The 136216-nt window shown below is 40.9% G+C and overlaps 2 protein-coding genes and 1 long non-coding RNA gene across 3 annotated transcripts; 2 read left to right on the top strand and 1 right to left on the bottom strand.

Moving 5' to 3' along the window:
• Window positions 1-14818: 14818 nt before the first annotated feature.
• Window positions 14819-64140, bottom strand: LOC118581520. The gene is made up of 4 exons (XR_004944710.1): window positions 63662-64140; window positions 60595-60635; window positions 17930-18066; window positions 14819-15256 (listed from the first exon to the last, which is right to left on the bottom strand). It is a non-coding gene; the product is annotated as an uncharacterized LOC118581520 (long non-coding RNA).
• Window positions 22409-27866, top strand: Actc1 (actin alpha cardiac muscle 1). Its single transcript, XM_036183708.1, has 7 exons — window positions 22409-22589; window positions 23205-23362; window positions 24564-24888; window positions 25510-25671; window positions 25797-25988; window positions 26837-27018; window positions 27537-27866. The coding sequence occupies exons 2-7, from the start codon at window positions 23234-23236 to the stop codon at window positions 27678-27680; spliced, it is 1134 nt and encodes a 377-aa protein (XP_036039601.1). The 5' UTR covers window positions 22409-22589; window positions 23205-23233; the 3' UTR covers window positions 27681-27866.
• Gjd2 (gap junction protein delta 2) lies at window positions 63461-68070 on the top strand. Its single transcript, XM_036183709.1, has 2 exons — window positions 63461-64508; window positions 65581-68070. Exons 1-2 carry the CDS (start codon window positions 64438-64440, stop codon window positions 66473-66475), a joined length of 966 nt encoding a protein of 321 aa, XP_036039602.1. The 5' UTR covers window positions 63461-64437; the 3' UTR covers window positions 66476-68070.
• Window positions 68071-136216: the final 68146 nt, after the last annotated feature.

The following is a 136216-nucleotide window of genomic DNA, read 5'->3' as shown; positions in this document are numbered from 1 at the left end:
GTGGTATATAGACATACAGGGAGAGAAAACACCTATAAAGGTAAAATATTCGAAGAACAACATTTTAAAAAGAAAGTATAAGCATGAAGAATGTGTCACAGTCACTTGACTGAGCCTCACATGGCTCAGGCTCCTGTGTGCAAAGAAAAAATTAATTAATGTATGTGAGCTTGGAAAATGGCAGCTGGTGGCAGCAGTGACTACCAGGGATGATGGTCCAGAAAGGAGTCAAGCCAGACTAACACGAGAAAGATGTTTTGAAAGGGAAGGATACAGACACTAAAGGAAATGAGAAGTATGATCTGACAGGGGAAATTGGAGATGATATTTGCAGCAGAGGTCTGGCTGTAGGATGCAGGAGAGGAGGCAAAAAGGCAAAAAGAAGTGCTGGTAAAATCTTTGGCCATTCTACTGGGTCCATAGTAACAGCCCACTGTAATTCAAGTTTAAATTTTCCTATCTCTACTGAAACTGAATAGTGTTTCATGCGTTTCTTGGCTGTGTAGTTAAATCTCCAACAGTGGACCTTCTATTTGGGAATAAATAGATAATAGGATTGCAACCCAGGAGACAAGTGAACAGGCTGGGATGGCCTCTGGTATGTCCGGAGAATAAAGGAAATCTGGGGGATTTAATTAGGACAGAAACATCTATGCAGGTTATTTTGAAAGCAGGTTCACTGGCACTTGGGACAGCCATGGGAGATTGGCAAAGCAGTAGCAAGTGTTGGCGATTACTGTGAAAGTTAATCTTAAGTCATAGCTGGCAGTTCTATCTTTAGCTGTTAAGTAAAAATAGTTTCTCTTTTTAATTTTACCCCTTACCGTGTAGTGCTAAGGATAAAACCCTGAGCTACGATGCATTCTAGGCAAGGTCTCTACCATTGAGCTCTGCCCTCAGCTCAACTAAAAGCTCTCAAAGAGACCATTTCAGTGGGTTGATTCTGTAAGATGCCTCCTGAAGCAGGAAGCCAAGGACATCCCCATCGTCTCTCATCTCTGTTTTAGACTGAAATGGCTTCCCTTTTCACAGCTTCTGGTGTCATGCTTCTTTGAATCCTCTTGCCTATATTCTTGTGGGCTTGTCTGTTTTTCTTAAAGATAGATAGGCACTCCTTATCTATCCTGGACTTGAAAATATTGCTGTTAATTATTTCCCCCCACAATGTTATTCACCTTTTCTGTCTCCTGGTAGACTCTCAGAGCAAATGTGTTATTATGCTGTTTATAATTTTCATTTGAGCCAGGAGAGTATTCACTGTTAAAGAAATCTGTGTTTAAACAATACATTTTTCTGTGTTACATTCTAGGAACTTAAGTTTTTAACTTAGTCATTACAATTCACTTAGAGTTGATTTATATAGATACTATTAGATAGAGATAATGTAATGTTCATTTTCCCCCCAAATAATTATCCAATTGATTCAGAACCATTTATTTAAAAGACCATCATTTCCTCTGTGTTGTTTGAGGTGATGTGTGTTTTCGATCAAGTATGCTTACACACACACACACACACACACACACACACACACACACACACACACACAGAGTAACTTGATAATTTGACATCAGGACCCATGTCCTCTGGCTTCTTTTTATTTCTAGCTATAGTGAAGTGAATATCTATCCTTTACTCTGAGCTCCTACATTGTGTTTTACTGCTTTATTACAGCTAGTAAGCCAAATGATGGTAAAAATGGAAGCCTCAGAAACCATGGCCCCAAACAAACACTTCCTTTTCCTAATGTGTTTATCTCCAGTACTGTTTCACAGCGACAGAACGCTAACATTATAACATTATGATATACTCTTTTTATACTTCCCTCTCCATTTTTTTTTTGCATCTTGATATTTTAGGCACACCATGACCACACCAACCCTTATAAAGGAAAATATTTAATTGTGATGGCTTGCTTACAGTTTCAGAGGTTCAGTCCATTATCGCATGGTGGGACATGGTGGCATGCAGGTAGATGTTATGCTGGCTACATGTTGATCAAGAAATGAGCTTTGACACTGGGAATAGGTGAGCATAGGAGACCTCAAAGCCCACTCCCACAGTGACATACTTCCTTCAACAAGGCCACACCTCCTAATAGTGCCACTCCATTTGGGAGCCATTTTCTTTAAAACCTCTACATCTAGTATGACAGTCCTTCCCTTTTAATTGGAATGTCACTCCACTTATAGTAACTTAGCTTTTGAGCATCCCTAACCCCAAGCTCCCAATTCTACAAATGCCCCTAAATCTGATATGTTTTGAATACTGGATGTACAACTGACACTATGTAATCCTCAACTGATATAAAGCATGTAAGTATTTTAAATATCCCTCCCAAACCCAAAATCTAAAATGCTTCTCTCCCTAAGCAATTTTGAAAGAAATATGGATGTATTAGTTTGATATTTATCATTTTCAACTTTGTCCAGCCTTTTCTAGATTATAGATGACAGGCTTATTTATTTACTTATTTTTATTGATTGACTGATTGGCTCATGGGTTGACCTGGTTTCCTTAGGCTATCCAAACTGGCTTTTATTTGCATCCTTCTGCCTTTGCCTCTGGAGTAGCTGGGATTGCAGGTGTGGGCCACTATCCTCATTCTTGATTCAACAGATTCATTATTTCATTTCTCCCCTTCAGTTGTCTCATTACAAATTACTCATACTCTCATGGCTTCCCTATGTAACTTTTATTCTGATTTGTCATAGACTAACATGTTTTCATTCTTTTACATTTCCTGGGCAATGCAAGCACATTTGAACTCATTAACTCACCTTCCCACTCAACCGAAGCTGCCTGCTCCTTGCCACCACACCCCCTGGCTTTCACTTTTGCTCCTTTTCTGCTTGATGCTGACACGCCATTTTCAGTGGCTACTTGTAAGATTTTCTCTCACTTTCAGCTGCTTCATAAAATGTGTCTCATCTGTCTTTCTGTGGACTTACTCTGTTTATGTTGGTTAAATTTGGCTATCTTGCATCGTTTATGGGTAATTCTTGACCACTGATTTATTTAAAGTTTGTTTTTTGCCACATTGTTTTCTTTTAGTAACTGGTCTGGGATCCCAAGAAAATAGCCACACAATCAAAAGTATTTCATGAAGCTTCATTACATGAACCTGTATTGTGTCAATAAAATCCATGTTAGAGGGTGGTGGTTAGTTAACTTTTAATTAAAGGAAATACAACAAAGAGATCAGATGTATAGCTTCCTTTTTCTCTAAAATGAAAGGCTTTGCCTTACTTAATTTGTCATATTAGGTTCTTGAGGCTACCTCTATTGCGATGGATGGTATGCATTTTATGCCAGATACCCCATAATTATGTCATTTGTATGCTTACAATAATGTAAATGGTAGATTCTATTTTCTCAAATCGTAGATAATTTCAGATGGTATACTCAACATAATTTATCATAAGCTCATTAAGAGATAATATGAGGACCACTAGGTCAGCCTAAGAAATAGAAGAGCAATAACAAACTGTTTGTTATGGTAAAAGCAGGTAGAATTAAAAAGGGTGTTAAAGTTAATATGATGAGGTCAGGAACACTAGCAATGGGAAATAAATGGGCCTGCAGCTGGGTATTAGATAGCCAAGATGTTTGCACAAGAGGAAGAACATTGGGAACAACTTCTGTATTGGCAGACCAGATGGTCCTCCAGAGTCCCCCTGTAGAATATACACAAAACACTATGATCCTTTCACATATTCTTGCTCTTATGGTCAGTTAATTAAACAGATGGAAAGATTTTAAATACAAGAGTTTTATTAGTTCTTTGAGAGTTTTACAGATGCATACATTGTATTTTAATAATATCCACCCCCAATACTCCCTCTTAATTCCTCCCAGATCCAACCTCAACTGCCCATCTTCTCTTAACTCTATATCATTTCAATAACACACTGTGCTGCCCATGTACTTATGGTTGTGGATCCATCTACTGAAGCACAGTCAACCTACTAGAAGCTATCCTTCAAGGAAAGTGACTTTCTTTTCCCCAGAGTCATCTACTGTCGATAGCCACTCAGTTGAGTGTTGGAGCTGATAGTGCCCTCCCCTCTCCATCTATGTATATGACAAGCAACATCCACCTATTTCAGGAAGGAAACCACTCTTATAGCCATAAAGTTGGATATGAGGTACCAAGATAAACTACAGCTACATCTTGGTAGCTGTGAAAGGGGTTAGCACCCTGTCATAGTAAAACTATACAAGCTGGTAACATAGAGAGGATAATGAAGAAAACATAGTCCAATTAACAGCCAGCAGATCCTGCCTAGTTCTGAGACCAGTAACACCTTCAAATTCAGCAAGTAGCAATACTGTCCAGGGCTAATGACCAGCAGACAGTTAAGGGAAACAGCTAACAAAGTAGAAGTCAGAGGTGGACACAGATTTCAACCATTCTCCTAGCCTCCTTCATTAAGCAAGCAGCTCATGAATGGGTACATGATCATCTCCCTGATTGGCCCAGGGAGACAAGGGTAGATGCAGTCTCTCATTTGGCTCAGCTGGTAATAGTTCAGAGAATGAACCAATCTCAATATAAATTATCTCAGTCTTTGCCTGGGTTTGGCCAAATCTGATAAGAAACTTCAACAGCATAGCTCTGTAAGTTTCTCCTCTCCTAGGGTCCCTTCCCATATGGGAGATAATCTAACCTTTCTGGCCATCTTCTCTTGCATCTCCTCCTTGAGCCTTTTGCTTGATTCCTAGAGCTCTGCTTTCTTTCTGCAATAGACCTTCAATGTTTCTTCTTTTAGCTTTCTCTTATACTGATTCTGTTTACGTGTGTGTGTGTGTGTGTGTGTGTGTGTGTGTGTGTGTGTGTGTGTGTGTGTGTTTACATGCCACTGCACTTGTGTGGAGGTCAGAGAATAGCACGTAGTAGTCAGTTTTCTTCCTGTTGGTACTGAGAATCAAACCCAGGTCATTAGACTTGGCAACAAACACCTTTACCCACTAAGGCATCTTATTGCTTTAAAAAACTCCCTGTTGAGCACATCCTTCATGTTGTCTGAGAATTTCATTCTTTAAATCTGCAAAACAAGGCCCTGGCTGCCAACTTGGTGGAAGCTGTATGTGTCTGTGCAGGTCCAAGATTTTACTCCTGGGTTATGGAATGTCTGCTTGCAGCAGCACTGATTTCCCTCATTTTATGATCACTTTAGATGCCATGTCTCGTCTTGGATCTCTGTCCCCCAAGAAATTGTGAGTTTGTGGCTGAGGTAAAGACATCATAAAGGATTCCACTTCAGGAAACTGGAAGCACACAATGGGGAATGCTGGTTTAGAAGTTGAGTTTATACTTGAGCACAATAACTGCCAGTTTCCTAGGTCATAGATATGTCAAAAAGAAGACAATACTCTGACATTTTTGGAATCCCAGATGCTTCTAATTCCTACTATGGTTGTTGCCATAAATAGCTAGTAATTATTGTACTACTATTGTTTTGTAGTTATCTGTGTGACCTTTGGAGTCAGAATGACTGGGTCTAAATTCTAAGCCCATCCTAATGAGTTTCGATTTGAGGTAAGTCATGTCTCTGAACCCCAGCTTCTTCATCTATACGTGGGAGAACTAATCCTTCACAGGAGGGGACTCAGGGTTAAATTAATGTCATATATATAATGCATTTGTTGCTGACAAACTTTTAGTATTAGGCATTGCAGCACCTTATGAATAGATAATGCAATTTATCTTCTTTTACTTGTGGAGAAATTCAAGGTTAGTGAGAGTAAGTTAGTTAAGATCACATGGTTGCTAAGTGACAGAGGCAGCTGAGAGGTTCAGGCCTCTGTGAGTCTGTTCATTGGTTTGTACTTTGTTTCTGTCCAAATGTTTTCAGCAGCCACACTGGCTGGGGAAGAGAGGAGGTAGAAATGAAATCTCAATAAACATGTGCCTCTGAACGAGTCATAGTATTCATAATCCTCTGGGAGCTTTTGAGAAGTAAAAACTCTCATGCTTCTATTCCAGACATGCCCAGTCAGAAACTGCCAAGCTAATCTTATTCTGCTGCCCTCCAGGTCATCCAGATGTAAGTTTAATGATGGTGTGCCTTAAGGTGAGTTTCTTTGTGTTTACCAGGTTGTAGGGAAATTTCAGCCATAATGACAAGTGTTAGCTTTATTGTTAAGTCATGGTTCCCTAAGATTGTTTTATATTTTTAATGCAGTTTTTTTTTCTGTTCATATTGTATGAATCCTACTGATTTGTGCTTAATTTTACTGGTTATATTTTTTCATTTTCACTTAGTTTAATCAGTTTGTTCACTTGAGACATCTACAAGAACTCATCCTGTGGTCCAGGCTATCTTGAAATGATGGCAATCCTCCTGCTTCAGCCTCTTGTGTACTGGGATTAGAGTTGTGAGTGAACGTGCTTAGATGTTGATTTGTTTGTTTTCTTTCAATTTGGGGTGTAGATGTGCATGTTCTGTGCCAATATGTGCACATGTGTGTGGAGACAAGAGGTTAAAAACAGATGTCCCTTAGGAGATTTCCACTTTAGTTTTTGAGAGAAGATCTCTCACTGGATCCCAGGGTTCACTGATTGTACTAGGCCAACTGGCCAGCAAGCCCCAGGAATCCTCCCACTTCTACAGGTGCTGACTTTACAAGCTCCAGCCACCATGGTTGGCTTTCTTTTGCTGTGGGTGCTGGAGCTCAAGTTTGTGCTGCAAGTGTGTCACTGACTGAACTATCTCCCCACCCCCTGGTTTGTGTTGGTACATATATATAATATATACATGTGTACATTTATCTATATCTAATCTATCTATCTATCTGTCTATCTATCTATCTATCTATCTATCTATCTAACTAACTAACTAACTACTGGTTTTTGCTGCAATTTTCTATTTATTTAACTTATTTCAAGATAATTTATAATTTCTAATTGAAACATTTTTAAGAATAACTGCTTGAAAATTCTTGTTTGACAGTCCTGTACAATAAAGCCACCTCTGGAGGCATTACCATCCCTGACCTTAAGTTCTACTATAGAGCTATAGTAATAAAAATAGCTTGGTATTGGCATAAAAACCAACAAGTGGACCAATGGAATTGAACTGAAGACCCTGACATTAACCCACATACCTATGAACACCTGCTTTTTGACATAGAAGCCAAATCTGTACAATGGAAAAAAGAAAGCATCTTCAACAAATGGTGCTGGCATAACTGGATGTCAACATGTAAAAGATTGCAAATAGATCCATATCTATCACCATGCACAAAACTCAAGTCCAAGTGGATCAAAGACCTCAATATAAAAGGAGCTATATAACCTTATAGAAGAGAAAGTAGGAAATGGTCTTGAACACATTGATGCAGGAGACCACTTCCTAAATATAACACCAGTAGTACAGACACTTAGAGCAACAATTAAAAAGATGGGAATTCCTGAAACTGAGAAGCTTTTGTAGGGCAAAGGACATGGTCAAAAAGAAAATGACAGCCTACAGAATGGGAAAAGATATTCACCAATCCCACATCTGACAGAGGGAAATCAGTATGACAGTTTCGCAGAAAATTGGGAATCAATCTTCCTCAAGATCCAGCTATACCACTCTTGGGTATATACCCAAGGAATGCTCAATCATATCACAAGAACATGCTCAACTATGTTCACAGTAGTATTTTTTTTTAATAACCAGAACCTAAAAACACTCTAGATACCACTCAACTGAAGAATGGGTTAAGAAAATGTGGTACATATATACACAATGGAGTATTACTCAGCAGTGAAAAATAATGACATCATGAAGTTTGCAGGCAAATGGATGGAACTAGAAAATATCTTCCTGAATGAGGTAACCCAAACTCAGAAGGACAAACATGGTATGTACTCACTCATAAGTGGATACTAGATGTAAAGCAAAGGATAACCAGACTACAACCCACAGCTCCAGAGATGCTAGCTAACAAGGTTGACCCAAAAAGGGATGGTAATGCCTGGAAAGGGGGAATAGATGAGATCTCCATGAGTAAACTAGGGATGAGGGGTGGGCAATGGAGAGTAGGTAGTGGGGGATGATAACATAAGGGAACAGGATGATTGAGCTGGAACAGGGATGGAGTGGGAGACCAATGAAAGAGATATCATGATAGAGGGAGACATCATGGAGTAGGGAGAAACCAGGTACTAAGGAAGTTTCCAGGAGTCCCCAAAGATGACCCCAGCTTAGACTACTAGCAATAGTGGAGAGGGTGCCTGAACTGGCTTATCTTAGTAATCAGATTAATGAATACTCTAATTGTCATCATAGAGCCTTTCTCCAGTAACTGATGGAAGCTGATGCAGAGATCCACAGCCAAATACCAGGCTAAGCTACATGAGTCCAGTCGAAGAGAGAGAAGAGGGATTCTATGAGCAAAGGCATCAAGATCATGATGGGGAAACCTACAGAGAACCAAACCAAACTAGTGGGAAATCATGAAATTTAGATCAACAGCTGTGGAGCCTGAATGGAACTGGACTAGGCCCTCTACATAAGTGAGACAATTGTATAGCTTGATCTGCTTAAGGACCCCCTGGCAGTAGAATCAGAATCCATCCCTGGTGCATGAGCAGGCTTTTTGGAGCCCACTACCTATGATGGGACACCTCCTGTAGCCTTGAGGCAGGGGGAGGGGCTTGGACCTGCCTCTACTAAATGTTCTTCCTCATGGGAGGCCTTACCTTCTTATAGGAGGGATGGGGGTACATTGGTATGGGATGCTGGAAGGTTGGGAGGAGGGAAGAGGGGGATTTTTGATTGGTATGTAAAATTTATAAAAAAATTTTCTTAATAAAAAATTCTTTTTGATAATTCCACCATCAGATTTGTATTGATGGTGCTTGCCTATTGTTTGTATTTTCTCTTTATATTTTATTTTTTCTTGTAGTGCTAGGGGCTGAATTCAGGGCCTTATTCATAGTACAAACACACTCTACCACAGAGCTATATCCTCAATCCTATGCTGAATTTTTAAAATTATATCTTGACAATTGACATTGTATCATGACACCTTTCTTTTATTAGCAGAAAATCCTCCAGTTGAGTTACAGACAGATGGGTCAGTGTACATGTTTAGATTTCTGACTCTATCATGGCAAGAATAGAGTCCCTAGCCACACTATCTCATTTCAGATGATGGGTAGGAGGAAGTTCAGGTCCCCTTGACCTCACTGACACCTTCCTGAGGAAAGTTAAGCCCTGTCTCCTGCCACCCCATTTTCTTGAAAAGGGGATGAAAGTTAGTTCCTTGATGGGGTCCATTGTCCACAGAGAGACAGAAAGCAGAAGACTGACCCATACAGTTCTGCTGCTTCTGGGTGAGGACATGAGATCAGCTCCCCATGGCTGTTGAAACCAGAGAGAAGGAAAGTAGAGGGTCAGCTAGGTTCTGCATGTCAAGCTCTTGTTTTGCTTTCTAAAGCTGAGTGAGGGTGGTAGGGAGAGAAGAATGTGCCTGGCTTTGTTTCCTGTTGGGTCTCAGGAAGCTCAGCACCCCTTTGGACCCTGCTGACACAATATGTGGAGTGCTGACTGCAATTTGCCCAGCATCATCTTGTGGATGGTAAGGGATGAAGGGTCAGTTTGGAGGCTATTGACACTTATCTGTGGGAGAAGAGTAGCAATGCCATTCCCCCGGGCCTCAAGTGAAGATCAGCATCTGATTAAATACCACTGCCACAAAGTCAGGCAGAGATATCTGAGAACCAAAACCTAATGGCTCCAGATAGGGAATGAGAATAGCCCACACCCATATCAACTGAAGCAATGGGTGGGGACATAGTTTTCCCATTACTTTGCCAAATGGCTTTCCGCTATTGGGCACCCTGTTCTTTTTATCAGGAGAACAGACTTCTCTTAAAGCTGATTTTGTCTGTACCTGTTGTTAGTTCAGGATGTGTGAGGCAACCCCAGAACTCACTGGTATGTTGTTTCCTAAGCCTCAAAATTCCTACACAGTCCACCTTCTTCATTCCTCCCTATGTTTGTTCACTGGTGTCCACCACTGTGAGATAGGGGCCTGGCAGGACTAGGATGCTCCATCTGTGCTGGGACCAGACCTTTGATCTAGACTCAACCTTAAAGAGAAACATCTGGATAACAGGTACCCTGTGAATATCAACAAATAATTCATATAAATCATTGTTTCAGGTAGACTAATCTTTGCTGTGAAATAATCTTTATGTCTACTGTGAATATTTGTTGCTCTCATTGGTTCAATAAAGAGAAAAATGGCTAATAGCTAAGCAGGTGGAGGTTAGGCAGGAGTTGTGGACAAAAAGAATGAGGGGATGAAGAAGGACAGAGTGGCCAACCAGACACAGAGGAAGCAGGAGATGAATATGCAATGCTGGAAAAAAAAGGTACTGCCATATGGTAGAGCACAGATAGGAAATATGGGTTATTTAAGTTGTAAGAGCTAGTTAGTAACAAGGCTAAGCTATTGGCCAAGCATTAATAATTAGTAACTCTCTGTGTGGTTATTTAGGAGCTGCCTGGTAGGGCAGAGAAAGTCCTAGTTCAGCCCAAAATCTAAATCTGTCATCTACACTGTGGCACTTCACAAGAGTCACTTTTCCAAACCAGAACATTCTGGAACTAATTTCTGAAGTAGCACCAGAAATGCAACCACCTCTGCAGTTTTGTGTGGGAGTGTCTAGATGGGCTTGATCCTCCAACTGATGTAGTTTTCCATTGACCAGAAATACAACATTCAAGCAATTTGACTAGAAGACATTTTATTGCACATGAACTGAAGCGGAGTTAGATTACAGAGGAAACTCGAAGACAGTTTTAAAAATAACCACACTGGTGGGAAAGATCCGAATCAACACTCGGAGTTGCGATGTGCTTCTTCAAGTACATGGAGGTTACTGTGCAGGCTTTGCATTGGGTAAACAAGACAAAAATAATGTCTGACATTCGGCAAGAGGAGCCTAAGTCAGACTGCTTTCCTTTCTTAAGTTCACAAAACGAAAATACGTCGTTGCAAATATATTCAAATGATGCCTAAGTATAAAATGAAAAATACAGTAATTTCTTCCTTCTCCCTCCATACCAACCTCATGTGTGTTGGAGTTTAGAGGCAGCCACCAGCAAAGGTTTCTATGGACTAAAGGCAGTGAAGTCTCCCTGGAAAATTTCAGTCAGCTACAACAGATGACTCAGGTTAGTGGGGAAGAACTTTCTGTCAGGTTTAGTTTGGCTTTTAAATTTATGAAAAATAAGGTGCAGCTGTCTTCTAAAACACCACACACACACACACACACACACACACACACACACACACACACACACACACATTCCATTTGTGAGGGCCACTTTCTGTAGCTATCAATAGCACTTTGGTTGAACTCTACATGGAACCTCAGTGCTGTCATCTCAGAGAATGGGATGTGGTCTCACAGGTGTCTGTTGAAAAAGCAAATCACTTTAAGGACAGTAACATACATGCTTCTACTTTGTTCATGATGCTGCATTTTGACTCTGGTCCAAAACTCCACAGCATTACTTGACACCCACTTCCTTCCTTGAGCTCTCACGAGTCAATGGGGGCAGATTTAGTTAACAGGCACCAGAGCTGAGTCTTGTTGTCTTCACTTGAAGGTCTTTGTATGAGCCTAGTGGTCCGGATTTTTGTTTTAAGGGATTAAAAAAAATAACAGATTTTAGCTAGTGTCCATTAAAAAAAGTGATCACAGTACCACACTACTCGTGAAAGGTCCTACCTAAGTACATCTCCTTACTGACCTGTCACATCATCTTGTCTCTGCTAGAGATGTGGAATCAGATCTCAAATGGTGCCTTTCAATTGTGTCCTCCAATATAGATACAGGGCGGTAGGTACTATACATCTGTGTGTATAAACACAGTTGTGGGCACACTGTACAGAGCTAAGAACATTTCCTTTCCAGATGATGATTGGAAGCTATTTTTATCTTTATGTGCATTGGTGTTTTGCCTGTGTGTATGTCTGTGTGAAGGTGTCGGATCCTCTGGAACTGGAGTTACTGACAGTTGTGAACTGACATATGGTTCCTGGGAACTGAACCGGGGTCTTTTGAAAGTGCAGCCAGTGTTCCTAACCACTGAGCGATCTCTCCAGCCCTTTAAAGTGAATTTTTAAAAAATGGTGTCTGGTACCACAGCAGTACCAGAACTGTACTGTTTTCTGGGCTTTAAAAAAGCAGCAACAGCAAAAAAAAAAATAAAAATAAAAAAATAAAAATAAAAAAATAGAAAGCAATGGATGTCTCTACATTTTGTTCAGATGACCACAGACTTTGGGAAAGCTGTTGCTGCAATGATGATGCATAATACACTGATATTATTGTTTTTCACATAAATATGTGTGTATAGATATGTAATTTGAATTTTTGGAAACTTTAGCTGTGCTGTCAACTTTGGATACAACTACTCCAGTTTATCATGTTGAGTTGACATTGTAGATAAATTAACAGCTATCTTGGTCTTGAAATGTTAAACTTAATTTTTTCCATTTGTACATGAGTAATGCACTGTACTGAATATGTAAGGTCTTATCTTGGGGGTTTGATTATAGAAACTAGTGTTCTTTAAATTAAAAAAATGATTATCACAGAAAATGTTTTCATAAACATAGTATAACATGATAAAGCTTACTCAGTAATTCTTTCTCCTAGTGTTTTGTCTTTGAAGCTTCTGGTCATTCACAGTCTTGTCCTTTCCTCTAACATACATGGAAAATTATATCAAATTGATGTGGGTTAGAATTGGGAAGGACCTGTTACTCAACCAGCCCTTAGAGGCATAATTCAAATTGCACAGACTTTAAAGCCTTCCCAAGTGCTGTAGTGAGAAAGACTCTCTTCTATCTTCCAGCCTTCTACCCTTTGCTTAATTCTTCTTTTATACATGTGGCATACAATTGTGTTAAGTACTATCTGTGTGTAACATTTTCCTTGTGCTCATGCTCTGTCTCATCCATTCTAGCTGGTGCAATACTATGTCTAGACATGCCATGCGGTGAGAATCAATCAAACCAATAGACTGCATAAACTGCATCTGGATTTCAAAGGGGCATCACTTAACCACAGAATTGGATTTTTCTCTTGTTCATATATTTACATTTGCATGATAAACCAGTATTTTGAGTGTACTGAAAATGTTCTTTAAAATGATAGTGTTTATTCATCTTTTAGCCAGGCAACATGACTCTGAATGAAGACATTTGCTGCCAAGCCTCATAACCTGAGTTGGATCCCTAGAACCTATGTGGTAGAAGGAGACAATTAACTTGAGCAACTTATCCTTTGACCACCACACATGAACAGCAGCACATGAATACACACACACACACACACACACACACACAGACACACCAAATAGATGTAAAAAAATAAAGTCTATTCATTTGAAACATTTTGCTAAATTATTTGACAAAAATTAAAGATGTGGGACATTGAGTTTTATTGATCCCTGAGTCCACCAGAGAAAACACTTGAAAACATTTATTTAAATCTCGATACTGAGATTTAGACATCTTCATAGTTGATGTTGAGAATTTAAATGACATTCAGAGTGACCAGGAGGGTAAAAAATACTTTCTTAGAAACAGCACATGCTCTGACCATAGTGTACTTTACTTTCCTAGCATGCCACATGATGTTGTATTTAATTCAGGCTCAGGCTGGTGATTATAAAATATTATTCAGACTCTCCTAATAAACAGATATCTCTGGAAAGATACATCTGTGGTGGTATTGTGTCCCCGAGAATATTGTGCACCCTAATAAACTTATCTGGGGTCAGAGACAGAACAGCCACAATATTAAACATAGAGGATAGGCAGAGGTAGCACACGCCTTTAATCCTAGCATTCCAGAGGCAGAAATCCCTCTGGATCTCTGTGAGTCAAGGCCACATTGGAAACAGCCAGGCATGGTGACACATGCCTTTAATCCCAATAAGTGAGCCTTTAATCCCAGGGAGTGATGGCAGAAAGCAGAAAGATATATAAGGCGTGAAGATCAGAAACTAGCAACTTTTGGCTGGATAAGCATTCAGGCTTTTGAGCAGCACAGTTCAGCTGAGATTCATTCTGGATGAGGACTCAAAGGCTTCCAGTCTGAGGAAATAGGATCAGCTGAGGAACTGGCAAGGTGAGATAGCTGTGGCTTGTTCTGCTTCTATGATCTTCCAGCATTCACCCCTATAACTGGCCTCAGGTTTGATTTTATTAATAATAACTTTTAAGATTCCTGCTACAAACATCTGTTCATTCAAAGCCACTCTTAAGGTGTTTTGGAACTTTTCTCCATGACTGTGGCTGAATCAGGTGTTTTGAGTACTTGGGTTTCCCTTGTCACATAATGATGGAGAATATAGGAAGCAGAACCAACAACCCTTTCACCACAACTGATTCTTTCTTGTTTATATATGAATGTTCCATGAGAGAGAGAGAAAGAGAGAGAGAGAGAGAGAGAGAGAGAGAGAGAGAGAGAGAGCAGGCAGATTTAAATGTTGACATTTCACATTTAGTAAGAATAAGGGTTAATTTACAGACAGATCAGAGATCCACTTGCTTGCCCAATCAGGAATCCCATAAAAACCATAAAACTAGAAGCCATAATATATAAGTAAAAATCCTAGGTATAGTGGCACACCTTTGATCCCAGCACCTAGTTGACAGAAGCAGACAGATTCCTGGGAATTCAAAGTCAGCCTGGTTTACATAGTGAGATACAGGCTAGCAAGAACTACATAGTGAGACCTTGTCTTGAAACAAACAACAAAAAATGTAATATATATGAAAGGATCTGTAAGGTTCAAAAAAAAGAAAGAAAGAAAAATAAAAGTTATTTAAATTCTTAACCAAGAGTTTAGAAACACAGATCCCTAATACCTGAAAAATAGCAGCTTTCTGATTCCTCATAGGAAGACAAAGCCTTAGGAAGTATACACATATAGCTTAGTTTCATCTGTAATAGTTCGTTGTTTTCAGACTGCCATTTTGAGAGAGTTCAACAGCTGAACTAAAATATATAAAGGAGATGTGAATGAGATAATCCCAAAGTCAGACGCTGCTCCCACTTCAGCATTCTTGGGTTTCAGCTGTTAGCTAGAGATCATTTAGACTGTAATGGCAGAAGCAAGAAATGCTTTTCATGCAAATTCCTGGCATTGTACATCTCTCTTTGAAGAACAAGTGGGCATTCTCCAAACTACTAGGCTAGGAGGCTGCTTGTCTTTCGTCATCCCAGCAGCTGTAAGGAGATACAAAAGGCAAGGCCAAATGGCCTTTATGTCACACTTAATTTCATTCTAGGGAATTTCTCCCAGAAGCATCATTTTATTTTGTACTTTTTAATGTTTCCTAATCCACTGCAATAAGCAAATATTTCTATAATGGGAGGAAGGTTAATTTAGATCAGCAGTTTTATACTTACCATATCAAAAGTAAAACCAACCATGTATGAAAATGTCACAACAAAACCCATTATTTTGTGCAATTGAATGTTAAAAGAAGAAAAGAAAACATATCATGGTATATGGGCAGTGGGTCTTTTTATTAAGTTATATATACACTTTCATTGTGATGAAAGAAGATTGTATGCATTTGTAACTTATAATCAGATTAGTGATGACTTGTGAAATGAACAGACTATTTCTAATTTCAAGTATTCTCATCATCATATCCATAAAGCCATTCTTTTCTCTCCCATCTATTGCTTCATTTTGTTCCACAAAAAGATCTATAGTAGCTTCCAAAGATAGATGAGAATACAGTAAAGTAAAAAGTGGAAGAGAAAGAAAACAGAACACCAGGGATGATTTTGTGCAACAGACCACAGCCATCTTGGTTTATGTTAACAGCTGGACCACATATGTTGTTTCAGGAACCATAGACACAAAACAAGCTTTTTTGTTTTCTGAGTGCTATGATTCTTAGTATTAGAATTGGACAGGAAACTCTCCTAAGTAGTTTATAGAGAAGATCTTGTCCCTGAGGTGGTCATCATAACAATGTCTCTACAACAGAGAGAATGACCTATTTCTTTCTCAGTCCCTCAATATACACTAGTGATATCATATTTTTTTTTTTAAAAAAAAAGCAGGTCTATGTGCCATCAAGCTGAATTAATGGGGAGAGTGCTTGCCACCAAGCCTTACAACTTGACTTTGATCCCCAGAATCCAGATTATGCAATGAGGGAACTGACACCCACGAGTTGTCCATGACTTTTACATTTACACCATAGTTGGCACTCATGTGCAGATGCCACACACACAATGACTCAAATAGAAAATTTTAATTAAAAATTTTCCTCAAAATAGAAAGAGAAGTTCTCTATGGAAGGAAGGAAGGAAAGAAGGAAAGAAGGAAGGAAGGAAGGAAGGAAGGAAGGAAGGAAGGAAGGAAGGAAGGAAGAACTAACAGGCTTGAAGAATGAGCCCCACTGCTGGCAGTCTGTTGAACTTCATCTACAACTTAACCTAGTTGACCACACACAGAAGAAAGTCTCAAAACAGAGTTAGTCCCTAAGAAGTGCTCAGTAAACAACTATGATTTGCCTTATTGGTATACCACTCTCTTGTGTTTGATGTGTGTCTCTTCTTTGATGGGGAACAGAGGAGCTGATTCACATCATGCAGATGAATGGAAACTCACCCGCCATGCATGGCCGTGACGGCTTCTGTAAGCAGACAGTCACTGAAGCTTAAAGGCTTGGACATTGCCCTGTTTGGGCTATCCAAGAAAAGTAGGCTTGCTTCAGGTAACACTTGAAAAACCAACACTCCATAAATAGACTTACTTGCTAATATGTGGAGCAAGCCAAATCTGAGCTAAGAAGGACACCTTCCAAGAAGGAACCCACAAGGGTGAGCACTTGATGCTTGAAGGACACACTCCTTTTAAGGAATTAAAAAGGCTAAGCAGAACTCCTTTCTGATTTCCCTGCCTTCTACCATGGTGTAGGCCAATGAAACACATCCTTAGATAATTAAGCCCACATGACTCCAGAATCTAGCAATGTTTCCATCAGTACCCACCTCCCCTTCCTCCTGGTCTTATCTGCCTTTCTGGATTTTTTTAAATGGCTTGTTACAATTGGTCTTATTGTGTCAGAAAACAAGGATTCCTTCTAGAATCTTGGAATCTTCCAAGAACAGGATCGATTTGGGGGTCAAAATACCCTCCCAGATAGGTTAATCTCTTTGATAGTTGCATAAAAACAAGCAGTAAGCCTTAAAGATTAGCCATGCCTGAGCACTAGGATGTGTGGGCGACTACATCTCTCCCAGTCACATCACTTTCTTTTTTTAATGAAAATTGAAACTGAGTCCCCTGCCAGAGGGCATGAGGATGAACAAATATGTAAGGAGATAAAATAAAAAATGTTTAGGAAAGCTGGCCCCCTTACCCTGCTGTGGTCTGGAGAGAGAGCCTCTCCCAGGCTCCTCAAAGGCACATGGAATGCGGGAGGGACTGGAGGGGTAGAGCAGCTTGTGGGGAGGAATTAAGTGTGGCTTGGTCTGTTTCTGTCTTCTCTGTAAATACTACAACACCTCCAAATGGAGGAACAGCTGAGATAAGTGACTGCTAATCCCCCAGTGCAGGGGAGGAGGCTGGGCTGCTCCCTTTCAGATCCCAGCAGATGGTGGATGAAACAGGCTTCCCCCAGGCAAGGACACAGGGAACTGTCCCACCTTCTGTCCCTTTAGCTTGTTCTGCACGTCACCCTCGTGGCCTATTGTGCCGGGAAGGACCTTGCTGGCCCTCCACAGCCTGGAGACTCGCCTGGATTTGCTATTCCACTGAGATGCTCAAGGTCAGCCAAGCAGGACTCTGGCCAATAGTGACAGTTTGGGCTACACCCAGCGAAACTCTGTGGGCTGGGGAGACACAGTCAGGCAATGTGGAAAGGGGGAACTCACCTGGGCAATAGAGTAAGGTTTCACTAAATACAGCTTTGTTCCTCTTCAAGGGTGGGATCCCAGATTGGATTTCTATTAGGCAGCCCAGCCCTAGGCAATTCTAACATCCCCCTTTGAAAATCAGCAATCTGGAAGACCTGAAGGCATGAGAAAGTGGTTAGGAAGCAGGCTCACTCAGGTGCCTCACTGTGGGTCTCTACCATTTGTTCATCTTTGTGACTTCAGGTGAGTGTCCCAGATTCTGAGGACTAGGACTCTCTCAAACTTCAGGAAGTGGCCGTTCCTGGATTTGAAAATCATCTTAGTTACAATAATCATGAACATAAAATTAGAAGACTAACAGCATAATAATGTGGATGTACTTAACACTATTGAACTATACACTCACTTATCTCAGTTTCCAAATTAAATAAATCACTGAAAATTTGTGTTAAATGGAAAACTAAAAATTCTTACCAACTTAATTAACTTACATTTTAAAAGATGTAAAATAGAGTTTTGTGTTTCTAAAATGGGGAAACAAGCAGTGATACAATAGTAAATATTTAATGCTATAAATCTTTAAGGACAAGACCAAAAAAACCATGGGAAGTAAAAGAAAAAAAAAAAAACAGGCAAGTAGGATTATAAACTAAAAGGTGTCTGCATAGCAAATGAAGCAATTCTCAGGAAAAAAAGACATATAGAATGGGAGGAAATATTTGCAAACTTTGTCTGCCAAAGGATTAACATCCATATGAGAAACAAAACCAACTCAATGGCCAATTTAAATAAAGAAAATAAGTAAATAGAACAAAAGTAATTTGAAGTTGCAATAGATTCAAATAGATATTTCTCAGAAGAAAACATTCATAAATGGCTCATGGCCAGCAGGCATAAGCAAATAGGGAAATAGTGTCACTAATTAGGGAAATGCAAATGAAAACCACACTGAGCTCTCCATTCACCCCATTCAGAATGAGTTATCATCAAAAAGCCAAAAGATGTTGAGGAAAGGGGACTCTGCCCCACTGTTGGACAGAATGTATGTTAGTGTAGCCATTAAGGGAAACAGTTTTGGGTGCCTCAAAAACTTTCAATTACAACTATTATATGATATGGTGCCCCCTCCCCAGTGGAATCTATTTCCAGTGACAACAGTGTCTGTATCTTAAAGAGATGTTTGCACAGCAGTGCTTTATTACAATAATATTCACAAGAGCCGAGAAATGCAAACAATAAGTGTCCAGCAACTGATGAATAAAGAAAATATCGTGTGTGTGTGTGTGTGTGTGTGTGTGTGTGTGTGTGTGTGAAAGGAAATTCACAACAACATGGATAAAACTAGATCTAGATCATTACGTTACATGAAATACAAGTGAAAGATAAGCCCCCATGTTCTAACTCCTGTGGAATCTGCAGAAGATGATCTCATATATATTGATAGCAAATGGTAGTTACTAGAGGCTGGAGAGAGTAGATTCTGGGCAGGGATGGGAAAGGTTCATTAGTACTAAATTACAGTTAGACAGCAAGAAGTCCTTGTATGTAGACAATGTACAGCATATAGACAATGTACAGCATATTTAAGGAAGTTAGAAGAAAAGGTTTTGAATGTTTTCACTATAAACCTTCAAGAAAAAGTATTCCTTTTTTTTTACTGTAATGTATATGACATACATGAAAATATGTTTTTCCTTCAAATGTTAAAGGACTAATGGAGGCCTGGTGAGAGATCTCAGCAGATCAAGTGTATACTGTACAAGACCTGAGATCAATCCCTGGAATCCATGTGAAGGTAGAAATAGTAAACCAACCCCACAGAGTTGTAGTAGTCTAGCCTGCTTCACATACTGTGGCACCAACTTGCTCCTGCTACCTAGAGACACTCATAACAATGAATAAGTAATTTTAAAAATTAAAATGTGCTGAATGGACTGCATAACATAGTTTTAAAGTGTCTTAAAGATGAGTATTGCCTCCCCAAACTGGTCCTCAAGGCATTTACCCATACTTCACTAGGACTTACAGTCTTAGAGTGAGTGGCCCTAACAGCATTGCAAAGTATCCGATGAAATATCACTGTTCCCAGTTCTGGAGAACTTCAGGACACATGCAGTGACCATAGGAATCTCTCATCAGCCACTGTCAAGCAGCAACTCTCTCATACAAGTTCATGAAGTTCAGATCCATTCTATTCTAGAAACAAGTAAGCCAGAGGTGATTGGTGGCCCATGCCTGGTATCCCAGCACTTGGGAGGTAGAAGTTGGAATGTTAGGAGTTCAAGGTCATCCTCTGCTATCCAGTTGGTTGGGGGCCATCATGGTCTACATGAAACTGTTCTCAAAACACCAAAAACCAAAATAAAACAAAAACTTAAATGGTATTTCAAAAAGGCTATCTATGAAACTCCTTTTCAGAAGTCCCGTGCCCCCATTTCTAATGACAGAGTGAGACCACCTCTTCCTCCCAGCATGTACTGTAAGTCTCTCTGACTTCCACAATTGCCACTGAGGATGAGTCCTGCTGTGTCTTATTTATCACTGAATTTTGTCTCATAAGGATGGAACATTGTGGAATCAAGGAATGAATGGCAGTGACCCAATTTTTCAAAACAGAAAGCTACCGCTGTCTCTGAAAGCATCATTATTGAATGGTAATGGCTCAAGTTTGGTTTGTCTTGTGTCTGACTTATCATGCTTGTCTCTTACCGGGACAATCTTCGATAACCCGTTAGAACTGAGTTATTGTGCCCCTTCCTGGGTGGTGGGTGGGAATGGCGTCTCAATGAATTAGTTGGCTTGCCTAAGACCAAATGTGCAGTGTGTAGTTAAGTGATAGAAGCAGGATTTGAAGGCCATCACTCATTCTGATTCTCCTGTTCTCTGCTCTTTGCATCCTATCAATGGACATTCTCGCTATAAAGTGCCCATGGTACATGCAGCAGGGATTGATCTCAGCCCGGCAGGCCTCTCCCCTGTCTCCATGGCCCAGCTGCTTAGCAGTTTCATCCCCAGACCATCCCAAACATGGTTGGGAAGCTCTGAGGGGAGGACCCAGCATTCCCCAGCCCCAGAAGTATCTAATCAGCAGTCCTCAGCATATCAGTCCAGGCCCACTCTAGACAGAAAGGCCAGTGCCCAGTTTGCTATTTTTAACTGGTGTGAACTGAAGGAAAAGCACACGCATTAAAAGTCCAGGCACTAGTCAAGAACCAAGAATACAGGGCACCCCAGGGCAAACTAGTGACCGGTGTCCTTCTATCTTCTACTCCCCTCTCCTCATTTCAGGCTATTTCTTTTTCTTTCTGAAAAATACACAAGTCCTTCAAAGTCTGTTCTCCATGAAGGAGATGGCATTCATTTGTAGCAATTCTTCTCACACTTTACTGTAAATGCTAATCATGGGCTGTACAGTGAATCCAATTCTGGGGTGGGGACTGGGACGCTGCATTTTTTTTTTTTTTTTTTTTTCTGGAGCTGAGGACCGAACCCAGAGCCTTGCGCTTAAGCGCTCTACCACTGAGCTAAATTCCCCAACCCCGGGACGCTGCATTTTTAACTCATCCAAGTTTTGAAGATGCTGTTTTTGTCCCCAGTCAGTGCTTTGAGTAGGAGGGCTGGTAAATCCTCATACCCCAAGTGGCTATGATAGTCTCCACAAAAGCACTTGCTTTTTAAGATTGAGTCTTTACTTGGGATGAAGAGCTTTCACCCTCTCCCATCCCCTATTCCCCTCCACACACACCTCATTTAAAGATGCCTATCTATCTGCTAGCAAGTGGCTGCGTTATTTTTGGGGATCGCTGCCTCCATTTACTCTGGAAGCAGAGGACCCCTTACTTGCCTAAATGCTAAGTTTGAGTTTGAGCAAAACTGCTACAGAGTGGACAAGGCTTACTTGACCTCAGGGCTGGACTTGGACAGACCCTCAGGCAATCCTTCTCAGCCTTTCTCTGCCAGCTCAGGACCATGCCTGGGGTGGGTCCAAGACTGGCGAATGCTGGCTTTCCCATTTCAGCGAGTTTACCCCCTGCTCAGGCTAAATGAGACCAAAAGGTGCCCGACCCAGGTGCCCCCTTTGCATCCAAGTTGCTCTTTGTGACTGAAAGACTGCCCAGACTCTGCTCCTCTGTCTCCCAGTACTGGAAGATGAGAAGCTGCTGTCTCTCCCAGCAGCCCCAGCCCAGCTGTCAGGACCCTTCTCCAAGGGCAGCCTGCCAAGCCTTCTGGCTGGCCTGACTTAGGTCCCTTAGTCTGGCGGGGCTGAAGAGCAATAAACCCACACAGCAACCAGGGAGCTCCCCCACCCCAGCGCGGAGGAAGGGGCTCATTGGAGCCACTTTGTCTTCCCCTGCCCCCAACCCCTTGCCGGTCTGCCCCTCCCTAGATCCCTATTTGGCCATTGCTCTGGCTGCCCCCTCCCCTTCCTTACATGGTCTGGGAGCCCCCCGGCTGATCCTCTCCCCTGCCCTTGGCTCCAAGAATGGCCTCAGCGGTCCTAGATGGTGCTAAGGCGACCAAATAAGGCAAGGTGGCAGATCAGGGGCCCCCCAACCCTGCCCCCGGCTGCTCCAACTGACCCCGTCCATCAGCGTGCTATAAAGCCGCGCTCCAGGCGACTGACACTCAGTGCCTGCCGCCAGCTCCCGCCCAGCAGAAACCAGCTGCCCCTAGCACGGTGAGTCCCAGCCTTGCTCCGCCCTTGCTCGCTTCAGGACCTAGTCCGCACTGTACCTTTGTGCTCTCGTGGATCCCATACTCTTTTTTTTTTTTTTTTAAAGCAAACTTTTTGGTGTCGTTTTGGACTTGTTTTGTCTTGGGCCCCATCAGTCCCCTCTACAACACAAAAGGAGCAAACTCCATCCTTACTACGGGAGCTTCTGTGGGTCACTGATCTCTAGAACTGTTTCCCCGTCCTGAGGTATGGATAGGGAGGAAAATAGGCTTTCTGCTGATGACTAGGTGGAGAGCTGAGAGGGCTGGAATCAGTCTATTGGCCACTAAAGAATTGGAACTCCCGGGTGGTGGTTAGGGCCATGACTCCTTGCAACTGGAGTGGGGCTTGAGCCTCTCGTCCATAGGATGTGGGTGGGTTTCTCTGCCTTCTCTCAGCCACACTGGCAGTCTCTCGGCTTCTTCCAATCCGTTTTTGTTTATGTCTTGAGCATAAGGGAGATTCCAGTTGTCTCCCCACTCTACACTCCAATAACCCCACTGTGCCCTGCCACCTTCCTCTCTAACGGAGAAGGCCAGCTCTACAGGCACTGAGTGTGGGCCCCTTTCCTGTCCTTAGCCCACAGATTCCACAGAAGCTGTGCCACGATGTGTGACGACGAGGAGACCACTGCTTTGGTGTGCGACAATGGCTCAGGGCTGGTGAAGGCTGGCTTCGCGGGTGATGATGCCCCCAGAGCTGTCTTCCCTTCCATCGTGGGTCGCCCACGCCACCAGGTAACACTCTCTGCCCCTCACAGCCTGCTCCCCATCCAGCGTAGTCCTGGCCATACTCTGGACCCTTTTTGTCATTCCCCCAGTCCAGCAATAAATCCAAGCCACTTCAAACACCCCCTGCCAACCTGCAAATACTGAGAAGCCCACTGCAGTGGCACACTTATTGATAGGTCCAGCTCTCTCCTAGGAAAGGCCTGTGGATTTTCAACTGCAGTGTCTTCTGTCTCTGAAACATGGATTTTTTTCTTTGCCATCTGCCCTTTGTTTGTTCAATTTAGTTCAGATAATGCGACTAACCACTAGTAATATAACCACTTGGAATTAACCAGCACCCAATCTACATTCTTTTCTCTTGTTCACAGCCCAGTATACAGAACTCCCCAAAGCTGTAACAGACCTCCATCCTGGGTGTTGCATTTTTAGAAATCAGCTGTGACTAAAGCAGCAAGTGCCACCTTGTTTATTAAAAGAAATGTCATGCTCTCTGGGTTTGTCGCATGCCTGGCCAGATAGGCTGCCAGGGAGCAGAGCTGGGAGTCCTCAGGCTTGGCCAGTGAATGGCACTCCAGGATCCTCTGAGTGGTTTGACTTTTCATCTGAGTGATAGTGGCCTGTCAGCCCATGTACACTGGATCTGGATGAGTGTCAAAATCTTTTCTTAAGGGCACTAGAAGCTGTAATGACATCATTAATTCAGTTGTTCTAAAAGATAGTCATCTATTTCTTAGGTGACATCAGAGATAAGCTGAGGAATTTAATGAAGTCATTATGCTATTTCAAAAACAAGATAAGACTCTGATTCTTCAGTGAAATCCCTTTATTCTCCCCTCCAGAGTTATAATCTAATTAATAGAGATACTCTTCCTCATGTGGAGATAAAGCATAACATTTAGTCTAATGATTCATTGAAATTAGGATTGTATCTTAACTCTTGGAGGTGGGGTCCCACACTAGAGCCCAGGCTTGCCTGGCACTTGCTCTATAGCCCAGACTGACCTAAAAGTTATGGCTTGTTTCAGCCTTTTGAGTACTAGCATTATAGGTATGAACCACCATGTCTAACTTTCAAATTCTACTGTTATCATTTCTAGTATTTTACAGCCATTCATTGCCTTGGGAGTTGGATATAAGTTAATAAGGCCTGGACTATATTCCTGTCTTGGTGGGAACATGATGTTCTCATTTTTTTTCTTTTTTGCAGGGTGTCATGGTGGGTATGGGGCAGAAGGACTCCTATGTAGGTGATGAAGCTCAGAGCAAGCGAGGTATCCTGACTCTGAAATACCCCATTGAACATGGCATTATCACCAACTGGGATGACATGGAGAAGATCTGGCACCATACATTCTACAATGAGCTCCGTGTGGCCCCTGAGGAGCACCCGACCCTGCTCACTGAAGCCCCACTGAATCCCAAGGCCAACCGTGAGAAGATGACCCAGATCATGTTTGAGACCTTCAATGTCCCTGCCATGTATGTGGCCATCCAAGCAGTGCTGTCTCTGTATGCTTCTGGAAGAACCACAGGTTTGTTTGGGCTAGGGAGTAGTCACCAGTTAATCATATTCCCAACTCACTGACTTTGCTGTGAACCCAGATTCTCATCTGACAAAGGAAGGGTCCCCTCCCTGACCCTCTCTAGCAAGGTATCTGTGCTGAGAGGAAAAGGTGACAATAATTCCCTGAGGTTAGTTTCAGAGACTATCTATTATAAGATCTGATAACGTGGAGTTAGATCTTTCCCTTATTTAAGATATGTGATTTGCAGCATTCATAGCCCCTGGGCAGACATATTCAAGGACACAATTCCCCTACAGAGTCTGAATCAAAATGTGGAGAGACATATTTTAAGTTAGATTGGCCCTAAGAAAAAAACTTGCCTGGATACTTACATAACATGTTAATGGCTGATAAGAGGGCTGGCCATTTGAAAGTGTCCTCAGGAAAATTTTCTACTACAGCATTTAGTCAGACAAACTGTGCTGCCTTCAGAGTTAGTATCCACCCATTATGGATCATTTTTATCCCTTGCACTAGGGAATCTGATTTTATGTGGAGTAATGCCTAGACTGGTTTCTGGTACCTAAACAGAAGCAGGTTTTACTATCGTCAATGCTTCATCCAGTTCTCATCTATCTTTTCTAACAGGCATTGTTCTGGACTCTGGTGATGGTGTAACTCACAACGTCCCCATCTATGAGGGTTATGCCTTACCCCATGCCATCATGCGTCTGGATCTAGCTGGTCGGGATCTCACCGACTACCTCATGAAGATCCTCACTGAGCGCGGGTACTCCTTTGTCACCACTGGTGAGTGTGTGTGCGTCTTACCTGTCACAGCATCTGTTGGGTTTTGCTTCCTTGATGGATCCACCTCCTTCCCCGCAATTGATTCTTTCTCCAGAGCTTGACTATGAAGTCCTTTATCTCTGCAGCTGAACGGGAAATTGTCCGTGACATTAAGGAAAAGCTGTGTTACGTTGCCCTGGACTTTGAGAACGAGATGGCTACAGCTGCCTCTTCCTCCTCTCTGGAGAAGAGCTATGAACTGCCTGATGGCCAGGTCATCACCATCGGCAACGAGCGTTTCCGCTGTCCGGAGACACTCTTCCAGCCCTCTTTCATTGGTAAGGGATGGACTCTGATGTTGAAGTTCAGCTTCTCTAGAAATTCTTGAATCTCCCAGAGTAATATCCATTTAAATTAGAAGGACAGCAGGGTTCTTGAATCAAATCTGGTGTCTCTCCCAGATCAGTCTTGCCTCCTGATATCTTAGTAAAGAGAAAGACTGAGCTAGCTGCTCTAGTGAAAATGACTGAGAATGTTACACCGAATTTACCTCACAGTAGGGGATGAGACTGATCAGTCACTGGAGAGGGCATGTGATTACTCAAGAGAGCCAATGTATTCCAAAAAGTTCCATTAGTGATGGACTAGACTTTAAGTTATGCACTATTAAACTGGTAACTGGACATTTGATGTCACCAAATAGCTTTCCTACACACTTGTTTCTAGAAGAAGCTGGAATCTGATTTTAGTCCATAAATTAAAAGTGTAAGCCAGGCATGGTAGCTCACACCTGTAATCTCAGTGCTCAGAAACTGAGGCAGGAGGATTGCCTTGAATTAAAGGTTAGCCTGGGCTACAGAGATTCATCTCAGCACAAAATAGAATAGGCTAATCTTCACTTAGACATGTGTGATTCTTTGTGTAAAGTATCTACACACTCCCAATGGCCGCAGGATGTGTTCACTCCAACAGGCACTGAACACAGTTGTCTATCTCTTGGCAGTCTATACTGAATTATCTATTAGCACATTTTAGAGACCTATGTCCCACCTGTTCTCAGCAGTGTGTTATGGGGGAGCATATGTTTTAGATGCAAATGGTGGCAGCTCACCAACACAGCAGAATTCTGTCCCCTCCCCTCCACCCTTGCCTGAATGTGCTGTGAATAAAAAGAACTTGTTCCTAGGGATGGAATCTGCTGGCATCCACGAAACTACTTACAATAGCATCATGAAGTGTGACATCGATATCCGTAAGGACCTGTATGCCAACAATGTCCTATCTGGAGGCACCACCATGTACCCTGGTATTGCTGATCGTATGCAAAAGGAAATCACTGCGCTGGCTCCCAGCACCATGAAGATTAAGGTAGAGAACGTTTGTGAGTGGGAGGGCAAAGGCAGATCTTTGTTTTCTAAGCCAAACTTCCTTCCCAGCCTCCTTCTCCTGTATCTTAGCTTCCTATCTTTTATGAAAATTTTCTGTTTAGTGCTAACACTATTCCTGATTTTTTTTCTAGTACTTCCCCCAGGATATAAACCTTTAGGACCGCTTCTAAATAGTGAATATAAGTAAATATTTGAAACACAGCAGGGGGAGGGCACCAGCTAAACTCATCTACACATTTAAAAGAGCCCAGGTTTTGAATTATCCTTCATGCATTTAGACTTTTGCCATATTATTATATGGTGCAAAGAAGTAGAGAAATTATGAAATACAGGAACGTTTGCAAAACTTGATTGGCTATATTGCCTTATGGTATAACATCTCCCACATTATTTATTGTCAGTTATTCTGTGATACTTTTCCTGTGAGTATTCCAAACCTATTGCCTGCACCATTGTTGGGAACTTCAGAACACTAATAGTTTTGTTTTCTTTCTGTAGATTATTGCTCCCCCTGAGCGTAAATATTCTGTCTGGATTGGAGGCTCCATCCTGGCCTCTCTGTCCACCTTCCAACAAATGTGGATCAGCAAGCAAGAGTATGATGAAGCAGGCCCATCCATTGTCCATCGCAAGTGCTTCTAAGTTGTCTCTCTCTTAGTCTTCCTTATATTCAGGATGATGGTATTGCGCTTCTTGGAATCCTCTGAGCCCCACTCCTCCATCTCTCATCAGTCATTGTACAGTTTGTTTACACACGTGCAGTTTGTTTGCGCTTCAAATATTTATTGCTTTATAAATAAATCAGACCAGGACTTGCAACCTACAGAAGCCTGTCTTCTTTCTTGTGGGAGTAGTCCCAGGATGGAAATGTGTCTGGTACCCTAGGCCTGGAACGGGGAAGGCGTTTGTTTGGATACCCTGAGCATTATCATATTAATGCAATGCCAGGTTTGCCCAATAAATTCATATGGTGTTGAGACAGGAGTTACAGCACTACATTTTGATTTTATTTTTTGAGATAGAATCATGAATAGATTTTGAGTCTTAGAAAGAAAGATTAGTTCCATGGCTTAGTTGTTAGGTTTAGTTCTATAGAAGTAAGAAGTGAAAATGGACAACACAACTATCTACAATCAGTTGCTATATTTGGTATTGCAAATTATTTTAGCACATCTTGCATATTTTATAACTTAATAGCAAACACACATATCGGTAATAAGAGGGTCAAAATTTAAATTAGCCTTTCTTCTTGTTTTATTGCATTCCTCAATTGTGTGGGGTTTTTTGTTTGTTTGTTTGTTTATTTGCTTGTTTTAGTTTTATTTATTTTATTTTATGTGTATGAGCATTTTGCCTGCCTGTATATCTGTGCACCATGTGCAAGCCTGTAGCCCACAGAGGTAAGACAAGGGCATAAGGTCTACTAGAACTGGAATTACCAATGGTTATGAGCCACCATGTGGGTGCTGGAATCGAAGGGTCCTCTACAGAAGACAGTAAGGCTATTAACTGCTGAGACAGCTCTCCAGCCTGCAGATGTGTTTTTGAAGGCTATGTAAGACATGAGAAGGTCTACTTGGCAGGTGTTGATTTGTCTTATTGCATAAACCCACTATCTCTCAGTCTCTTGAACCCAGATTATGTGAAAGTTGTAAAAAAAAGAAGGGGGGGGCAACAGTAAAAGGCTTATGAATGCACAATGACCAAATGAATTCCAAATAAAATATAAAACGAATCCAAGGTATTTGTGACAGCTATTGCCTATGTTGCATCATATGACTTCATTGCAACGCTGGTTCTGAGTACACAATGTGTGTATTTCATATTGTGCACGACATTGCACCATGGAACACCAACAAACACTGCCTGAAACAGCTCAGATTCAAGACTGCTGTATGCTATGAATGCAGTGTTTTCATTGAATGCACAAGGTTTCCTATTCTTATCCAAACATAATAGTTTAATTTCTGAAAATAGACTTTAATATTTTTCTACTGTCCTGAGCATGTAAACATCAAATTACTATGTCATTGGACTGTATTATGTTAAAACGTTTGACTTTTTTAAAGTTGCAGTCTGAGTTGCTGATGAGTTTTATTTTTAAAAATTATGAAAGGAAGGAATTTTGGCCTTGGATTAGAACAGAATTTCCAGCAATTTCTGACATGGCCCTCATTGTCCTTCTGCCATTTTGCATGATTTATTTATGAAAAAGGGCATTTTCAGAACTGATAGTTACAAAAACCAAAATGTAGATCAATTCAGGAAAATATTGAAGATAATCTCTGTCCTATAGTATCTAATACTTAGCCAAGATTTCATTCTTCATGTAAAAATAAATAAGTACAACCATCTTGTCAGTATGCAAAGTTACTTTCAACTTTAATAAATGGTAAATATATATACATATATGTGCCAAAGAACTATTTTAAAATAAATTCCCTTGTAAATTTATCATTATGATTTGTATACCTACTTTACATAGCTATATGCCTAGGATCACACACACACACACAAATTTCAGGTGAAAAGGAATCTCAAGCAGAAAGTTTAAGACTTTCCCTAAACAAATTTAGGACATTGAATACCAGCATGTTCAAAACAAGGAGAAAGGGCAGATGGTTTTGTCCACTTGGTGACAGATTTACAGGACAGACTTGCAGCCACATTATTTCTCTGTCATCTTAGGGTATTGGGGTGATTAAAATGAAGTATGAAAGTCAGAGGCAGCAAGAAGTTAAAGAACCACAAAGCATGCTGGGAAAAGCATCTACCAGGATCAGGTTTATTCTGTCCTTGAAAGACTCATCTACATGAAACCTCCAAACATTTATGACCTGGGGACTTCAGCTGATGGACACATGTCTAAGAATTAGAATTAGATAGAGATTGAAAATATTGCTCAGTGGTTAGGAGCACTGGCTGCTCTTCCAGAGGACCTAGTTTAATTCCCAGCATCTACACGGCAACTCACAACTATCTGTAACTCCAGCTCCAGGGAATCTGGTACCTCCACACATACATACATGCAGGCAAAATACCAATGGACATAAAATTTAAAAATGAATAAATCTTTATAAAAAAAAAAAAAGGAACCAGGAATAGGTAAGAGAAGCAGAGAGGGAGTCCCAGCAAGAGGGGGTGGGAAGGAAGCTAAGGGACCAGACAAAGCAGCCTGACAAGAGCTGAAGAATTTTAGGAAATTTAATTGTGAAAAGTAGGTTTCAACCTGATTGCAGAATCTTCAATTTTCTTCGTTTTCAAATTATCTTGTACATGAACTGTTGGAGCTCACAGAGTGTTTGATGGGCTTAATTAAACTTCATCTACTGAGAGAATCAAGATGCAGAAATTAAGCACCTGGTACAGTATTACACAATTTGTCTGTGGAATACTGAAGACAGAACTCAGATGTTCTGATATCTAATGTGACAGTACTTCTAAAAGCATATTTTCTAACTTTAGTCATAGTTTATCATGGGTATCCCCATTCTATCATTCTCTGCCCTTTAGGACACCCGAGTTCAAAATCTGGAGCACTTCAGGCTCATCAGATATCTTTAGTAAACTGCTGCTGTCATTACCATTCAAGGTCACCATTGTGTCTTTATGTCCATCAATTTTAAAAGTATCTCTTGATCCTTAACTCTGGGCCAGGTTCAGCAGTAGGGTCAGAAAACAGAAAGTTGAATCTGATCATGTTTTCTGTGTTAAGGAGCTCTCTTGGAGTTCTATATTTAGAATAAGAAGAAGGTCTCTTCTGCAATAATGCAGAAATAGTAATCTGATTCAGTGGCCTTTTCTTTAGATGAAGTATAAATGTTATTTTAGATTTTTCCCCTCAGCAGTATCTTGTAGCACAAATGCGTTGCTTTGAAAGCCAGGCATCACAAGAAGATATATTTGAACCATTCATATGGAATATTACATAGACACTCTCTTTGTCTTCTTCAGCTCTTAGGTTGGATGCATACATATTATAAATTACATTTCATATCTAAATATTGTATTAATAGTTTAATGTTACACAATTTACTGAGATATAATCTCTTGGTATTTCTATTTATGAGTGGTTATAAGATGTATATTATTTCTATTTAAAAGTAAAAGCTTTAAGAATTATTATCTGACATTTTTGTCCAAAGTGGTAAGCACATATATTTACATTGCATTTTGGAATTCTTGTCTATACTTGAAAATTTGATGTAAGATACTAGGACAGATGAACCTTTCAAAAACTCTGCTTAAGAAAGGCACTGAAGTAATCATGTTTTTCAAAAGTCACTTTTATGAGAGTAAAATAATTGATATGTTTACAGTAATGTATTTCATTAAAATGCTAAGTACAAAACCTTGTATTATTTATATTTTTCTCAGATTATAATGAAAAAACTATTGTTAGTACTTTTTCATACCTTCAAATACTTTTTTTTTACTTTTATGAACTAAGAAATATGTTTGTAAATATTCAAGACAATAGAATTAGGAAAAAGAAAAATTACTGAAGGAAAAAGAGTATGTAGAGCACTGGGGTTGATTTGCTATTTTAGGGCCTAAGTCAAAATTCCTGGGAATTGTTCATTCATTCATTTCTCATATGAGACATGTTCTCTAGGTAGTCCAGGCTGGACTTGAGCTTGTGACTATCCTGCCTATGACTTTTGAGTTCTGGTGTGACCCACCATGCCTGGCATTCTCTTTACTTCTCTTGTGGATTCTAAATCTAAATTTTGAACCCACATTCTTGCAGTGAATCCTTACATCAGTGTGACTATACTTGGGAGAGGTCTTCTATGGAGGTAATTAAGGTTAAACAAGGTCATAACCTTAAGAATCTCATGGTATGGAACTGGTGGACTCATAAGAAGAGGAAGAGACACTAGAGGCACACAGAAGGAGCACACAGCAGGCAAGTAACCATCTGCAAGACAAAGAATGCCTCAAGAGAAAGCATCCATGCACACATCTTCATATTGGGCTTCCAGCCTCCAGAACTGTAGGGAATAATTTTGTTGAAAGCACTCAGCCTGGGGCATTTGGTTGGGGTAGTCTTGATAGACTAGTGCAAGCTCCTTCCATATTTTGGGCATGGTATATTATGATCCTTCTACAAACTCATCAGTCACTGGGATAACAAAACAAAAACTTCCTTTGAAGGTGAGACTTCAAAGTTCCAGGGAGGTCTCTAGTAAGGCTTGGGGACTGAGTCATACAGTGAAGCAGTGTCTAGTATTATTCCCATGCAATGGATGGAAACTAATACCTAAAGAGGCTTCAGCTTGACTTAGGTCACACTGCTAGTTAGTAGCTGAGACTGAACACATCCTGTTAGCAACCCAGTGGATCTCTTCACCAACAAGGGCAGTTAGAAACCAAAGAACAAGCTCTCTCCATGAATATATTCTATCCATAAGGAGTTTCTGAGTCACTGTCTTATTGTAAGTGTATAGATAAATGCTTTGAAAAGAAGGAAAAAAATCTGTAAAAATAGATATAAACCTAGGCAGAAGACTCAGTTGCTTGCTTTATCAGTTGCTTGCTTTAGTCTATATATACTTATTGAATTTATTCTAGTAGGTCCTAAAGATGAATTAGATATGGCCACTGCATTCGTTTGACTTACAGTTCAATGATATGATTGTGTGTGTGTATGTTTGTGTGTGTGTGTGTGTGTGTGTGTGTGTGTGTGTGTGTGTGTGTGTGTATTGAGGGTGGATGGGTTGTGGGGGAGCAGCCAATAGCCAAGCATACAAATATACAGAGTTCTAGAGAAGGAATAATGTTCAGTGAGAGACTCTAACACACAGGAGGCATCTAGTTGGATAAGATGGTCAGAAAATGCCTCTTAGGAAAGACCAGAAGACTGGGAAAAGCTGATAGTAAAGAGAACATGCTCCAAGATATACTGTGTACAGAGAAGCAGAAGACAATCACTCACTGGGAAGCAGTGAGGACAAGAGAGGGAAACCTGGGTGATGCTAGGAAAGTGTTAGAATACAAATCACATAGGGTCTTCGGATGATAATATGAAGTTTAAATTCTAAGTATGATAAAAGGTGTTAATGGTTCATACACATAAGAATGTACTTCTATATATAATTGTTTTTATTGAGATCTGTTAATCTTATATATTAATACAATTCTGTATAGTATTTCAGATGCATACAGCACATACTAGTCAAATCCAGCCTTCCTTCACTTTCCCCTTCCAAAATTCAGTTCATCACTAATCCACATTAAGATTTTATTTAAGCTTTTACATATGATAGAACATGTGGTACTTATCTTTCTGTATCTGGTTTATTTTACTTAACATAATATCCATTAGTTCTATCAATTTCCTTGAAAATGGATATTCCATTGTGTTTACATGCCATGTTTTCTTTATCCATTCCTTTGTTGTTGAGTCTCTAGGCTGATTCTATATTGCTGCTGTTGTGAATAATTCCATAATAAACATGGACATGTAGTGACCTCTCACAGACTGGCTTCATATTGGGATAGCTGGATTACATAGTAATCTTTTAGTTTTTAAGGAGCTTACACACTGTTCTCCACCATGGTTATAATTTACATTCCCACTGTCTTATGTTTTCTGATGCTGTGAAGAGACCCCATGACAACAGCAACTCCTATAAAGAAAACATTTAATTGGGGTGACTCACTTACAATTTCAGAGGTTTAGTCCATTATCATAATGATGAGAAGCATGGTGGCATGCAGGCAGATATGATGCTGGAGTAGTAGCTGAGAGTCCTATATCTGGCAGGTAACAGGAAGTCAACTGAGACACTGAGCATAGGGAACCTCAAAGCCCACCCCCACAGTGACATACTTTCTCTAACAAGGCTGTACCCACTCCAACAAAGCCATACCTCCTAGTAGTGCAATTCCCTATGAAATTATGGGGACCAGTAACATTCAAACTACTATACCCATGCACGCCATACCTTACCATTATTATTATTTTTCATAACAGCCATTCTAACTGGGGCAGTATGATGTCATGCTGTGGTCTTAATTCTCATTTCTCTGATGGTTATGTGAAATATTTGTATTCATATTTCTTTTGGTTGTTCAAATCATTTAGCCATCTTGAAATTGTATTTGTTGTTGCTGCTAATATCATCATGTGATTTTTAGAGCTCACTGTAGACCTTGGGATGTAGCTCAATGGGACAGCACTTGTCTACCATATCCATTCAATCCCCCAGACCATCTTACATGCTGCCTCCACTGACATTTAAGCATCACTTTTAACATGGACTCAATGTTGGTGACTTGCCAGGAAGTACCACATTTCTTACACCAGATTGGAACTTTGGAGACATCTAGCTTCGTGTGCTGAGCAGCCACCAAATATTCTGTGTCTTCAATGTACAGATGGCCCATCCCTTATAGTGTAAACCAATCCTAAATCTACTGTGTGTGTGAGTGTAGGTGTGCACCTCAACAAGGAACAGCTAGAGAGTTCAGTGTCCAGAGACTAAAGACCAAGACTGTAGAGTTAGATTTTCCTTCATTTTTCAGAGGGGAAACTGAACTAAGCATAGAATAAGGAGAAATACGAGTTCATAATATGGGGCTTAACAAGGAGTTCAGCTGATAATTACTATGATCTTATACCATACAGCATTTGTTTTTAATCTCAACTGGGTTTTTTGAAACCTCAGTGTGGAAAGCACTTTTCACACCACTGTGAGTCTCCCCTCAAGTTGAAGAGAACTTATTTTAAAACTCTACATCTTACAGTAAGGGGTAGCCACATTTCCTTTTGTATCATTTACCCTGGAGTGTCAATCCCATTGTGTTATAATAACTGGTTTGATTTTAATGCCTTCAACTCCTTCACTGAAATACAGTATAAGCCTTCTAGCTTTAAAAAGAAAACTGTAGGTTGGTAGAGATGAAGGAGTCCATAGGAAGAACCTGATTGGTGTTCACTCCAAATATAAATTGCAATAAGGATGGTGGAAAAAGATAAAATTATCTCCAAACTTAAAGAGAATGGAGTGTGACCTACACAAACATTGGCTACAGTCCTCCCATGCTGAGTGGAAGCCTCCACCAGTGGGTCCCCACAGATGAAGGAGTAGACACCCCTGCAGACATACACCCTGAGAGAGAAACACTGCTCTCACTTAGCCACCAAGATTGTAGTCGTAACTACATCATTTTGCCTTGTCTCAGTTCATCTTCACATTGGGTTACTCAATCTACTGACTCCACTCTCTGCTTTGGGGTTGTGAAGTGATTTCATACCAGATTAGAAATACACTAGGAATAATTAACATTGGGCACAACTTTTATTTTAATGAAGGAAGTTTTTCAGGTTATCCAAGGCTATAAATTAACAGAAATGGAACTCTTTGAGATGGGACAGTTATATCTTCCTTTCCCATATGAGTGAAATAGTAAGTCACTCTGAAGTTACTCTAGCTGTATCTTGTTGGTTTAATATGTGAGTATGGTAAGAAGAAAATAAAAATGAGTTTCTCCCAGTTAACTTGGCTTTGGCATGTGGCCAAAGTTTCCTTACTTTTCTGGCTCATACAGGATTATATTGCCATCTAAAAAGAAACACATCATTGAGACATAATTCACATGCTACACAATTCACCCATTTGGAGTGTACAGTTCAAACTTGGAGCTGTATATCCAGATAAGTGTAACCATCACCATAATCAATCTTTGAACACATTTTTCACTTCAGAAAGAAACTCTCCATCCTAACTGCTGCTTTTCTGTACCCACATCCAGAAGGACTTTGGTGGCATGATTTGGATGTATATGTTCTGTGTTGTTTAATCTTGGTTGCCAATTTGATGGGATTTATAATCAAATAGGAGACACATCTCTGGGCATATGGAAGATTTTCCCAGAGATGTTTAACTGATATGGGAAGACCCACCCTAAGTGTAGGTGACATTGTTCTAAGGACTGGGGTCCAGAAGGAGCCTGATGCAGGAAAAAGGGGCCAGCCAAAGAAACTCACCCTAACCCGAAACCAGAGCTGGTAGAGTGAAGGAAATCTACCAGGGGCCCTGAAACCAGAGCTAGTGAAAGAAACACACCCTGGTCCTGAGACCCAAGCTAGTAAAAGAAACACTAACCCTGAACCCAGAACCTAAGAAATATGCCCTGACCCTGGAACCAGTGGCAAAGAAACACACTTTGGCCCTAGAATCAGAGCCAGTCAAAGAAATATGCCCTGTCTCTGAAATTAGAACCAAAAGGCTAAAATGGGCCAGTGGAAGAAAGACAGTCTGGCCCTGAAATCAGAGTTAACTCTGCCCCTGACCAACAAAACTAACCAATCCAGGAAATCTTCTCCCTGGAGAAAATCTGCCCCTAAGAAGCCCTATATGAGCCCTTCTACCTGTTCAGATGTTGGCTGTGCTTTCCCACCCTGGCAGAGGCAGCCTCTCTTCTGGACTCCTCCTTCCCAAATAAATCTCTTTCTCAAAAGAGTCTTGGGTGAAGATCTTCATTCGCTGAAGATTCGCTGAATCTTGCTGAGACTTCCCTTAGAGGGACCAAACAGAAAGCAAACAAACAAAAAACCTTGCTGAGATATTCCCATAGAGGGGCTGAGCAAGGCAGAGCAGAAAAACAACAACAAAAAACAAACAAACAAACAAACACCATTTTGTCTGAGCTGAAGGAGATTGCTATATTTCTGCAGGGGTTTTCCCTTTAGCACAGTGATGAAGAAGCAGCAACATCATGGGCCCTAGAGAACAAGCAGAGCTCTGCTGGGAAGCCTCCTTTCAGGGGGGTGGTAATGGGGGTGGAGCAAAGCTAAGCTGTGATAACTCTCTCTAGAAGAGCAGGATTGCTATATACTGAGGGGAGACCATCCTCCACTGCACCCCAGCTTCAGGTATCACCTGACTTCCTGACAAGTCAGGATACCTCTCCCTCCAGAGCTGAGCTGTCCTATTGCAGCTCTAGGTATAACCTGACTTCCCAACAAGTCAGGAGACCTTTCCATCTAGAGCTATAACACTGGAACCTATGTACCCCTCAGTAACCATGTTGGAATGGTGACTGACTTGCAGGTCTTATGTAGACAACCCTAGCTGCTGGGAGTTTGTAAATACAACAGTCTTGTCATATCCAGAAGACAGTTTCTTTTCAGTCCTCCCCAACCTAGGACTCCTACAATCTTCCAACCTCTTCTTCTAAAATGGTCCTTCAACCTTAGGGGGAGGGATTATAAGATAGATGTCACCTTTACGGCTGTGCATTCCACAGATACTTGTTCTTTGCCCTTAAACCAACAGTGAGTTTCTATATTAACTACCATCCACTGTGCAATGATAGTCCTGTGATGATGACTAATGCACACATCTATAGATACAAAGATACATATTTAGATGGTAGTTTGATACTATGTCCATATAATGAGTTTTATATTACTAAAAATGATAGCTTTTGACATCTGTTGAAACTAAGAAAGACACCAATGACCTTTCCCAGTGTGAACCCTGGGAACCTTGGCAGTTAAATTTAATGTTTGTCTTGGCTTGGATTATTAATTCACAAATTAGGCAGCATCACCTTTGAAAGTCGGTGGGCTTCACAGAAGTGAAGAAAACAGAAATGATGAACAGCAAGCCTGGTCACTTCACAGGAACTTTCCTTGCAGATAAGGGGAGGGGACTTTGCTATCACACATTCCCAGTCGCACTAGGGCTCTCTGACTAGTTACATCAAATCCTCAGGTTTTAGAAGTGTCCTGTTTCTGAGTTCAGTTTAATCACATGGCCACAAGCAGGAGTGACTTGATCTTCACTCCACCTGGCCCAAGGAGGCCAGTGCAGGACTTCAGACCAGAACATTAGCCATAAACTTAACAGTTCTCACAGCTAAAAGTTTTCTTGAGAACACTCATCTCAACTGTATCTACATCTCCTCTTTTACTTCCCATATTATCTCAGTTCAGAGCTCTTAAGATTTGTAACTTTATTGAGATATAATTTGTATACCACCCTTTTAATGCATTCCATGGACTGGTTGTTGTTCAAATCTTAAATAGGTCTTATAATAATAATAAAAAAAAAACTGGTACCAGATATTGGCGTAAATGCTGAAAGATCAGAGAGACAAAGGAACAAGCCAATGCCACGTCTCACCTCACCAACTCCACAAATCCTCTGAGCCCTCAACCAAAAGGCTCCAGCTGAAAAGCCTTTAGTTCCTGTCTCCTCATGCCTTATATACCTTTCTCCACCCAGCCATCACTTCCTGGGATTAAAAGTATGTATGCTTCCCAGTACTGGGATTAAAGGCATATGTCACCACTGCCTGACTCTGTTTTATTTCCTAGACTCAGTCAATCCCATGCAGTCCAGGGTGGCTTTGAACACACAGAGATCCAGACAGATCTCTGCCTCCCAAGAACTAGGATTAAAGGTGTGTGCCATCACTGCCTGGCCTCTATGTTTAATCTAGTGGCTTTTTCTGTTTTCTGGTCTTTAGGCAAATTTTTATCAGGGTACACAATCTATCACCACACTGGGCTCCTTATTTATTAGTCTCTTGTGTCTAGTAAGGGGATTGCCCTCTGTGTGTGTGTGTGTGTGTGTGTGTGTGTGTGTGTGAGAGAGAGAGAGAGAGAGAGAGAGAGAGAGAGAGAGAGAGAGAGAGAGAGAGAGATTCCTGATTGGATTTAAGTCAAACCCATAACTGGCACAGTGAATGGGATAGACATGTCATAGGCCCTAAGGAGAAATTATGACTACTATATTGCTAAATTGACCTAGTACCCAAACAACTCCTAAATGACTTATTATACCCATGTATTGATGCATCAATCAAACCTCATCTGAGGAGCTTCTGTTTGTAGTAAATAGTGATTAACACAGAGACCCACAGACAGCCAAGGTACAGAAAATAGGAGACTACAAAATACTCATCATTAAATGGAGCATTTATACCACATCTCTTCCTCCCAAGGCCAATGTTAGCTCCCGGGAGAAAGAGACAATTTCCTCTGTGAGTATAGCCCGTGGTAAATTGATCATGCTTCAGTGAAAGACCACACATCTGAGAACATTTGGGCAGCACAAATTGGTCTTGATGGATTTTAAAAATAAAAATGGCACAAAATTGGGTGTGTAGGAAAGGGGAGGTAGAACTTGAAAGAGTTGGAGGAGGGAGGAATATGTACACACTGTACAAAACTCTCAATGAAGTAATAAAATCAAAATCTTTAAAGATGTACCTATTTATGGCATATGATTTAACTGTTTCAAACAACTGTACATACCCAACAGTCACCACCGAAATAAAAATAGAGCACCTCTCAAATTGCTTCCTACTTCCAGAGCCAACCTCAGCCTTGTGTACTCCTTTATGTCACTATAGTTAGTTCTGTCTGATTTAGAGGTTCACATTGAACCGTGTTCACTAATCTACATCTTTTCCGTCTACTGCTAGATTCTGCTTTGAAAATTAGTTTCCCAGCCCAGTGTCTAGAACTAAGCCTGCCAGGAGGATGGATCCCCAAATATTGATTATCAGCCTTCAATAAAAAAAAAAAACTGAAGACATCTAAACATTTGCAGATTAATTAATAATAATAATAATAATAATAATAATAATGATAATAATAATGCCTTTATCATGAGAGGTAACCAATAGGAGTCTCTTGTCTGATTTGTGCTGTTTTTCTAGCACTCATCTTTCCTGTCAGCATACTAGAGACAGCTTGAGTGAGGAAACAAGTCATGAGAAAGGTTATCTTCCTTTGTCTTTGGGCAAAACGTGGTTTAAGCAAACAAATTGAGATAGTCTCATCTAGTTGTGATGTTTTGAAACTGAACTTTCAGCTTTGTTCATGAAGGCATTTTTAAAAGCAACTTGCACATGCATATCCTGGATACAGGCAGGAGATCGATTTGTGCCATATCCTCACTTCTAAAGTACACTGAACACATGAATGTCCTGTCAGCAATGTCATGGCAGTTTGGCTAATTTTTTAATAAGCCACTCTCCAACTATCATATACTCAGAGCTTGAATGATGTAACAGCTTTTCTGCAGGGTTGTTTAAAGCTTGTGAACTGGCTTTTTTCTCTTTCATGCATGGGGGGGGGGCAGCTCTTGTTTAACTTCTGGGCTCTGCTGAAAGAGAAGCGGAGGCACCGGGGTACATGGCACACAGCTTCTCTCATTCCCTTTGCATGCTTGTATGTCCAGTTTGGCAATGTGTGTATCTCCCCTCAGCTGAAGTTCCAAATCTCTCTCTCAACTATCTAGGACACATGAGAATTAACCTACTCATGTAGATTACAGGGCCCCAGCCTTCATTAACCTTAATATTGAAGGAAATACAGCTTTTGCAGTTGGAGGAATGGTAATGCCTTCCTTGGCAAAATAATAATATTTATGAGTGGAAGGAATCGTTCATCTAACATATGTGTGTTTTCAGTTACTAAAAATTCCACACACATATCTGATATATAGAGTATATAAAATGCATTATATGCAATGTCTCTGGGTTTGTGGACCCCTTTATAAAATATTTTAAAACTTGAAGGTTATTTTATAGTATATCAAGGTGCTGTTCTGCATTTCCTTGATATCTGTTGAATCCCTGAAGTCTTTTTCTCAACATCTTTTTCTCAACAGGAAGTTGATTGCCATTTGCTGAAGGACAGAAGATTCGATACTTCATTCTTAGATACCAAAGTTTAATTTATTCAGTACTTTCTTCTAGATGGTAGACTTTGTCTGCACTCTGCTGGCTTCATTGGACCTTTGTTACAATGGGATTTAAGTGCTGAGCAAATCTCAGCATGCTTTGTCTTTCCCTTTGGTGGATGAAACTTTTGTCAATGACACTGGTTGGTGGAGGTATCACCATAAGGGGAATGAGGAAGAGAAAGAGGGAGAGCAGGATATAAATTCACAACCTGGGCAACTTGGAGACAGGAGATGAGCTCCACATTAGCAAAGCCATAATAACCAGAGAAGATGGGTGGTTGCTTGGAAGCTGAGTTCTGTCTAGGAACAAGTGAACGGAAATATGGACAATGGCTCCTCAGTCACAGGATGAGCAGCTTATGGAAGCACTCACTTTTAGTCAATCCCTGATGACATCTGCTCCCAAGATCAGACTTGACTTCCAAAAAGGGAGGCAAGAATTTCTTGACTGCTCTTTCTCCTCTATCCCTCCCCCTAAAGCCATCTTTCTCTTGACATAGGTTAATAGACAAAGGTTTAATTGTAGACCAGAAGATTTGACTAATGATTTGATTATTTTTCAAATAATAATTTTCAAATTGTGGGACACAATCAATGAACACATTTTTGGAATCAGTCACATAGGTTCCAACACTATCTTCAATTTTAACCAAGCATGGCAGAGAGTAGGAAAGTATATAATGAAGGGAAATATTTTATGGAGCCCTTGTTGTCACACACACACACACACACACACACACACACACACACACATATGTATAAGGTAACAACATAAACTGCCTTTTTGGTAAGGAGTTTGAAAATAATTGGTATATAGTAAATTTTGAGATCTTCTTTGAAAACAATTTTATCAGAAAAAAAACATATATATATAAAGTAGCAATAGTAGTGAAATGGACTCTGCTTGTATCTTCACCCAGTTTCCAAATGGTTTGGGGATAATAAATTTTTTTAGTCTTTCCCAGTAGTTTATAATTATGACTTCTTTGTTCCATCCTACCAAAGGCAGATCAGATTTCTACCTTAATGGAAGAAATCCTTCTTGGTGGGTCTGAGTTTGACTCTCTAAGGTCAGGTGAGAGGTTTTCTGAAAGGTTTCAGGAAGTCACTGGAAAAAAATGGTTAAGGAGAGGTGAAACAAACCTCACGGATACTGTGGTCAGTTCAACCCAGGTCTCTACCTTTTGTGAAAGAGATGGTCAAGTCACCTGGTTTAGTTTGAAAGTTGCCCTATTCTCGTTCCCTACACCTCATCACGTTTAAGCAATGGATTCAAAAAAAGAGAAAGGTGGAGCTGTGTGGGGCCTGAGAAAATCTAAACTGAGTTTTCTGGTAGGTAAAGAAATTGACTTCTAGGGTTGGCAATGGATTAACCAAGAAAGTCTTCCATTTATAAAAGCTAGAAGTTTTCTACTGGTTCTGGGAATGCACTCAATACAAGAAAGCCAAAGAATCTCACTCAGAGCCCCTGACAATCTCAGTAGAGAATCAGGAATGAACAAGTCTCCTTCTTACTCAGCAGTTCACTTCTTAGAGTCAGACAGGCAATCAGGCAGAAGAGTCACCCATTTCCCTGCCATCCTGTTTCCCTGGAACTATTGAACTATTTCAACCAGCAATGGCCTCACTGCTTTACCAATTTTGTTCCTTCCATGTCTTCACAGACTATTCTAGAAAACACTGCTCAGTATATTTGAACCATGACTAACTCTAGGTGGTTCCAGAAGTTATAAACAGAACTTGGTCATCTGTGGTGGTACTGTATTCCCCAAAATATTGTGCATCCTAATAAATTTATCTGGGGTCAGAGAACAGACAGCCACTAGATACAGAGCCAAAAATGGTGGCTAGAAAATGGGTCAGAGCAAGCTATAGCAGAAGCTGGGCGGTGGTGGTGCATGCCTTTAATGCACTTGGGAGGCAGAGCTAGGCAGATCTCTGTGTGTTCAAGGATACAGACAGCATGGAGACACATACCTTTAATCCCAGAAAGCAAGCCTTTAATCCCAGGGAGTGATGACAGAAAGAGAAAGATATATAAGACGTGAAAACCAGAAACTACAAGCATTTGGCTGCTTAAGCATTTGTCTGGTTAAAGATTCAGGCTTTGGAGCAGCACAGTTCAGCTGAGATACATTCTGGGTGAGGACTCAGAAACTTGCAGTCTGAGGAAACAAAACCAGCTGAGGAACTGGCGAGGTGAGGTAGCTGTGGTTTGTTCTGTGTCTCTGATCTTCCAGCATTCACCCCAATAAATGGCCTCAGGTTTGATTTTATTAAGACCTGTTAAGATTCATGCTACAGTCATCATTTCATGAAGGTCTATTACATATGTGGTATGGAAGATTTAAAGCAGGGAGTAGACATTTACAGTATAAAAACCAAAGTGAATTAAGCACAGACTTCACAACACTGAAAAAATCACTAGTGCTTGTATAAGGGGACCAAACACATGAAACTAAAGATGAGTTGGGCCCACACCAGGTAAATATGCAAAAACTTGTGCTGTCTTAAAATTCCTCTGTTAACCTTTTGAACAATGACTTTCACTGTTCCCCTTCCTCTTCCTTGCTCTTTAAGACTTCCCTTTTCCAACTTCAAAAAAGAAATCAGGAGCCATAAAAAGAAGCTTTGTCGGTGTCATGGTTACCTTCGTTGTCAACTTCACACACCTGGGAAGAGAAAACCTCAATTGAGAAATTTCTTTTTTTGGCTTGATCAGTGGGTTTGTCTGTGGGGTGTTAATAGTTAATTGGAGATAGTTAATTGGCATGGAAGGGCCTAGAACCCCATGGACAGTATCCTCTCTAGACAATTAGGTCTGGCATGCACACCAGTAAGCAGCACTCATCTACCATTATTGTTTCAAGCTCCTACATTGAGCTTTTGCCTCAGTTTCCCTCAATGATAAACTGTAACCTGTAATCTCAACAAACCGGTTCCTCTCCACATTGTTTCTGGTCAGTGTTTTATCATAACAACAAGAGCAAACTAGGTCAGTTGGAGTCTCACACCAATATGCAGGTTCATCTTTCCATAAGAAAGTACTCTGCCTAAATCTGACATTCGATTTTAGCTGTTGGATTTCTAGAGGGTTTTTCTCACATATATTATTTTCTTTGAGTCATCCAGTCCCTGCATTTTGTCTTTAAACCTTGATGTTCTCTCTTCCACTTGATCCATTCTGTTGATGAGGACTTGCATTAGACTTTTGATTTTATTTACTGAATTTTTTCATTTCAAGTTTTATTTCATGTTAAGTTTCCTTCAGAAATCCTATCTCTTTTTAAATTCTACTTTTATATCTTGAATTGTTTATATTTTGTTCAGCTGTTTGTGTTTTCATGGTCTTTGTTCCAGCATTTATTCATATCCTTTCTGGGTACCTCATATATATTTATAATTGCTATTTTGGAATAATTGTCTTGTGTGTCAGCTAAGTTGCTTTTTGTGGGGGAGCATTGCTGTGAGAATACTGATTCCTGGAGGAGACGTGTTGACTTGATTATTTGTGTTCTTTGTGTTTTTGTAGTGGGACCTAGACATCTGTAGTTAGGTGGTTGGTAGTGATTTTGGTATGTATATTTATCCCACCTTTGTTGAGTAGATATTTGGATATTTGCTTGCTGTTGCCACAATTTGTCAGGCTTTGGATCAGCTGAATGGTGTTTGGAGTTCAGTCTTCAGGTCATTCTGTGTTGATGTATGAACAGGGTAACAGAAGAGGTCCTATATCAACTAGGGAGAGATAAGAGCCTCTGAGCACAAACCTTCCACAGAGCAGGCTGCAAAACCTCAGAAGTCTGTGGAAGGATCACAGTATTCTACTAGAGGTTGTGGTCAGGAATAGGGTCTTGTGGGGATGTTGCTACTTGAGGAAGGTGCATGGGGTTCAGTGTGATCTTTAGACAATAGAACTGAGGTCATGGAGGAAGTGGGCAGTGATTGCTACCTAGGTGAGGTTCATGGGACTCGTATGGCCAGAGGGTTTTTTCACTCATCACAGCTTGCTGTTGCCTCCTGTAGAAACACTCTCTTGGCCGGGCAGTGGTGGCGCAGGACTGTAATCCCAGCACTTGGGAGGCAGAGCCAGGAAGATACCTGTGAGTTCAAGGCCAGCCTAGGCTACAGAGTGAGTTCCAAGGAAGGCACAAAGCTACGCAGAGAAACCCTGTCTCAAAAAAACCAAAAAAAAGAAAGAAAGAAAGAAAAGGAAACACTCTCTTTATTGGATTCACTCTTCATTTTCCTCCAAATTTCAGATTTTGTGTGTCCTTGAGTGGTCAGCATTTTCCTATCAGTCATGAGGGAACTTGTCAGCACCAAGAATATACCATACTGTATTCCTTCCCTAAAATTCATTGACCAATTTTCCTGGTTTTAATTCTAGGAATTAAACTTTGTGTTTAAAACTTTCATATTCATCAGCCTTCTTGGAGCTCTCGTAAATATCTCAAGGGCATTTTTACTTCAACTTGCCCAAAATCAAATTCATAATCTTTTTTATAAACTTAGTCAAATTCAGGCCTCCTTGCCTCTCTAAATGGTAATTGTTCATTCTGTTATGCACGGGACTCATCCTTGGTGTCTTGTTCTCACAGATAGTTCTTTCAACTGTCCCTATAGCTAGCTCTTAATTCTGTCAGTGAATTTCATCTCCTCCTGTTTCCCTCCTTCACCTCCCCAGGCCTAGACTGATGTAGAAAGCTACCATAACTCCCATCTGTTATGAGGCAGAATAGAAAGATAGGAAAAATTATGGAAACATGGGAAGAGAACATGAGAATGGTCTGGCTTGCTTGTCCTGAAAATGGACTCAAAAATCTTAATTTGCCTAAGAAGACAATATATGTTCCTAAGAGCTGGTAAATACACTGTGCTTATTACTTAGCACTGGGGTGGGTGAGGTTTGGGCTCTTCCTTGTATTCCTAAATCTATCCCTCAGAAGTCCACCCAACAGTTTTGTTCACAAAAGAAAATTCTTTACCTTTTAACCTCAATGTGAACTCCACTCTTCGAGCAATGCTGAGGAGAGAAGTGTTCCTCAGCAACCTTTACGTGTAACTTCAATGTCACCAAAATTTTATCTATACCTACTTGTGACTTTCTGGAGGACCTTACATCATCTGGTCAGTCTCTGTCTCTGTCTCTGTCTGACTGTCTGTCTGTCTCTCTCTCTGTTTCTCTGTGTGTGTCTCTCTGTCTCTGTCTCGCTCTATTTGTATCTCTCTTTCTCTCTCCCTATCTAACTTTTTTTTTTGAACTGAGGATTGAACCCAGGACCTTGTGCTTGCTAGGCAAGCACTCTACCACTGAGCTAAATCCCCAACCCTCTCTCCCTGTCTAATAACTTTGTTCACAACATCTATATTAAAAATGTATTTTAATAAATCTTCAAGTCTGCTTTGGTTGAGTTCATCTTAGAAATCTTTTCTGTGGTGAAGCAGGAATAATGGTTATGGCTGAATGCAGACACCCAAGGGAAGAAGGGACACTTTAGGGTACTGTAGAGGATGGAGTGGAGCTGGAAAGAAAATAAGTTCCGTCCTACTGACAGACACCCTCAGCTTATTGTTGTGAATCTTTTGGATTACTGCATTTTTTTGTTGTTGTTGTTGTTGTTGACAGGGTCTGACTATGAAGTCAATGGTGGCATTGAACTTATTACATAGCCCAGGCTGACCTTGAACTCAAGATCCTCTTGTCTCAGATTAACAGAGGAATGCATGCACATTACAGAATACTTAGCGTTAGCATACTTTCTGTTAGATTTTTTCCCCTTTGCTGACTTTTATGGACATAATATGCTTGTCATTTTCAGCCACCCAAATTTAAATTCTGGATGGATTAGATATGAGTTATTGCCCTCAAACTCATGTGTTGAAGGCTTGGTCTTCAGTTTTCAGATGTGAGGATGTAAGGAAGTGATTGGATCCTGAGACCTTTGACCTAATCAATGGATTGATTTGTTGATGAATTCATAATTGATGGTGTCTCGAATTTGTGGAAAACAGAAGATAGGAAGAAGAAGGTCACTAGGAACATGTCCTGAAAGGTTGTGTGTTATCCCTGGTCCCTCTCAGTTCTTCTCTGCTTCCTGGATGCTGAGCTGTGGATTTCATCAGCCATGGCCTTCCCCCTGAGGTAAGGTTACCACAGGCCTAAAAGCAACAGGGGCAGTTGGCCTAGACAGAAACCCCTGGGTGTATGAGCCAAAACAAACCTTTCCTTCCTTATGTTGTGTATTTCAAGTATTTTGTCGTGAAAACAAAAACAACAATCTTAACACTTAATAAGCACAGATGCTGAACCAAAGTTTGCTGCATGGTGGCATTTGGAGCTGGGACCTGTTGGGTGTGTTTGTAATTCTATGAAATCATGAAGGTGGGTCATCATTATGGGATTCATGGTGTTTTAATTTAAAGACAGCTTCTAACTGTCTCCTCACACCCCTACCTCTCCTTCTCGTTTGATGGATCCCAATCTCTCCCTTTCCACCATAAGAGGATACAACAGAAAGAAAGCTGACTGTAAGATAAGAAAAGAGTGTTTACTAGGAACTGAACTGACACCCAGGGCACCTGCAACTACAGGAGACATGCTGCCTTTATTATTGTTGTTGTAGTAGTTTTTTGAGACAGTGTTTCTCTGTGTAACAGCCCTGGCTGTCTTGAAACTTGCTTTGTAGACCAGGCTGACCTTGAACTCACAGCAAGTCACCTGTGTCTGCCTTCTGAGTGATGGGATTAAAGGCGTGTGCCACCACCACCCAATGATGCTGACTTTAAGTGAACATTGGTTCTCTTTTTTCTCCTTTTTTTTTTTTTTTTTTGCTGTTTTCTGTACAGTCTAAAGGTTTGCACTGTGTTTCTATTCTTTTTGTTCATGTCCTAAAGCATTTAAGGTATATTTGCCAGCAATCTAAACTTCTATGCACCTTGGGCCATGTTTGTTCCCCTTTTCCTTCATCACCATTCTACCCACATTAACAAGGGCAGTAGATAATTTTGAAAATTGGGGATACATTCTTCCCCTCATAATCTGTTCAGGGTATGCTTCCTTTCTTTGTATCTCTGTGCACCCCTTTTAGTGAAAAATCTCTAATAGGAAATATTTTTGTTTTTTTCAAAACACAAACAACTCTGTATTTCTGCCTTCCTTCATGAATATGGGGGTCTGTAGAGACACAGAAAACTGTAAGATCTTTTATGTGATAATGTTACCATGGCACCATACAAGTATTCTCTTTCTTTAGCTGCTAAAATGGAGAAGTCCTACCATTCTGAGCTCAAGTTTCAGTTGTTCTGGGCTGCATTTAATAGCAACTTCCATGAAAATGTGCTTTAAATGTTGTCTTCTACTTGACATTAGAAATTCTCCTTCCCATGATGGAATGTATCGTCTGCCTTCATGTAAGACTTCAGTGAAAGTGTAAGTGTAAAGAAGTCATAGGCAGCACTCACTGACTTGTGGAGGATGGCTGAGTGCTCTTTCTGCTTTCATAACACATCTGAGTGTGGCTGCAGTGGTATTGCAAGCATCTGTGCATGGATGGAAATCCTTCATAGAGGCCAGGTTTCGTCCAGAGCCACCAGCTTTCAGAGGCCCATGGTGAAAATCAGATTTCTACAGAAATTGCAGTCAGTGACACTGAGCTGAAGTCATCATTTCAGAGTTTCTGGTAGTTGGTCCACAGAAGAAATGTGGTTTCTGTTTACACAGAACTTCAGTGAGTCAATTAATCCAGGCTGTTCTTTTATTTCTAGCACACTGTGTTTGGGTTCTTGTTTTCTCTTAGGCTTAGCTTTAAATGGTTTTCTGCTCCTATTACACCAAAACCTATAGATTGTATGTAGTCCAAATTAGCTTGTCCTGATAATTATAGCCAAGATATTTCTTTAAGAGAAGGAAAGGTATCAAGTCACCACTGATATCAGGACCAACCTGATAGTGCACCTCCAAACTGGCAAGGAGAAATTCACCATAGCACAGACACTGTGCTTTCTATGTAGCAGGTATTGATGCAGGTGCATTGTTTTCATCTGCTTCATTCTGGTTAGGCTCCCCTTACTAGAGAATACCAGTGTATGTATCAACTGGAAGAATAAAATCCTGAGACTTCAATCATAAGGGAGAGAACACGTGTATTTCCTCCCATTTCCTTCAGAAATCACAATAATTTCAATAGCAAAGCAATTTTAAGATGACATAAATTCCCAAGATCAAAGAGGAAAGGAAACTAAAAAGTAGACCGGCAGCTGATTATGACTGACAGTTAATGATAGAATAGCTGCCTACCCTCAGCTCACAGAATGTGGAATCTAAGCCTGCACTATCCAAGCAGGAGACTAGTAGATTCCTATCTGAAGACTCTCATCAGGCCAACAGAAAGATAAATAGTACTGTCTTGGAGTTCCTAATTCAGTGGTCCAATGAGCTGAGCAGGATAGTTGTTGCTATGAGGAGCCAGAGTGTTCATCGTCAGACAGTAGGGATCATGTCTTGTCTCTACTCCCTAGACACCACCAGCATCTCCCAATCTCCCAGTGTCAGGACCATCTCAGTGTCTTTCCTCTGACCAAGAGCCATGGCTCTATATTAAAGCCCAAAGCCAGCAGGTTCCATTCATGCATGTTTCCAGCCAGTTTTTTAGTGCTTCATTCACCTTTAGACATGAGTTGACAAGCAGATATCCGAGAAGTAAAGCCATTAATGTAAAATGTGGAGTTCAAAGCAAACTTAAAATAGTTTTAGAGGCAGAAAAGACTGCAGCAGAAGATAAGTAAACTTCAAAAATTATCATTCTTGCCGGGCGGTGGTGGCACGTGCCTTTAATACCAGCACTTGGGAGGCAGAGCCAGGCGGATCTCTGTGAGTTCGAGGCCAGCCTTGTCTACAAAGCAAGATTCAGGACAGGCACCGAAACTACACAAAGAAACCTTGTCTCGAAAAAACATATATATATAATTCTCAAGGTTAGCAACATGGCTCATTTGGTAGATTGCTTGCTGTAGAAGCATGAGGACCTGAGTTCAGATCCAGAGAACCCATGTAAAAAGCCAGGTGTGGTGACATGTACCTGTGATCTCAGTGCTGGTGACATGACAGTAAGATCCCCAAGGCTGACTGTCTAACACACACACACACACACACACACACACACCACATGCATTGAAAAAAATTTTAAAAATTCTCCATAGGAAAAGTCAGTACAAATGAATTCTTAGAAATTAACAGCATAATTACAGAAAAATGCAACAAAAATAAAAAAAAAAATGAGGAAATTTCCAAGAAAGTAGAGCAAAGAGATAAAGAATTAAGGAAAACACAAAAATCAGCAGGTTGGATTAGTCAAGAGCCATGTGACAATTCCTAGGAGGAAGCAAAAGAACAAGAGAAAATGGAAATGTGAAAGAAACCATCAAAAATAAGCCGCAGGCCCTTTCCCAGAATGGAGGCATGCAAGATTTTCTTTTAATTGAAATGGGCCTATGAGTTTCTAGCTTCATTGATAAAGCAGATGATTCACACTGAAGCATGTCATTGTAAATTTTTAGAACAGAAGAAACAAAGGGCAGATTAAAAGGCATTTTAGGAAAATTTGTAACTGGGCTGAAACACAAGTTCTATAAACCTAGCTCTCAGGAGGCTGAACCAGTAGACTTCAAGCTCCAAGCTTGCAAACCTAGCCTGGGCAACTTTGGGAGATTCTGTCTCAAAATAAAATGTAAAAGGAGGGTAGAGGATGTAAGCAGTGGCAGAGTGTTTGCCTGATATACCCAAGGACCTTGGTCTGAGATATGTATATATTAATCCCATGGCTTCATGCAACTGAACAAAATAAACACTGCTTTATGCACTACTTTGGGGTTGTGGTTTGGGGCTTAGCCATTTCCCAGCTGTAAGATTTAAGCAGGTCACTTAATCTCCCTAAATCCCAGGTTGATAATCAGTAAAATCAAGAATTTTATTTACTAAACTAACATAAGCATGTCCCTATGCCCTGGTGGATTGTAAAGGCACAATCCTTCACTTCAAATCCAAGGACAGAAGTCACCAGGAAGTTAGGGTGTGTGCAGAGTGTGGGAGAGGGATGCGTGCTTACTTTCTGTATTGCTGAGACAAACTACTTACCAAAAGGGACTCAAGCAAGAGTTTATTTGGGTCACAATTCTCCAGTACATTGCAGGGAGGTCAGGAAGGCAGGAGTGGCTGGCCACATTGTGTCTGCAGTCAGAGGAATGATGGCAGTTTCCCAGCTAGCAATCTCCTTTTAAGTAAATTTGGGACTCCAGCCCATGGAATGGCCCTGCCCACATTTAGGATGGGTCTTCTCACCTCAGTTAAACTCATCTATAAAATTTGTCACAGAAATGCTCATAGTGGTTCGAAATCCTATCAAATTGACAAGAGGCAAAAAGTATTAGAGACCTGCGTTAATGGAGCACTTCCTATGTAACTAAGCTGTTTGTCGTGTACTCAACCCAGTTATATTATTGGCCTTCTAACTGGAGAAAATTAGCTCTCAAAAAAGCAAAGTCATTTAGCTCTAGAAATAACCGCATAGCAGGATTTAGGCTCAAATCTATCACATTCACATGTCATTCTCTCTTCAAAAACAGACATCCCCAAAGGGTACTAGACCCACATAAGTAAGAGGATAAGGTCAGCAAAGAGTCCCAGAAAAAGCGGTGTCAGAGGGAAGGATATGTGGATTTTACTGGACATGGAGAAATCTGGAGACAAAAATTGCTTCCTCTCCCATCAGGGTCTTAGTGCTGTCCTGTTTCTGAAGCTTCACTCAGTAAGTGTTGAGCATCTATCCCATGCCAGGGATAGCACTAGACATGGAAGCATATAAAAGTAAGATGAAAGCAGAACAGGAGAAATAACAATGCTGTGCATCAGAGAAGCTTGTAGTGTAGTTGTGGGAGGTGTTGCTTTGCTGTAGATCATGGGAAGTGATAGGCTAGGAGAAGCACCTGGCATAGCCAGACAGTGGCTGAAAAAAGTTGGGAGCAGGGGAGTCTTCTCAGACATGCACTAGGACTGAACCTAGAAGAGCAGGCAGGGTGAGGAAGCAGCTGCGGGAAAGAGTTCCCAGACGGTGACATGATGTCCTGGGACACAAGCACCATGGTGAATTAGGGGGACAGCAGCTATCTCAGTCCAGTCAGAGCATAGAGGAGGATCTGTCAGAGATGAAACTGAACAGGTCTACAAAAGCTAGTTTATATAAGGATTCAAATCCTAGAAAGTTTGGGTTCTTAAATTGTATATTACTGTGGAAGGAAAGGGTGGGGCTTGCAATGTGTGCTCGCTCACTGCAGTGTGATGGGTACATTAGAGGGAGGAAGGCTGGAAGCAGGGAGGTCAGCAAGGAGGCTACTGAATTATTCATAGAAAAATGGTAAGTGACCTGAACCAGGTAGTGATAGAGATGAAGAAAGACAGATGGATTTAAGAATATACAAAAGCACTTAGCTCCCAACCACGCCTACTCTATTTCTGCTAAGATTTCTGCCTCAATCTTCATCACAGGACCTGCTCTGGAACTTGAGAGACTAGAGAAGACCCATCTGCAGAATCAGTGTGTTCATTGTGTGGCCTTGTTAATACCCCTTTAAAGTTATAGCATAGAAAGAGGTTTAGGGACACTGCACCAGAGACTGTCAGAGAAAAAGGATAGGGATGGGCATTCTTGGCAGAGGTGGCACATGGTAAGGTGGGAAGGAATAGTGCATCAGGTTTTGAAGTTATATGAAGCTCTGTGTGGTAAGAGTGAGGGCAGTGTGGAAACAGGACAGGTGAGTAGACAAGAGAGATAGGCATGGGCCAAATTCTAAGGAACTCCCTGTATATGGTCCAAACTACTCACAGGACTGTAAGGACTACTGGAGAATGGCAGATAGTTTGGCCAGAGCTCATCATAGAAATGACATTCCATTAGTAGCATAAAAAAGAGTTCAGGAGATAAAGAAGCACTTTCAGAGGGTCTGTATCAAATAAGCTATGAAGGAAGAAGGGAAATGGAGAAGGAGAGTGCTTTTAGAGATCCATAGGGGATATATGGGTCATCCTGGGTTGAGGAATAGTTGGAAAAATATGAATGAATATCTAGACTTTAGTTTGAGTAGCTAGGTTATATTTTTAAGTCAGTCTTTCATTAAAAAAAAAATGAACTAAGTAAGGATGGTAGTAGATCAATCAGGGCCCCACAGGAATCAGATAACTCAGTTGTGATTTCTGAAGAAAGTTTTCAATGAACAAAAGATGTACAGAAGTCAACAAGAGCTAGATGCTTAGATACCCAAGGTGTAACAACAGTGGTAAGATATCACTACCTGATTATTTGAGGGCACAGGGGGAAAAATAAAATTATCAGAATGTTGAAAGATTTGAAGGGCATGGCAGAAACTGTAGCCACAGAGGTTCACTGGAAACATCACCAATCAGGAAGGAGTCACTGCCTGACCTCATGACCCTTCAATCCTTTCATCTTTGGCTAGGACACCATACTGGTCAAATCTGAATGCAGTCTCAAAGAAGTCATCAGCAGAGATCAGCATCCCAAGGTGCAGAGCCAAGTACATAATGGGAAAGAGAGGATCTGGAGGATAAGCAAATAGGAGAGGACTTTAAAAGACAATAATTAAATTTGTCAGTATTTTGACATCTAGATGTCTATGGGGTGAATATATGAAGCTCAGCAGTGTTCTCAGCTGTAGATAAATGTCTCAGTATTGTTGCCAAGTTTAGTGATGTCCTATCCTTCCTTCTCAAGGATTCTTAGGAGAATTAGATATGATATTGATCCTTTAAAAAGTGCTTGGGGATTTAAGTATGCATCTTGTATTCCAGTGAGAAGTTACAACAATGCCTATAGTATATACATTTCAGTATGGGAGCTCCTTTATTTCTTCAATAGTTGGCACGATACATGAAGTACTGTGAAAGAGGAAGTAGAGAAAGCAACAAGCCATCTCTGTGGTTTCTTTTTGTGATGGGAGTCTTGCTTTTTAGACCAGGCTAGCCTTGAAGCCCAAATTCTCCTGAATGTTTAATTATACAAACATCACTACAACAATCCATTCAATCCTCTCCTAACACAGACTAAGCTCTCCAAATCTTTGTCATATCCAACCCCCCCCCCCCCACACACACACATACACTCACATAAACTTCTGCTTTGAGTAATTAATATTCTCTGTTTTTTTTCAAGTTTTTAAGATTCTACCTAATGACATATGTAAATAAATATATTATCACTTTGAACATAGTCCTGAGAATGAGGTGTAATTAAGTGGCTGAATGTTGACCTAGAAACATTGTGTGTATATGCCTATGTATATGTGTGCTTTTATAGACATGTGCAGTGTTATAGATGAAATTAAGGGCCTGGGCACTCTACCACAGAGCCCGGTATCTAACCAGAGTATACTCTGAATGAAACTGAGACCTATTCAGCATAATTTACTCATTCACCCGAAAATGTTCCCTAGTGCATCACCAGCTATGCATTTGACAGTGTGAAGTGCCCCAGACTCCATTGTGGCTCTTCATGCACCTGGAAGACCATGTGACAGTACTGCCTGCTGCTACTGTAGTTTAGGCACTTGCTGACTCATGATTGTGATTTTTCTCTGGAGCTGGTGAAAGTATTTATAAGTATCCTCAGTAATGGCAAACTCATCCTCTGAAGAGAAGATTGATTTTGCAAATAGCTAGAAGCCATTGGATACTAATGGCCAGCATGAAGGACCTTCCCAACTTGTAATTCATAGAAATAGAAGGAAATTAGACCTGATCTCATAGTTACCAGCTCTGCAATGCAGGGGCTAGCCATTTTTTTAAAAAATACCTTTAAAATTTAGTCTTATTAAGACATGCACTTTCAGAATCTACTCATTGAAATACACTTGGGAAACCAAGGTGGCTCATATTACCTGTAGTAAAGAAACAAGGTGACTATTTTAAGTAATGAGAGTTTTCTTATCTGCTGACAAGGGCCTCTGAAATCAGCGCCCAAAGAGGAAGTTCAGAAACACTCTTGAGGTATGGCACCATGATTGGAGCAAGTGTGTGTTTTCTTAAAGACACAACTTTCATTTTATTCTCTTTAGGATTGTTTGTTAATATCCATGTTAGTCCTACTTGGTAGCTGAACTCTCTAGTTCTATATGACAGTTGCTCCATCTTAACATAAGTCTCAAGACATTGCCAAATATTAATGACTTAGCACATTTCTTCCTGTAAAGATCCCCACCCTCCACCTAGACTTCCCTCTAGACTTTGCAGAATGGAGGTAAACTTTAATTGGAGAGGTAGAAGAAGAGAGAGAAAGAACAGAGAAGCCTGAATTCTTTAATATGGGTGGCCATTCTTACTGTGTCTTTGAATTTATAGATGCCACAGAGCTGTCTTCAACAATTTGCTTACTGTGGGCAAAGATGAACAAGTTTGAATGAGGTATCACAATGGGTGATTTATCCACTAAGACTTATCCACTTGTGGTTTATGTCAGCCATTATAATGAGGGCCTATTTGTTTCCTATGTAATTAACATTACAAGTCTGGGGTGTTTTCTGAGAAGTCATGTGACTCATTTACCTGGTGGTAGATGTAATCGTTTGCTAGATCTAGAGATGCATTTCTTTGGTGTACACATAATCTTTGAAGGAAGACAGGTATGTTCATGAGGATACACATGGAGTCTAACCAGCTGAATCGCAGTAGCAGTATCCCACTCTTTCCTTAACTCTATTCTTGCTCATTCTCTGTAGTGGTCGGAAAGTGGAATGCCCTGTATATAACCACACAAGCTGAACACTGGGCCAACTGATGACACTGTTTGGGAGAGTTGTGGGGCCTTTGGAAGGTATAGCCTTGCTGTGGAAACTTTGGGAGGAATAGTAGTCACTGATTTAGGATGGGGTGGCATTTTACAGATCAGTACCACTTTCCATTCACTCTCAGTTTCCTGACTGAGGATGTAAAGTGACCATCCAGCCTAAGGATCTTGCCATCATGTCTCTCTCAGCATGATAACAGTATTGCCTCAAACTAAACAAAAAACAAACATGCCTTCCTTAACTTGCTTCTTGTCAGCTGTTTGATCATAGAAACTGGAAAGAACTATATCTCTCTACCAAAATCTTACAGCAATGCAAATAGAGGACCCGTCAAGTTTTAATCAACAAACCTGACGGGTATGGAGAGATGGCTCAGAGGTTAAGAGCACCGGCTACTCTTGTAGGAGATCCAAGTAATTCCCAGCACCCACTTGGGGTACCTCACAGTCACCTGTGACTTCAGCTTCAAGTCATCTGACACCATCTTCTGGCCTCTGAGGGTGGTACACTCACATGCACATACCCACACGGACACTACAACATAATTATTTTTTTAATCTTAGAGAATAAACTTAATCATACCCCTCCTTTTTTACATGCCTTCCAATGGTGCCTGTGACAATTAAGAAAGATACTTAAGCTTCTTTAGCCTAGCATGTTAAATTCTGCTTGAGCTAATGCCTACCCGCTTCCCCAGCCTTGTCTCAAGCCTCTCTCTGGGCAAACCATGGGCATCACTTAGTTCTTTGAATGTGTTATGTATTGTACCTGAGGCCTGGTCCATGCTGTTTCTCTAGCTTAGAATGCCACTTTCCCACTCTTTCAATTGAGTTTCACTTACTGCTCCTTCAGATCTCAGCTACAGAGTATCTTTCATCACCCAACCCTTCACAGAGTTGGTCAGCCTCTCCCTGCTCCATTATGGACTGTATATCTCAGAGCTATCACTTCATGTTTTTTTTAAACCAATTTTAAACTTAAACTTTGGCATTTGAGATTATTTGATTTGTTACTATTTGGTTAAAATGCAAATGTCTCCTACTGGATTTTAAATTCAATGAAGTCAAGAGACCATGTTGCTCTGCTCACTATGACCATTTCTTGGCACACAGGTATAGCTGGAAGTTTTCCTGTGTCCCGGCCTGCTGGCAGTCAGGACAAATCTCTCCCACTCCCATCTCCCAAGTAAACACACAGGCTTATATTAATTATAACTCCATGGCCAGCAATAAATAAGTCTCATTGAATGAATGAATGAATGAATGAATGAATGAATGAGAAGGTCAGAAATCTGCATGTGCAGAGATCAAGTATTAGTGATTTGGGAGAATGTGGTTGAATCAATGAGTATAGACACATAATAGATATTTGTGAACATCTATTGATTTTTAAAATGCTCCTGACAAATGGGTAGTAGGAAGGAAGGTTATTTAGTTAATAGAGTGAATACTATGCTAATTATCCACTCAGTCACCTTCCATTCATTTTTGTTCATTCTGATGCCTACTCAACCAAACAACTGCACAATAATATACTCCAGGTGTGTGGCCTTCTGGTTATCCTGTTCTTGAGACCTGAGAGAAATCGGAGAGCAAAGTGACTAGCTCAGTGGCTTGGTGGTCCCTCTTTCACAACAGTTGGAGCAAGTTGATCAGTAATATAAACTATATTTTGGACATTTCAAAATACAGTTACACTTTTGATTGAGGTTTATATCCTATGGTTACTAAGCAACAAAATTATAATTTTATTATCAACAGTAACATATTTTATCTATTTTCTTGCCTTAATGAACAACAATCCCACCTCTGCCCGAAACAGAATAACTTAATTGTTGAATTCATGATAGAAACAGTAATATTGGAGAACAAAATTCATGGACCGTTCTTGTGCTCTGAATAAAAGATGTAATCGGATGCAATCATTTCATTAATACACACATGGCCCTGTAATGGAAATACTGGGGACCAGATGGTCAGGAGTAGACTGAGATGAAATGAGATGGGTGTTTTCAGTTTAGCAACTAACTACTTAGCCTGTGTGGATTATATTAAGTACTTAGAGAACCACATGAACACATTTCAGAATGAAATTCTGGCTTTGTGTCCAGCAACAGCCATTCCTATCGTGAGGAAAAAGCCCACTTCATCAAGCTTGTTAAAAGCTATTGCTGCTCTGCAGTTAATAGAGTACATTATTGCAGTAAATAATTTGACTGCATATTGGAGTCAGAATAAACTAAATATTTTTTTTGAAAATACAAATGCATAGATTTCACTTCCAGGAATGCCGATTTAATTGGTCTGGAGGACAGCTTAAGCACTGCTGGCTTTTAAAGCTCCCTGGTGATTTTAAGATGCAGTAAATACAAGAATCATTGCATTTGTGTGATTCCCATATTTTCACAAGTTGGACCCTTTATAGGTCAATAAATGAAGCAAGTACTTTTGTGGTATATCATTTGGAAAGGCTTAAATGTCCTTTGCTCCCAAATAGCCATTCACTTTTTAAAGCACAACATTTGAAAAACTACCTAAAAATGTTCATTTCTTTGGATGAAGGCTTTGCAACTTAAATAAGGATAATTCCTCTGAGAGGGATAATACATTAAGTGGTTATCAGTTATTAACACCCAGTGTGTGTTCCTTTATCGGATTACTTTCCTTTGTGGTAGTGAAGTAAGGGGTGGGAGTGAGTGATGCATGGTGATGGAGGAGTCAATGATCAACAGGATGTGGATTCAAGGGGAGTCCCAAATATGCGGTATTTGTCCACTCTATAATCAGGGTAAAAACATAAGTATATACCGAGAGTCTCAACCTCTTAAAGCTGCAACCCTCAAATACAACTCCTCATGTGTGGTGACCCCAACCATAGAATTATTTCATTACTACTTCATAACTGTAATTTTGCTGTTATGAGTTTTAATGTAAATATCTGATAGGCCACCCACAACGGGGTGACAACCAACAGATTGAGGACCACTGAATTAGACTGACCATGGAATGGGCCACAAGTGAGAGTGGCACCTCTCTAGTCGCACTCAGCTGTGGAAACCAGAGGCCCTCCATAATGGTCCTTGCTTTGGGTGTCAGAGAGAGAGCAGAAGCCAGCTTCGGTTGTCAAAAATGACCTCTGAACTAAACCATTCCAGGTCTCTGGCATCCTGACAAAACAGATGTTGACTGAACTTCCAGAAGTCAAGGAGCAGGAAACCAGTAGAGTCCACATGGGGCTTGAACATAAGTTCCAGCTCTTAGAGAAGTTTCCCCTGGGGACTCATTCCAACCCCACCTTATAATATTGGAAGCTTATAGAAGGCAACAAGAAGAACCCAGCTCTTAAGTCTGACTTTCAACATCACACTGGTGTAAAAGAAGCAGAGACAGGGTGCATATGACAACCAAAAGATAGTCTCCCGCTTTGACAATTTCTCAAGGGCAGGCCCTGCCCACATGTATTTCCCCTGTAATTTCCTCATCTCTTTTATACAGACTGGAAACTCAGCAGGAGACATAGCTATATTCTGCATGGCTGGGGCTCTGGGTGGACAATGACAAAGAGATCGTGGAGAGGCCGGTACCCAGACACCAGGATGGCTCTTTGGCACTGTAGCTGAATAACTTCTGAATAGCTTTGACTTAAAAGAAATCTCTTCCTGCGGGTCTAATGAGCCTCCCTGGGAAGCTCCCAATGTGAATGGGAATCACGACTTGACATAAACGGGAAAGATTATGTGTCAGCAGGGCTGATTTGATTCTTAATGGAGTGTTAATTTATTTGCTGTGATTTCACACATCTGCTTTGGCCACAATGCCATATTACGTTGATCCCTGAGACATTACTGCGTAAGGTATATTTTCTATATACAAGGTGAATGAGGAGTGGGGAAATTGTACATGTGATTTTTTTTAAAGGAGTACATGCTCAAAGGGCTAGCAGGAGGAAGATGGTAGATTTGACTATCGGTTAGAAACATGGTTTCTTGAGGCTAAATCACAGTTTGGAATTTGGGCTCATGAGATGGCAACAATTCTGGCCATATTTAGGACTGTTTATGATTAGTAGGTTGAGCAGCTTTATTCCCCTTTGAGACAGTAAATTTTGTGCATCTTTCCAGGCAAGCATTTCCCTAAAAATCTGGGCTGAAATTTAAACATATGGAAGAAACACAAAAGATAAAAAGGGAGACATCATTTTGCACCTAGGAATAAATTTCATTTGCCATTTATATTCTTTTAAGTCTCCTAAGGCAGGTTAGTTTTATCCTGTCAGAAGACAATTTGATGTTTTCATTGGTGAACAGATGCATGTAGGCCACTGGGGGTGGGGAGTGAATCTCAGTTAACTCTTGTTTGTGAATGAAATGTGGAAGACTTTAACCTGGAGACCAGTCCCAAACAGAAGGAAGTCTCTCTCCCCATCACACAAACCCTGGGAGACTGCAGATGTTGGTACTTCCCAGGAGAAATGCATCCTGGGCTCTGATCAGCTTTCCAAGGCCACCTTGCTGATGCTGATGCTGCAGCGTAAGCTTTGCTGCTACAGCACTCTCTGGGTTAGTTCAGTAAGTGCCAGGACCACAGGGAAGAGGAAAGAATGGAGAAGGGAGCACAGGGAGCAATAGTGAGCAAGAAGGCTTTCCCTGGAGTAATCCAGGCCACCCTTAATGTGTTAAGATTCCCACATGGCAAATGGATTCCCTCTTTCTCTGTCTTAAATATAACTAACTACATTATAGAAGAGAACTGAAACCACCTCCAATCAGGGCACATATAGCTCTCCCAGGTCACAAGAACTAGACGGCCTGAGTGTCTTCACCATACTCTCCCAACAAATGCTTGATTTCCACAATGCTAAAGACACTGTGGAAATCACCATGAAGAATACATGCTCTCTGTCCTCCCAATAACGTATGTTCCAGTAAAGCAGAGGTCAAAAGATCAACCTTTGTTTTTACAAGTATGGAGTTCCAGTGAGGTTTCACTTACCAGCTATTTAGAGTCGAGTTGTTAACAGGTTCTTGTGGAACCTGTGGTTGAAGAAAATGAAGTTTTAAGCATATGTAAAGATAAGAGCACATAGACACACCCACATAGTAGAATTTATCATTGTTAGTAACTCTACATTCCATTCCTGAGTCAGGATGTTCAACCCACACCCTTTGCTAGTCTTTGGAGTTTTTCCTTCTAGATGAGACAAAGCTTTTCCATTGTTATTTGCTAAGACAGGGATTTACAAAGTGAAAAAACCAAAAGTCATTGTGGTTTAGATATTCACAGGTACCTATGTCTCTATGATCCAAACCACTTTAAAGGCCACAGTCTTTACAGTTTTACATTGTATCAGTCTTCCCAAAGACTCTGAATACCACACTTGCCACTGTATGCTAAAGAAACCATGAGGCATGAATTATGCACTGTTTCCTAAGGATTTATGGTCCAGGAAGAGATCCAAAGCCAAGAAATTCACCTTCACTCTAACATGTACAGTCTCTATGAACTTTCACTTACCAAGTAACAGGTCTGTTCTCAGGTCTGTAAAGAATGGGGTAAGATTTCCCGATATCTAGGATTCATTCCTATACTAGCAAAGGTGGAATAAAAAAATTCTCCAAATTTCAAGTCATAAGAGCTTGTTAATAACTCCAAAACTTGACTCTTCATTCCAGACTTTAATTTAGCAATCTGATATGGGGACTCAGTGTCTGTATTCTTAACCTACCCAGGTGGTTTACTGAACACTAAGGTTAATTTTATATGTTCTATATTTGATTTTCAACTGATGCCCTTGCTGTAATATTGTAGAATGAGCTTCAAATTAGAATTAATGGGAGGAACTTTGCAGTTGACTTAAATAAGTAGCTTCAATCAGAGGGGAATTGAGAAGTCAGAATCCAGCCAGATGAAATAATGCCCCGAGGAAGCTCGGAGATGTCCAGCTGTACATAGAACCTCTTTATATTTAATGCAGAACAATCAAGGCAAATTATTCATTGAAAATGGAGTAGATTGGGCTCAAAAGAGGAAGGGAAACATAGATGTGTTAAATAACTTATGCATAATTTCTGAAAATAAAAATAGTCAAAAGTTGAATCTTTTCTGGATTTTGTAGTCCCAATCTTTGGAGCAACATTTGCATTTTCTTGCTAGATATCATTTCTATACCTTTTGCACATTCCCTCAATGGGCTTTTGACCTCTGAAATTACAAAAGTTTGAAATTTAAAGTAATGAAATTTAATTGATGAACATTTTAAGATTATTTTTGTTCCATGGAAGCTTCTTACTGTCTATAATTTTAGTTTCCTAAATGTATTTTCATACAGTTTAGCACAGAAATTAAGGTTTATGCTTTTTCTGTTTATTGCAGTACAGCTGACAACTAAAATTTCAATAAATAAAATAAAAACAGTTGTTTTTAAAATATGGTGGTAAGAATAAGTTTTTGTAGCCTTAAAAACAAACTACTTAGTGTATCATAGGTTTACATAGAAGTGTTTTGGGGTGTTTATATACCAATGGTACATGTGTGTCTTTCATGTGTCATATTGAAGCATATTTAATAATAATAAGCTGATGATTAACAATTTAGTCATAGCCTAGTGATTGAAGTTTGCATTAGACTCACTGTCTATAAAGGTTTGGCAAGACCTAAGCACAGAAAACAATTTTGAGTTATACAACTTATTAGGGGACATTTAAAGGTAGTTAAACAGATTGCCTTTGGTACTTTCTCATTCATTTTCTCTATACGATTCTTTACTCCAAAAAATGTCTGCCATAGATGGAACAAATATAAGGACTCAAGGAAGCAAAGAGAAAACCTGAGAATGTGCATCACATTTGAGATGAGGGAATCACCATCCCATCTGTTAGCCAACTGGAAAAAAACTCTTTCTGTCTCTATTCTCAAACATATTTTTCTGCCAAGAGGGTGAAGCCACCCCTGCCTTAAACATAACATTTCCTTTATATCCTCCATATTTCCCCATCTTTGATGGACTCCATGAAGATCTGCTTCCTTGGGCTAGCTAGAAGCGTCAACCCCAAGAGACAATCTTGGTGCAGCCCTCAGATGCTCAAGCTTGTGTTCTGTCTGTTAGCATTATGCGTGCAGAAGGGCATGTGTGGGGGACTCTGCCTTCCTCCCAGTCTCAGGACCACCAGGTACCCAACTGACTCAGTTGTTCTAGACTCAAAGCACATGCCAGTGTAGCTATATAATACACATATGTGTGTGCTCCCTGAGGGTAATTAAGGCTGCATTATATTCCTAAGACCAGCTAGCAGCCCTTTCCCAGTCAGATTTTTGGAAGGATGACAAGTCCCTAACTCATTGTGCTTTTGGTATTTATATGAAATACTCCCAACTTTGATGTCTCCTAAAACTGACCCTCAGCTAATTAGCAGCCCGGTGTGATTGTTTCAATTTTCCTGGGACCAATTAAGTAAGGTGCTGTAGATGGAACCGGCAACAAAATGTAGATTTAAAAACCGCTTCTACAATCTGCTCATTGAGGGAGGGAGAAAAGCAAAGGCTGAATAAGGAGAGTCGGGGGTGGGGTGAGATTGTGAGCTGCTGTTTCTGCTAGGTGAATGCTAAGTCTCCTTAAAATCAGACTGGACCGTGCTAACCTGAAGAGTACCCCCTGCTCCCATGCAGATAAAAAGAGCCTCCTAATCTGTGTAGGGAGAAAAGAGAACTCATCGTGGCCAGTCCACTGGCTCACTGCTAGGCACCTGTTTGGTTGGCAGATACTTTGTGTCCAGACCTTCATGCTCAGAACACCTTCACACCTGCATTCAGGCATCAGCCAGCAGGGAGTCTCATTGGGTCTTTCTCACTCCAGCACCTGATCAGCTCACGGAATCCAGGACCCTCTGCAGCACTCTTGCAGGAGGCTGTCCTCTCCCAGTAAGGGCTAAAAAGAGCCCTTCCCCCAACCACACCACCATCTAGAAACGGAATTTCAGTGGTGTCTCAGAAGGCCCAAAGCTAAAGGTGAGGGACAGGCGGGGACAAGCTAAGCTACCGACTCGGGTCCCTCCTCACTCACCAACGACTCTGCTCCTCCTGCGGGAGGCCGACGGCCCAGGTGAGGCTACCTGGGAGCGCCAGAAGCCCCAAGGGGCGCTGCAGTCCTTGGTCTCCCCATCCCCGGCGCAGCGGGGGACTCCAGACCGTCTCCTCCCCCCCCCCCCCCCCCGCAGCGCGCGGCCACGGCCCCTCGGGCTCCGACGCTCGGCGACAGCGGCACGCCGCGCTCTGCTCCCCTCCGCCGACCTGGCGTGACGCAGGCGGAGACTACTTAAGGGCGGATTAGAGGCGGTGGCCGCGGATTCCCCAGCCCCGCAGCCAGCTCTGCGCGCCGCAGCAGCGCGGGAGCGCCAGGTGCCCGCTCCAGTGACAGGCACCGGGGACGGTGCGCGGACCCAGACCGCAAGATCGCGGGGAAGGCGGCGCAGAGACCAGTCTCCCGCGGGCAGGAGCTTGGCCACCTGCACGCTGCCACCCAGCCCCGCCCCTCGCCGGGAGACTGCGGGAGTCAACCTGACTCCCGGACGGCAGCGAGGTGCTGGCCAGCTCCTCCGCACCGCGCCAACAGCCCCATTGGTCGGGACGCGCATAGATTGCTTTCCCCCTACTCGCCTTTTTTAAGTGCAATAAAAGGGGGAGGGGCTCGTGGATTTTTTTTTTAAACATTTTTTTGTTTGCTTCTTTAATTGGGGGCAATTTGCTCCCCGGTCAGGAGGTGCGGCCCGGGGAGGGGCCAGGACCAGGAACGTGCCCGGTACTGCCCAGTCTTTGTCTGCTGCCTCCGGATGCACAGCGATGGGGGAATGGACCATCTTGGAGAGGCTGCTGGAAGCCGCGGTGCAGCAGCACTCCACTATGATCGGGAGGTAAGGGCACCAAGCCAGCCGTCAGTGGGCCCCGTCGGGCGGCCCTTGGGAATATCTTCTCCCGTCTCTAACGACCCTCAGACCCCCAGCTGGCCCTCTGCCTCCTCCCCATCCTCTGTCCAAGTGCTAGTGTTGCTGCATTAAGGGATTACCCGAAGCCCAGTGACGCCCCCCTCCTCCAGTTACTCATGACCAGCTTCCCCATACTTTCTCTATAAAGCACCACAGGGGGAAGGGGTTTAGGCTTCCCTCATCAGAAAAGGACTTGTGGACTCAGTCCTGGTACCCCCCACTCTCCAGAGTCAGGGCCAATCTCCATCTGGTTCCCTAAATAGAATCTACAAGGAAGGCAGAATTGCATTTGGGCAGAGAAGGGCAAGTGGGGAGATGGATTTGCTCATCACAGCAGATGCATCATTCTTTAACAGATATTTATTAAGCTAGAGTCTGTTCTCGGTAAAACTTAATGCCAGAGAGCCGTACACATAGGTGGCTTCTTTTTGTGGATATCTATATGTATGTATATATGCACATATGTATGTGTATGGATATATATTTATTTACTCATATTTATCTCTACCTGCAGCTATCTATTTATGTATATAGACGTGTGAGTTTTGTATTCATAACTGTTTCTATGGACAATTAAGTCCTATATGTTGAGACTAATACGTACACATGTAGGGCTCAATACTCAGCCCATGTGTAGACCCTCAAACACATTCTCTGTAAAAGATTCTGCATACATTGGCCACAGTAAAGATGTGTTTAGAGTCTCTAGACATTCTTCAGATAGAGCTGAAATACACACATTACAAAAGGACCATAAACAGTATATGAAATTGTGCAGATGTGAGATCCTTTGTAATATGAAGTATTCCAAGCTTACCAACACCAAACAGAAAAGGAAGAGATAAAGTTGTTTTCTAGGCTCTCGGTTCAGCACCACTCAAGGGTGGACAGCTCCCCTGTCCAAGGACTGGTAAACAGTGAAAACAGGAAAGATCAGGGACTTCCCATCAGTGACTTAGCCTATGAGAACCTCTCTCCCCCCTCCTTTTCCTCTGCTCAGGATCCTGTTGACTGTGGTGGTGATCTTCCGGATACTCATTGTGGCCATTGTGGGGGAGACGGTGTACGATGATGAGCAGACCATGTTTGTGTGCAACACCCTGCAGCCCGGCTGTAACCAGGCCTGCTATGACCGCGCCTTTCCCATCTCCCATATACGTTACTGGGTCTTCCAGATCATAATGGTGTGCACCCCCAGTCTCTGTTTCATCACCTATTCTGTGCACCAATCGGCCAAGCAGCGAGAACGCCGGTACTCTACGGTCTTCCTAGCCCTGGACAGAGACCCCACTGAGTCTATAGGGGGACCTGGCGGAACTGGGGTTGGGGGCAGTGGGGGAAGTAAACGAGAAGATAAGAAGTTGCAAAATGCCATTGTCAATGGGGTGCTGCAGAACACAGAGAACACCAGCAAGGAGACAGAACCAGATTGCTTAGAGGTTAAAGAGCTGACTCCACACCCATCAGGGCTGCGCACAGCAGCAAGGTCCAAGCTCCGAAGACAGGAAGGTATCTCTCGCTTCTATATCATCCAAGTGGTGTTCCGAAATGCTCTGGAGATTGGGTTTCTGGTGGGCCAATACTTTCTATATGGCTTCAGTGTCCCGGGGTTATATGAGTGTAACCGATACCCCTGCATCAAGGAGGTGGAATGTTATGTGTCTAGACCCACTGAGAAGACAGTCTTTCTGGTGTTTATGTTTGCTGTGAGCGGCATTTGTGTGGTGCTCAACCTGGCTGAACTTAACCATCTGGGATGGCGCAAGATCAAACTCGCTGTCCGTGGGGCCCAGGCCAAGAGAAAGTCGGTCTATGAGATACGTAACAAAGACCTGCCTCGAGTCAGTGTTCCCAACTTCGGCAGGACTCAGTCTAGTGACTCCGCCTACGTGTGAAAAGGCAGGTTCAGGGAAGGCCTGCTGGGTGGCAAGTAGCCCCGAGGCAGATGATGACGCAAAGGTAGACAGACCTGCCCTCATTTATGTGATGCTCAATATCAAGGTCTAGGAGATGGATACCAAGGGGTCTTCATCGACAAAGAGAAAATGTAGAACTGTCATCACACATCCCACCATTGGTTCTACAGAGACAACTGGGTAGTGTGACAAGATGACTGGGCTGGACTTCCTTGGGCCTTTCTCTTGAATGACCCTCCCTGCTTCTGACAACAGTGGCCTGGTACAGCTGCCAAGCAAGACTTAGCTCTGCCGAGCTCTGTATTCTGGTGAATGGCATGAGTCAAATACTCATTGATATAAAATCTGTGACCCATCTCAGCACATCCCTTCATCCTGGGCTGCAGAAAAAAAAAAAAAAAAACCTGAAGATCTTTCTCCCCCATCAGCATGCCCCTTTCCCTCAAACCCAGGATAGCATGCCAGCTTTTCTGTTTCCTTGATCTGGCCTTATATTAGCCCTAACACAGTTTATCTGCAAGCTAGAGGGAATTACATGGGGTGCTTTTTGGAGACTGGCCAGGGCAGAGGTTTGCAGTAAGAGCCCCATATGACTGGTTCTTAGTCATTATGAAAACCTTAGGAATGTCTCAATATTTCCAATTTTTTTAACTCAAATTGCACTGGTGCTGTTTATTAGGGGTGGGGATGGGAGGGAGGGAATATCAACAACACTTCCGTGAGATGGTCATTTCACTGTTGAGCATGTGTTTATGAGCTTTGGGATATTTCTGCCTTCTAGCTTATGGACTGTGGATAGTATTAACAATATGGTTTTTGTTGAAATGGAGGGTATCTACTCAAGCCACAGAATTTCTAACTGGTAGATATTACTCATTTTCTTACCTAATTTTGTTGTGCTACACAGCTACACATCATTTTGCCATGGTTTGAATTTACCTGTGTGCTCACACCAGAGACCTTAATCAGCCCATGTCAACCCCAACTTATTTTATCATAAGTTATTTTTTAAACACACACATGCACACAATCACTGGTTTAACAAACCTGGAAGTAAACATTATTGGCTAATATGTGTTTATGGATACTTATTTGAGACATATACCAAAGGTTCAAAAACCTGTTGTTTGGACTGAGACAATTCTCCTCTGTTGCTCTTATTTATTTAAGTGCCATATTCCACCTTTCACACCCACTGTGTATTTAGCTGAAGCATTAGGCAAGAGTAGTATTCAGATAATATGTTTTTATGGAAGCCCTCTATTTCCTTTGAATTATTATTATTATTACTATTTGTTTTCTGATTTAGATATGGATGTGGTATGTTATACAACTGAGGATTTGTTTAAAATAAAGTTCTTGCCTTTTTTTATAAACTGGGAAAAGCCTGCATCTTTCTATTTTGATTGGGGTTCTATTTGTTTAAATATATGTTCAAAATGTTACAACGGAGGGACATTTGGCCCAGGGAGTGAACAATAGATGAAACATATCTGAGGGATGAATAATAAAGTCCAATCCTCCATGAGCAGACAAAGAGAAGCTGGCAACTTTTATGAATGTTTAAATGTGAATGGTGATGTGTTTAAGTGTTATTTCCTTCTCCTTTCTGACTTTAGCCTGGCATTTCTCTACCTGTGTAAGTATATTTCTTGTATAAAGATGTCAATAATACTCGACCAAAGTTACTCTATTTAGGAATGATTTTTTTCCCTCTTTTTCCCACCATGGATTGTCACAGTTGGCAGGCACACTTCACCCATTGATCTCTTTAGAACCTGGTGTCTAAAAAGATGTCCAAAGGAGTTCTCTAGACCAGCACTGCCTGGTAAAATGTCTGTAGCGATGACATCTAACCTTGGAATGATTATCTACATGTGATTACTGAGATCTTAAAATGTGGCTAGTGCAACTAAAGAACAGAATCTCTAATCTGATTTAACTTTGATGGACTTAAATAGCTATGATGGTTAGCTACCTTAGTATCAGACAGCACAGTTCTAGACTTTTTAATCAGCTGTTTTCCCTGCATCTTTAAACATGGATGGATCTTTTGCTTATACATCATAAGACCTTTCTAGCTGTATCAGTTTATGGTTTCTTGACTTTCCTACATGTGGTCTTGTTTCTGTAGATGAATGTTCTTCCTCTGTTCTTTAACTTTATACAATGTTCTAATCTTAATGAGCACTTGGTTTGAACAGCAGGAAACAGTGTAGAATTTCCTGGGTAGTTGTTTTTCCAACACAATGGTTACACCTTTTAACTATGGGCCACGTAAATGCCAATTTTAGAATGAAAATGTGTCTATTTCAATCTATAGGTTTCCATCTGCAGTATAAATAAGCGGTTGAAGATGATTATCCTTGAGTAAAGAAACAGATTCTCCTCTGCCTTATGTTTGGTAAGCTAAAAATGTTTCAAGACACCTCCCCGAGCTGAAGGAAGAGTGTCGGTTGAGCGCTCCTAGCATATGCTTGGGTGTGAAAGAAATGGGAATCTGTGTGGAAAACAAGGTCTGTTGTATTTATGGCTTGATGTGGGATTAAAAGGGGAGTGGTTCCCAGGAGAAGTGCATCCTTCATCAGTGAGGTTCATCTATTGCTCTTGTTTGGTGTTTCTAAACACCTGCAAGAGGCAAGACTATTAACTCATGTGTTAGTAACTCATGTTAGCTCACAGAGAAAAAGCATCCTCTCAGTATATAGACACCCTGAAGAATGTCTTGCTTTTTACCAAATAAACACATATCCATGGATGGTTTGATGGTGCACATAGCTGTGTGATGAATGTGACCTTAATCTTTATTGAGTGAAAAGGTGCCACTGATATATTCTTTTAGATTCCTGAGTTTTTTGGTTAGCTTTAAGTCCTTTTGGTATATGCACAAATAAGTATGCATGTGTGCATGTGCATGAGTGCATGCATTTGTGTGTGTGTATGCATGTGTGTATGTGTGTGTGTATCTGTGTATGTATGTATGTGTATAAGTATGTCTCTGTGTGTGTGTGTGTACATTGGTGGAGCAGTGGGTAACAGTCCATGAACTGGGTTTAAAAGTTTGGCAAGTAGCTTGGAGGGACTAAGTTACTTTGTCTTAGGAAAAAAATTAACTGAAATTACAGAATTTGTCATGTGTAGGTCCCCAGATATCTAAAAGTTCACAAATATGGGTGGTAACAGTCCTATTCTATGTACTCTATGATTTCTGTCCTTTTTGACTGCTGGTTCAAAAGCAGTACTCACAGCAGTGGATTTCTTGGAAAGTAGTAACATCCTGGAAGAAAGGATGAAGTAAAAACACTTAGGACACACAATTTGAGGTTATTTTACATTTTGTTTTATTAACAACTTTAGTTTGACTATTTTAGTATGCTAGTGCTGAAATTACAGAGTGACATAGACAGCAGAAATTATTTTCTTATGGTTCTAAAGGTTAAAATCCCAAACCGAGGTGTTGGTAAGTTGGTGTCCTCTTTGTGATAGCTGCAGTCTCGCTGTGCATATCTTCTTCATTTGTATGTGCACATCTTTCAAGTTCTCTGTGTTTAATGTTCTCTTTTATGAGGACATTGTCAGATTGGGTTTGGGCTTCATTTTTAACTTGCCTTTTCTCAGAGGTGTGTGGATAAGACAGGGTCTCATTCTGTAGCCTAGATGGTCTTGAATTAGCCCAAATCCTCCTGCCTTTGCTTCACATGTAGGGAGGGTATAGGTCACCAGGCCTGACAATAGTCATCTTTTAAATTCATTACAGTTAGAGGCCTTATCTCCAAATATAGCAACATTCTGATATACTTGTGTCAGAGCTTCAGAATAGTAATTGAGAAGGACACACTAAAGATTTTTACATCTTCAGGTGCCCTTAAAGTTCCAGAAACTGTATAAGTATAAGCATAAAAGGAGCCACTTTTGAAAATAAGGGCAAAGTAGGTAATTGAACAGAACACCAGAACAATGACTGTATATTAGACTGCTCTGGGGCAACTAAGTTACAGTGTAGATGCTGCACATAAGGCACTAAGTAGAGATTGAGCTCCTGCAGCAGAGCCAGGAAGCCTGAAGATACAAGGATAGTACCACTAAGTTTAGTTCTTGAGGTCTATGAAAAATCAACCTCTTAGATGGAAAGATCGAATGTTTAGTTGATAGAAATGGGGGAGAATGTATTATTTCCTTTGCCTCACTCCATACCACCTTTCTAAGCTGATTGGTGCTACAAGCTCAGAATAGGCATTGTTTATTTTTCCCATCGTGGGCCTCAGGACTATTGAGCCTGAAACATTAACACAGCATCATAAGAATCAGTTCCATAGAGGAGGAAAAGGGAAGGCTGAAGCTCTCATGACAGACCGTCTCATGCTAAATGTATCTGGGCTTCATGACAAGAAGCTATAGATGGATGACTGACAGAAATTCTCAGGGCCTTTAGAGTAGCCATGGCTCCAAGTTGGAATTTTCATGGAGCCCAAGGGTCTGGGCAGGGTTACAGCCTGGAGTGGACAGGGGAGAGGAGGAGTGGTATTTGGAAGCCAAGATAGATGGAGTCAAGGGAAGAATGTTTGCAGTGGCACAAAATTCTAATGAGCATTTATATAAATGAGAGCGTTTTGACTAAATGAAGACTCAGAATCATTTGCTGGATTTGGTGAGTAGCAAGATAGAACTTATCACATGCTACCCTAGATACTTTCATCCCTCAGAAGGTTGGGTAGAAATAATAGCAGCAAAGAGTAAATGATCAACACCATCCCTGACAGAGCTCTGAAAGTCAGTCAAGCCTGGCACATCAGCCTTGTGCTGACTCAAAGCTTACTAAACTATCAGGTTACTCTGCTCTAGTAGAAGGTATGGTAGTTAAACAGACCTGGTTGAGACAAGCCTAAATGAGTAGTTAAGACTAAAATGATCCAGTGCCTGTGTCAGCTTTGGGCCTTTAAGGACAGCACCAGAGAAGCATTGATGTAACACTAGAGATGACCATCCTGTGGGCCAGACACACTGCTCATCCAGGCCACTGCCCCAAGTCTCTGGTCCCCATGAGGAGCAGAGTGGAAGAAGTTACCTGTTATTCTTGCTGATTCCACAAGCAACCTTACCTAGAACATGCCTAACATCATATATAGAGGCCATCATTTGAAAACAAGCTACTGAAACCCTCACTAACAACTTCTCTTGAAAGGACTAAATTACCTAAAATATTAAGCAATCGAGAGTCATTCAATTCTGCTTGGTAATATATTGAGCACCAGTGGTCTGTAATCCCTTGGATGGATTCATGAGAAATGCAGAGAAGGGCATATTATTCTCCTCTCTTCTCAGGGCCTCCAGTCAGCCTGCAGGGAGGCCAACAGTCTCAAACAGCAGAATGTTATCTGCGATTGTCAAGTTTCAAAGCCTGGGTACTAAGGAGGAAGATTCTGTATCTGTAAGTGTGTATGTGGGTGCTTGGTGTGTGTGTGTGTGTGTGTGTGTGTGTGTGTGTGTGTGTGTGTGTGTAGAGTTGGAAGATGGTAATGGTGGGGGATAGAAAAGCTTCAATCAACAAGGCACAAGAAAACCTCACCAAACATTTTTTCTTTACTTCTTGTATGGTTTTTTTGGTTTGTTTATTTTATTTTGTTGTTGTTTTGTCAAGATGATGACAAAGTCTCAGGACTTCTACCTTGAATCAGGCTTCATTCCATGAGTGGCAAGAGCTGTCTGCCATCTCTAGGGAAAGTACGTGTGTTACCCCAACACAGCTTGATGGGCAGCTGCTGGGCACCAGCCCCCTTCCCTGTGGACAGCCAGCCTGACCTGGCATTGGACAATGACTGGGACCACTGTTAGCTATCTAGGTGCACAGACTGAAGCTGGGTAAATTCCTAGAAGCTGCAACCTGGTATTGGCTTTTTGAGGATGACCAGCCTGGGTGTTAGTTAAGCGTGGGAGTAGAGATAAGGTCTGGGGCTCTGGCATAGATTCAGAGCAGGTAGAAGGGGCCTGGGAACTTTAACTCTGCCTCCATCCTCAGGGTCAGTCAAAGGAGCTGTGCAGAATGTTTGGGTGGTCACAGAGGACTGGTGTCCTGAGGAAGGATGGAGGCTGGAGAGACATAAGCATATGCTGCAGAGAGAGGAACCTGCAGCATTTGGAAAGAGCTATGATCTCAGCCAGACTGAATAGAAATATTTCACCATAAAGGGCTTATTAGGAAGGTCTACTCCAAAGAGGAGTTAGAGATCCACACAAATATAACTTCTCTCTAGGAAAGATGTGGAGAACAGAGGGGAGGGGTATTTTCCCTGGGATTCATAAAAGGAAGTGAGAAGTGAGTCTGACAAGCAAGTGGACTGCATTATGTGTAGGGTAAGAGAAGCCATGCCGATTTGAGTAGACAATGTGAGGAGACATCTTTCATCAAAGCCTGCTGCCTTGAGCTGTGCCAGGTCCCCAGGCATCAGTCGCACTGTCCTGTCTCACTACACAGAGGCCCACTGCACCCATCTCAGGATCAGCTCTGATTTGGAAAACACATTTCAATCTCAACAGTAAGGGATTGGAGCAAATATCTAGGGTGATGGTTGGGGATTTGGCAGCATGGCCCCATTAACATTAGTGGGAGTTAGTCAGCTAAATCCCAGTCATGGAACGGAATCCTGTGTTTATTCTTCATGATGACCTTTCTGATGTAAATTGATACAATATTTCAGAACCACTTAGACCGATTAAGCTTTGTAGAATCTACCTCTTCTAAAAGGAAAATCTTTCTGGAAATTGCTGCTTTGTGTACTGAAATGTTTGTATTTGTGGGCAACTGTGGCCAATAGGAACATATGGGTACCTAAATATAGAATTGGTGAGTTTTGATACCTCTGAGACATTGGATCTGGGGAGAGTTATCCGCTGTACATGCTTCCAGGTAGGGGCCAACAGTTCTGCAAATTATTGCTTTTGCCAAAGAATATCCTCCTTCTTGCACAATTTTGCATTTTCTTCTGTCTTTTTTTTTTTCCATTTTTCTCAGTGACAGTGAAAGAAATACCTGGTGGCCTTTTATATGAAATCTGAATGGTTGGAAGAGTCTATTAAGGACCCCAGTAATGACAAAACAGATGCATATTTACTATGTTCCGGGTTGCACAATCATAGGAGTGACCTCACTCAATTCTTAGCCACTACCCTGGATGGAGAGTGCTGATAATTATTTGACCCATTTTCAGATGAAGAACTTAAGATATCTAGATGTCCTACCCACCCACCAGGTCATATAGTTGATGTATGACCATGGTTAGATTCATACTCATCAGCCTAAGGCTGAAGTCAAGTTTTAACATTTCTAACACTGCCTACAGGATGGCTGGGAGGTGAGGTCACAGGAAGCCTGGCATAGTCTCTCACATTCTTCTTATCACATCTTTATTGCAGCATTTCTCCCCTCTCCTTTTCTAAAAGGCTTTTATTTCTCCCCAAGATTAAAAGAAAAAATGTGCATGTATCTCCTTGAGTTTATGTGTACTATATGGGTGTAGGTGTTGGAGGAGGCTGGATTCCCAGGAATTGGAGGTACTGGTGGTTGTGAGCCACCCAAGGTGGATGCTGGGAACTGAACCCAGGTCCCTACAAGATCAGTGAGTACTTATAACTTCAGAGCAATTTCTCCACCCCCAAAAGTTCTCTTTCATATGTTGTAATATAGCATAAGACCATGAGGCTTTCAAAGGCCTTTATCTTTCTTTTTGTAGTGTTTGGCATAAAATGAGGTCTCACAAATGCTAACTGATTATATAAATAACTAAAGGCATAGGATCACACAACCTTGAGATAGACAAAGAAGGTCATTCCATTCATTCTTTCATTTCACAAATGCAACTTGGTTCAAGAAAGCAAGTTTATAGAAAGAATTCTGGGTTAGATGGAAGTTGAGGCAGGGTAGGATTAAGAAAATGGGTATCTCAGACTAAAGAAAAGATCACCCTGGATTGGACAAGGGTCATTAGCTGTTGTTGGCAGAGTTTCCAGACTCAGAACCCAGATCTATCTCTAGGTACAGGCTATGTGAATCTTGTTTTAGGTAAGCACATAGCTTGTCAACTCTGTTCTCTTGGCCTTAGTCTAGATCAGAAAATGAACTTAAGGGAAATTTCCTATGGTCTTGGGCCCATGTTGTATGTATATTATCTTCTGTGTGAATCTATATCTGGTATCACTTTAGACAGCTCTACTCCTGGTACATCATAAGAAACCATGTTTTGGCTTTTTTTCTTTTAGAATTTCTGGGTAACATAATAGTCCTTGATGGAATCCAGGCTCTCTAAGCCATGAAATATACCTGTGGCTCTCATTTATACTCACTAAAGAGTCTCTGTAGCCTCCTCTCTTCTGGGGGCCACTGCTTGTCCTGTGACACATGTTTATTGGTTGGCATTTCAGGGTAATATTTAAAATTCTATTTCTTCCTGAGTTTATTTCATTCTATTGCTGTGCTTTACATGAAAGATTGTCAATGGATTCATTTATTCTTTTAGTATGTATTTACTAAATAGAGTATTTTCAGTTGTTCATTGCTCAGTTAACAATGAGATCCTTAATGTCTCCCATAGCCTTAAGTGTTTGAAAATCCAGTCTCTGGCACATTGAGCTATTTTCAGAGGTTGTTGGGCAAGACTGGTGGAGGTTGGTTACTGAAGGGTGGCCCTGGAAGATTATAGCCTGACCCTGCTTCTGCCCCCATACTGTCTGCTTGCTGATCAACCAACATAGGAGAGGCCTCTGCCACACTCTCCTGCTTCCATGAACTCCATCATGTGTTCCTTATTGTGACAAACTGAAACTGACTGCAACCAAGTAGAAGCCGAAGTGGGTATCCTGGAGAGGCAGGCAGGCCTCTCTGTGGTCATCCTAAGTGGCTTCTAATTCAGACATGAGAGAGGAGAATTGAAAGTACTGCTTTTCTCTTCAAATGGTGTCATTTATTTTTACATCATTACAAAAGTAATAAATATTTAGGGCAGAGAAAAGCACAACAAAAAGACTTCTTACACCCACAGAACCATTGTTGAATTGTACCTGTCTGTTGTGAACTTGTGTAGGCCAGTGCTAGGTTTGGCCACAGATAAGGCTTCTATGGGGTTAAGGCCATACTCTGTATATGGTTTTTGTTGCACTTTTCCCACTTATAGACAGGTTAATGCTTTCCATATCAGCCAACATCTCTATAACATGCTTTTGATTGATTAATGGGCATGCTGGTCCCACAGTTGCCTTGAGAAACTCCCTAGTTGTTAGATATTTGGGTTGTTATAAGTTATAGTGCTTACACCAATAGTGAACTAATGTTGTCAATACATTTTTTCAGCTCTTCAAAAAGATGACTATGGGCAGTTAATGTAAATGTCCAAGGAGCAGATAATTTTTGTAATAAAGCAAAGCAAGATTATATAATAGGAAGACATATACACTCTTTTCATATTTGTTTTGAGAGTAGAGGGGAAGGCAAAACTAATTTGGAAGTTCATTTATGCATGTGTGATATGTGCATGTTAATCTGTATGTGTGAGTATTAGTGCACATGTGCTACGACACACATGGAAGTTAGAGCACTCCTTCATGTTGGTTCTTGCCTCCCATCTTGTTTGAGAGAGAGGCTCTCAGTAGTTTGCCACTAAACACACCAAGATGGCTGGCCTGTGAGCCTCTGTGGATTCTCCTTTCTCTACCTAACTTCTCCCCATGGAAGTACTCTGTGCCTGGCTTTTAAGTGGATTCTTGGGTATTCAAACTCTGATCTTCACTTATGCTGTAAGCCCTTTAACCATTGAGTCATTTCTGCAGCCTAGAGGTTCACTTTTATATTTCACTTAAAACAATCAGTAAATGTCATGTGAATTCCTGTGCATGTAAGCATGTGCATATACATGCACATATATGTGACTAACAGGAACTAACTTTTTAATACAAGCTGTCAGTACAGAGTCTTTTGGTGCCAGCGACTCACAAGTTTGAAGTGAAAGTCTTGTCTCAGGTATTGAGGTTAGCCATAACGCACTACCGGGCCAGGGGCTGATTCGAAGGTCCCCGTGAGAAAGCACACAAGTATAATTAGGCTTTTGTTAAGTTAAATGCAGCTCACGTCTTGGACAAGAGCTGGCTTTAGCTAAGGGAGTCATCTCACTGGAACCACAGAAAGAGATCAGAGTTTAGCTGGCCAGTCCTAGGGAAGAGGTGAAACTCCAACTCCAGGTCTCAAGGGTGGCACAAGATCTGAGTCACAGGGATTTGAAATGCGTCCTGCTGGGTCTGAGCTGAAACCAATAAGCAAGTGGCTGAGACAGAAGCTTTGTAAGACAACAAATGCAAGCACTCACACGGGCACCTTTCAAGGGCCACATGGTGCAAGGCTGAGCATAGCAGGGCTATGAGGGCACTTAAGACTGCCAGTCTTTATTAGGAGGAACAAACATTTCTAAAGGAGCCCTTGTGTGGGTTTTGGTTCCTTTTGCCAAGTATCTCTGAAATTTAAGTGAAGGTACATTTGATAAAAATAGCAGTTTGCTTCTCCGAGCCTGGGTGCTAATGAACTCAGCAGGCATTTAGTCCTCACTTTGATCTGTTTGCTTTCTTTACCACACCTTTCTCTGGTGCTCCTGGGGTCCCAGGGTGTTGAGAGGAGGGTGGCTGGTACTTTTAAAAGAATTTCCTAGGTGAGAAAATGCAATGATGTAAGGAATTCTTTTTTAAGGAACTGGGTAGAAAAGCTAATACATTAAGGAAGTGGGGACTGTGGGCAGGGGTGCCACCTTTCTCAAGGCAATGCTTTGTTTAAAAAATGATCCCCTCCTTGCTGGTTTAAATAATTCCATTTAATTTAAAAAGAAGAAGAAAGTGGGAATGGAAGGTGAACTCAAGCTTCACTACCTGCCCACTTCGTGGAGATAAATGACAGGAAGCCAGAGAGTAGATGCAAATACAGGTTTAGGTATAAACTATAAAAATACCCAAGATCCATAATATGGTACCATTCCATGGCCATCTCTGCTTAAATTTTGATGTGTCCAATCTGTATTTGCAGAGCCCACCAATGGGTCAGACACTGAATTAGCATCTTGGTTCTTTCCCTATCTAGTTGTGTGATGCAGGAAGTTATTGAACCTGGCTAAGACCTGGTTTCTACATCTGTAAAGTGAGAATAATAAAATCATTGATTTCATTGGCTTGTTGGAAGTTTTAAATTTGACTGTTAGAGTTCATCATGGCGCCTGAGACACGCTAAGTGTTTGCTAAATGTTACTTCTCTATCACAATAAAGATTATCTATTAGTGAGAAACTAGGTGGTTTTATTTGGTCATTATCATACTGAGCTCATCAGAATCCTCTGTATAAGAGGATACTAAGAATATACAAGAAGGGGTTTGGAAAAGGAAGCCCATTTTTTCCGTATCCCATAGTTCATTGAAGGCCAGTAACAGAACTACTACTGCTAGCTCAATGGAGTATGTCATGTGGTGGGAGCACACAGTGGAATCCAACTTTGAGAAAAGTAGAAGGTGTAGCAGCCAGCCAGTACACCAGGCCTCTTGCTGAAGAAGAAGCGGCCAGGGAAGACCTATGGAGGAAATCTCTTCTTTTTTCCTCAGAACATGACTCTGTTACACAATCTAAATAAACCTCCTCCATTTCTATAAAGCTTGTAGGATAAATAGGATAGAAAATCGCTATCTCACATATGCCAAAATGAGCTCTGAAATCACTTGCTCTTCAGTGTCAGCAGCCAGGTGCAAAGAAAGACTTCCAATCAAAGCCTGCTCTAGCTCTAAATCTCCAGTTGCTAAAATGGTCTGTGGCCAAACCAATCCTGAATGGGTCCCAATCTTGCCTCAGTTGCTAAAAATGTGCTATCCACAAACTACAGTGAGACTGCGGATCTTGCCTTGACCAAGGCCCCAAAGACAGAGGCATGCTAATGGAAAAGCCCCGGAAGTTCTCAAGTGACTTTACAGAGTCTAGGAGATGGAAGGACAGAGATAAAGAATGAAGGCATGAGCGACAGGAAAGGCTGCCATAGAGTTTAACACTCACTACCACCACCATCGACTAATCTAGGATGTTATATATAGCTGAAGTTGAAGGATACCAGTTGGGCAATGAATGCCCATGATGTACAAGCTATGCCTAGATTGGCTAGGCAAAGCCATGAGATGATTGGTATGTTAGGGAGAACCTTCAAAAGATGTGCTCTGCAGATACTTAAAAAATTCCAAAATATCTCAGCCTGTGTCAGACCAGGTCTCAAGTAATTGTCATACGGGAAAACATGTCTCAGAAGCTGCCCCTTCCTTTCCTTAGCACTTCTCTTCCTCCTTCTCTTTCTTCCCTTCTTTCCACTCAATAACCCTATGGGATTTCCACCTATTTTTTCCTCTCAGAAGATGGAAGGACAACTTTTTGTGAATTCTTTCACCTCAAAACTAAAGTTTTTAAAATGATTATCTCTCTAAACAAACATCAGAAAAGAAAAGCTCAGTCAGAAATGTAGAGTGCTTAATCAAAAGCGTCAATGAAATAGGCACCTTTAAGCAGGGCCTTTTCAATTCGTTCAAGCAATTTCACTGAGAGAAACCAGTTTGGGGGCATGAAACAGCTTGTCTCTTTTGCAGATCCATGGGCTCCCTGAATTGGTAGGCATTTCATGATAGCCCAGCCTCTTGTATACCCCCATGTATACCTCCTTTCAGGGTGACTGTCCACATCCATGGCTGAGGACCATAGCCTTCCCTTTGTGATGCCTCTGTCATCCAACAGCTCTCCCTGCTTGAAAGCTCACCTTTATGGCAAGCTAGAAACTGCTTCCCTCAAACAGAGGCACCTTCTAGATAATAACCTACAGCAAAGGGGGTTTGTGCTTTTTTCTGGCTCTCTTCTGTTCATACTCACCTATAGGGCTCACTGTCTGAGGCTGAACTAATTAACACAGAGAAAATTGCCACTCTTGTGATGTTTGAGACAACGGGTCCAATATGGAGGAAAGAATCTTGATGTATAAGGTTTTGCATTAGAAAAGGCAGGGCACTAGCTAGCTAGGGGCATGTATACTGGCATCTGTGGTTCTCTGTCTTTGCCAAGAATAAAGATGGAAAGATTAAGGATAGAAATAACTATTAAAATACAAGTGGGAGGATTATTATTTTTTTCCCACTCACAAGCAATGATGAGTGTACTAGATTCATATTTGGAAAAAGCGGGTAACTTTGATGTTCATTCAGAACAAATTGGTATCAGATAACCACAATCCCATATGTTCCTATTTTCTGTTTTGGTTGCTAGGCGCACGGAATTCATGAGAAGTTGGCTAAGTATGTATGACACATTTTTGTATGTGAATCATAAATATTGGCTGATTCCTTTCACGATCCGCTGTCATTCAGAAATAGATGCTGAATGAAGCCTTCCTTCTCTCCTTAAGAAGACCCAGGCTCTCAGTAGACACAGGGTGTGGAAGGCATCGGGGAAGAGTAAGGAAAATGACAGTCCTTTACCCCAAGTCACATCCTGTAGTTAACCAGACACCTCCCAAGTCACAATCTCGTTTGATCTTCCCGCTTTCCTCTGAGGTAGGTATTAGGGTTGGCAGCCATCTCCATCCCAGGAATGAGGGTGCACGCATGACGGCACAGTGATGGCAGGAGAAACCCCAGAAGTGAGAATCTCCTGAGAGAGATGGCTCATTCTGGCAGTTCTGGGGCCGGTCCCTCGGTGTGGGGCAATGTGCTCCACCATCCTGCTGAGTCCAGCATTTTATTTCTTAGCTTGTTTTTTTCCCCATTGGCACTTACATAAATATCCATCTAGGGAGGGAGGGAGAGAAGGAAAGAGAGACAGAGGGGGGGAACAGCAGCTGTCATCAGGTCAGGGTGTCAGGCTGGGGACCTGCCATCTCATTGAACAAATCTCCTTTCAGCTCCAGCAGTGTCCTGAGTGTAGCTGTAATCAAGGGTGATATGACTGTCCCCAGGCTCAGGATTACTCCCTACCCATAAAGAGAAAAGAGAGAGTGAGTGCTTTAGCCTGTTACCAAGTTACCAAGGTGTTACTTATGAATCATTAACCAGAGGCAGAGAAAATGAGAATAAGTCAAAGCAAACAAATCCTGACAGTGGGGCCTCTAAAGACAGATCTCAGGTCAGCATTTGAGCATTAATCCCACCTGGTTGTCACAAACATGAAAATGTGCTTAGATAGGAAAGCAGGCCGTGCTTTAGATGTCAGATAACTCTAAAAATCCTTCCAATATTTGGCACATGTCAATAAAGCTGGAAAATCTCTCTCTCTCTCTCTCTCTCTCTCTCTCTCTCTCTCTCTCTCTCTTTCTCTCATATCTCTGATCTCTCCCTTTCTCTGTCACACACACACACACACACACACACACACACACTCACATAAGCACACACAAGTATACATATGCACCCATTCCCTCCCTTTTAATGTCACTATGTATTACTTGGTTCATGACAGCCAACATTTTTGACTTCTGTCCTGCGTGGAGATACTTTGCACACCACACTCTGTTACCCCCACTTCAATGCTGAAAAGCCTACAGTGTTCTTTTTCTCTTTCTGGAAGTCTGTTGCTTAAATAACCACCAGCAAACCAGAGGAGTGAATATGGATGCCAGCTGAAGCTGGTTGCTGCACACTTGGAGACATGTTGAGCTAGTCTGCATTGTATCTGTGAAAATATCAGCAAAAGTTATAAAAAGTCAAAGCATCAAAGTGACTGGACTTGGTTGAATCCCATAGTGGAACTTTGTATGAGCTCTGCAGCATTGACTTCATTCAAATAATAGCAAACCCAGCTAAGCTATTTCCTAATAGTAATTCTACAGAGTACAGAAACTTCCTAACATTTCTACACCTGGAAAACTAAATAAGCAGGAGCTACCTTGTTAGGTTTCTATCAGCACTATTTGAAGCAACTTTATTGTTTTTTAACAGGTAGTAAAAATAACATCTATAGAATTTTTAAGGGGAATGTAGTATAAGGATGATTGAGTATTTGAACACTCATGACTGGATGCCTAGTTGATTCTCATAAATGAACTGTAATAGGGATTCAAAGAGCATGAAGTCTATATTCAATTTCACATGTCTTTATGCATGTGCTTCTTCTCCTCTCTTCGCCACAGACCAACTCTCTGTTTGCCAGTCTGCACAATGAAAACTTGGCTTACTAACAGCTCCTCTGATTTTACATTTTCTCGATTCAATGGTGTCACCAGGTTGAGTTTGGATCTCTTATTATGGAGTCCAAGTCTTTTGAGGGAGGATTTTTTATTGTTTAGCACGAGCAAGAGTTATGTTCCTACATCCAACAATGAAGGCTGAGCATTAAATCATCATGAGTTAATGTAGAGGCTCCCACGGAAGCCACATGGATGAAACCAACAAGGAGATGGCCCAAAAGGCAATAGAGTAATTTCCAAACACTGATTTGTGTGTAGATTCATGTTGGTACTTGCCAGGCATTGTGATCGCAGTCAAAACATAAAATGCTTAGTACACAACAGTAGTTAACACATAAGTTCTGAAGGCTACTCCTTTGAGCTGACCCTCCTTTATGTCTTCAGAGTAGTGTCTAAAGTTAGTCCATTTATAATGAAGGGCGTGAGAACTAGAATTATCTATGGTAGTTTGTGCCAGTTAAAATATGCAAGGTGAAGAACCTTAGAAGAAAATCAAGCAAGAAAGTAGGATAGGAAGTGCTTGGGTTATAAGTTTAAATAGGGTGTCTAACAAGACAGTGACAATTGGACAGTTACCAACAAGAAGCAAATAAGTGAGCCCTGGTCTTTTTTTTCCCCTTGGGAAAAAAATTCTAGATAGAGAGACCAGCAAGTGACAGAGCCGTGAGTTAGAAAGAAGAGTGAGAAGTCATGCAGAGCTAGAATTAAGACAAAGTTAGTATAAGAGATATATGGATCTGCTGACTTTCACCTGATCTTCAGAGTTTTCTGCTTGGAAGAGAGAAGAGGTATAAGATGCTGATACAGATGGACAGAGCATCAACCTTGTCCATCCATCAGTGTTCCTCTGAATAAGCCAATTTTAATGAGATAAAAGTAGGCTGAGCCAATTTTTTATAGCATAAACCTAACAAGAAATAATAGAGTGAATGGATTCAGAAGCCGACACCTGTCTGTCAGGTACAAAACTCAGCTCCAGGGTGCTGTTCTTCCTTGGGGAACTGAAAGAATTGCACAGTACTGGTAGGAGACCTTGTATTTCAAGAAGAGTGAATGAATGTCCCCTTACATACGGCTAAGCTACTGAAGGAAGAAACTGTATGAGCAAGATTCATTATGAAAAAGAACAACCATTTTAAAAGACACCAAAATATAACCTTTTCAATACTTAGTACTTCATGGTAATTAGGAGATGATCAATAAAGTTAATAGAAGAGAAAATCCCTGTCATGTCATTGTACCCCATAGCTCTTTCTGTGATGAACACTGACAAGTGTTTTGAATGTGAACATTATCTAATAAAGTGACAGGAGGAGTAGCATAGGGAGATTCAAAGCTTGTGGTAAGAGAAATTGCTTCTTTTCCAAGAATCTTGCCCTTACACTATCTGTACTATCAACCCAAAGCCCATACTGATGAGGTCTTTTCCTGAAACTCTGATTTGTGTATGAATTCATGGAAAATGCAGCTTGCCCTGTGTGTTGGGTACTCAGATACTAAAAAGAACATAGGGGTTTTGTGACGGAGCCCAGAAGTTAAGCATCTCTCAAACATCTGGCAGAATGGAGAGAAGCATGTAATTTAGATACAGAAAATTAATTATAAAGGAGAAACACAGCAAATCCAACCTTCCTGTAACAGGTAGTCCAGGGACAGTGAAGGAGCAGAATAAGCCTCTTAACTAACCTCAATAGTAATAGCATTGCACCCTACTTCCTTAAAGAACTGATTCTAGCGGTCAGAAGAGGGGACCTCCTTCAGTAGTTGGGAATGATGGTGTCTCAGAGAAGAACTACTTGCAGTGTAATTTACATCTCTTTCATCTGCCCCTATATTCATGTGACAAAATGTAAAAATATCCTCCAAAAAGATGGCTATACTGAGAAACAAAATGAGAGTAGAGAAAAGACCTTCTAAAATGTCATCTTCATATTCATATATTTTGGTACATTGACTAAGTATGTGAATTTATTTCTCTAATTATGGTACTGATCATGATAAAAATTTATCTTCACCATTTTTAATACCAAGAGGAAAGGGTAAAGTATGTCAGAGTTCATTATATGATAGGGTAGACTATTGTGAGTCTACCTGCCAAAACATACCAATTTGTCATTTGTCTCCTCTTTCTCCCTCATTTATTCTTTCTTGTTTCTACCATTGCCTGTCACTTATGTTTCTATCTTTCATCTGTCTATACTACCATTGCCTGTCACTTATGTTTCTATCTTTCATCTGTCTATATACATCATCGTCTGTCCATCCTTCTGCCCTAGGGTTTTTGTTGTTATTTTTTTATTTTGTATTTTGAAAATACTCTGACAAAAGCAATGTAGAGGAAAGGGGTTGATTTTGTTCATAATTTCTGTCATTGCAGGTAAGTCTAGGAAGGAAATTGGAACATCTGGTCACATCACATCTAAGGTCAAGCTCAGAGAGCAAAATGAACGCATATGTGCTACCTTGTTCAGCTTGTTCAGTTTGCTTTATACAGTCTAGGGCCCAACCCATGACATACCTATTTGAAATGGGTTTTCCTACTTCAGTGAACCCCTGTTAAGGAAATTACTCACAGGCATACACATATGCCAACATTACCTTGACACTTCTTTATTGAGACTCTCATCCCAGGTGATTTTACACTGTATCAGGTTGACAGTGAAAATTGATCATCACACCATACAAACAAAACACACAAAAGTTAGACATGATATATTTCCCCCCAAAGTATTCCTATCCCAAGTCACTTTCTTTAGAGGTAAAAGACATCATATGCATCCTTTTGCTCAATGTTACACTGAACAAATATCTACATTGCTCTTGTATTGCTTAAAGAAATAACATGATGTGACTCTATAATTAGTCCTGTGTCTTATTTTTCCCTAAAGGCTACATAGTATCTCATTGCATATTTGTTCCATAATTTATTTCCCACTTCTCTGATGATGGATATTGTTGGTTGTTTCCACACTTTTATCATTGCAAACAAAACTCTACCTCTGGATGTTCGGCATTATGTAAAGACAGCCAATTTAGAAACTGCTCAATTTGCTGATAGATAATGCTTTACAACTGAACTGAAAATGTGGAGTGACAGCCTTGTGACTCAGCTTGATGTGATGGGGAGTAACAACATGCAATCTTTTTCTACCATCAATTATCATGAAGTAAATTAATGGTGTCAGAAGGGAAAAGTAAAATATTCTTAGCTCTTAAAAATCAATTTTCAATCTTTTATTCACCTGAACAGAACAAGAATAAAGTGGAGAAAAGCTTTCTATTCACATTCATATTTAAGAAACATATTCAATGCTATTTGGCTTAATATCTAGAAATGAGCTACAAGATGTAGAAAGACAACATTATGCTATTCATGTTAACTTTACTAGTCACTACATAGTTCACAGTCAACCGGCAAAGGAAAAAGCACGTGAGATTTGGAAGATAGCAGTGAAACAGAGCTGTGTCTCATGAAGCATTGTGTGGACATTATTATGGTGATGGACACAGAAATAACAGACACCTTCCAGCAAGTGTTGGTCTTCCTCCCCTGCTGCTAAACTGTCTTTCCTTCCTAGGGTCCTGCTGACCAGTGATGGTTTAGCACTTCACAGTGCTTAGCAGTAAGCCACACTACTGTCAGATCCACAGCTCCTCAGTCTCATGAGCCCCTCCTAATTGTCCCACTCTGTCACCAGGATATGCTCCACTCCTCACATTTCCTCATAAGGTCCAACATGTCTTCCAGCCAGTGCTTCAACTAGAAAGTAGTAACACTCTCTAGGATTATCTGACATCTGCCCCAGACCTTGCCAGGCTTCTCCCACATTTATGTAGACTTCTGTTCCTATATCAGCTCCCCTATCCTTCTATACGGTATTGGCTTGCCTTTCCTACCTACTGTTACATGTGGACAAAACTAAGCACTGTTAGGCAGACTCTTCCTGAAGTGCCATGTTCATTTCTAGACTCTGGGCTATGACAGATAGATGTGAAACTTCTAAAGATAATATTGAGATAATAGTGTCCTCCTGTTTGTAATGAGTCAAGATAAAGGAGAATAGTTTAAACTCACATCTGAGAGATCTGTTTCGGAGTCTTCAGAAAATGTCTTAAGTTCTCAGCTTGAGACACTTTGGGTCCTACTACAACACAAAGAGATGAGAAACTGACCCTTCTAGTCACAGCCAATGTTAATACCATACCACAGCCACTTGTTACTTAAGAAATGCCACATTAACTTAATTCACTGGTTTCAACTCATCATTCTTTTTGTTCTGGTGCCCCCCAAGTCTGCCTGTATGTAGAAGGTATTCTAGTTTATCACCTAAAGATATGTACCCCCCAGCAGCCTTTCCTAAGACCTACTAAGCTCCTTTTCTCCCCTAAAGATCAAAGACCAATGCAGATTTTGTAGAGTAACTTTTCCTTCTCATTGGTTATTGCTTATAAAAACAAAAGCACAGAGGATAGATTTATTTGTTTCAGTGCTAGAAGTGAACCCAGGGCTTTTGAGTGACAGGCAAGTGCTCTAGCACTGAATTATATTCCCTATTCCATGTGTGTGTGTGTGTGTGTGTGTGTGTGTGTGTGTGTGTGTGTGTGTGTGTGTTTGTGTGTGTGTGTATGTGTGTGTGATGTATCTATGTTCACATGAATGTGCATACACATGGAGACCCGAGGTTGGTGTCAGGTGGATCATACTCTCCCTTTAGTTTTTGAATCAGGGTCTCTCACTGAACCTGGAACTCATCAATTCAGCTACATTGGGGTCTACTTTTTAATAAACATAGGCCTCAGATGTGCTATCTGATGTTTCAGTCTCCCAGAGCTGGGACTGTAGGCCTATGCACCTACATTTGGCTTATACATTTTCAGCATGAATTTGCTAGGCCAATAGTTGGGTGCAACTTGGCTGCTGGCCCTATCTCAATTTTGGGTTTGTGGGTTTTTTGTTTATTTATTTATTTGTTTGTTTGTTTATTTTTATGTAAGAGCTACTGAGTTATCTATCTTTGCTCTTAATTGTAGTAAAAAATATATGAAATATATGTAACTCAAAATGTGCCATTTTAGTCAATTTTCATTATCCTATTTAGTAGCATTATTTATAGTCACAGTGTTGTACAACCATTCCTACTGTCTAGTTTCAAAACCGTATTACCTCAGATAGAAGCTCCATACTTACTAACCATTAATTCTATTTCTTCCCTACCTCTATGAATTTGCCTCCTCTAGATGGGTATGGGTGATGTCACATAATGTTTATCCTTTTGGATCTGGCTTTTCTGATTAGTAGGAGGTTATCAGGTGACTCTTTTTGGGACTCCAGACTTCTATGTTACATTGAGGATAATGTTCCTCTTTCCTGTGTTCTTGGGAATCTCCTTACGACTTCATTTTATAGTTTCCTTGTTGAAAGCGTGTCACCGTTGAAAGAGTAGAAGGCTCCAAACACAGTAGGACGTTATTTAAATGTGATGCTTTGAAAATACAAAGCAAGGAAGAGAGAAATGCAACAACACAAAGATAGTCAACATTCTCTTACATTGGTGTATGTTCATTGTGCACGATATTAGGTTTCATAAGAACATTTCATGCACAAGTATAATGTACTCTGAGTATGTTCCTTCCATCTACTCACCCCTTCCTTACCATCATTCTCTTCTCCATCTCATTATTCCCTTTTGATTTCCCTAGATTTTTCATATATATATATATATATATATATATATATATATATATATATGATATCATATATGTTATGTATAAATATATGATATATATCATACTTGATATATATACACACTTGATTTTATGCATCTATATAAAATGTAGGATCTATAAATAAGAGAAAATGTGATGGTTGTCTAAGACTGGCTTAATTAAAATATAAAAAAGCTCAATATTCTTAAAAGCAACCTCTATTCAGATGAAACATCAAAGGCATATTTCTATATTTGCATTGAGGCAATGAGGTTTGCAGAGATGCTGATATCATATTATTCAAGGCTGTTAAGCCCTCAACTAGCTCATAATGGTCTTCAAGCATTTAAACACATCTCCCTCACTATATGAGGATAACATGTCCACACATCTTCAAGCATGATTAATCCCTTTTGACATTTCTCTTCAGTCGTTGGGGGATGGTTGGCTTTGCTTGTGGCTGCATTGACAATAACTTATCTCTTTCTCTTCCATTCCTGAAGGGAAATGTCATAACGAGAACCCACTATTAAATAAAACATGTACATTACAGGGAATTTATTTTCTTCTGAGAAACAAAAGAGGCTGACCTCAGAGTCAGAATGAATTTATACTGAGCAAAGAATATGCAGGACCTAAATATAGAGCCTCATTTGTGTGGTTATTAATTAGCATTTGTTATTCTTTTCTGAAGTAAGAAAATTCTTCCAGAGTATACAGCAGCAGGAAAGTAGCCCTGCTCATCCAGGTAAGTAAATGATCTTCTCATAAACTATCAATATTTTAACTGTATAAATTATACCTTGATTAAAATAATCATTTGCTCCTCCATCCAACAAATACAAGTTACACAAGGTACTATAGTAGTTATTGTCAGTTCAGTGCCTCACTTTGTAAATTAAATAAATCAAATGAAGTTTTTAAAACTCTGTTTCTGATGTTCATTAACTGTATTTAAAGTACTCAATAGTCATACATTAAATAGTTGTTCCACATTGGTCAACAAAGCTGGCAATCTGTTTCCTTCACTGCACAAACTTCTAGGAGGTAGGATGGGTATGAAGTATAAACGAATATAAGAAGAGAATTTCCTTCGAAGAGCATGTGAGCCAGCTGAGCAGGCTGTGTTTATAAAAGGTGTGTAATTGTTTCCACAATACATGACAGCAGGAACAAAGATAGTAGCTGTTCTTTTGGAGGCATGTACTTCATGAAAGGTACTGACATGAGGAAGAACAGAAATAATACACAGCTGGCATTTATCTTGTTTCCACCTTTCTCATCTCCGAAGGTGTAGAAGGATATCAGCCTTTGTCAGAGGTGGTTGATTTGTTATGTAAGTTTGCAAAAAGGGGGAGACAAAAAAAAGTGGACAAGAAAGAAGAAAGAAGAGGATGAGAAGCCAGATTTTCAGAATCTAAGGCCAAGAAGGGAGTTATTGAGAAGACATGAAAAGAAAGGTTCGGAGCAATCATGAAGTGTAACAAAAGCACGTGGAAAAGATAGAGTACTCTAAAAAGCCAGCTCTCTGTTTCTTCCAAGTACTGAGGAACGTGGAGTAGAAAGTCGTTTTGAAGTCAGTATTTTCTCACTGGACTTTGTTCTTAGGTGTTACACTGTTCTGAAGCAGGACTGTCTGAGTTGTATAAAATGAGTTTTTCTTATCATTATTTATTTAACCTTTACTGCTTCTTTGCAAAATAAGAAACTTTGTTTGTAAAACTTTGTGTATTATCACCCCATTTCCCCCACCTATATCACTTGGCAGCCATCATTCTACCACCACTTCCCAGTTTAGCTTGAATGTTATTGCTCTCATTTACCAACATGCAACGAAAGTCGTAGCATATGACCCAGGGCTATACATCTAACAAGTATGTGACTCCAGTGCCCCTGGTTTCAGTTGCTGAGTTCAGGTCTCAAAGCAAGAAGGACCGAACAGTACATGATAAAGTGCCAAGAAAATACAACGAGTAATAATATGAGCCTTAGGGCCAGAAGAAACAGATCAGAATACTAGAGTAATTGTTTTATGCTTCATGAAGAAGTAAAAATATAAGCTGCCTAAGGAGGACTCAGGGATAGTGAGAGGTATGAACAACAGCCAAGGCTACAAACTTTTATGAGGAGCAGATGGTTTCATGACCTTCCCAAAGAGGATGGAAGTGAAAACAGAGAGAGAGAGAGAGAGAGAGAGAGAGAGAGAGAGAGAGAGAGAGAGAGAGAGAGAGCGCATTGCTATTGGAAGATATATACTGATAGTGCCTATACTAGTACTTAAATTTCAGCCTAGTTATAGATACTCACTGTTCCTTGGCATCTCCATACCTGCTCTCCATAAAACTTATAGTGGAATGGTTAACTTTATGTATTATTTTCACAGCCCTGCCTCCCCTCCAGGTGCCCAGGCACTTGGTCAAGCCTAATTATTCTAGATATGTCTTGGAGGTGCTTCTGAATGAGACTGGTAATTGAATCAGTGGACTGAGAAAAGCAGAGTGCCCTCCTAGGATGAATGTGTGTCCTGTGTTGTTTGACAAGTTCCTCACTGTAATAGGATATCTGAGGAAAACAGAATGTTTATTTTGACATGCTTCAGAGGCATCAGTCTGTGGTAGCTTGGCCAGTTTGTGCCTATGGCAGCACAGGACATTGTGATGGAAATGGAAGCAGAGGAAATCCATTCTCTGACCTGGAAGCAAAGGATAGAAGAGAGGAGAAGTGCTAATAATGTCTTCAAAGTCTTACCCCCAATAGCTTAATTGCTTTCCATTAGGCTCCGCCTGCTCAGGATCTTGCCTCCTCATAGAATACAGACAGTCTCGGCAGATGGTCTTTTGGCGGAGTCTCCAAATCCAAACACAGCACCAAGTCCAGTGGAAGGTTGGATAGAATGAAGTCTGGGCGATTTATAATACCTCTGCCTAATTCTACACTCCAACTCCGGTGTGTGTGTGTGTGTGTGTGTGTGTGTGTGTGTGTGTGTGTGTGTGTATGCACATGTGTGCTCATGTATATGTGTGTAGAGTACAGAGGACGACCTCTGGTGTCATTCCTCAGGTGCTCTTTGCTTTTTCATTTGTTTGGTTTTAGGGAGGGTAACTCACCAGGTAGGCTAAGCTGGATAGCCAGACCCAGAGATCTGCTTGTCTCCATCTCCCCAACACTGGGATTATGAGCACATACTGCCTACCACACCTAGCTTTTTCCCACATGGGTTCTGGAGATTTAATTCAGGTCCTTGTGCATGAGAGGCAAGCCATTTTCCCAAGTAAACCATCCCCTACCCTCTCTACCTCTTTTTAGCAAAAGATCTTATCTTCCACTTTCAGACACAGACTCAGACTCAGACAAAAATTTATACCATCAACTCTCCTGGTTGTCAGGACTTCAGACAGGCCTGGAACCCTAGTCTCCAGCTGTCTGAAGGTTTTTGGTCTCCAAAATGACAGAAGCCAATTTCTAATAATAAACTCTGTGTGTGTGTGTGTGTGTGTGTGTGTGTGTGTGTGTGTGTGTGTGTGTTCTGTTAGTCCTGTCTAGCTGGAGAACATTAACCCATATGACATTTGTAGACTGATTGGGATCACATGTGAATCAGGAAGTTCACCCCCCTCCAGACTATCTCTTTCTGAATCTTCCTAGGTGTGAATTCAAGAAAAGGCAATAGGTTCTCCTGCTCTGTAGATCTTTAGGTCCAGATTGGAACTACAGCAGCACCTTTACATTTATCAAGAAGGGCTGGAGTGTAGCTCAGTGGTATAGTGCTTACCTAACACATGAAAGAGATGGACTTAAGCCTCAGTACCAGGAACAATCTAAGGGAATACCTAGTGGTTTGTTTTTTTGTTTTGTTTGTTTGTTTGTTTGTTTGTTTTGATTTTTCAAGACAGGCTTTCTCTGTGTAGTTTTGTGCCTTTCCTGGAACTCACTCGGTAGCCCAGGCTAGCCTCAAACTCACAGAGATCCACTTGCCTCTGCCTCCGAGTGCTGGGATTAAAGGTGTGTGCCACCACTGCCTGGCAAGGAATATCTAGTGTTTAAGGATTGGATCACAGTGATCTTTGTACAGCCACTTCAATCTCCCTAGACTTTAATTTGTTTTATTTTTATTATGAAGCAATATTAGAGTTTATTTAGAAAACATTTTAAACTTTTATTTGTTTTTGGTTTCATACACTATTAATTGTTTATCTGTTTATTTGTTTTATTTAGTATGTATGGTGCCCACACCTGTGTGCTTTCATGCATGTGCAGCAGGGCATTGTAATGACTGGCGGACAACTTCTTGGAATGTGTGGATCTGCGAAATCGAATTCATGTCCTTAGGCTTGGCATCAAATGGCTTAACCCACTAAGCCATCTTGTTGGCCCAGAAACAGTTTTAATATAGATTTAAACATAAGCATTAAAGAAGAGAGAGGAATGATCAAAAAAAAAAAAAAAAAAAAGGACAATATACATTGAAGACAAGGGCATGCGTGTCTCAAGAAAGAGAGTTGTGTCTTCTAAGAACTTCAGGAGTTTCCTCTAAAAGCTTTATCCAAACAGCATGATTTTGGCTAACAGAAAAAGAAGAAAGAGAAAGACAGATGTAAGAGGCATGGAAGAATTGTGACCAGACTTGAGCTGAGAGTGTTCTTTTCTGAGTCTACCTGGTATCACCGCAAGTAGAATCCAATTAACCCCAAAGAGTAAGCCAGTCAAGCTTCAAATCTTCAGCTAAGCAAAGCAGTTTGGCCCATTGAACAGCTCTGGGTTAGCACTGTCCCAGCCAGAGTATGGCTCAGCTGTGAACCTTTGTCACCTAGGAATTTTTAAAGACAGACTACCACATGGAATAGTTAGGCCATCGGCCATGGGGCATTTAAATTAAACAAGCTTGGAGCCAGACCTACCTCCAAACACTAAGATTTCATGCTTTGGATGGAAACATAAATATTTCTTAACACTATAGCAGATTCAAAAATGGAGCCATCCTGCCCAGACCTCCCAAAACAGCAACTCCCAGATGATCAAGACCTACCCAGGTTTGCCCACATACTCTGAGAGTTAGACTAGTGGCTAAGACTTTAGTCAGTTTTATCAAGATGGGGCAGAATTCACATTCTCTCATTTCCTCTCCTCTTTGGAGAGATTCAGGTGTATTAGGGGGCTTTTCTTTCTTCCCTGTTGCTCTAATCCCTCTCTCCTCCTTATTTTTGGCTTCTTCTCCCCAGGATATGCTCCTTGAAGTAGCCACCAAGGCACTGCTTGTTACTTCATAAAAACGCAGGAGCTCAGGCTCCACCTGGTGATTTAGACTCTGCATTGTTATGAAGTCCCAGATGATTTCAGTAACTTTGAAAATTTGTGACTCACTATCCTGTGCCACCTCCCAAAGGATTGCCTGAGAAATGCCCAGACACCGGGATACGTGCTGTGCAGAGGGATGCTCTGTTCTGCTCTGTCTTTTATCTCCTAGGAAATTAAGTCATTAGTTCCCAGCCATAAAGCCCAAACTGTTAGTTTAAAAGCAAAATTACACATAATGTGCATTTAGTGTCAAGTATGTACTTAGTAAGACTGAGAAAGAGAGACCATCCAGTTGTCATTGCAGTTGGACAGACAACTGTTTTATGGGGAGGGCCGGGTAAGGAATGGGAAGGAGACACCTTGGAATGCTAAAGTTCAGCATTCAGTTATGCACTCAGTAAACAACAGCTGAGTGCATGCACCATTCATTCACATAGCAGCCATATTTCTCGAGTCTCTTGTTCTTTGGTACATTTGGCTTGTTTGTCTTCTACCTTCTGTTGGTTCGGCTCTCTTTCTCTTATGTCTTTAAAGGCAGGCTCTGACAGCTGGGAAAGAGTGAGTAACGCCTTGGGTATTTGAGAATTTTTATAGGAGGTATCAGGAGGCAGATTGTCGCAAACTAAATCTCCTAGGCTCAAGCTCTTTTTATCACATCGTTGTTACTAGATGCTCTTGGCCCTGACAATAGAAAGTCTGGAAGACTTAAGTTGAGATTCTTGAACTCTTATATTCTCTCACCCTGGTCACCAGCAGCAAGTGTGAGACCAAGTTCTGATTGGGGCAATATAGCATAGAAGTACATAGCACTGAGATGACACAATGAATATCATTACACACACACACACACACACACACACACACACACACTCACACTCACACAACCAGAGGGGCGTTATTTGATGAGAGGGATAAGAATGGGAGTAAATATGAGGAAAGTACATGATATATGCATAAAATAAAATTGTTATCTTTATACTAAAATAGTATACTTTATACTAATATAGTATTCTTTATACTAATATAGTATTCTTTATACTAATATAATAAATAAAAATATAGGTTTTTGAGTTTGCTCAGCTTCCCCTGAATGCTACTCTTGCTACATGTAAATGTTAACTGTTACAGAGATGGTTTGATCTGTACAGTCAGTGTCCTCTTTGGGAGAAATAGGATTGAGGGTGAAGGAGCCTGTCTCATGGAGTTGTCACTAGTAAGGCATCCAGGGCATAGAAGTGCTCTGTAAATAAAATTATCATCGTCATTATTATTACCATAGTCTACATTATGCACTTAGCAATCACTACCCTTGCAGGGTAAGTCTGGAGTTCCCCTAAGGAGTGCAAATTAAGTTCACTCACATACACATAATGCTCTACGTAAGCTGCTTCATGTTAAGCAAAACAAGCCCGATTAGAAAGACAAGTGTTATGTGTTTTCTCTCATATGTAGCATCTCAATTCAAATGTTACATATATATTTTAATCCTCTAGTAATACTAATAAATCGGTGTGTAGAAGAGAAAGACAGAGAGTAATGGGAGTGAATGATATGCATGTATAAAATGTTATAATGAAACCCACTATTTTGTATGCTAATTTAAAGATTAGTGAGTCAACAAAAAATGCAAAAATTCTTGAAGAATATACTTCTTAAAAATAGTGATTATAAGCCTGTCAAGGTGGTACATGCCTTTAATCCAGCACTTGGGAGGCAGAGGCAGGCAGATCTCTGAATTCAAGGCCAGCCTAGTCAATAGAGGGAATTTCAGGACAGCCAGAGTTACATAGAGAAGCACTATCTCAAAAACAAACAAACAGATAGACAAACAAATAAATAAATAATAGTAATTAAAGGCTCTTAATCTTTTTTTTTTTTTTTTTGAAGAAAAACATGCAGTCTAGAATAGTTATGGTAAATCTTGGAAATCTAATGGCACTGTGTGTGTGTGTGTGTGTGTGTGTGTGTGTGTGTGTGTGTGTGTTGAAAAAGTGGCTAATGAGGTTTATTCATTGTGATAATTTATGAGTCACGCTTCAGTTCCTACCAACTGCCAAATTACATTTGTTGTCCCCAGTCTGCTGAGTTTCCCATAATGGTTCCCACACAGGCCTTACTGGAATACCAGAGCTTGAAGACAAAGGATTTGAATCCTCCAGTACCAGGTTGTTCTTGGAAGTCATGCACCTTGGCCCAGATGGAATTATAAAGCTCTGGCTTCTTTATTTATGGCTGGAATTGAGAGATATCTGTTCTTAGTAAAGTAACAGAGGCATGGTAATCTCATTTGGCATATCCAAGAGATCCTCTGTGGATAGTGAAGTATGGGATCACTGTTTTTTTTCAAGTGATTTCTTTCAGATGATAGAATCCTTTCATTCAACAATGAAGTATCCCAACATGTCAAACTTAACATTCTTTTATTCTGGTTCATAAGTTTGCATTTATGCACAGGGGATTATTGGAACCTCTATTTCTCCACATGATTACTGCCATGCATACCCACTCACTAACACACACACACAGACACACACAGACACACACACACACACACACACACACACACACACACACACACACACACACCTGGTGCTGGTTCCTATTCCATGCTACCATGGGATTCCAAACTTCCTTTCAACATTGATTTAAAACTCATTGCATGTAAAAATTTCTAAGACCTGTTCAGCTCCAATTTTCTATATTTATTCATTTATGGGGTACATAAGGAAAATCTCTGAGTCTAAGAACAATAGTGAGATAGTCTAGAAGAGAAGCCAAGGCTCAGAGATGGAGCCAAGGGTTTAAGCTCTGAGAGAGCATGGAATATCAATGACATAGTTAAAGACTCTGTAAGGACAGAGAAGTCTGCAGGTATGGCTTCTCAGATGGGTCATAAACAAAAGCCCTAAGTACACCCAAAGAAGTGTTGACCACAATCGAAACAAGGTCTCATTGCTCAGGTGTCTCCAAAGTACAAATAGGCTTTCCAGTGGAAGCTTAGGAAGGAAGTCTGGAAGATGGGCGTGGGGGGGGGGGGCAGCAGAAAGAGCCAAAATTTCTATTAACAGAAGTCTAATTAGACCCACAAGCCCTTCTAAATAATTGTTCCTATCTCTGAAGTGTGTATGACAGCATTTTAAAGTTTGTTAGTACTTATTCCCTGAGATGTGTTAAGGTATGGCTGACATTTGACCAAATATACTCCTTGTCTGATGTCTAGAAATATCAAGTCTTGGAAAATGGTTATGGTTATCTGAATGGAAAATGACAGAAATGTTAAGCAAAAAGTGGGCCAGGCACATATGTTGGCTGGAGTAGGATCAGGGAGCAGTCATCCCATCCACTTTCAAGGTCAAGCCTTGAACATGCCTGAGAAGAAACAACATTTCAACCTTTTATATGTCACACCCACTCCATCTTATGTACTGAGAGTTTTATATTGGTCACACTTTCCGGTGGGGTCTGTAAGAGAACGGGTAAATGCTCTTCTAAAAGACAATGTACGTTTCTGTGTCTGGGAGGGACTGACACTCCAATATAGCAGAAACACCTGAGGTTGGGCCCTTTCCCCCTCTTTGCACACCTCTTTCTTCTTTGGGGATAGGCTCGTCTGTAATAGGTTGGTTTCTAACTCACTGAAGCTGATGTGCTTCAACTCCTCAGCATCCTATCCCCCACTTCCTACTCCCTATATGCACCTCCACAGGGATGGAATTATAAGAGAAAGATAGGCCCAAAATTTTGCTTCCTAACCCAAAGTGTCTAAGAACTCTTCCTTTCTTTTTCCTCTGCCCCTGACACAACTTGGGAGGGCAGCAGTCATTGAAGATCTCTCAGAGCCGCTCCATTGAGGTCCAAACAAAACAGGTCAAACCGACAAGGAGTGTTTAGGAACAGCTGAGCAGACAGAGCCAGTCTCTGCCAGGCCGGGGAAATACCGCCTATCTTTCCCTCTCTCCCTCTCACCCTTCTCCCCACCAACACACAGCAGGCCTTCCAGCCCCTGAAACTCTTTGAGAAGAGGCCATATTAGGAAACAGTAGCAGCCACTTGATTCCCCTTCCCAAATTTAGGGAATGAATGGCCATTTACACCTGTCCTCAGTTCCAACTGCTGAATCCCTGTGGTGGATCCACATGGTGGAAATGCAGCACAAAGACCCTGAGTGCAGTCAGGGCGATTGGGCCGAGAATAGAAGGAAAGCGGGGTTGGGATGGATTTCTCACACGAACATACTACAGGTCTAGTGTCCCTGTGCCTAAAGCCTCGTCTGGATCCTGCCCGCCTCCGGTATGTCTCCTTTTCCTCAATCTGACCCACCGTGGTGGGTAAAATGTGTGCCACTGGCTGCCCTGTGCACTGATCCTACGAGGTATGGGCACCAGGCATCTGTTCCTGCTGCCTGCCCAAAATAGACCCTCTCATTGTGATGGACTAATCCTTTGGCTGCTGTCCTGCCTGGGTCACCAGCTCAGTGCGGAAGGGGAGGGCGACAAGGGCCACTTAACTCATTCAGCACATTCCCTCTAGTCCACAGAAGTGCCCAGCTGCTCAGCCCTTCTGTGGAAACTGAGATGGGGTGGCAGGTGGCTGGGCTGTCCTCCAACAAGGAGACCAGTTGCTTCCTTGTAAGTGGCTACTGAACTCCTGGGTGCAGAGAACCTATAGTTCATTCTCCCCCCCCCTCTCTCTCCCTCCCTCTCCCTCTCCCCCTCCCCCCCTCTCCTTCATGTACAAGTTCTTCCTGTTTGTTTCACTCTCCCAATTTTGCTTACCTCATAGGACTATTGTTATGATTAAATATGTTAATATACATGCAATGCCTAAAATGTCACAAAAGGACAAATACTGTGTGATTCTACTTTTATGTGGTACCAAGAGTAGTTAAATTACAGAAGCAGAAAGCAGCTGGTGGACAGAGGAATGAGTTAGCAGAGCTTCAGGATGAGTCAATATGTTTCTGATTGGTGGTGATAATTATATTACACAACAATGTAAATGTGCTAATGCCTCTGAACTGTGTGCTTCACAATGGTAAAGAGGGTCTTCATGGTATATACTTTACTACAATAACACATAAGTAGTAAATGTATGTAAATATTGGCTGTTTTTTATTTATTGTTATTGATCACCTATGATGTACAGTACTTCCTACTTCATTTTATAAATGTGTGTGTTTCCTCTAAATAAGAAGATGTATTCATACATGGTGCTCCTATCATCTCATTTGATTCAGTATCTGCTCATAGTCAGCTCTACTCTACCTACACAAAATAATCAGACATGTTGGACAAGAAGAAAGAATACTCTGAAGTAAATCCTGTCACCTTCAGCCTCCTGGCTTACAGAGATGGTGCTTCCTACCTGTGGGTAATCCTGAAGATCATCCTGGCAAGACAGTGAGAAAGCTAGAGCAGAGTGATCTTTCTCGCTATTTTATGATTTTCTTCCTAGTGGGTTGTTCTAAGGCTTACAATGATGAAAATGAACCTGCTGGAGCTGCTCAGAGACCCACTTCAGGGTCATCCTGTGTTTGGATCAGAGAAGCTGATACTCTCAGGGTATAGACCAATCCTGAGGCAGCCTGGAAGCTTCATCCAATATTCATGGATGTCAAACTCCTAGGACTGGTCCTTAAAGAAACTAACCTTATAGGAAGATGTATGCATCCTGCTATTTACTAATGAGCATCTTTTCAGGAGGGCCTCTCATATCCTCAGCATCCTATATCACCCCACCTAGAGTGAGCAAGGAGGAAGGAACCAGTCTACAGTTCTTCTCCCTCTCTCTCTCTCTCTCTCTCTCTCTTTCTCTCTCTCTCTCTCTCTCTCTGTGTGTGTGTGTGTGTGCTTGCTTTTGGATCACAGGGTCTTCTGTGTAATCCCCATTATCCTTAGTTAACATAGTACTTTATATTTGGAGAATATACACACACATATATACATATACATACATATATATATATATATATGTATATATATATATATGTGTGTGTGTGTGTGTGTGTGTGTGTGTGTGTGTGGTGTGTGTGTGTGTGTGTGTGTGTGTGTGTGTCTTTAAATATGGAGAATACATGACCTGCTGATGTCCCATGCAACCTAAGTCAGAAGCTCATTTTTTAGTAAAAGGGGGGGACCTGTAGGTCCCTGGCCCCCCGTTTTGGGTAACTGTTGCTTTGTTTACCAACCTTGACCTTGATATCCTCCCTATGCTAATTCCTTGCAATATTCCACCCTCTTGAATGCTTAAGGGAAGCTGCTTGTCTGTGTATCCAGCATATTGGGTGTTAAGAGCTTAGATACAAGATTGAAAAAACATCAGAAGCCGGGTTGGGGATTTAGTTCAGTGGTAGAGCACTTGCCTAGCAAGCACAAGGCCCAGGGTTCGATCCTCAGCTCAAAAACAAAACAAAACAAACAAACAAACAAACAAAACATCAGAAAACTTCTGCCCTCCAGGGTTCTCCCATTATGCTGTAAGCCTATATTTAAGACCCCCTCCCTCCTTCAATAAATGGCATTCAAAAAAAAGAAAGAAGAGGGGGTCAAAATCATGATGGGGAAACCCACAGAGACAGCTGACCGATGCTAGTTGGAGCTCACTGACTCTGGACTGACAGCTCAGGAACCTGCATGGGACCAAACTAGGCCCGCTGAATGTGGGTAACAATTGTGTGGCTTGATCTATTTGTGGGGTCCCTGGCAGCAGGACCAGGACTTACCCCAGGTGCAGGAACTGGCTTTTTGGAGCCCATCCCTGTGATGGGATACCTTGCTCAGCCTTGATACAATGGGAAGGGGCTAGGTTCTCCTTCAAATTGGGGTAGAGTGGGAGGGAGGTGAGGAGGTGGGAGAAGGGGAGGGAGGGGGAACTGGGGTTGGTATGTAAAATGAAAAAAATTTTAATAAATATATTAAAAAAATAACAAAAAATATGGAGAATACATATCTTATATATCTCTATATATCTCAAGGTGGTCTTCAGTTTACACAAATCCCCTTGCTGCAACCTCCTGAGTACTGAGATGACAGATGTGCTTCACTATACCCAGCTGTAGCTTTCAGTCAATTCTCCAAACCTAATTGTTTGGAGTCTCAAGAGATATTGCAAATATGCTTGCTGTAGAAATCACCTGAAAGAATTCTTTGGAAAGGTCCAGGGGCTAGTGACTACATCTTATCAGTAAGAGAAAACAGAGGGTGGAGGCTGGGTACACCAGAACTTGAGTCTCACACAGTAAGCACCAGGCTATTTTTGTGTGGAATATTTTCACAGGCTCCTTGAGGGTGTGAGGCTTCATCAGAAAGCAGGAGTTCACCTTGTGGGAGAGTAAACTGAATTTTCAGGGACCTTAAACAACCTTTGGCCTTGGCTCATAAGGCCAAGGAAAGAGGAGCTGAATGACACTGAGCAGCAAAATGAAAAGCCACAGATGGATGACTAAAATGGTGGCTGGAAAGGGCAGTGGAGAGAAGATGAGCCAAAGGCTTGAAGGTCATGAGAGCATCCAGGGCTGTGGCTGGAAAATGCCACAAAGTTAGGGATACAAAATGCACGCTCTGGCCCTGGCTTCCACCTTCCCACTGGTTTGGATGTTTTCTGTCCTGAACTGACATCCCACTCCACAGAGTTTGCTCTACTATGGTGGGGTTTGTCTAAGTTCCCAGTTAGCCGGAGAGATCAGAGATGAATCATTGTGTATAAAGGGCTGTACCCTTTGCACCACCTTGGGAAAGCACATTCTGCTGAGTAGGCTCAAACTTAGCAGATGACAAGTCGATTTCTTGTCAGCCAGAGGCTCCCTTTTGAAGATTCCCCATGGGGTGGCTATAGGGACAAGGGCAGGGAAGCATGCAAGAGCTTAGCATGTGACCTTGATCTGAGTGACTGTGACTTTAACTCCTTTGGATAGGATTAGATGTAATGCTGCCTTCACAAGGATCCTGTACCCATTCAAGTTCTCAAAATTATCTTTATGATCACACATAATCTGTGTCACACACACACACACACACACACACACACACACACACACACACACACTTACACAGCATCTGTACCCCGCTTACAAAGCCAGGCCTGGATTCATTAGGGACTTGTTCCAGAGGAGGGTGGAATTGCTAGAAATAGTGCACTATCGCTTCCAGCAATGGGGTGGAGGTACACATTTATGAACATTTTGCATGCAGACAGAAATCTGAAGCAAAAGTTGATTTAATGAAGGTGTAGGAGAGTAAAAGTAATATGAAGAAAGAAAAGCTCAATGTCCAGAGCATTGAGAAGCATGTTTCTACCCACCTCTGATATGGGTGGCCTTTCAAAAACTATCAGACCTCCCTGGATCTCCACTTCTTTAAGCATAAATCATAAGTGATAATAATGACTAATCACCTAGGCATACAATGTATAATTGGGTGAAGGAAGGAGAAAGGGAGAATGTTAATAAAATTCTTGGTCTATGGCAAAGTGCACAGGGCTACAGACCACAATAAAGCCTTCAGAGTCACTTTGGACATGAATGTTGAGATTTCCTGTCTCTATCACTTAGGCTGAGTGTTGTAATTCAAGCCAGGCCACCCCTGGCTCTAACCCTGAGCACCATAAAGACACTGCTTAGCACATTGAAAATAGTGCAATGAAGCAGACAGAGCACACACCCCAGCCCCGGCTGAGCAGGCGAGTCCTCACTGCTGTTTTTACAGGGTGAGTCCCAGGTTGTCAATCATCTCCCTGCACCTGTGCCTCAGGCCGCTTGTTCTGCTCAGGCTGCTTAGAGATTTCTCTCTCCTCAGACTCTCACAACTATAATCTCCACATGAAAATTAACACTTCACCACTTTATTGATTCACATTTAGTTAAGGAATATACACTTTGGAATTTGGAGCTGAAGTTAATTGTTTATTCTGTTCTCACTACAGACAAGAGTGATGACTTCTCCTGGGCCTACTCAAAAACTACAAACCAGGCTTCATTCATTCCTCCTATTACTGACTTACATATTTGGGGTAAAGGATGTATCAGTGTAAAAATTTCACCTGTGTCCAACAGCCAGTTGGTGTTTACAGTGAGACCTAGCCATTTTGTTCCATCTTGAATAGAGACTAAGAATTGTAGCCCATTCTCTAAAAATTAACTTCTAGATGCTTTGAAAAGAAATGGATTAATTTATCTTTAATAAATTCTGGTTCTTTTCACTGAGTTCAGCATTCTGCATTTGTGTCTCTGTGTTATTTCTTGCAGCATTTCAATATCAGCGTCTAACAAGATGACCAGAAATAATAAGCGCTTGACATTTCCCTCCTCCTCTCCAGCAGAACCTAATTATTCCCTGAGCCAACTTTGCTTGTCAGGAAGAGTTCCACAGAGTCTAGAAGCAAGGGCATTTTAGCCTTTGCAGATTAACAGAGCTGAAGATTTCAAATGTATAACTTTAAAATAGCAGAAGTGTCAAACAAGGGTCAACTTTCCTGCAGGACATTTCTATTGGTGAAAAGTCTAGTAAGTTACTAATTGCTTAGCATATTTATTTATAGCAAGTTAACTTTTACAAAGCTTGGTACCAATTCTTTTCAGAAGCTATGGAGAGTCAACATCATTGCAGAAGGAACAGATGCCCAAACCCGAAAGTGTTTATGCACATGTGTGAGCACCTCTCCTTGTCTATTCACCAACTGGACATCATCTAAACGTTCTCTCCAAGTGTCTACCTTCTGCTTATGAGGTATTTTAAGGAACTGTTGTAATCAAGCACCCAAAAACTTGACTTGCTAACAGGCCTTTATGCTTATAGGCAGAGTGGTGATCTTTAGACAGTTCTCTGCCTTCATGCTTAGTTTATCATGGTGCTGTACTGAAGGGAGCAGGGAGGATATTCTCAAATCTTCCCAGTTGCCTTTATTTTTGTCAATTCAGATTGCTTCCTAGATCCCCCTACCCATGATCCCCTCCAAATACCAAGGGTCCATTTGGGGAACTGAGGCTGAAAAGGCTCTCTGAAAAGAGAATGACCAGTAGGGTAGGGATGTTTAATAGGAGACCCTTTTCTGTAGCTTACACCTTAAAAGAGAAATATAGAAAAGACAAAAACTTGAGGGAACTCTAACTACAAGATCAGATTTGAAGGGAGCTTGGCAGGATGGGCTAAGGGAAGATGGATATAATTGCTTTGGAGAAAGGGTATCTTCCCTGAGCTCATGAAGAAAACCATCATGTATATCATTTCTATTCTCTGCGTGGCCATCCCAATGAAAGGAAATTTTGTTGTGTCTTTTTTTGTTTGTTTGTTTTTCAAGACAGGATTTCCATGTGTAGTTTTGGTACCTGTCCTGGATCTCGCTCTGTAGACCAAGCTGGCCTTGAACTCACAGAGATCCACCTGCCTCTGCCTTCCGAGTGCTGGGATTAAAGGCATGCGCCACCACTGCCTGGCCAGTGTCTTTATTTTACATTTATTTACCGGTATGTGTAAATGTGTGCAGGCATGTAGAAGTCAGAGGATGACTTTTGAGATATTGGTTTCTACCATGTGGATCCCAGAGATGGAACTCAGTTTGTCAACCTAGGCAGCAGGTACCTTTACCCACTGAGCCACCACACCAACCACAGTCCTGATTTTTTTTCTGTTTATTTTTAGACATGATCTTACTCTATAACCTCAGCTGACCTGGAATTCATGATGTAGCACAGGCTGGCCTTGAATTCATGGTAACCCTGCCTCAGCCTCCATAGTGAAATGCTGGAATTACAGGTGTAAAACTTCATGCCTGACCCATTTTAGTGTTTGGGCTAGAGAGACCATTGAGTGGATAAAGTGCTTGTTGTGCAGATAAGAGGGACTGAATTCATATTAGTAGCACCCACATAAAAACTAGGTGGAGCAGCAACTGTCTGTAACTACAGGGTTGGGGAAGCAGAGATGGGCATGTCCCAGGTGCTTCCTGCCCAGTCAGTCTAGCTGAAATGACAGCTTCAGGTAAAACAGGAGCCATGCCTCAAAAAAATAAGGTGTGTAGTAATATAGGAAGACATCAACTTCTGGTCTTCACACCCATACACACAGGCACACACCTGGATATCTATATAGACATAAACCAATCAACCAACACACATGCACACATGCACACGCACACCCCCTATATTAACTTTGCTTTTTGCCACAAATTGTTTTTACACTTAAAAAATGTTTTTTAAAACATATTTATTTGTAAACATTGTTCATACTCTTTACATGCTTTTAGAAACTTGCTAGAAGCTTTTCAATTGTGACAGCTCTTATCCCTCCATCCCTTTTTGTTATATTTTAAACTCTTTCCTGGCCATGTTCTTCAGAAAACCCACCTGGTCCTAGGTGTCACAGTGGCGTCTCTGCAGGCACTAAAGATCAGTGGACAAGCACCATCATTACAGGAGAGAGAGGCTGAGTCCATTCCCCACATTGATTTGCACAGAAGTGTTATCAACATGCTCTGGACTACTGATTCTGCCTGGCCAGTAGATAGTTTTTGTTCTGAAAGATAAGGGACAGTGTGGTCACCAGGCAGGGCTAACGGGCAGAAAACACCATGTTCTTTCCAGTCTCTGAGCACTCCTGGCAGCTGGACAGGGGCAGAGATGGCTCGAGGCAGAGAGGTCACGTCTGTGTCTCAACTCTGAGCACTTGAGCCATAGCAACAGTTCAGTTGTGAGGAAACATTGTCAGTTCACACACATGCCTTCCCTCACCCAGTTACACAGACGTCATAAGTGACCTAACTTTGCACATCCAGTCAATGCAGGGGGTAGGGCAGATACTGGGCAGCAAGGCTTAAGCTGCAAATTAGCACACGTTGCTGATGTGTTTTGTGTGCTCTTGGTCTGGAGTGAGATCCAGTTCTCAGGCTCTTGTTCTAAACACTTGGTGCCATCCCCTGTTGGTCATCTGTTGTTGTTTAGTCTTTTATGGATGTCCTTCTTTAAATGAGTTCAGATAACTAATATGGGATGTTTCTGTGGCATTTGACTTGGCCAGTTCAACCTGTTGGCATTCCTCTGACATCACTTACATGGAAGTATGTAAGGAACCTTGGCTGTGGTTAGATGCTGTCTTGGCTGAAAACCATTTTTATGGCATCCCATCAAGTACCTGCTCAGGGAGTAAGGATTCTGGTTTGACATCTGTCCTAGGTGGTTTTTAGAAACTCTCCTTACTTTCCCTTTTTAGGAGACAGGGAAGCTACTTTCACCTTCTTTCAAGTAGGGAGAAAAGGAAATGGAGATGTGCTAAGCATGTTATTTCACTAAGGTCCTCTAAAGAGTGACACGGGTTTCCATGGGAACAATCACTTCCCTGTGCTGATCCCTCTGGGCCATGGATATAAAATCCCATCTATGCAGGCTCTTCCAAGGTAGGAGGGATCAACCAGCCAGCAACTGAGTATGATGTGAAAGTGTTCTTATACAAACTATGATGCTAGTTGATGCTTCCAATGGATTTCATCATAGCCCATCCAGTGTCTGGTAGAGAGAATATGTTCAATAAACACTGGATGCATGACAGACTAAGTAAAACATTATCCTTTTCTCGATTTAACACTGAGAACCTGCTGTACAATGGACACTTGATAAATGTTTGCCTGATGCTGTGCTCTCACATTCAACCCTTATTTATACAGTATCCAGAGTTTGTTGTTGGCTGTGTTGGGATTTTACTGTCCCTAAGGTGTGTGAGGGTTGTACTCAGAGACACCCTCCTGACATCATACACAGATATCAAAAAGTGCTGTGAAAGACAGAGGCATTTGTATCCTGGATTGGGGAGCATTGGAAGTCCAGAAAGTTGCTAGGAAGGCGTGATCAATCACAGTGAATGAATGGATCCATTCTTCCAATTGAACTTGACTCACTAAAGTTTGACATAGCTTTCTCTAGCCATAGGGAAACATTCCACAGCCCCATACTTGATAATTTATTTAGAAAGCTCAGATCTTCATTTGCTTCTGAGTTCTCGAGATTGCACAGAGAGGAAGTGCATCTTATTTGCTAACCAACTGCAGGTTTCCATGGCATGGCACCTGCAGGGTGCAGAGACTGAAGGTCCATGGACCATTCTCATACTTAACCTGAGTGATCCAGAGATATGCTGAGGTTTTCATCACTCCTTGTATGCACATTGTCATGAGTATGTGACTGGACTGTATTAAGAGAATCTTTTTACATGGTGATCTTGTGTCTGTGTGGGAGTTGCTAAATAGCCATGGTTCATCCTGTTTTTATTTGAAAAAAAAAAAAACTTACTTAGATGGAAATTAGCATTAAAGGGGGTAAATACTCTGGTTGCTAACAAACTCTCCAACCTTGGTATTGTTATTGTAGAAGGAGTGAATGAATAAATGAAGGACACCTCAAGTTGAGGGACTTTATTATGAAATGAAGAGGGAAAAAAATCTAATCAAAACTGTGACAGAAGGCAATGGGAAATTAGGGCTGGATTTACATTAAAGTTACATGAACCCAAATATAATGGTTTCTGAGCAGCCTAAGAGTTTGAGTTTTAACTATATATTGGGTAGATATTTTATAAGCCTAAGGAAGCTACATAGAGGCTCTGCATCTGTCCAGGAAGATGAATACAGCTCACCTGCATCTCTGAGTTGTGGGATGTGTTATTGGCAAATGCTTCACAAGAATCATGAGGATCAAATCATTGAAATAATACTGCATTTCCCAAAGCCCCTCCTGTCCCCACTCTTCCATCTGCTACATGAGCTTGGGGCTTTGCATGGTTCAGCGTTCAGAACACTCCAGTCATCTGAGGGCAAAGTGACCTTCCCCTAGGATGAAAGCCCTGTAGAGTGACCTAATGAGGACATTCCCTAAAGAACTGAGAACCAGGAACCAGTTGTCTTCTGGGATCTGGTGTTTCCATGACATCTGTGAACCAGTTTGGCTTTCCTATTTCTATACATGCCTTTGCATGTAGTGACCCATCAAGAATAGAATTAAATCATCTTTTATGTTTGACTGTACAACAAAAAGGGTAATTTTGTAAACTGCATCTGGAACTAGGTTTGAGTAGTATTAGGGCACAGCATGGGCTGAAATTGCATTTACCTTTTCTTCCCTTTGAGCTTAAGTAAGTTCCTGAGAGAATACCAAGCACTTTTTCTGTATCTAACAGCCTTCTTCCTTTCCTTTCATCCCCTCAAGTGCCATCATGTTGGCCTTTGTCATCTTAAGTCTAGGTGTTTTCAAGACCTTCCTCATCTACTTCCATGACTCTAGTTCCTGCTTCCTTTGAGGTCATTCAGCCTAATGCTTCCTGAGTTAACCCTGCCCTCCCAGTATGCTGGCACTGCATTAGCTACATGTCCCCTACTAAGGAGCTGTTGATGACCCTACTAAGCACTGATTCAAGTCCTAACTCCACACATGAGCATTTGAAGCTCTTTCCATTAAAGTTCCAACTTCCTTTTCTAAGTTCTTGTCCATTTATAGCCTGTTTATACCCCACACTGTGTAGACCACAGATATGCAAATTTCTAAATGCAACTTATCTCCTCCTGTCCACATTCACTTCACCCCTTCCCTAGCTTCATAAGTCTTTTCTCTAAAAGAGATACCCTCATCCAAATTCATGTGTGTGTGTGCATACACATTCATTTAGGGCTTTAAGATATGACTTGCATAATATTATACATTCATTAGTAGAAAAATAGCTGAAATATAAAGAAAATAAAATGTATATAGGCCTATCTCCTAAAGATAACTGTACTTCAGTAGACCATCTTGTTATGGGCACTTGTAGACTATCTAGAGATTCACACACATACATTTTATATGTGCTGTGTTTCTTAACTGACTGTGCTTGGGTATTGTTTTGGGTAAAAGTAATTCAGCTTGTATTGAAGTATGAACTTCCCAATGGTCACAGTCCATTTATCCACATAGCACTAAATTCAGAGCTGAGTATAGTTATGCCAATGTTTATTGAAAACAGGGCTGGGAATGAGGCCCAGTGGTAGAGCATTTGCTTAGCACACATGAGACCTTAAGTTCATATTCTCAGCAATGCAAAAAGAAAATAAATGTCTGTTGAAAACAAAATGAATGAGTACACATTCTTGAACACCTGAGTAACTGTCAATAAACATTTCAAGGAAATTAAGGTGATGTTATTCAAAATTATTTATTTATGTGGTGAAAGACCTTTTAAAAAATGCTATTAAGGTTTGAACCCTGTAAGGTCATGGAGAGCCAGTAAGTTATGCCAAGCAATAGTCTGAGGTGATTTCTAGGTACATATTAGAATCCCAGTGCACAACTACGAGTTTTCTAACTGAAGGAAGATGTAGGAAATGTAGTCTTTGTATATTCTGGAAACTTTTGTTATTAATCTAACTCTTCGTGTCTTGAATATAATGTAGATCCCATTTCCAGGTCTTTCTCAATCTCCTATGCAATATATGCCTCATGCTCGACAACCTTGGGCTAGGTGTACAGCAATGCTTATAGCAATAGTGTACAGCAATGCTTATAGCAATGGTGAAGAGCATTGTTTATATCAATGGTGTACAGCAATGTTCATAATCAATGTTGTGCAGCAATGCTTATATCAATGGTGAAGAGCAATGCTTATAGCAATGGTGAAGAGCAATGCTTATAGCAATAGTGAAAAGCAATGCTTATATCAGTGGTGAAGAGCAATTCTTATATCAATGGTGAATAGCAATGCTTCCATCTTCACAGCAGCTTCCTACTTTCTCTACTCTCTTGTTGTAGTCCCAGAAAGCAGACAGCTAGCCTGTCTCTAAAGGAAATGTGGATATTGTGGTTTCCAACTGAAGCTATTATCAGTTGTTGGGAGCTTATTCAGAAAATATCTTCACAGGAGTGAAATGGTTATTCATGAGTTCTGCTGCCCAGTTCAATTTTTCAGATGATTCATGTTGGAAGTCCAACTGAATCAAGGGAACCAACACTCGGGTACAGGTCTGTTAGATGAAGTGATGCTGGTTCCTGGGGTTGGATGTCTAGGTTAGTGCTGTCACTTCTCTGTTCAGGAACTGTGACACAGAGAAAGGAATGTAGCTCACAGGGCCTCTGAAAGCATTTCTTACAAAGAGGGGGGTGAAGACCCTGGAATGGGGTTATTCATAATTTTAAAGAGAAGGGTTGTAATTCAGGAACTATGAAGATGGTAAACCAGCACTGCTCTTCTTCTGTGTGTGATTCTGTTGGTTTGTTTTGGTAGGAATACTAGAGTAAATGTAGAGGATATTTGCAATTTATTTATTGTGCATGTTTTTGTGATGAAGACAGGGAGAACCTTCCAGTCACAGTGGGAAGGTGGTTCCTTTAATAAATCTTCACATCTCTGGAAGTGAAATTTTTCTCAAAAAGAACTTAGGCTATATACCAAAGAAAGAAGGATGTATACCATGCTCGGAAGGTTTGTAGAAGTCACACAGAGGGCTGGGTGTGCAGGAAGGCATTCTCTGTAGGTCATTAAGGTCTAGTTTGTCTGTAGCTCTTCTTTATCGCAGATACTTACATCATGACTGTGGGTGTAACTGGTTTTCATAGCACAGTTGGTGATGTGTAATGTCTGAAGCTGATGAGAAAATGAATCAAGTAGAGAATTAACATGTTCTCTTTCTTCTCTTGGATTAACCTTTCTTCTTCCACTGGACTCTTAAGGCAATCAGTCAAAATAACCTAGATTATTGTCTCGGTACCATTTGAGGATGAGATCCCCTATAGGATGCTATTTAAGCCTATGTCAAGGTAGAAGGTCATATAAAGAATAATAGTAGGATATATAAAGAATGTGGGATAGAATTCTTTAACTAAGGAAATAATTGAAGAGCCAGCTACTCTATGAAAAAAATTAAATCTCAGTTACTCTGCTTTGTATTCACAGAAGGGCCACCAATAGATTTTTCATTGATAGCATATAAACAATAATGTCAAAGATAAACTAATGGAGGCCATACTGTTCTTGCATCCTTATCTGTAAAGTGGATATATAAAGATTGATCTATCTCATCATTTTACACACCCAGGTCTTTTATAAACACTACTTTTTAGATGCTAGAGTTGTTCAGCAAAGCTCAAATACTCAGATGGGAAACACCTCTTCGAGAGAGAGACGCTGGTGATGGCGATTCCTGAATCACATTTAAAAGGTCTGAGGGACTCTCTGCTACAGACCATGGGCTGTCTGAGCCAGAGAAATCCTGGTCTCCAATATGCTTTGGGAAATCACTGCCAGTACATTTGCTCAAGTGAGTTAGAACCTGTTCAGGAGTGCTGGTCCTCTTTATCTTGGACAGGGAGCTGTGAAATTGTCTCCAGGATGTGATCTCCTTCTCAGAAATATTGTAGTCAATGTTCTGGGCATCATGAGAACTGGTTTTTAAAACAAAGCTTTGTTTTCATTCACCAGTCTGTTTATATTTCTTAAGTAGCAGCTCTCTCCAAGATGCTGTATTTGGTGTTATTATCTGTATCCTGGGTAAAAACCACTTTCACAGCATCCTATGAGGCAATTCATGAAATAGAGAAAGGATCTGATTTGGTTTCTTCTTTGTGATTTGAAAAAAAAAAATCGTCTATTTTTCTCTGTTTCTCCATGTCAAAGATGAGGTGATTGTCTGTCTCCTTTTCCCAAGGATGTCAGGTATAGAGAGAATAAAATTGGGAAATGATGAGGCTGTAATACTGAGGTCCTCCAAAAGTGATGGGAGATCCAACAGAAAGTCATTTTGGTTAGAAAACATTGGCCATGACTTTAATACCTTCTCTACAGTCTTCTCTCAGATAGGAGGGTTCAAGCATCTTGTGCTGCATTAAAGTGTTCTTGGGTTATTATGAAAGCTATAGTTCCATGTGTTAACTTCATGTCATTTTCCTGATCCTTACTGGCTATTTGATAAATGCATATTGAATAGTTTCTCAGCTATACATATTATATAATGTATAAAACAATATACTTTTCTGGTCCTTATGTGCAGCTCCCCTCTATGCAGTGGGCACTGAATGAGTAGTTGATGGTGTGTCGTTCTATTTCAACTTACCTAACTCAGAATGCAAACCCTGTTACTATGTTGGCATTTAATTTTCCTTGAGATAAATAAGGAATGCTTGGAGCTGTCTCTGCCAGCATCCTATTAGCAATGAGAGTGAAGTTATCTACACAATAGTGACAAGGAATGGGATTCTGTGGCTCTCCCTCGGAATGGTGAAAGCATGGTCATTGGTATTTCTCTTGCCTCCTACTTGATTTACAGTGAGGAGCTCTTTTGAAAAGCTAGTAACCTGGAAACAACCAGGCTTAATCAGTACTGTTGAAATCTGCTAGGCTTCTGCCTCATAATGACCATGTTCATGTGTTGACAAAGAAGCCCCCTTAGATAAAGAGCTCATGATTGAGCAAGTGAGTTAATTACTGAACAAACAGCACCATTAGAAGAGGGATGGGAAAGTCTGACGCCTAGTGGTCATCAGGAAGTGCCTGCCACTAGCCACAAAGAATTCTAAGGAGGGAATGTTTCCAGCTAAAACAAACAAACAAACAAACAAACAAACAAAAAACCCAAAATTTGTCCAAAGACACCAGAGCTGTCCTCTGATTGTGATCTACATGGTGAAGTTTTAATATTTGTAGTGGAAAGGACTGATTACCAGGAAAAAATATGGAGCCATTAAGGAAATCCAAAACAAGTAGTTCTGACTTAGCAGATAGCTCTATGTCAAACTGCAGGTACCATCGGCAAGATCAAAAATGGATCAAAGAGATAGAGCTGTGGGCTCAAGATCTACACACCTCCCTTCTTCAGTCTGCCTAAAAATAGAATCTACAGCTTAAGCGGTTTCTTAGAACCTCACAAGTTCATCTCAGTTAGTGTTTCAAAACACGTGGTTGTTTTACCATTAGGAAGCCACTGACCTCTATGCTTCAGTTTACACAAGAAGATGAAGTAATTCTACTCCTTGAAAATTTTCTAAGATAACATAATGATAGTTGACAAGAAAGTAAAAGAATGCAAAGCCCCTTTGATCCCAAGTACCTCTTAAGAAAACTCTCAGAAGAGAGGAGGAGGGGAAACAGAAGTTGGTGTGTAAAATAAATGAAAAATTTTAGTTTAAAAAAAGAAAATTCCCTTAAACATATGTTTACAAAGGTTGGTCAAATGCACATGGATGGATTTTTCACTGGAGAAAACAAAACTATCTAAATGCTCAGCATTAAGGAGTTGGTCAAATAAAGTAGCTTCTACTGGATGCGATGTGTTGGGAGAATTTTTCAAAAGGATAAAGCGGTATTAAATGTTATATGATAAAATGCTGAAACTATACTGATTAACAAAAACAGGCTATAGGGACATCATGATTTTTCTGGTAATGTGTTAACTTATATAATGAGTATTTGAAAATCTCCTCATTAAATGGTGAGATTGTGTGATCTCTAATTGTTTATACTTTCTGGTATTGTCTGATTTATTTGGGGCAATGATCATATATAACATCCCAACAAAAATAAGCAATAAATGTTCTCAAAATTTTTATTCTTATCTTTGTAATACCAGAAGGATCAAAAGATAACAGTTGACAAGACATTTGAAACAGGCATAACGCCAATGTCACACAGAACTCTGGCTGCTCTTGGTGTTGCCTTCAGGGGATTTGGGATCCTGTTCCAGGGTGAAACAGATGGCCAGAAGTGAACTATAATCTTTGAAAGAGAGAAGAGGGAATAGAAAATTGTTATCTCTGCCTCCATTTCCTCCTTTAAATCTTGATGTTAGATGCTTTACTCTGCAGGTGAAGGACATTTCCTGTGGTCCTTTCTGCTCCACCAAACTGGAGACTGAGGGAACACTTTCTTCATGTTGTTGCAGCCAGACAGTTTCGGTCCTGAGTGTCACTTACCAGAAATTGACCACCTATCACAGATGGACTTTCTGAGTCCTGTTCCGTGGTCTCCTATTATTGTGTGGAGGGGCTAAGGAGGACAGAACAGGACACTGATCCCACTGTGAGGGATGGGTCTGATCATGAACACAACCCAAAGAATTTGGAGAGAGGATTTGGCAAAGTGAGGCAGGAGCTGGAACCGTGGCCTGGCTGCCAGTAAAGACCATTTTACTAGAACTGAATGACTTCCACAGCACACGTGGAGACTGTCAAGGACCAGCAAACTACACCTAGAAAGAACTATGAGGGAGAACTGGACTCAGCTGCTGAATTGATCTTCTTGACCAACTCTTTGCCCCGCTTTGTATCACTTCTCAGAGTTCTGTGTGACCCAAACACTTTAGGAATGGAGGGCACCGAGGCGATAAAAAACAAAGACCAAGTCTCCTCAATCTGCATCTGCAGCCACTTCTGAGCTTTTCCCCCTGTTAGAAGGCAGCTAAAAAATAGTCAAGTTGAAAACTTAATTTCATGATTTTCTATCTTCCTCCTCTTCCTCTACTTCTTTCTCCTTTTTGTTCATTGTTTAAATGGGAGGACAAGATCTAATCACCAAAGATGATCACTAAGGAGCACCAAATTTTGAGTACTTAGAGAATTTTGGGCCATTATCTGCTTCGTTGTCGGGCAATGTTGATGCTGAATTGATGAGGATGCCAATGACCTTGGGGTAACTTGCTAAACACTTTTCATAATGACCTTTTTTAATGCTTATAAAGACCCATGCATGTAAAAGAACATTTTACAACTGAGGAAATGAAGACTCAATTAACTCTCTACAAATAACCCTTGTTTCTTTTTACTTAGATTTGCTCCTATCTTATGAGTTTCTCTAAAAAAACAAAGAAAAAATACATTCCCCATTCATCCTTGAGTCTTTAGGCCTGAAACTAACTACTTCAAATCCCAAGCCAATGTTTAGACTTGTATCAGGATTTGATTTTCAGTAGTAACAACCTAAGATGTTCATTTTTATTGGGTAAGAGTATAATCAATTTCACAGAGTGGTAATGAGCTTGCCTTCTGGTAAGACTTCTAGCTCCAGCATTTAATACTGTCCCAGTTTGAATAAACCACTTAACCGCTCTTTCCCAGTGCATTGTACTGCAAAGGGCTCTTCACACATAGAATATGTGTATTCATAGTTGTTCTAAGTGCTCAGCAGAGTCTCGTGCCCTGTAAACATGAGAATATTAGTCATTGCTAGTGTCCTTAATGTGTTCTGATGTCTACGGTTTTCCTTGCATTATCTGATTGAACTCCTGCAATCAATCTACTGAGATGAGGTAACTAGACTCAAGAGTATACACCGCTGACCAAGAAGAGGAGAGCTCATTAGGGGAAAGATAACAAATCTGACTCAAGATCCACTCTGTACTGCTTCCCAAATCTCTCTAATATAACCAAGACAATATAAAAGTATAACAGAGTGTAAAGACTGTCCATCTTACTTTGATTTGTAACAGGGGTACTTGACTTCTGAAGTATGTTCACAAGGGAAAACCTGAACTTCTGAGTCGATGGTAACATGGTGTGCTTTCCACATGCCAGTGCACAGAAGATGCTCTCAGAAGCCAGTGTGAGTGTGCAAGCACAGATACCCCATACCACAGATGTGGCTTAATTCAAGCTCTGGGATGATGCCATTGGAACTAAAGGTGAGGGTCAGGGATCTCCACAGGAAAGGTAATGTCGAAGTTTGAATGAGAATGGTCCCATAGGCTCATATGTTTGAGTACTTGGTCTCCAGTTTGGAGAAGTTGAGGAGGTATGGCCTTGATAGAGGAGGTGTGTCACTGGAAATGGCTCAAATTCAAGCTTGCACAGCTGTGGCTTTGCAGAGCTGTCTCACTGGCCCTGTCTTTGTCTTTTCCATTGTTTTCTTTGAATGAGCTTTGAGTACACATTAAGGCTGCCTTAAATATCCCCAGCTGTAAGCAGCTTATCCTCAGGATAAGCAATGGTGCTCTGTCTCCACATGACTTAAGATAAAAGTGTCTCTGAATTAGGAACTCAAATCATAGTGAAAAGCAACTGCTTATTTCTGAATAATGAGCAAGTCAAAGGCTTTTCAGGCTGGCAATTCAGTAGTAAATTAAAATAGTCATGTAATGGGAGAAACTATCCTGTTATTGATGGTTCAACAATATAAAAAGTTAATCTACAGTCTTTAATACAAAAATGGAATATTAAAACACCAACTATCATATTCATTATTTTAAACTTTTATAATAGCTTTTGTGTGTGTGTGTGTGTGTGTGTGTGTGTGTGTGTGTGTGTGTGCATGTGTGTTGAGATGGTTATATGTATGTGTATGTTGGTATGTGTGTAGTATATATGCACACTTGTGCGTATGTGTTGTATTTGTCAACACTGGATGTCTTATTTCTATTTCTGGGACAGGGTCTTTCACTGAACTTGGGCTCACCAACTCCAACTAGCTGACTATCAGGCCCCAGAGTTCCTTCTGTCTCTACCTTTCTAGTTCTGGAATTACAGATACACAAAGACATGCCAAGTTTGTTTTTGTTTTTTTAAACATGAGTGTTAGGTATTCAAACTTGGGTACCCATGCATGGGTGACAAGCACTTTACCAACTGGGCCATTTCCTCGACCATTTCAAACATTTCAAATGTTTCTTTTGCGACAGGCAAGTGTATATGGTTGTGGTATTTGTGTGAGCATGTGTCTCAGATGTCCCTAATCACGTGTGCATAGACCAGAGGTTGACACACGTTATCTTCCTCAATCACTCTCCTCCATCTCACATAATGAATCAAGGCCTCTCACTTGAACCCAGAGCTGATCTGAATTCAATTCCTCAGATTTCATGGCAAGTTCTGTACCCTCTGAGCCATCTCTCCAGTTCCTTAAACTTCCCCAAGAAGAAAATCATTGAAATTCCTAATGTCTTGAAGGGACATTTGTGTTCACAAGTTACTTGGGCAGGTAGTATGTGTTCTAAAATTGTCATTTTGTTTGGAATCATCAGTTCAACCTCATCACAAACATGACTTATTAAAATTGTTGAGGTTATGATTGGTATCATGATCTAAATATCTGTATGATAGTCATGAGATTTGTTCAGTGCTAAAAACAGTTTAACAAGTGAAAATAGCAATAAAGTGTATAGACTGCAATATAGAATTTAGCAAGGGTGTGACTACTTTTCTTCTAAGAGATCCCTTCTGAAAAACCTGCTTGGTACATATGACAATAATTATGAATTTTGTGACAGCGATAGCAACAACTTACTGTTGATGGCATTAAATTGGACAAAATATTTCATTTGTTTTTTTTAATCACCTAATTTTATTATGCTTTAGGAAAGTTGGTATGTAAAATGAATAGAAAATTTCTTAATAAAAAGAAAGTAATATTACACTACGTTTTTTAGAATTAATGTTAGAAAGTAATTAAAGTTCTCAGAGTCACACAGCTACAAAATGTTGCACTTAGAATTCAGACTTTCTTAAAATCCTATTCTCAGGCTGACATTCTCCCCTGAAGTTCAGATAAATCTGGATTCTGGACTCTGACACAGGCACCTAAGAAAGCATCATTCACCCCTCTGTTAAAAGCTGAGGAGTCCTGATTTGAGAAGAATGTCTTATTTTCATGGCTTCCTAAAGACTGGCTTAATGTTCTGCTTCACAGAAAGAATCTTGCTGATGAGGAAAGGTGGCCATACTTTGGGGTCCAAGCGGATCATATGGCACACTAAGAATGTGTTTGGATCTCTAGGAAGTTTTGCTTTTGGCCAGGCCACTGGCACTGACTTTTTTAGCACAAAGCACCACATGCATTATGCTGTCATCTGAGCATCCTCAGAGATAATTGCAGCATGCCAGCCATGATGATACCCAGCCCTGGATCTCATGGCCTACTTCTGAAAGGAGCTGCGTGGTTTTACAATTATCACTCAGATTGGCATGGAGAAGAGGAGGGTGGGAGAGCAGTAGGAGGAGAAATCTTTTCAAACTGGATGAAGAGATCAGCTGCCTTGGATGCCACACTGAGCTGGCCAAGCCAGGGTTCCTGTGACATCATGCTCTACTCTCATATTGTCAGCAAAATTCCCTCAGGACAGCAGCTCTGTCTCCTAGAAACCTGTGCCAGCTCCTCCTTTCTGTGAGGCTGCTCATCACTTTTCAACTCCTAGAACTGACCTTTCACTCACTAGGCTGTTCTGAGATAATGAAACATGTCTCCACGATGGGTAGAGATCCATGAATGTGGTGGCTCCTTAAAGGATGTTTCCAGACTACCCTACCCAAGTGTCCAGATGAGTTACAGATGAAGGATCTAGCTCACTCTCCACCTCTTCCATTTTCTCAGGGAGCCATTCATGTATAATCAGTTCCCATGTGTGCCAGTATATGAAAGGTCTTGAGAACTTCAGATAGCATAAGTAAGAAATATTCAACTGCTGTTATAGTTACCATAACATAACAACAATGCAAACGTATGAAGAACCCCAAGGAAAGCTAATAGAAGTAAGAAACACATACCTGAAACCTAAATTCTACCTCTTATTTTTTGATTTATGATAATACTACCACTATATACAAATAACCAGAAAATTCAAGTGTCCACATTTCCAAATGTTCAGACTTTCATAATCAAAGCAATGTCTCTTAGGAAGAATGCTAGGATACCATGAGATTCTCAAGGGTTTCTGAATTGTTGAAGATGAAACTGTGACCATCGTCTTTGGTGGGCATTTGGATAGGGTCTAATTGATCATGTAATTGTATGATGTCACATTGATGACATATGTTAGGATGTCTCAGAGTTTTATCATTTAAGTGGAGCTTTTCCCAGTTGCAGCTCTAGACTACAATTAAAGTGAGCTATCAAATCCTCACTAACAAACAATTCTGTCTCTGGTACTTCATGGACAAGCTTAATGGAGATACTTCTATGGTCTTTCAGTCAACAAAGATGCCTCTTGACTGATGATGGAGTACAGGCCAATAAACCTTTTATTAATTGAAGCTATCTTAAGTAGGAAATGTATTTGGAACACCTAATCTACGGAACAGCTTAGCAATACAGGGCAGTGTAGAATACCCTTTGTTTACTCTGGTGATTATGTGATTGACTCAAAACAGCTTCTGCCACCAATGCCACAGCAATGTCTTCCAATGTGTCACTAGCCCAGGAAAAGACCAAAATTCAAAGTATGGTTTCTATTGAAAATATATCATTTGAAATTCAGATGATCACAAGTTGAACCATCCTAAACTGAGGACAATCTGCAGTCATACTTTCTTTAAATAAATAAGACAAATTCCAAGATGTTCTATTCCAAAAAGATGATATAGAAGGAAAAAGAGTTGAAGAAATTGAGAGTTCTGTGTGTTCAACAATTCTTAGCTGCTGTCAGTTAGAGCTTCGTTTAAGTTTCTCACCACAGTCTAGTGTGTCTCTGTTTGCTTTTTAGATGCATTGTTCCTGGGATCTTGTCCTTGGTTCCTGGTTATGCATAACAATTTGCCACCAGAAGTCTGTGGGCTGATTTTCCCAGAGAATAATAAAACCAACTGCACTCCATTTCTTCTCTGGGACTCCCCAGGTTCCTACAGTCACCTAGCTGCAGCAGTTATAACAGCCACCAGTGTGCAAAGCCTATGCAATATTCTCCAATACTAGCTTTCTGATGCAAATTCATGCTCATTTTTCAAATAAATTTTTTCTCCAACTTTTCTTTTCCATAGGCAGGGAACTAGCTTCAAAACTCCTTTCAATAATAGTTTTTCTGTCATTATAAGTATCCAACAAGAATCCATGACAAATGAAATGTTCAGTTATCTGATAGACTATTTTACTAACATGCTCATCTTTGAGAGCAAAGATTCTAAAGCACTTGCACACAGTAGATGCTTAATAAAGGTCAAATCACACATGTAATCATTTGGTGTTTCTCTTATTCTAGCTCTTGAATCCTGCAGAGGGCTCTAGGAGAAAATAACAATGTTCAAAAATACTGCCATGCTGAATTGGTAACAAACTGGGATTAAGAAACAATACTTCACAGAGAAATCCTATCTTAAAAAACCAGAAGAAGAAAAAAGAAAAATAAAGAAACAATACTTGATCAGTCATAAATAATACAAACTAATGACTGCTCAAGGACTCAAATGTGCAACTCAAACCTAACATATTGCAGATTATGAGAGAAGGGCAGGTGTCATGAGACCTGGAGTGGTCAAGTATAGGTTTTTATTTGTTTGATTGATTGATTGGTTTGTTGGATTGGTTTTTTGAGATAGGCAAACCTAGGGAATCTCTGACATAGGCAATAAGGAGATGGCAGAAGGCAGAATCTTCACACAAACCCACCACAGACCTAATTATTCTAATAAAATTGGACTAACTTCTTTTAACTGAACTAGAAAGGGAGGAAAAGGCATGATTCCTTGGTTATGAAGGACCTGAGAAATATAACTAGTGCCCTCTCCTGTCTTCTGTGTCCTTTCTTAGCCCACTCCAGGAAACACACAGCCTTGCCACCTTCTTAGGTACCCGGCCTGTCAGCAGGATTTGCATTAGCAAGCAAGGGAAAACAATTTTCTAAGCTTCACACTTCTTATCTGGGACTCCTAGTGCCAAAAGACAGATTAGCAGGAGCATGTCAGATAGCACATAATAACACATGCACTTGTATATGGGGAGTTGTGGGGACAAGAGGGAAATGTCCAAAAGTAAAGTTGGAAGAAGTGCCTTTGATTTCAAGGCTTAAGTATTGTCTACTGAAATCAAGAAGGAAAAATGTAAGAAAAGGCACAGAAAACAAAGGAAAAGTTATTTAATTTGCAGCCTTCACCACTGGAAAGTCTCTAGTGGATCAGCCAGCTCCCTTTTCCTGGGAAGAGAGAGGAAAATACCAATAGATTCAAATGGAACCCCTGTAGGGATGTAAGTTCCTCATAAATTACAGTAATCCCTCTGTTTTCACATTTTTCTCCCTGTGTTTATAGTTTCTCAGGAATAATCACCTCAAAATAATCCTTATGCCACACATATTTGGGAGTAGCACTCTGGTATCTTAACAGTTGTATGCTGTGGCTTGTTATGGACCCCATCCTTAAGAAGTAAGTTGCCTGAGTAGTACTCCAGTGTGTATATGTACCATATTTTCTTTATGCATTCTTCAGTTGAAGGGCATCTAGGTTGTTTCCAGGTTCTGGCTATTACAAACAATGCTGATATGAACATAGCTGAGCAAATGCCCTTGTGGTGTGATTGAGCATTCATTGGGTATATGCCCAAGAGTGCTACAGCTGGGTCTTGGGGAGATGGATTCCCAATTTTCTAAGGAAGCGCCATATTGATTTCCAAAGTGGCTATACAAGCTTGCATTCCCACCAGCAGTGGAGGAGAGTTTCCCTTGCTCTACAACCTCTCCAGCATAAGCTGTCTTCTTTGTTTTTTATCTTAGGCACTCTGACAGGTGTAAGGTGGTATCTCAGAGTCGTTTTGATTTGCATTTCCTGGATAATTAGGGATGTTGAGCAATTCCTTAAATGTCTTTCAGCCATTTGAACTTCCTCTGTTGAGAGTTCTCTGTTTAGTTCTATAGCCCATTTCTTAATTGGACTGTTGGGCATTTTGATGTCTAATTTCTTGAGTTCTTTATATATTCTGGATATCAGCCCTCTGTCAGATGTGGGGTTGGTGAAGACCTTTTCCCATTCTGTAGGCTGTCGCTTTGTCTTGTTGACCGTGTCCTTTGCTCTACAAAAGCTTCTCAGTTTCAGCAGGTCCCATTGATTGATTGTTTCTCCCAGTGTCTGTGCTACTAGTGTTATATTTAGAAAGTTATCTCTGGTGCCAATGCATTCAAGAGTACTTCCCACTTTCTCTTCTATCAGGTTCAGAGTAAATGGATTTATGTTGAGGTCTTTGATCCACTTGGACTTAAGTTTTGTGCATGGTGACAGATATGGATCTATTTGCAGCCTTCTACACATTCACATCCAGTTATGCCAGCATATACAAAATGGAGTACTACTCAGCAGAGAAAAACAATGACATCATGAGGTTTGCAGGCAAATGGATGGATCTAGAAAAAAATCATCCTGAGTGAGGTAACCCAGACTCAGAAGGACAAACATGGTATGTACTCACTCATAGGAAGATACTAGATGTAAAATAAAGATGACTAGACTGCTACACAACTCCAGGGAGGCTACCTAGAAAATGGGACCCTAGGAAAAACACAGGATTCACCCAATGACAGAGAAATGGATGAGATCTACATGAACAACCTGGATGACAGTGGAAGTAATGAAGGGCAAGATTTGAGGGAAAGAAAGCTTAAGGGAGAAGGAGATCCCAGCTGGATCAAGATCAGAAAGGGAGAATGAGGAATAACAGACCATGATAAATGAAGACCACATGAGAACAGGAATAGGCAGAGTGCTCGAGAGGTCCCCAGAAATCCACAATGATATATCATCCTCTGTAGCCTGCTGGCAATGGTCGAGAGAAAGCCTGATCTGACCCAGTCTGGTGATCAGATGGCCAAACACCCTAACGGTCATGCTGGAACTCTCATCTAATAACTGATGGAAGTGGATGCAGAGATCCTCAGCCAGGCCCCAGGTGGAGCTCCAGGTGTCCAACTGTCAAGAAGGAGGAGGGACTGCAAGAGCATGAAATGTTGAATCCAAGATTGCAAAAAGCACAGGGACAAATAGCCAATCGAATGGAAGCACATGAATTATGAACCAAAGGCTGTGGAGCCCCCAGCTGGATCAGGCCCTCTGGATAAGTGAGACAATTGAATAGCTTGAACTGTTTGGGAGGCACCCAGGCTGTGGGACCGGGACCTGTCCTTAGTGCATGAGCTGGCTGTTTGGAACCTTGGGCTTACACAGGGACACTTTGCTCAGTCTGGAAGGAGGTGACAGGACCTGTCTGTACTGAATCCATCAGGTTTAAATGAATCCCCAGGGAAGTCTTGGCCCTGGAGGAGATGGGAACCAAGGGGAGGGGTTGGGTGGGAAGTGGGGGTGGGAGGGGGTAGGACAGGGGAACCCATGGCTGATGTGAAAATTAAAACACAAATATAATAATAATAAAAAAAAGAACTGAACTTGTCACAAAACCAAAAAAAAAAAAAAGTAAGTTGGCCCATGAAGACATCACGGTATCACGGTCCCGTGGCTGCAAGTCTGCTTAAGCCTTGTTCTGTACTCTGAGATGATGAACAGAAATGCCAATTATTCTCCAGGTGCCCTTTGCATAATTAAGTCTCTCCTTGTTTGACCCTTCTTTATTCCTAAATTATTTCTGTCCTCAATCATTTCTGTCTCCTTCCCTGCCTTGCTTTCCTCTTTCATTCTGACTTTGTATGTCAGTGAGACGCCATGCCCCCCAAAGGCCTGAAGAGAAGGGATGCCCTTCCCAGGTGAGGCCTGTTTTCTCTCTATGCCCCTCTCAGACTTTGTGCACTCCCCCAAGACGCCTTGATAAGGCAGCCAGGAGGTGGGTAGTGTAGTTTCTAGCGAAGGCTATGAGCGGAATACATTATTGCTGCATCTTATTAGCAGCCTTTGGAACATCTTGCAACCGCATCATTGTGGATCTGAGAGATGAGGGCTACAGAGAAAAGGAGAACTGTGAAAGTGGAGAGGGGTGCCTAGCAGTCCTCTTTCTGTGCTCTGCATCTAGGCCAGAGGGAGGTTACTTTTTGACTCTGATGGCAAGTGTTGATTTTCTTTAAATTGTACATAACAAGAGAGATGGTTCACTCTCAAGAAAGAAGACCACTGATTTTGTAGCCCAAAGAAACTATTTTCTTCACTACAAACCCCAGCTCAGGATTGTGACAAGAGCTTTTTCTCTCTTTGGGACCAACCCAGAACTCCTCTACCTGGGTTTTGAGGCATCTAAAACTAGTCTACTCATCCATTCACATTTCTCATGGTTTCTAGAGTTCTCCCTTTCCTCTCTGACATATTTACTCACCACACCAGGATACACTGCCATCATTCTTATCACTGTTTTTCACATGATATTGAAAGTAGCCCTTTCATATCTCTACTCTACAAAATCCAAGGAATCTTATTGTCATTGCAACTTTATGTTAGAATTACAGATTCTCAAAATCAGAACTCTTGAATGTTTTTCAATCAAAATCTAGCCCATACAAGATTCTCAAGAAATATTTATAAATGAATTAATGTACTACGCTTCTCTGAGTAATTCTAACAAGGGTTAACTTTTTGATCATGTTGGTTGAAGATATAATCATGAGGGACAAAACAAGAAGCTAAATAGACTCTTGAACAGCTTGCCTGAAAATTTTGAGTTTTACTTTTTGAAGATAAGAAAGAAGCTATTTGAAGGCTGGTGTTGATGGTTGACATACACTGTAGTCATGAATACACATCACAATTGTTTTGTACAGTAAGGACGGACTATTGTGGGTGTACTGGCTCAGTGACACAGTAATAATTAAGAATTTCAGACCAAGGAATTTTGAATTGACATTTACTCCTGGTGGCTTTGTCAGAAGTTGTCAGAGAAGACAGAAATGGGAGAAAGTGATGGCCATTGAAGATATATGTGTCTGTCAGACTCTTCACTACTGTCACAAATATCCAGGAGCAGCAATTTGAGTAAGAACAATATATTTTGGCTCAAGGTTTCATAGGCTTCTATCTATGGTTAGTTAGCTTCATTGGCTTCAAGATAGGGCAAAAATGTCAAGGTGTAAGTGCATGAGAGAAGGGAGCTCTTTCCCTCAGGACAATGTCTAGGACTTCCTGGCAAGGCACGCATGCCTAAATTTTTGCATAGTCTGAAGTCTAGTACCTATCAATCCATTGTAGTCCTTGACAGGCCATTCCCTGGGAAGCCCAGAGGGCCAACGGGTGCCACTGTTGGGTCCTTGGGAGAGGTCACTTTGCTTGGTGAGAGACTCTAGGTAAAAATAGAAGCCCCAATGTAGCCTCCTGGGCAAGTTATTTATTCATGAATTCTAAATTATTGAGGTCATTGAACAGTGTGCTATTTTTAACCTATGAGAGAGGAATGAACATGGTGAACTGGGTTTTTAAGGGAGGCTGTGTCTTCATGGGAGAGAAGGCAGATGGTATAAAAAGTGACTAGCAGTGTGGGCATGTACTTAGTGGTGACCTTAAGAAGCCTTTTGTCTGTAGACAGATCTGAGTCATTTATTGCCAGCCAGCCATAAGGATAGGGTCCACTGTAATTTGAGACTGAATATCATGGTGTCAAGAACCAGCACCCGTTGGAGGTGACCAGGTCACAAGAAAATCTAAAGTCATAAGTAGATTGATGTTATTATCTTGAAGTAGGTTTGTAATAAAAATTCAATCCTCTCTCTTTCTCTTTCTGTCTCTCCCTCTGTCCTTTTTTCCTTTATTCTCCCTCTTTTTTTGCGATGTCTTCTGCCATGCTATGATGAAGCAAGAAGCAGTGGAGAACACCTGTAATCCCAGCACTTGGGAGGGCAAGGCAGGATGTTCCAAAGTTCAAGGCCAACTTGGACTAGACTCTGTACCAAAAAGCAAAAGTAAATACATAAATACACCTTCATCAAATGCAGCCTTTAATCTTCAACTCCACAGCCTTCAGAAATAAGTTTCTTTTCTTTGTAAAGGAAGTGCTTTAGAAAATAGGTAATGATAAATCCTTTATCAGGCTAGTTGACAATATAAGCAGATGTTTTCTCTCATGTGATTTTACAGTGTGCCAAGAAAGCTTTTAATGTGTGAAATCAAAAAAAGGATGCCCAACTTTGCCATTCTCAGAGTTCAAATACTTGGTTCTACTCTTGGAAGCAAACATTCCCCAGGAGACATCACACATGAACGGTTGATTATCTACGAGCACCACAGAAAGACAACGAGTAATGGTTTTATTTTTGTTTTGTTTTTACATTTATTTATTTGTTTATTCTTGTGTCTTTCCCATCATACCTTCCTATCCCACCCTTCTCCTGTTCCTCCAAAAATAAAACAAAATAAAATTTAAGAGAAAAGGAGGGGGGGAGGAAGAAGGGGAAAATCTTGTCATGGAAGCTGCAGTGTGACACAGTAAACCCCTTTATCTATATATTTTTACATGCAGGTGTTTATCAGAAAGAATCATTGGTCTGGTGTGAGGCCCCTGGCCTCTGCTGCAACATTGACACTTGGGTAGATGTTGGGGTGGGCCAGCACAAAACCCTGGTTCTGGGCCTGGGTAGTTACAGGGTTGATTAGCCTGCCAGGCAATGAGCAAAAGTTTATTGAATGAAAAAAAAGTTGTCCAAAATAGTTCTTGGGCTTGGAAAGGGGGTAAGATTACAGTAGATGAAGGACCTGGGCCTGGAGGGAGAAACTGACAGAGTGCTTTCCCCTGCTCAGTCTTAAAGAAATCTAGGTGATTTTTGTCTTCTATACATTTTCATTACCTTACACTTTCAGGAACTCACCCAGATTTTATCAATAAAAATGTGTACATAGCCTGTGATTGTTTATGGGAGTCTGATGTTTCATTCATTTAATGCAATAATCCTTCTTCCTTGGTGCCTGTATTACTCAGGATTCTCTAAAGGAACAGAACTGATAGAATGAGTGTGTGTGTGTGTGTGTGTGTGTGTGTGTGTGTGTGTGTGTGTGTAGGGGATTTACTAGATTAGCTTACAGGGTAGTACAACAATGGCTGTCTAACAGCTAACAGCAGAAAGTCCAAGAATCCAGTAGTTATTCAGTCCTCAAGGCTGGATGGCTCAGCTGGTCTTCAGTACACTCTGGAATCCCAAAGAAGTAGACTTAATGCCAGTGAAGTAATGAATGGACTGGCCACTGAGAGCAAACAGGCAAGGAGAACAAGCTTCCTTTGTCCGTGTCCTTTATGTAGGCTGCCAGAAGAATGTGTGGTCCAGATTATAGGTGGATCTTCCTACTTCAAAAGATCCAGATTAAAAGTGAGTCTTCCCACTTCAAATGATTTAAGAAAAAAAAATCCCTCACAGATACAACCAGCCACTTGGGTTTTTAGTTAATTCTAGATGTATTCAAGTACACAGTACTCCAGACCAATTAATATTTCTTCTGATTTCTCACTCTGATTCCTAGAATTGAGACATCTTCAACTTTGTGAGGTGATGCTTCCTACTCACCAGAGAAACTTTTACAACTGTAAGATGAGCCTTAGCCTATCCTACCCAAAACATGATCCTAAGCGCAGATAGTGGCCTCCACCTGTCCCAAAACATGGAATCAGAGGTGGGTGGCTCGTGAAAGTAGGAAGGCTATAGAACTTCTGCTGGGAGAGTGGAGGCATTTCCCTCCCACTTCCAAGGACAACAACCTTTTTCCCTGCTTGTCCGTGGGGGCTTTGTGGCACCAGCACTATGACCCACCCATCTATTCCTTGTAACCATCCCATGCACTGTCGAATTTTCTCTTTAAGAAGCCTAGTTCTGCTTACATTAACAAGAGTCAGTTTCTGTCAAGTGCCATTTTGACTTCTGACTTTTTTTTTGCGGGGAGGTTTTGAGACAGGGTTTCTCTGTGTAGCTTTGCACCTTTCCTGGAACTCATTTTGGAGACCAGGCTGGCCTCGAACTCACAGAGATCCACCTGCCTCTGCCTCCTGAGTGCTGGGATTAAAGGCGTGTGCCACCACTGCCCAGACAATTTCTGACTTTTTATATTTAACACACATAAATGTTGGCTTCACCAAACCTCAAAAATAGTAATTGTTAATGTTAATCAATTTAATTCTAAGTCTCTGAAGTAAAACTAAAATATACATTGTATGAGTAAGGAAACCAGCATTAGAGAGAAGACAGTCTAATTTGTCTTAAATAACTCAGTTGTTGAGTGTAGAACTGCAGTTCAAAGACAGGCTGTCTCTGCATGTAAGCTTTGTGCCCTCTTGTCCTCAGACATGCCTTTCCCCAGGGGCTTCTTTTGTGATCCCTCCAGCATTGCCCCCTCTATGCCTTCATTCTTGGGCATCCCCAGTCTGTAACTTAGAATTGTCTCCCAGGCCTTGGGACAGGTTAGTTCACCAAATTTACAAACCCAAGGTGTTAAAAGAAGGCAGCTGCTTTTCCCCAGGCCCCAAAACACTTGACTACAATTGGGAGAAATCAGTTCCCTTCAAGTTTGCCTTCACTTGGCAGCTGTGGGAGTGCCTGATACTTGTTGACATAAGGAGGAAGCACCACTCTCAGCTGGGAAACAGCAAGATCCAAAGAAACATTGATAACCATCCAAGTAAATTTGCAGGCCCTTCCCTGTATGCAACAGCTGATGTTGAAATTCTGAGTAATTCTGCTTCTTTCTGTGCAAGAAAATAAGAAACTTATAGCTAATGTAAGTATTGGTACCAGTGCTGCTCATGGTTCCTGTATCTCACAGCATTCTTTGCCTTTCTCATCATTATATTGCTTTGCTCATGACCTGATGCAGAAAGCAAATTGGCATATAGCAGTTCATGCCACTTACTGGGCAGTGCTCCCAAAAACCTGGCACTCATTTGCTTCCATTTGTTCCTTCTGGATCTGTTAAAGCTTCCCTACATCTCAATTCCTTCTGTCAGTTGGGACTAGAATCATCATCCTCAGAGAAGGGACAAAGGTCTCTACTTGTCTTCTTAGGTCACATATACACGTACAGATTGGCTAGAATGTTCCAGTAGGTAAAGAACACTCTGTACTTGAAAACTAGAGGACTCAACAAGAGAAAGTGGTCATGTCTATGACAGTGGGAGTTTTGATGAAAGTGGGAGGGATTAAGGAGTTAGAAGGACATTAGTTCCAAATTTTAGAACCAGGAGTTCACCCTCTTGGCTTTTTTTTAAACTACAGGCAAGTGCTGTTAAAAATTAGAAAGCCCCACATTGGGAGTCTAGATGTCCTTCTGTGTCATTGGAGTGTGCACCAATAAGCTCTGTGAATATCTGAATAGGGAGAGCCAAGGTCCGGAAAAGAGTAAAGAAAAGGGGGAAAGAAAGGGGTTTGGTATAGAGTTACCCCTTATTATACAGGGGACATCAAAAAACAGGGATGCTCATTCCCTTGCATAAAATGATACCATCTTTTTCTATAACCTAATACACCTTCGTGTAAACTTTAAACCATCTTTGGATACTTATACTTTACACAATGCAAATACTAGATCAGTATCTGATATGCTGTATCATCCAGGGAATAATAAAGGCAACTCTCTACATGTTTGGTACAGATGCAACTTTTGATCTGCTGTTGCTTGAGTCCACAGATTCACCTGTGTTAGGGAGACCTGACTGTATGTAGCATATATTCTTTTGACTTTGTCAGCACTATAAAAAGCCTAAAATAATAACTAGTGCTAGGTGTGGTAGTATATAGCTATGATCATAGCACTTGGGTGGCAGAGTCAGGTGGATCTCTATAAATTTGAAGGCAACCTTGTCTATATAGTGAGTTTCAGGCCAGCCAGGGATATACATAGAGACAAAAACAAAGTAATACACTGCCTATAATAGGTAACTGATAGATAAGTGAGCCGAAAACTATAGATTCCAGTGTTCTATGGAGTGAAGGAATATACTATGATACTAAGAATGCTTGGAGACAACAGAAACAGGACTCTGGTTGAATTTATATGTGATTCCCTATTTGCCTTCATCATGTTCAGGAAGTTCAGCCTGGCAGGGATAAGTGGGGGGAGAGCCAGAGTCTTCCTATGCTTGGCCTATGTTTCAACATAACCAACTCACTATTTCCAGGCTAGAGACACTTAAGTAATTCTTAATAGGATGTCACTAAGGGAGCCCTGGATCTCAGAAGATGGCCTCAAAAAGTTGAAGATAACACCTATCCCCACAAGACAGATGGATAAACCTTGTAATTTATAGACTGCTCTATGGAGCTCTGCAAAAAGGTTTGGCTTGCCAGGAGACAATATTAGGCTTTGATACACTACTTCTCTACACCAACCCATAAAATAGGGAAGACTCAAAAGGAAGAAAACCAGTTTCAAATAACTTAACCACATTTTGGAGGCAATGAACTTCTATGGAAATGCAAAACCAGTCCAGTTCACAATGCCTGGTATCCAATTAAAAATGACCAGTCATCTGAAGAAGGGGGGAAATGAAAATGAATCTGGGAGTAGAATCAATCAGTCAAAAGTGACTCAGGGCTGACGATACAGGCATTAGAACTAGTTGACAATGACTCTAGAACAACCATAACTCTGTTTTGCCTGCCTTAAAAGATAGAGGGGGAAAAAGTGACAAGGGAAAAATGGAAGATATTCTCAAAAACACCCTTGAACTTCTGGAGCAAAAAAGTCTATAATACTACAAGAAATGAAAAGAAATCGAGCAAGGCCCTCGTTTAATCGTTTGTGGTCAGGTGTTGTGCCAGTACTTCAGTCCCCAACTTCCAGTCTCCACTTGAGTTTAGAAAGCCTGCCCATCACTTGGACTCCAACTCTGGTCTCCCTTTTTTTTTAATATTAGTTATTGTTGTTGCTACTGTGATTAAACACCATGACAAAAACAGTTGAAGGAAGAAAGAGTTAATTTTGGCTTATGGCTCCAGATGGAGAGTCCACAATGACAGGGCAGGCATGGTGGCCCAAGCAGGAAGCTGACATTACATTTTCAGCCACATACAGGAAACAGAGAACCAACTAGAAAGTAGGTGGGGCTATGAACTCTCAAAGCCCATTCCCAGTGACATGCTCCCTCCAGTAAAGCTCCATTTCTTAGTTTCCATAGCTCCCCCTCACACACATACACAAAACATCATCAACCAGGGACCAAATGTTCTAATATGTGAGTCTCTCTTGAGCTTGTCCCACTCAATACATACAGCTCTCTTTAGAAGATATCTTACACTTCTGCCATATCCAACATTTTCCTGTCACCACTACATCCAAGGCTTCACTTTCAAAGCCTCATGCAATGGCCTCTCAGGGTCTCTTGGCTGCACAGGGGCCTCTTCTTGCAGAGACTCCAGCACTGTCACACACTGGCTGGCCTTGGTGGTTCTCTGAAGCTTCAGAGGAAGATCCCGTGATTCACCAATACCTCTTGGCATTTTTCCTCCTGATTCAGCTATATATAATAAACCTGCCTCTTTGCTCAGTGTTATATAATACTGACTTTATCCTCTGATCCCCAGATAAGTTTATTAGGGTACACAATATATCACCACATTCAACCAATATACTTTTCTTACTATTATGTTTTTCTCTAATACCTACCACAATAATGCTTCTCTTATAGGTTTTGAATGTGATTGAACAAATCTTGATATCTCACCCATGATCATTATTGTTATTATAATGATGTTCTAATTTGACTTCTGTTGCTATGATAAATCATGGACTAAAACAACTTGGGGGTTGGAGAGATGGCTCAGAGATTAAGAGCAGGTTGCTCTTCCAGAGGACCTGGGTTCAATTCCAAGCATTTACATGGCAGTTTACAACTGTCTGTAACTCCAATCCCAGGGTATTTGATGTCCTGTCTGTTCTCTGTGTGCACTAGGCATGCATGTGGTGCACAGGCATACATGCAGGCAAAACTTCCATGCACATACAAGTAAATAAGTAATTTTAAGATATCAACTTGGGGAGGGCTTTATTTCAGCATGTACTTCCTAGTCACAATCCATCATTGAGGGAAGTCAGGACAGGAACTCAAGGCAGGAACCTGGAAACAAGCATCATGAAGGAAGTCTACTAACTAGCTCATTCTTTGGCTCATGCTCAGCTAGCTTTCTTATATGGTCCAGACCCATTTCCTTAGGGTTGTGCCATGCACAGTGGACTGAGACCTCACACATCAATCATCAATCAAAACAGACTCTCCTAGACATAGTCACAGGCCAATCTGATCTGTAAAATTCCTTAATTGAGGTTCCCTCTTTCCACAAAACCCTAGATTGTGTTAAGTTAGCAACAAAAACTAACCATGACAAGTGGTATTTTTAATATGAGCACAATGATAGTTATTGTTGATTATCTGCTATGAGAAAAATCAATAAATAGTCCAAATATGAATTTGACACTACATCGGATAGTGAACTACATCTATTCTAATTGTCTTAATAACTGCAAGGGTAATCATTTTCTTCTTACAAATCAGGAAACTGAAGCTCGAGAAGATTAATAACCAAGGGAATAAGAGCCTGTCTGATGCCCAGACCTCCCTTCCTTCCACTCCAGCAGCATGTCCCCATCAGTAATGCCTCAGGACTGAGGAAGGAACATGGTCACAAAGAGAAAAAGCTTTATTTGGATCATGTCACCCAATAATCGCCCTGGAACATCCTTGCCTTAAGCCTGTCGATTTGCTAATAGTTTCCTTAATGAAGTCAATAATACAGGCTCTTTCTGTGTCCTGATAAAGAGTAGGTTGGACCACATGAACACGTGGTACTTCCTCAAAGCCTGGTCCTGTCTGGACACACTTGAGTACATAGTCTTCGGTTTAATTGGTTTCTTGACCATCTTTTGGTATTCGGATCTTGGCAATGGGCTGACTTAAAAAGCTTTTGAAATATCCTACTGGGCATTTTCAGTTTTTATTGTAAGCAGCAACCTTAGAGGCCTAGACATAACAAAAGTTAAATGTGCCCTGCTTGATGTTGGTATAGCTTACTCTTCTGACAGGATTCCAGCCTCAGATCCAGAAAGCAGATGAGTTAGATAGAAGGTCAACTGGCAAGAAGCAAACAACCCTTCAAGATAACAATACTTCCTCCCTGTGAAACATTTTTGCCCTTAAATCTCTGAATCATGAAATCTGAAGAAATAAAAAGGAGCAACAAATAAGTATAGAGCAATAGCAGTTCTTGGCATACACAATAAAGGATCCTCATGACTAGAGAAAATTCCTTTCATTCCATGGATTGCTTCTAAATATAGCTGTGAATCACTTAATGACAGAGCAAGTTCTGAGAAATTAATGGTCAGGCAATTGTGTCATTGTGAGAATAACATGAAGCATACTTACATCAACATATTGGTTGGCTTTTATTGTGAACTTGACACCAACTAGAGTCACATGGGAAGATGGAACTTCAACTGAAGAATTGTCTCCATAAGACCATCCTGTGGCCATGTCTGTGGGGCATTTTCCTGATTTCTTGACATAGGAAAGCCAGGCCCACTGTAGACCTAGACTGTATATGAAAAGTAGCTAAATGTGAACTAGAGAAGCTAGCAAGAAGTATCTCTCCATGATTCCTGCTTCCACTCCCATGATCCTACCTTGGCTTAATGAAAACTATAACCTGTAAGCTAAAATAAGCCTTTTCTTCCACAGTTACTTTTGGTTATGGTGTTTATCATAGCAACAGACTCAAACTAGACCAACCAAGTAGGGTAACTATAATATTATTATAGAATAAAATCCTTTAACATCACCACTATACACAGCCTCTTATGGACCAAAACATTGAGTGCAGTGCATGTACATGACTGCCAGAATCAAATGAAAGTGGGATGCTTTAAATCTCACAATGGCGATGTTCCTCAGAGCTACAACTGGGATTGGCCTCACCTAAGAAAATTTTTTTCTAGCTCTTTTTGCAAATGCTTTAAATGAGATATGAAACAGCATGGAAATGAAAATGTTTTTATGGCAATATATTAAAATACTTGTCTTATATGTCTGAAAATTATGAAAACTATTGTGGGAAGCTGAAGAAGTGCTGAGTAAATGTGTGAGGGATGGAAAAAGGCCATGTCAAGAACCAATGCCTCAGACCAATGGGAAAATGGCAAAAGTTTCCCCTCAGGTGAGGCTCAGAGGGATAGCAAAATCTTCCTGTGGTCAAAGTGTGAATGTTTCCAGTGGGTGCAAAGCTAGCAACTGCAGCTTCCTCCTCTTAGGTGCTTACAGCCTGAGACTCCTTCCAAGGAGACTGGCTGACCCTTCCCCATATGTTTTACATAATAGAAATACTGAGGTTCTGAGTTGTCGCATAGTAGGTGCTATTCCATGTGCCACCTAGCTTTTCTATACACATTTGTGCCTGTCTGTCTGTTCGTTTTCATTCCTTTATATTCCCAGTCAGGTAAGGACCTCAAAATTCAGGTCATGGCAAACCATATATTCCTGTCTCTTAGAAACTGTTTCTCTCTCTCTCTCTTATAAATTTTAACCTTATTAGGTTGGCCATAATTTCATATGTTTATAAAATACATGGTTTCTGTGTTACATGTTGTCAATGTGTTTTCATGATCTTCTCAACAGATCTTTGATTAAGTAAGTATAGTCAGTGTTAGTTGAAAAACAGTTATTTTGAGAGAATACTAAATAACAGTAGATACCTACCAAAAAAAAGTTCACAGCATAAAAAACATAGGTGCAAAACAAACAAACAAAAAACGTTCAATGCACTGAAAATATTCATAGCAAAAATCCATTGGCAGATTTCAACAGGCTTCATTGCCAATCTAACAAGGAAATCAGAACTACTTGGCATCAAAAAGGAAACAATTTTTAAAAGTCAAATAATTGACAAATGATCTAACATGTATTCCTTCTTAACAATTTTCTCCTTCCTGAGTTTTGTCAAAAAGAGAAAGTACATGAAGGAGAATGGGTGCCTCACCTGGATGACATCAAACCCCACTCCATTTGTGTTTTCTTTATCTAGTTCTCCTTGGCTACTTTCTAGCCCCACAATCATGCCTTGATTTGGTTCTGTACTTTTGTTCCCTCTGGCAGTAGTCCTGGTACAACTGGGACTGGCTGTAGAGTGTCTTCCCTTTTAAACTAGGAAAGGTCTGGTAAGATTGAAAGTGGATAAGGAAATCCTGCAAGAGGAGACATGTTCCTAGGTACAGCTTTTTCTTCCCATCCCTCCTTTTCCCCTTCTTCCTCCTTCCCGTCATCAACACTTAGGGGTAGAAGCACCTCTTCCTCTTCCTACATTACTGATGCTCTTTTACACACTTGTTTCCATACCTTTGGATGAATCAGATTTTCTCATCCGTTGAGACGTGACCCAAAAGAAGCATACCTGTAAGCCTGTGAAGTTGGAGTGCCAGATTGCCTCATTCTCATGGTTTCTTCCAAGATCTTATGAGGGTTCATAACGCAGTTTTACAAATCCCCATTTTCTTTTCACAATTTATCAGTGAACAGTATTTTGGAATAATTCAAACAGAACTCCCTCCAATAATAGAGTCTCATATCCCATTAGAGTTTTTGCATTTAGCAAACAGAAATTCACAACTCCAAGCTAAATTTGAATTTCAGATAAATAATACATAATTTCATTATTTTAAACATTGCATGGCATATAACTTATTTTAGAAAAGTACTAACTAAACAACAATTTGTGCTTTTTATTTCAACTATTACATGGGAACATTTATGCTAAATGCTCTATTTTCTGTTCATTTGAAAATCAAATTTAAGTGGGAATCCTTTTCTGTTTGAACTCTAAATAACACAAAAAGGCTTTCATGTTCCCAATGAGATAAAGTTGTCTTTTTAGGCCACAGTTTGAGACTTTCAAGAAATCTGTGCTGACTAATCTTATGCAACCTTATTTATTTATTTATTTATTTATTTATTTATTTATTATTTAATTTTGGCATATTATGGCCCTAGACACACACAGATTAAAGTAATTTCCCAACTGAGTGGAAAAATGAGAAACTTTGTGAGATGTCGTTGCTGTGCTTTGTCTTGGGATCCAGCATGGAGCATGTACTTGAAGAAGTGTGGTACTGTGAGAATTTTTTCCTAGGGAGATATACCCCCACACACCCCCTCTCCATAAGGTCCCTATGACAAACCAAAGCACTATCCTCCCAAGTTCAGCCAGGGGAACCAATGAGTTTATTGGGCTTCCTGAGAGATTGCAGGTGAGTGGTTACTGGCAAGACCATGAGTGACCTGAGAAAACAGCTGCAAAGGAAGACCTGTACCCAGCATGGATGATAGCTACCCCATGGCTGTATTGACAGAGCCCAACCCAGTCAACCTTACCCAGTTTTATATTCTAGGCCTTCCCCACTAGACAACATGCAATTAAGATTGAAATTACATATAAATGGTTAGGAAGAATGCCTGGGTACTTAGGTGAGGGTCCAATGACTCACTCCTATCCTGTTCTATGAGAGGATATCAGTAGTGAACAAGCCAGACTGTGGTGATATTTTGAAAACAGGTGGCTTTTTTGCTAGGAAGACCGCATTCTACATGTGGTCACTGGCTGCAGAGGAGCTCCAGTTAGTGGGTGAGGACGGTAGAGGGAATAATGGCTCTAGATTATTTGGGTTGAAAAAGGAAATGCTACAGCAGTGTACTCAGGTGTTTTGGACCTTATTTAAGCAGCAAATAATAATAGTTATGCAATACACATGTCCACATGCATGGAATTAAAATAGAAATGCCATGAAATGGTCACCATCACATCATCCCCACAATAGTATTTACTATTCTAACCTAGCTCATTTTTCTATAAAAAGAGTTGATCACACTCAAGTGATTTTAAGGATCACAAAAGACAGGAGATGTGATATTTTGAACAGATAAAATTTGCTTGAAGATCAGAGGACAGAACAAGTCACTAGATTAAACATAGAGGCCAGGCCATGGTATCATACACCTTTAATCTTCCACTTAGGAAGCAGAGGCAGCAAGCTGTCTGGATTTCTGTGAATTCAATGCCACACTGAGCTATACAAGATTAATCCAGTCTAAAAGAGAAACAGCCAAGCAGTGATGTCACACACCTTTAATTCCAGCACTAAGAAAGTTGAGAAAGAAAGTGATATGGCTGGGTAGAGAAAGTAGTATAAGGCAAGATATTGATGAAATTATTAAGGCCAGTCCACATAGTTAAAAGGGAAGTATATTTTATGGGGTAACTTACAAATGAAGGGTTAGGTAGGTTGTAGGGTCTGGCAAAGGTATTTGCAGTCTGGCGGTGTTCTCTGGAGAACTCTGCTCAGTCTACCTCCAGCATCCAGGGTCCAGGAACCAAAGATATCCCTCGCATCTCGATCCTGTGTTTTTAGCATCCTCCCTTAGCCCTGCCTTGTAGGTGTGACCACTACCGAACCCTCAATGGGGGTTGGAACTTCCAGGCCAAGGCTGGAATGGCTACCCACTACAGCAAGAAGAGAGAGGAAATCATGCTCTTTCAGGCTGAGGAATTGGTAAGGTAAGAGGTGGTGGCTGTGACTTGCTTGGCTTCTCTAATCTTTCAGCTTTCTCCCTGATATCTGTCTCTGGGTTTTTATTATAAGGCCATTTAGGATTCATGCAACAAGAAGATAAATCCAGGGCTAGAGTCAATGGATAAGAAGCAGGAAGAGACAGTAAATAGTGAGTGACACTTAGAATGAGCATGCATATTTAGTCACTAAGACAAACAGCTTCTTGTTGAGAGGGAAGAGAAACCATCCTATTTAAAAAGAAAGTTTGTTGCAGACAACCAACTCAAGAACAGAAATGTAATTCCTACATTTAGAAGAGAAAATGTGAAGATTTTACTGCAAAAAGTGAGATTGGGAAAAAGTAAATCATCTCTCGGTCAAACCTGC

Source organism: Onychomys torridus, chromosome 4 (genome assembly GCF_903995425.1).
Source record: "Onychomys torridus chromosome 4, mOncTor1.1, whole genome shotgun sequence".
In the NCBI taxonomy this organism is placed as follows: Eukaryota; Metazoa; Chordata; class Mammalia; order Rodentia; family Cricetidae; genus Onychomys; species Onychomys torridus.
This window is presented reverse-complemented; position numbering and strand designations above follow the sequence as displayed.

Excerpts from the sequence above, each read along its gene's own strand:
- Gjd2 (XM_036183709.1), top strand. The coding sequence starts at position 64,438 with ATGGGGGAATGGACCATCTTGGAGAGGCTGCTGGAAGCCGCGGTGCAG. Across the intron at positions 64,509-65,580 it reads CACTCCACTATGATCGGGAG|GATCCTGTTGACTGTGGTGG; the intron begins GTAAGGGCACCA and ends TCCTCTGCTCAG.
- Actc1 (XM_036183708.1), top strand. The coding sequence starts at position 23,234 with ATGTGTGACGACGAGGAGACCACTGCTTTGGTGTGCGACAATGGCTCA. Across the intron at positions 25,672-25,796 it reads GTACTCCTTTGTCACCACTG|CTGAACGGGAAATTGTCCGT; the intron begins GTGAGTGTGTGT and ends TTATCTCTGCAG. Across the intron at positions 27,019-27,536 it reads CCAGCACCATGAAGATTAAG|ATTATTGCTCCCCCTGAGCG; the intron begins GTAGAGAACGTT and ends TTCTTTCTGTAG.